Source organism: Netta rufina (genome assembly GCF_964035555.1).
Source record: "Netta rufina genome assembly, chromosome: 28".
Classification (NCBI taxonomy): domain Eukaryota; kingdom Metazoa; phylum Chordata; class Aves; order Anseriformes; family Anatidae; genus Netta; species Netta rufina.
In genome coordinates this window covers 1,844,207-1,953,479 of record NC_140152.1, presented here as the reverse complement: position 1 = coordinate 1,953,479, position 109,273 = coordinate 1,844,207, and the positions used below count along the sequence as shown (strand labels likewise).

Here is a 109,273-nt window from a genome sequence, read left to right as displayed (position 1 = left end):
GCCCCCAGGTCGGTCCCCCCCAGCTATTCCCAGTGCACGGAGAGGGTCGGGTCCCCCAGTGCTCTCCCTGTGACCAATCCCCGCGAGTGGCTCCCAGGAGGGCGGAGACCCCCCCGCTTCTTCCAGCCGGTCCCGGTGCCCCCCGGGTCGGGTTGGGGTCCCCCTGGGCTTCCCCGGGGCCGCTCCCCCTGCTCGCTCCAGGCGTCCCCGCTCGGGTCTTTCCCGATGGGCTCTGGTTCTCCCGGTGGGATCGGGTTCCCCCGGCTCCCGCGGGGCCGCTCCCCCTCGCCGGTCTCTCCCGGTGCCCCCGGTGGGGTCGGGTCCCCCGGGATCCCCCCGACCCCGCGCTCACCTGCAGCGCTCCCAGGTCCTTGGCGCTCTGGTTCTCTGCCGGCCGCGCCTGCAGCGCCTGCCGGACGCGGCTCTCCAGCTGCTCCAGCCGGCCCTGGATCTCGGCTTTGTCGGCCGCCACCTCCTCCAGGCGCTGCCGCAGCGTCTCGGAGAGGTTGAAGAGCTGCCGGCCGCGGCCCTCCAGCTCCCGCACGCTGGCCCGCAGCAGCTCGCCCTGCTCCTGCGTCTCCCGGGCTTGGCGCAGCAGCCGCCCCATGGAGCTGTTGTGGGCGCTCAGGCGGCTGCCGAGCTCCCGCATCTGCCCCTTGGTCCTGTCCACATGCTCCTTCAGGCCGTGGCCGAGCTGCAGCAGCCCGTGGGCGATCACGTTCACCTCGTCCCAGGAGGCGAACTGCGCCCGCCGCTCCTTGCCGCTCGCCACCGCCCGCCGCTCGCTCGCGGCTCGCCCCGGTGCCGGTCCCGGTGCCGGTGCCGGTCCCGATCCCGGTGCCACCGCCATGCCCGCCGCCGCCGCGGCGCACAGCACCAGCGCTGCCCCCGTGAGCTGCATGGCCGGTCCCGGTGCGCGCCCCGCCGCCGCGCCGCCGCTTTTATCGGCGCTCGGGCGGGGACCGGCTGCATCACGGCGGGGAGTGCCCCGCTGCCGGCCCGCCCCGCGCCGCCCGGCCCCGCCGCTTTGTTCCTTTTCCCCCCGCAGCCGCTCCGGCTCCCGCACCGCCGGGCGCAGCCCCAGCCCCTGGAAGAGCCGTTCCTTCCCTGACAAGCCCTGTGTATGTTTGGTGTTACGCCCTGCCATGTCGCCCACCCATCCCCATCCCCATCCCCGTCCCCATCCCCATTCCCATCCCCTCCCATTCCATCTCCTTCCCATCCCCATCCCATCCCCATCCCCATCCCATCCCCATCCCCATCCCCATCCCCATCCCCTCCCATTCCATCTCTTTCCCATCCCCATCCCCATCCCACCCCATCCCATCCCCGTCCCATCCCATCCCCATCCCTATCCCCATTCCCATCTCCATCCCATCCCCATCTCATTCCCCGTCTCATTCCCACCCCCATCCCTATCCCCATTCCCATCCCATCCATGCTGATGGCCCTACCCCACATCCTCACCTGGGTACCCTCATTGCCACCCTGTTGCCTCACCCCGCTCAGAACAAACCCCGTGGATCTCCCAGCCATGGGTGCTGCCACACCAGGTGCCTGCACCCGCAGCCTCTCCCCAGCAGCCCTTGGCACAGAGATCCCTGTGGATGGTGAGCTGGGCCCTGCTGGGAGCAGCTGGCCTTGGGGTGGATGTGTGCTGCAGGCACCGGGCTCCCAGGCCATGCCCTGATGGGTGCTGGGGCCCTGCAGTGGGTGCAGGGCTCTGCTGGGTGCCCCAGACCATGGCACTGCTGCACACTGCAGGCACAGGGTTGGTGGGTGATGCTCCTCTGTGTGCCTGGGGGGAGCAGGGCATTCATTTGTCTCAGCACTCCCCATCCCTAAGAAATCCAGGATGAATTCCTCCCCCAGCTAAAGGCTCATTCATCCCCTTGTGAAGAATGTGCATCTTATTTCATTTGAAAATGTCCTTGACTCCAGTTACCAGCTCTTCCCTCTTGCTCTGCCTTTTTCCACTAGCTTAGAGCGATTTTCTGCCTCTGGTTTTTTTTTTTTTTTTTTTTTTTTCTCCCCACGAAGGAATTCACACTCTGCGATCGAGCCGCTCTCGGCTCTGCTCAGATGAGAGCAGATGGAGCCCTTCTGCTCCCTCCCTGCCGGGCGCTTCCTCCTGCTGCCCCAGCGCTCAGCACGGTAAAACACATCCTGGAGCTGGAGCTGCCGGCCTTCAGGGGTGAGCCCCCTGCCCACCGCTTGCTGAGCCCATGGGGGACAAAAGCTGCAGTGGGGGCTTGTGCCGAGCTCCCCCCGCTCAGCCCTGGCAGCTGGGTGAACCCACAGCAGCTCTGCCTCCATCCCAGCCCTGCTCCCAGCCCTGCAGCTCAGGGTAGGGCCCATCCATCCCTTCCGTCCCTTTTTCCTCTTGTCCAAAAGCGCTCGGCAGTGGCGTCCCCCATCCCGGGGGTCCCTGTTTAACCGTGAGTTTGCAGAGCTGATTTCCAAGCCCAGCCTCTCCCAGCTTCAGCCTGGCAGGAGCTATGACGTACACTTCCAAATTCTTTTCCTATGACCAAGTAAGTGACTGATACTTGGGTTTCCCGTGCTTTTTACTTTGGGAGGACAAACTCCCTGTCCCTGGGGGTGAAGCTCCTCTTCGGTGGAGGTGAGTTTATGCACAGGGATGTGGGAGGCTCCTGCAGGAACCAGCTGACGGCTCCTTGCTCTCCTGGCCCCGCGCCTCTCCCTGCCGTGCTCACAAGCATTTCACAAACATTTCCTGGGCTGCTTCTCCTGCTTCTCGCAGGAAGGGTGAGCAAGAGGCCTCCCAGCCAGCACCTGGAGCTGACAGCGCAGGGAGGAGTTACCGAGGTAGGGGCTGGGCAGGAGGAATTTGGGAGATTTTGGCAGTCAGAGTAGGCTGGGAGCCCCCAGCCGCACTGCTGGCATTGCTTCTGCGTTTATTACAAAGCCAGAAAGAATTTTCCGAGTGAGGAAAATAGAAAAAGAATGGGAAAAAGACCAGCTAGGAAAAAGCTAAGGGGAAAAAGAAAGAAACAAACAAACAAAAAATGCCGCTTGTGGTCATTGCCTTTTCCAAACCTCTGAGGTTTGTGGGGTGCCTCTGCACACACCCTGCTGCGCCACTGCGGTCACTTGGGGGGAGCTGGGGACACTGGGGGGAGGGTGATGGAGAATTGCCCCCCAGCAGGGTGAGTGCATCACCTGGGGTCCCTGCTCAGTGCCTCAGGGCACCAGGCTGGCCCCTGCCCCTCAGCTTGTGGCCGATTGGCACATCTGCCCCCCTCCAGGGGACACCCACTGCGTGCCCTGCCAAAGGCACCCAGACAGGATCACTCCCCCCAAAGAAAAACGTGAAATTTCTGCTTTTCACCTTGTGCCTGCCATCCTTTGGCAGCACAGCAGCAGAAGAGCTGCCAGGAGCTGAGCTGCAGAGCAGAGGTCCGAGCGCCCACATGCTCAGCAGCACCTCGAGAGCCCTCCGGATCGGGAAACACAACCCCCGTGTCACTGGGACAAACAGGGAAGCACGATTTCAAATGTTGACTATTACTCCAGGTTCACGACGTCAGGCTAAATGAATCCTGTGAGAAACTCAGCTCCCTGCCCTGCCGTTACCCAACAGAAGAGTTTGTCCCACATAGCAGCCTGGGAGATGACGGGGTTATGCAGGGTCCTGAAGCAAACGCGTTCCCACTGGTGATTTTCTGCATTTGCAATGTTTGTGCTGAGGTGGGAGTGAGGTAATGCAAGAAGCTGAGGCCCCTCCAGAAGCCACATGATTTATGCATTTTACTTTGGATACATTTTCCTACTGGGACATCTCCAGTTGGCACTGAGAAATACAAATTTTTAACATGCAGAAATGAAAAGTCCCCCCCCCAAGGACCTGAGCTACCTGCGAATGACTGCAGGGTAATGGGAAGGTGCTCCCTGCAGTCCGAGGAGTTTAAATAGAGCTTAAAATGGACAGTCCAGTGGCTCGAGGATCTCAGCACATTTCTCTGTGCCGAGGGAACCCTGGTTTGCCCTACACAGGAGGAGGCTGCAGCGATGATCCCTGTGGGGCTCCAACCATCCAGCTCGCTCCAGGCTGGTTTGGGGCTGGAGAGAGCTCAGGTTTGGTCCCAGGGATGGTGCTGGCACAATGGGAGTGAAGCTGTCCCCTTCCCTAGGCCAGGGGATGGAGGACCAGCATAGCCCACGCTCAGGAGTGACCCCACAAGGACCAGCACCAGCACGGCAGACCCTGCATGGGGACTGCAGCAGCCCAGGGAGCAGCAGGGCACCGTGGTCCTTGGGGTATCACCCAGGTCTCTGCATGACCTCCGTAGGGGTCAGCCCCTGTCCCCAGCAGGGTCTCAACAAGTTCATTTTTGTGGAGGTCCCTCTGAAGTAACAGGGGATTCCCAACCCTGTTCCCTATCTTTATCCCCATCCCCACCCCCTTTCCATCCTCACTGCAATCACCATCACCAGCCCCAGCTTCATCCCCACCCCCATCCATCCCCACTCCATCCCTATCCTCAACCACATCCCCATCCTCATCTCCTTCCTCACCCCCATCCCCATCGCCCCTGTGTGGGTTCTGAGGGCAGAGGGCCTCCCCTCCTGCTCCAGGAGCTCACAGCAGGGCAGGACCAGGGCTGTGCCCAAACCTCTGATGCTGCGCGACCTCCCCCAACCCTCCCCTTTCCCCCATCACTTTCCCCTGCGGTCCTTCATCCCCCAGATTTCTTCTCTCAGTGAGTGACTTGCATTTTATTCCTTGCACCCTCCCTTCCCCGTGGTGCCCCCAGCCCAAGCAGAGAGGCAGTGCCCGGGCACAGCACCCCGCCAGGCTGCGATGAGCGTCTTTGTTCCCTGCCATGCTCCATCCCGCTCCTTCCCACGCTGACCCCTGGGTCACTGTGCGAAAGTTCAGCCCCGTCTGAACTCAGATTGCATTCCTGCAGCTGCTCAGCCCTGCGCTCACGTCACCGGGAGGGCAGGGAGGGATGCGAATTGACGGGAAGGTTGCTCACAGCGTCGCTTTATTGTTAGAAAGAGCAGGCGTGAGGGAGACTCCAACGAAAGGGGAATGGGGCATGTGTGAGTTATGCCGTCACCATCGCAGGGATAAATTTAGATTTTTCCAGAGGAACAATTGCTGTGTTCCAGTGGAGGTCAGGAGGCATCCAGCAGGGATTTCCCACCGACCCCAGCTGAGCGCAGCCAGCACATCTCACCCAGACAGGCGCTGGCAGCCATCCCAGCCAGAGCCGGGCTCCCGACCTGCCTCGGTCTCTGCTCCGACCAGGTCACAGCAGCGATTTATGTGTCACACACCCACAGACACAGCCCTGCTGGTGAAATGGTTCTGCCAGCTAAAGCAGCCACGTGCTGGGTTCGCTTATCCACACTCTTCCCAAGCGCGGCTCTGCTGGACGGAGACCTGGGCTGCGGCGGGGCTGCGTGGTTCCCAGCCTCGCTGCAAGGCAGCAAGGGACTGGGCGGCTCCTGCAGCCTGCCCAGAGCCACAGCACCTCCAGCCGGGCTGAATTGGACCCGGCACCCTGAGCTGGCAGCGGGGGCTCAGAGCCACCGACCGCTTTGAGTCCCTCAACCCCAACGTTTGCTCGGCAGCTGGGTTTGTTGTGCCCCCAGCCCCACCGCCCCAATGGTGCTGAGCATGGTGCAGGAGGCTCCCGGCAAGGCAAAGAGCTGCAACGGAGCTGTCCCGGGCTGCTGAGCACCAACCTTGTCCAGCCCCTGAGCCAGGGACACCTCCGTCAGTGTGTTCGCAAAGATTTCTGCGTTTGATGGAATTTCCTCTTGAGCGGAGACAAATTTCCAAGCGGGGTGAGTCAGAAACGTGGAAATGGTTGCAGAGAGATCCAGATGTGCCATGAGAGTGGCCACGTCCCCGTGCTCCGTTCCCATCCTCGCTCCCCGGCCAGCACAGAGCCCCCGTGGGCAGACCACCGGCAGCCCCAGTGCACCCAAGCCCGTATGGGGTGGAGGCCAGCACCCGGCTGTGGTGTCACCTGTGGGGTCACAGCTTGGCCGGGTTCCCCCCCTTACACCCCAGAGGTTTTTTTCCCAGCCAGGGGAGGCTCCGAGCACCCTCAGCCAGGAGCAGGGGAGCTAATTTCCACCATCACACACACAAAAAAAGGCCAACATAAAAGGCCCGCAACGCTCATCCCAACCAGCCCCTTGTTTTCCTGGCGGGCTGGATGGGAGTTATGCAAGTTCTCGCTACCCTTTATTCTTCCTGCTGTGCCCCAGGCTCCTTGGAGAGCGCTGGGTCACCGTGTGGAAGGTCACCCTTGCCATCAGGCAGGAAACTGGAGCACTTTGGTTAACGTGGGAGGCTCGGCAGCCAGAGAAATTGGACCCTTATTTTTACAGTCATCACTGAATTTGAACAACATGTGTTTCGGATTACTGGCTTTCGCTGCTTGGGCTCGTGACTCATCCACGCAGGGAGCTGCAGGTTCCCAGGGAGGACGATGCCTATCGGAGCACCCGGGGTGCTCCTGGCCCTATGCCAGAGGGGCCGGATCCTGTGCACCGCCCAGCGCCGGGCTTCGCTGCCCTTTGGATGGAAACAGTGGACAATAGGGTCAGTGCTTGTGTGCACCTCGGTGCCTTTATCACCAGGCCACTTGGTCCTGTGAAAGACTCCTCAATAATCAGTATAGCTGGGTATTAAAAAAAAATAATAATAAATCATTTTGGGGTGTCTAACTGGTCCCAGGAGGCTGCGCTGCTATGACGAGGCTGCTCTGGGAAGTGGCAGCCTGGAGGGGTTTGGGCTCAGCCCGAGCACTGTGCACCATGGGCTCTGTGAGCTCCCCGTGGCCAGGCTTGGGGGAGAGAATCACTGGGGGTTGGTGGTGGGTCTTGCCCTGTTGCATACCTCCAGTAACCCTCTGGCTCTCCAGAGGGGGTTGGATGGTCTGGAGAGCCGGGCTGCCAAAAATCTCGTGTTGTTCACCAAGGAGAAGTGCAGTCCCAGGCACCAGGACATGCTGGGGGCACCCAGCTGGGCAGAAAGGACCTAGGAGTTCTGGTGGACACCAGGTTGAGCGAGAACCAGCAATGTGCCCCTGCTGCTAAGAAGGCTGATGGTGATCTTGGCTGCGCTAGGCCAAGTGTTGTCCACAGGTGAAGGGAGGAGACCCTGCCCCTCCGTCCAGCACCAGCGAGGCTGTGCCTGGAGTGCTGGGGCCGGTGCTGAGCCCCCTAGTACAAGAGAGACGTGGATGTGCTGGGAGAAGTCCAACGGGGGGGCACCAAGATACTGAAGGGCCTGGAGCCCCTCTGCTGCGGGGAGAGGCTGAGAGAGCTGGGACTGCTCAGCCTGGAGAAGGGGAAGCTCAGGGGGGGCTCACCACAAATACCTGAAGAGATGGTGCAGGGAGGATGGAGCCAGGCTCTTGCCAGTGGTGCCCAGTGCCAGGACAAGAGGCCATGGGCACAAACTGGGCCACAGGAGGCTCTGGCTGAACACCAGCAAGCGCTGCTGTGCTGTGGGGTGATGAAGCACAGACACAGGCTGCACAGAGAGGCTGTGGGGTCTCCTCCTTGGGAACCATCAGAAGCCTCCTGGACATGGTCCTGGGCACCCTGCTACGGGTGGTTCTGCTGGAGCAGGGGTCGGGCCAGAAGAGCTCCAGGGCTCCCTCCAAACCCCAACCATTCTGTGATGCTGAGGGAGCTGGGAGGAAAAGAAAATTTGCTCCCCAGAGAAACAGTGGTGTGGCTCCCCTTCGGCTTCCCTTTGATTAGCAGCCTCTGGCCAGCCACAGAGCAGCTTTGGAAGAGCCTGAAGCAGACTGCAAGGCACAGGGGTGACAGGGCATTTACCCAGGTGTTTTCTGCACATCTTTCATTTCCTTTGCCTGTTCTGGAAGGAGATACCCAAAAGGGAGGAGAGTGTGGCTGTGGCAAGCATCAGTGACACCCCCAGGGTGCAAGGAGGGTCCCCCCGTCCCCTCCTCCTCTGCCACAGGGGCACAGGCGGAGCTGGCACCGCTCAGCACCCACCCGCCAGCACCTGCCAGTGGCCGTGACCCCTCCGTCCTGCTGGCACAGCCCTCATCGGCTGGATCTGCTGTCGCAGCACAAACGGCTTTTTTTGGCCGTGTGATAAACCCCAGGGTCACTTCTGCTGCCCAGGAAGGCTTTCAGGACACGTAGGACGGGTGTCCACGCGGGTCCTGGGCACCTCCACGCCTGGCTGACACCTCGCAGGGTGCCTGGAGGGCGAGTGCTGCTCAGCCCCCTGAGCACGGGGCACCCACAGATCCCACGGGACCCCCTGCACCCCCACGGGGCCACGGCTGCTTGTCCCATGGGGAGGGAGCTGCAGGCTCAGGATACCCGTGGGAGGGGGCTGCAGACATGGGAACAAGGGCAGAGGGGATGTTTCTCGTCATAGGGGAAAAAGGCACAGCCTTCCTGGCTCGGTGCTGGAAGTCCCAGCTGGGGCCCAAACTTCTCCCAGCACCTTCCTGCCCAGGTTGTGACTCACAGCCGTGACGGTCCAGTTCCCCCCCTGGCTCCAGTGGGCCAAGAATGGGAACAGTCACGGCCGAGCCCCAAGGGACCGGGTGAGGTGGCGGTGATGCTCCTCAGCGTCCCCCAAAGGTGCACTTGGGTGGACGCGTCCGGGAAAACCTGCGTGGGAACAGGAACATTTCCTGCAGGTGGTCACATCGGGAAGGGAAGGCAAGGCAAGGCAAGGCAAGGCAAGGGAGATTTTCTTGTCATAGATATTTTCCAGGAGGCTCTATAAGTGTATTTTAACGTTTATCTAAATTTTTTCTCAATTTTCACACTTCACCGGATCTACAGGCATTATGTGATGTAAAAACAAAACAAAACAAACAAACAAAAAACTTACTGTTTTTGATTAATGCGGTGGAAACTTGAAAATAAGTCAGTGAAAATGCCCCAAAACACAAAGGGTTTGAGCAGCACCTTCCCAGCAGCTGTGCTGATGCAGTGGCTCCGGGGCTGGCACCCGCAGGTTGCCCAGGCAGTAGCCTCCGTCCACCCAGCACCCACAGGGACCCCACGGGCACTCGGCACGGGCAGGAACCAGCACCCACAGACACACGGACCTGTCCGTCTGTCCTGCACCTTGCCAGTATCACAGCAACCTTTGCCTTGTGTCCTCTCGCACAGCCAGGAGAAGGGGCTAGCAGGAGGGAAGTCATGCTGCTCGGGCATGGCTGGGACAGAGCGGCCCTTGTTTGGTTTTCATTTCTTAGAAAAACAAACGCTGGGGGGGTTCACCCTGCACGGACGGATGCCTGAGTCCGCAGGACTTGGCTCAGCAGAGGGAAACGAACCTGAAGCGGGTCCAAGGCTGCATCCGAGCTGTGAGCTCAGATGCTCTCCGGCCACCACCGCACCTGAGCACGTGCCCTGGGAGCAGCATGGGTCTGGCATTTGTCTGTCTCCCTGCAACAAGGAAAGCCGTGGAGGCAAAACGCAGATGCCAAGGACCTGCCTGCATGGGTCAGGGTGCATGGGGATTGCTTCCGTACTGCAAAATGAAGGGAAAAAAAAACTCCTGAGCATGATCCAGGATCCCCCAAGAAGTGGTCCAGGAGGGGAGGTTTCCCATCAAACGAAGCAGCTCAGGGTGTCAGAGCCATTGTGGCCAGCGGTGACACTGTCAGGGTGGGCAGCCCAGGCACTGCCCCATTTCAGCACAGTGTGTGAAGTGTCACTTAAATATTGCAGCTTGGGGATTTGCTTCTGCTGAGTGGCTGATGTTTCCGAAATCACCACGTCGATATCCTTGGCCAGGCAACATCTTACGTTGGAAGAGACCCCACAGCGCGCATCCATCACACACCAACTCCTCCCGGATCCCTGTGGCAGGGCCAGGATTTGTATTAGAGAGAGGGAGCAGAAGAAATCTGCTGCTATAAACCTACCCCCACAGCCTGGGGTGGGCTTCGCACCCTGCGTGTGAGCCGAGCGCGAACACCCTGAGGGTCACACTGCTTTGGGGGTGCGACACAAGCAGAGGCCAGTGCTGCTACCAGCAAGGGAAGCAGTGCAGAAAATCAATAAAAGAGGCTTAAAATAATGCAAAAGGGTGAAATCAGGCAGTAAGAGTGCTGAGGGCCCTGCACTGGGTGCTCCAGTGTTCATCGGTGTCCTGGGAACGGCCGGAGCTGGGAGCAGTGGAGGGGCAAGAGCAGAGCTGGGGATGCCCAGGGCAGGTCGGCAGCCTCCCAGTGCCTTCATACGGGTTTAATATTCGGGAGGATTTTCTTTAACGTGCAGGAATTAACGGCAGGCAGCACAGATGGTCACAGCAGGGAAAACCATGTCATCAGACCGTGCAGGGGAGCTCTGCTGTCATCGGGATTGTCTCTGGAGCAACTGGAGAAAGTCCACCGGCGGTTCCTGGTAAATGTTCTTCCTCCAGCCTGTGGCTCCCTGGGGATATGCCGCCACCAGCCCTGGCTGGGGCTCTGCAGGAAAGCTGCATTCCAGGCGGCTTTTCAGGGGAGCAGGAGCACCCGGAGAGCATCTGCAGCAGGAAGCTGTTTGCTCAGCCGAGGAGCCCGCTGGCAGCTGCATGCGTGCCACCCGGCTGAGAGCTGCTCCCAGCCCGGGTTTACCGCCAGGAATGTGGTTTCGCAGGACGGTTTTCCTGTAACTCAGGCATGACTCAGGCACCCTGGCGAGAAGGGAGAAGGCTCGGCATGGCGCCGGGTGGCTCGGGGCTGTGCTGCCTGTGGCTGGGCAGAGCTGCTCACACAGAGGCGAAACAGCAGCCAGGAGAGGGGCAAGGTTTGTGGTTGTGTCCCGTGAGGTCCCAGCCACATCTGCCTCCTTGCAATGTGCAAGGACGCGGGGCCAGGCTGGGGCTCACCAGCTCAGGGAGCACAAAGTGTTCGGGGTCTGCAGATCCCCACATCTCCAGGATCCAAAGGGGGCTGGCATCGCCTTCCCACCACGTGTGTCCCCCTCCCCAGCACTGTGCCATGCCCAGGGGACACCCCTGCACTGAACAGGTCCCAGCAGCAGGTCCAGACCCAGCAAGTCCTCCCCAGGAGGATCTTCAGGTGCTGGCTGTGACCTGGTGTCACCGAGATGCCTCTTTTTGGGTGCTGCTGAGATGCTCACGGCTGCTCTGTGTGGGCAGGGAGGCTGTGCTGTGACCCTTCCCGCAGCCTCGGGGTGCTGGTGAAAGCCAGCCACGCAGCCAGCACCTTGCAGGGAGCCCAGCTGCCCGTTTACAGCCCCCCGAGTGAGCAAATACATCCTTGCAGTTGGGAAACTAATATGCAAAACATACTTACACATTTCCCTTCAAAAGGTTATACAGGTGCTTGTAATTTGCTTTATAGCATTTTAAAACACGTAAAATACAATGTAACGGGGATCATTGGAAGCAATTTTAACAATGAGTTTAACTGTAAGTGAGGGAAGTGGAAGGAGAAGAAAATACTTACAGCAGCCACAGGGATGAGAATTTCCACAAACAAACCAACAAGTGCATGTTTTATATCTTTATCTTTTACTTCCAGGAAGTATTGAGCACATTCCTTTGTGATGAAGCGTTAAGAAAAGATTTCAAAAATAAGAAAGACTTAGAAATGTCACTGTACCATAAATACCCCTAACAGTATCACAGTAATTACTAGGTCAAATTTAAAAAATACGATGTGTTTTAGTTAGACTTATTTTCCTTGACAATAGCAACTTTACTGCAAATATTCACAAATATTCACAAATATTCACAAACGTCATCTCAGAGGGTCTCATCATTGGGTTGTTCTGGGGGGACGTTGGTGCTGGAGGCTGGCCAAGGGGTACTTGGGTGTGGAAGGGACAGGTCCCTTCTGATGACACACGGTGCGTGGGGACGGGGCCATTGGGCTCTCATGGGGCTGCCCTGGCCTCATGGCTGTGGGAAAAGCAAATCGGAGCAGCCCTTCCACCCGGCTCCTGCCCAGGATGGCTGCTTAGGCTCATTTTCTCTTTCCTGAATCTCTCCAACACACTGATGTGAGGGTTGGAGCCTCATCCTTAGCACGCCGTGCCTGCCTCTGCAGTTCCTTTACCCTTGGACTTTAGCAAAATGGACAAAAATAGCTGTCAAAAAAGGAAGGGGTGACCTTTGTCATTTGAATAAATGTTTGCTTTGTCAGCGCAAGCGTGGCGCATTCGGGGGATTTTGTGGAAGGTGCTGGGGCGCTGAGCCAGGGCCAAGCAATTTGCACTCTCTCTGACGGCAGCCGCGAGCTGCCCTGGGAATGCAGGCTCCTAATCCCTGCTCAGCAGGGCAGGGAGATGCTGGGCAGAGGAGATGCCTCCCGGGGCATGTAAGCAGAGAATCTGGGCTTCCCTGCACGTCTCCATGCCAGAAACACTCCCCTGATGCCCAGCCATAGGATGGGAAGGGGGAGGCAGGAACGGACCCAGGAACGCCAGGGGGTATTTGGGGTTTAATGGCAATTTCTAACACCACGTGGGTCATTTGGATGTGCTAAGGCAACAGCTGAAAAATTGCAAGTCCCTGGCTTCAGGGGCTCCATCAGGATGCCTAATCACATCAGCTGGAGGCATGGAGAGGGGCTCCCAGGGCTGCTAAGAGCCATGGGGAGCAGGGGCTGAACCAGGAGCCCACACAAGCACAGTGGGGACAGGCAGACAACCACAGGGCACTGGTCCTGGCTGCTGCCAGAGCTGACAAACCCAGGCCCTTACGGAGCTGCAGACCTCCGGTGTGCCGGCCGGCCGGAGCATTGCCCGTGGGTAACCCAGCCCTGCACCTGCCACCCGACCTTTCTGCCGGGCTGGGCTCGCCAACACCAGCAGAGTGAAATTAGAAGCAATTAAAAATTAATCTTGGCACGGGCTCAGATCAAACTTTCTACCCATTTTTAGCCGCAAGTTGCTTTGGAGACGGCATGCACCCGCATTCAACCGGTGATGCAACGCAGCAGGGCGTGAATGGACACGAGGGCATCCAGTGGCTGGGGCCGGAGTGGGACGAGCCGGGGTCAGAAACTCTGCACCCCTGCAGCAGAGAGTGGCGGGCAGGTCCTGCAGTGCTTCACGTCTCACTTGCAAATATACAGCTTTGTTTTCTCCTTCTCAATTAATTCTTGCTCAATTCATCCGTTCAATTAATTCATTTCCTCTTCCAGAGGGAAAAGGAGCTCTGGGAGACGAGGAGTGAATGAGTGTTGCTTGCAAGTGCTGCTGCATTTTCCAGCCAAGGCCTCTGAGACCCTTGGGGAGGGTCCCTCAATGCTCTGACTCCAGCCCGAGGCAGGGCTGGTGGCCGTGCCCGGCTCACACATCCCCAGGGAGCTCCGTGACACCGCAATGGGGAGGCAGGAGGGCTGGGGGCCAGGCAGTGGGATGGCTTCGCTGGCTGGGCTTTCACCCCAGCAGCACCCGCGGGGCTTTGCAGGGCTTTTTTGGCTGCCCCGAGATGCTGACTCACGGGCAGCGGGGTGAGGACACAGCCTGATGCGAAGCAAACAGGCCCAAGGCCGGGAGCAAGGCCGGCGGGCAGCGATGCTGAGCCATGGCCCAGCCAGAGCTCTCCAGCAGGAAATCCGGCAGCAGAGGCAACACCCATGGGTGCTGCCTGGCTGCGGCCATGGAGAGATCATCACCGCCTCGCTGGGATGCATCCCAGGGGCAGGGATGCTGCAGCCATGGGATCTGCCCCTCTTATTTTCATCCCTTTCCCTGCCACTGCCACCACTGGGCTGTCCCCACACAGCTCGGGGGGGCCATAAGGGCCCTGCTGGCTGCTTGCCCACCAGTGCCAGGGCACCCGGGGGCCCCGAGCCTTCTACCCACAGCCGTGGGAGGAGTGAGAGCAAGAGGTGCAAGGAGAGACAGCCAGCAGCATCTCCAACCACCCACAGCCAAGGGAAAGGGCGTGTGGCTAATTGCAAGAGTGAAACATTTCAGCAAAAATATTTCCTTCCCACCAAAATAGCTCTTTTGTTTTGTTTTGTTTTGTTTTTTTCATCTCCCAAGTGTGGTTATATTTTTCTGTTTTCAACAAGGAAACTGGAAACCAAAAGCCTTGCTGCCCACACTGGGGACCGCTGCGGCTCGCCTGTCCCGCACGTGCCTCGGCTCCCTTGGCGCCAGCAGCCTCACCGCACCCAAACCACAGCCCCAGCACCTTTTGGTGATGCTTCATGGTCCAGGTGAGACCAGCCCACCCGATCCCACAGCTCCCACAGCCGAAGAGCACAAACAAGTTGCTCAAGCATGTTGGAGAGCCGCAACCACCACCAACCCCTCCTGCCCAGGGGTGTTTTTCTTCCTTCGAATCCCATGGTTAGAAGGGCATGGTCCGTGCTGGGATTTTGTAAGCATCTAGGGGCTGGCCACAGCCCATGACATGATCACCAGCAGGGACTCCCTCTGCAAATGGTGCAAAACTACAGGAGGCTGGAGCAGGGCTGGTGGGTTTGGTCCCACCTTGCAGTGCCATGGGTTCAAGGGGCATAAAGCACCACTGCCACCTCCTGCCGCTGTCCCCAGCCATCTCACCACAGCCATGAGCCCGACTGTGAGCAGGAAACCTCCCTGTGAAGGCGTGCATAGCTCTGGGCACCCAGCACGCTGGTCTGGTGCCGGGGCAGGAGCCCAAGGGACACCACGTCTGGAAACAAAGTCCCCAAACACCCACTGCCAGCAGAGATCAGGAGAAGTGGAGAATTTCAAGCTCTGCACATGGTTTCTCTGTCCTCTCTGCTTTCCTGTGGAAGGGGCTCAGGAAAGGCAGATCCCACAGCACTGGGGGGTTTGGGACTGGCTGCCTGGCTGCCACCCAGCCGGTCACCTTCAGGGGCTGGTGCTGGAGGTGATCAGCGCACTTGGAGGGCGTCTGCGCCGCAAGTCCTGGGGCCGTGTGTCTGTGCTGGGCTGAGCCACGGTGCCCTTGGGTGTCAGATACGGCTCCGTGCTCCAGACAGCAGCCAGGGGGGCAAATGCCAGCCCTCGTTGGCGTTCCCATGACAGCGAGCCGTGGAGCTGACCAAACGAATCAGGCAGAGCTGCGCAATTAGCACGGTTATTATTAGTGGTGTCAGGACAGGTTTGCAGCCAGGCAGGTTCAAGGTTTGTGTGCCTGAGTGTGAGAGCAGCAGTGGGAGCACGGCCCCACACCCCGCAGTGCTGGGATGCTCTCAGGACACCGTGGGGGACGGGGACATCCCTGGGGACCGAGGGAGCCCAGCGGAGGGGATGGAGCCGGTGCTGGTGTGGGAGCCCTTGTGTGGAGGGAGCAGCGATGTGCCTCCACAGGGCCAAACCCTGTCCCATCCAGACACCACCTCTGGCCCACACCCAGGCACATCCCAAAGAAACCAGTGCTCCCTGTATTCCACCAGGACTCCCAGTGACATCAACTCTGGGGAGAAAGGTGCTGCTGTGCGGGGTACTCCCTGTCAGCCTCCCTGCCACCTGGGCGTGATCCTCTTCCTCCTTCCAGGCTGTCAAATTGCTCTGGCCTCTGCCCTGCCGCCTCCTTGCTGTATGTAGGGCATCCCCAGGGAGCCCGCAGCAGCTTGCGCATTGCCAGGGCTCCCGCCGCTTCTGCTCCCCATGGAGCGCTTGGAGAGGCACCGAGTTCATCCTTTCAGAGAGGAGATAAGATGGATTAAGGTTTGCTGAACGCGTGCCAAAAGAATTGCCATTAGGCCCCCAGAGAGCTTAATCTCCACCAGACTAAAAGCAGGCTGGCTGTGCGGGGGCTAGCCCTGTCTGCAGGGGGATCAGCACCCAGGGTGGGATTTCAGGGGCTTTGGAAACCTTTGGAGGCTGCCGGGGTGCCCTGACACGCACGTGCTGTCCACAGCATCCAAGGCTGGGTGCTGAGCATGGCTCCAGCCCACGCTGCCCCCAGCACCCATGGGTGACGCAGCCAGGCATGATGCACAGACCCACGATGGATGGTTTTGAAAGCCTTGGTTCTCCCTTTTTACAAGCTCGTGTCTGATTTCCTCCATCCCAGCAGCGTTATCTCCTTGCAGATTAGCTTCCCCAAGCTGCCCTTGTGTGCGTGCTTCTCTTCTGACTCACGTTTGTTATTTCCTGCCCGTATCTCTGATTTCCTTTGTTGTCCTCACACCACCCCACCCTCAGGGTCCAGCACCTCTCGGGGTGTCCCTGACCCTCGGGGATGAGCTTGCTCCCAGCCTCCAGGCTGATTTTGGGGGAACATGATGTCCTCTCGCGCTAGGGTGGCCCATGTTGCTGATGGAGATCCCCAAAGTCACCCCAGCCCCTGCTCCCAGGGATCCATCCTCGTGCAGGAGGTGGTGGTGAGGCTGGTCTGGGGTCAGGAGCTCTGCAAAAAGATAGGTTTTTAGTAAAAAAAAAAAAAAATGTATTTGAGGCAAATCCTGCTGGTGAGCAGCTGGGTGTGTGCCCAGGTGCTGGTCACCACAGCTTTTCAGCACAGCCTCCACCTCCCAGGAAGGAGAGAGGAAGCCATCCCCATCACCCCCGTCCCGCTGGACACGTCTGTCTGTCTGTCCATCCAGCTGCCCGCCCCACGGAGGGGCTTTTGGGGCTCACTTGGCTGCCAGTGATTTAAAGCCCAGATTGGGGCAGCCCGGGGGTGGCGGCTCATCACCCCACTGGGAAGTGCTGAAACCCCGCAGGCTGGGCACCGCTCTCCCGTCCCCCCTCGGGATGATGCAACCGAGCCTCGGCCGGCGGTGACACGCTGTTCCAGCAAAGCAAACACAGCTCCCAGCCTCGTGGTTTGTTGCGACAGCCTGGGCAGCAGCACGCTGCCAGCACGGTGGCAGGGACACCCCATGCCCACGCCTGGCACTGGGAGCTCTGCTGGGACCCCCTCCTTCCCTCCCCAGGGGCTGCTTTCAAGCAGGGCTGGAACCGAGCTCTGCCCGGGTGGCTGAGGAAGCAGGAGGGACGTGGTGTGTCCCACAAAAGGAGCCGAGGGCATCAGTGGCACAGGGGCTGGCAGGCAGAGAGCTGCTGCCACCAGGCAGGGTGCAGCAGGAGCCCGGCTGGGTCCCTCGCCGGGATCGGGGCCGTGAGCGGCGATGCCCAGATCTGGGTGAGAGGGAAGCGTGCTGGTGAAGCTGAGCCTTCTCCTCATTCCCTTGATGTAATATTTGCAGGAGCAGCGTGTTCCAGCAGAGCCATAAACAGGGGGAAGGAATAAACTTGCCTTTATCTGCCCGCGGGGCCTTGGGGCTGTCTAAATTAGGAAAGGAACTAAAGAAAACAAAGGGGTTGTTTCTGAGCTGAGCTGAAAGCAGAGCAGGAGCCAGGAGGGGGAGGCTCAGCCCGGGCCCAGCAGGTGGGAACTGGGAACCTCACCTGGCCCCACTGCTGGCCCCAGGGCCAGCCTCTGCCCAGGGACACCCACCCAGGCACCACCAGGGATGGTGACGAGGGCAGCTTCAGCGTCACCGCCTGCCAGGCGGGGTAGCAAAGGATGCAGTGGGCACCAACACCCGGCCGTGCACTGACACCAACCCATGCACCAACACCAACCCGTGCACTGACACCAACCCGTGCACTGACACCCAGCTGTTCACCAACCCATGCACCAACACCAACCCATGCACCAACACCCGGCTGTGCACCGACACCCAGCTGTACCCCACAACTCCACACCCTGCCTTTTGGGGCATCCTACCCAGGTTGAGTCTCCTCTGCGAGACCTTCTCAGCCTCTCTCTGTCCCCGTCCTCCAGCAAGGGCTGGATCTACCTTGGCTCCAGGAGCGACCTCTCCCGCTGTGCAGAGCTCGGGCTCTGCCTGCCCGGGCTGGGCTGGGGGCTCCTTTGCTTTCAAGCATCCCTGGATGAAGGTTGCTCCTCTCCCCACCACCCACAGCCCCAGCTACCCGTGTTTCCCAACAGGACTTTAAAGCCTTGCCTTGCAACATCATTGTTTTGAACAGAAAGCATCATGTGCCAGCCAGGCCCATGGTGCCTGCATGCTGTTGCTTCAGGACTCATGCTCCTATCACAGCCCTGGCCCATCGCTGCCCTGGCCCTAGCACAGCTCAGCATTGACCTCCACGTGGGCACAAACTGGTCCCTTCGCCTCTGAACCTTGGCCCAGCAGCTCCTGGACACAGACTCGATGTCAGCTAACTCAAAGTGAACTCTTCTGGGTCGTCTTCCCAGCAGGAAGATGTGGGTGTTACAGAAAGTGAGGCTTTCACCCAGGGATGGTTAAGAAAAGAAGTTTTCATGCAGATGTACCCACCCCCCAGCAGGCCATCACCCTTCTCACCCTTTCTGCCCCAAATCTGGGAAGTTTTATGGTGCCAATGCCACCCATCACCACCCAACACCAACCCATTGCCTATTACCAGCCCGCTGCCACCAATCCCCACCCATCACATACCAGTTGCTAACTCATCCCCACCAGTTGGCACCCACCCCGTGATGATGCCGAGCCTTGGACAGATCCTGCCCAGCGGTGGTAGGGACCTTGCCTGTCTGTGCGGGTGAAGCACTGGGGACAGGGCGCTGGGTGTTCAGTGCTCTCAGACCACAGCCCTCATTAGGCAAGTCATACATTATTAACCACGGCTGCGATAGGAAAGGCTGTGTGCACAGACCCTCTGCTCATCTCCAAGCTCTCACATTTATATTTCATGAACGCATCCCTCAGAAGCGCGGTTTTACAGCAAAAATGAGAAATAATTCACACTCTGTGCACAGAGCCCACAGGGGTGGTGCGTGGCCCCCAGCATCCCTCTCCATCCCAGCGGGGGTGGTCAGCAGCCAGACCCCCCAGCCCCGGGCTGAATCCCCCTGCCCAGGTGCTGGATCCTGCCCACCTCAGGGCTCGTCCTGTGTTTGGGGCAGGCATGAAAGCAGCTTGGTGGCACAAGCCGGCAGTGTCGAGGCAGGTGCTGGGGTCCAGCACATTGGAGGTGCCCCCCCAGGGGCTGAGATCCCGTGCACCCCATCCGAGCGCACCCACATCGTGCCTCGTTAAAACCCCAAACCCACAACCTCCCCCCGCCACAAGGTCTCGGGTTGGTTTGTTGATCCACAGGGTCTTGGAGAGGTGCGGGTTGTTTTCATGCCCCCCCCCCCAGCCGCAGCGTTCCCAACATCAGCACCCAAACGCCGGCCGCCACCCGCAGGCGGTTGTCAGCTCGGGTTTGGCTCTCGCACGGCCTGCTTTGAGGAGCCTGTCTGCTTGTTCCTTCTTGCCTCAGCCTTTTCATTAACCTGAATTAAAACGTCACGCGAGCTGACAGTGCCTGGCTCCCTCGCGGCGAGGATGTTGGAGACGATTCCCAGCCACGCACAGAGGCAGCTCCGACCCCCTGCACTGCCAGGGGCTGGGGATGCTCCGGCAGAGACCCGTGGCCTCACAAAGGCTGGGACTGCAGCTTGTGCTCTGTTTTTTTCCCTGTTATCTTTGTCGGCGATTCTCAGGGTAATGGAACAATCAAATTCAATCTTTGCAGTTCACAGACACACGTGTAACCGGATCTATTCAGTCATATCTGCACAGGGAGGAAAAAAAAAATCAATTTACATCTGCAGCTCTTTTCCAATGGTCACATCATCAAAGGCAGTTTCAGTGCTGCGTGTTCTCACTCATTCAGCAAATAATCAATTTCACTGCCATATGCTCTGCTCATCGAGAAGGGAACTGCCCCTTCTTAAAGGTGTGAAAGTAAGTCATGTGTAAAATTAGCTTAGCCCTTTGCTAAGTCAGATGGGAATTACTTTCAAAGCAAAAACAACCCACACAGATTCCCAAAGGGTGGCTGCTCGGCTGCTTCCCAAACCATGCTCTTGCGTCACAGAAGAGGGAAATGTTTTCCCAAATATCTGGGAGCAGGATGCTGAGGAGTCGCTGATGGCTGGGTCAGAGAGGGAAGAGCAGTCAGTGGGGTGAGATCCTGTGTCCCCAGGCGTTATAACAGCCAGCTCAGAAGAGAAATGCCCAGCGTGGAGAAGAAATCAGGCTGTCTCTGCCCAGCTCACGGGCTGCCAGTCGCGCATGCTTGCAGCTTGTGTTTCTTTCTGGTTTTAAGAAAAAATGAACTTCTGGGGTGGGATTTTCCACCACTCCAGGGATTTGGACATTAATTTCTAATGGGGATTAAGAATTCAAATCCCATAAGCAGCTTTTGCAGCCCCACTCTCGTCTCCCCTCGCTGCAGAGACCCCCGGCCAGCCCCTGCTCCAGCATCTGAGAAGCCCCTGCTCCGGCGCGCTCCTGGGCATGGTGGCATCGCCACCAACATTGTCCTGCTCCCCCTGCCCGGGGGCCGGTGGGGACCTGCCCTCCCCAGGGTGGTGGCAGGGGGGACACACCGAAAGCCTCCCAGCCCCAGGGGCTCGCTGCCCAGCTCCTGCCATGCTCCGAGCACAAAGCTGGGGCCAGAGCAGTGCAGGGTTGGGGGGTTTTTACCATCCAAGAGCAACACAGTTTTCTGCAAAAGCCCTGATGCTCTTTCAAATGCCTGGGTTCAGCTGTGCCTGATGTCTTTTCCCAAACCACAGGGCTCAGCCTTCGTCCCCGCTGCAGCCACGGGTGGCCCACCAGGAGCTTCGTGGCTGCTCCCCCCAGCAGCAGACGCTTCCCCAGGCTGAGGAGCGAGCACGATGCCTTCGGTGCGAGGAGCTCCTATAAATAGCCTGACACAATTTCCTTGCTTAATTACCAAGGATTTTTAGGCTGCTTCCTGCAATGTTTGGGGCTCCGCATGTTGCTTGGTTTCCTTGCTGCAGCATCATGGAGCCAACCCGCGGTGCAGACAGAGGTAGCGTAGTGTGAGCGGGCAGCAAGGGGCAGCTTCATGAGCCCAGCTTCAGGACCAGCGGCCCCAAGAGGAAAGTTTGCCCTTGTGGTGAGGATGGAGGGACATTTGTGTGGGCTGTGTCCTCCTGAGGGCTGGCAGCACACACAAGACGCTTTGCCGCTACCCTTCATGCTTGGCACCCACTGGGATGAGGGATGCTGGGACCCCAGGGACATCTTCACTCCCCTGTTGTGACATTGGTCCTCGTGCCAGCTCCGTGACTGAAGGCAGAGAGGTTGAAGATGGTCCCAGCTTGTGCAAACTCGGTCTGTCCCCACCCTGCTAGGTGCCAAGGGACACCAAGAGCTCCTGTCCCTGAGGGTGTGGGGACATGGGGAAATCTGGGGCAGCCCCAAGCCTGCTGATGGCTGTGATGAGTCACAGCAAGAGGAGAGCAAGCAAATGACCAGGAGCCTCGTTAACAGCCCAGCCTCATTAGTAACCATCTCCATGGTGACAGAGCTCAGCAGGCAGGTGGGTTATGAGCCACAGCGCCGAGCTTCTCTGGTGCTCAGCAGCCCCCTGGGTTTGGGCACGGTGGGGCTGGGAGGCTGAAGGCTGCTCCTCGGGGTTCAGTGAGCCTGGCCAGGCAGCGTGGCTCACATCCCAGCCTTGGGTCTGCTGCTGGTCCCAGAGAAACCCCAAGAGACCACAGTAGCTTGGTCCTGCTCACGTGTCCTTGCCCCATGCCACTGCTCCCTGCAGCACAAAGGAGGCTCCCGCTGCTGGCACCCACCCAGCAGCATGGGCAAAGCAAAACCTGGCTCGGGGAGGGACAGCAAAATGTCTCTTCCGTGACAGCTAGAGGGCTTGATGGAGATGGACCTCATGGGACATACCTGCGGTGCACGGCAAGCGTCAGGGGCTGCAGGCTGGGAAAGGGGCAGATTTGGGGGTCCTGAGGCCATGGCAGGGGCACCCCCTCCCTTGCCAGCAGCCTGGGTCTCTGCAGGGCCACAGGTCGGCCTTGGGTCCCCTCTCCACAGCATTTATCCAAGGCTCGGGGGCTCGAGCCATGCGCTGCGACGCTGGTGCCTGCAGTGTGTCTGCAGCTGTCCTTCCTCATCCCCCATCACCACCAGCCGTCCGCAGGGCTCTGCCGTGCTCCTTCTGCAGGAGCTCCATGGTATTTCATAACCACGGCCACAAGCAAAGGATTTGGCAGGTCCCTCACATGCTGCCAGGCGGCCGGTGACCGAGCAGGATGTGGGGCTGGTGCAGAGCAGGGTCCCGAGAGCAGAGCTCAAGCACGCAGCCCCAGGGCAGGGAGGGATTTTCTGCGCCAGCAGCCATCATGAAGCATGCCAGACTTCACATTAACACAGCAATAAACGTCTGCAGGCACCTCAAACCAGGCAAAAACAGTCCCCTGCCCACTGGGAAGAAAAGGCAGTAGCTTGCTCATTTTTTCCTCCGAAGAAAACCCAACTCCAGACAAGCAGGCATTTGGAAAGCACGCATTTCCCAAAGGTGTTTATCAAGCATAAAGGGCTCAGCGCAGCACAGTTAATGCCATGCACAGGCTTTGGAGAGCAGCAGTTGCTCATTTAAGAGCAAGCACATGCGTGAACGTGCCGCGAGATCGGGGCCTGCCACAGCGTGCTTGGGGCATTGCTGCTGAGCCAGCGCTGGGAACAGAAACACCTCGGGAGCCAAATCTGGGGGTCTGAGGCCATTGCCTCAGCAGCCAAAAAATCCAGGCCCATTGGGTTCTGCCTTCCAGATGTTCGTGGCTCTGTTTCATGCTGTCCTGGGCCAACCAAGCTCCCTGAAAACGGGGAACATACGGAGAGAAGAAATGCAGGAGAGATCAGCTGTCTGCGGCTTGTTCAAGCTGCCAGCCCTGTTTCTGAGCAAGGAAAGCAGCAACTTGGGGAGTTTTGGCAATGCTGCCCATGGCACAGCAGGGACCCATGCGGGAAGTTCTTGGCTTGGCTGGGGGAGATGAAAGTCAGGGCAAAACTGCACGTAGCTGGGGTGGCAGCAAGGGGCTGTGCTCCGAGCAGCCTGAGCTGCCTGGGACTTTCCAGGGGGCAGCCCCCCTCCTTCTGGCTCCAGCACCTTTCACTTTCCTTCCAGCGCTGTTTGTGGACCAATTCTTTCAGTTCTGAGAGAGACCCGTCTCTGGCAGGCATCACGAAAGAGGGGCAAACAGGGGCACGGCTGGGGGACCCCCTTCCCCACTTTTTTTGGGACAAGCAGCCCAAAGCAGGACACCTGGGATACAGCGGAGGTGGAAAACAGCCCAATATATGAATGGAAAGCCCAAGGTAGAAAATGTTAAAATGAAGCCTGAATTTGTGAGAAACAGCCCCAATTACCTGGGAACCAGGCCCTGGGTGAGAAGTTGGGCAGGGGGCTGAGCTCCCACCTGGTACAGCAATACCTGGCTCCGGCAGAGCAGGGGATGCTGCCAAGGTTTTGCAAGCTCAAGGAAAAGAGCAGGGCTGGGTATAGCCCCAGCAAACCGGGCTGGCTTCAGGGTGCTGTGGGGTCAGCAGGCAGGGCAGGAGGCCGCTGTTCCACAGGACAGCTGGATAATTCACTCGTTATCACTGTTATTATCTCAGTGTTATCTCAATATTATCTTATTGTCCTGGTGCAGCCGCCGGCACCAGGCTCATGTGCGACCCCTTTGATGGCCTGGGAAAGGGGAGAGGTTTGAGGCTTTTAGCTGGAGGGTCTCTGGGTCTCCAACAGAGCAGGCAAGAGTGGTGCCAGGGCCTCGGAGCGATTCCAAATGGTGGGAGGGGACAGGGACATGTGTGGCTGAGTCTATGGCCGAGGCCATCCCTCTCCGTGCAAACACACATCGATCGTGCTCTGCCCAGTGCCAAACCTGCACTAACCCCAAGGCCCAGGCTCCTGTGCCAGTGCCCAGCACCAGAATCCAGCACTGAGAGCAGTGGGAGTCACCAGGAACTGGACCAGAACCCAGTACCAACACCCCGTGCCCAGTACCAGGACCTACACCCAAAGCTGATTCCCAGTACTGCCACCAGTGCTTAGTACCAGTCCCCAACACCAAATCCACGTAACGCTATCAGTGCCCAGTATGAGTATCCCATGCCCAGTACCAGTGTGAATACCCCATGCCCAGCACCAGTGCCCATCTCCAGTATCCAGCACCCATACCCCATATCCAGCAACCATACCCCATACCCAGCACCATATCCCATTCCCAGGGCCAGTACCAATACCCCTCACCCAGTACCAGGACCAAGGCCAAACGCTAATCCCCAGTACCAGGCCCAGTACAGGATCAATGCCCAATACCATCCCCAGTACCCCCCCAGGACCTTCCCAGCTCCTCAATCCCTGGCCATGGAAGAGGGGTTGCTACAATCTATGATGCAGAAAAAGGGGCTGGGGGTGGCACGAGCCCCCAGCGGGCTGGGGCTGGGATGCAGCATCCTCCTGGACATGGCCTTGTCAGCAAAGAGCCCTGAGGCCTGCGGCTCCCCCAGGCCCCCTCTGCCTCCTGGGTGCACCCTGGGCCCAGCAGTGCCAGCGGAGAGCAGCTCACGCAGTGACCCTCCTTGCAGGCACTTGTACTGCTGCCTTTGGAGCTTTATGAATATTGTAGCAAAGCCGTTCCTTCCATCTCTGCTCCCTTCCAGGGAGCCCCAAACCTTCTGTGCATTCGTTTCCACCTCACTATCCCTCTCAATTATTTAAGCTTGCCTTCCCGAAAGCGGAGTCCTTCCATTATCGCTCCTTCCTGTGGTATGGCTGGAATTTGGGGACTTGCAGATCTGCTCGATTTCCTCTCACTCATGCAGCATGGCAAGGCTTCCTGCTGCCCTCCCGCACCGCTCCCCTCCAGCCTGGCCATGGGCCACTTAACAGAGGCTTTGCCCACTGAAAAAAAAAGCTTCCTTAAAATTTTTGCATCAAGGCGAAGCTCAGAGGCGAGGTCCCTGTTACTGCACGCAGCCGCTCCGTCCATCCAGAGAGAGTCGTGGTGACAAAGATATGGGGAGAGGTTTTGTGACCAGAAGTGATGTTCAAGTCACCAAGACCTCGCAGTTCAAGCTGCCCTTTGGTGCTTTTTACTCATGTAGTTCCTAAAAAAAAAGCTTTGATTGCATTCCCGGTGCAGCGCCGGCCGGCCCCATGCCGTGGTTGTAGGGACTCAGCTCACAGTCCCAGGAAAAAGAAAACAGGCATGTGGGCACAGGTAGCTGCAGGCAGCACTACGGTCCCTTGGAGCACTCAGCTGAACCAGAAAAATTGCTCATTGTGGTGCCAGCCAACACTGGAAGTACCTGTTAGGGGTCGCTGGGGGGTGGATCCGACATCCTCCCCAAAATGGCACAACCCCAACCACCTTTTAACTAGAAGGCAAGAGTGGCAAACAGAGCTCCTCAAATACTTAAAATTTTAAATTTTAAAACCCTGGGACAAGAGGCTCAGCAGTCCCAGGGGTTTCATTAACATCTTCTCCACCTACTTCTGAAGAGGCAGCTGTTTTAGCAGGGGCACGCGTGCCCTCCTGCTGACACAGCTCCTCGCAGCCCGGGCTGTGAGCAGCACAGCCAGGCCATTTGCTGGAACAAAAAGCCTTCATTCCATGCTTTTATCCCCATCCTGGTGCTGCTTATAGGCTATTCCCTGCTTAACTCATACTCACTGCCAGCCTCTTGATTTGGTTCACCCTCTCCAAAGCCCCATGGGAGGTTTGGGTGGGAGGAAGGGCTGATGGAGACCCCGCTCTGAGCAGCTCCTGCTGCTGCCAGTGCCAGGGGGGACACCACAAAGTGCCACCAGAGCATGGCTTATCTGTGACCCAGTGGGGGCTATGACAGCGATGTGTGACACCGGCCACGGCAGCTCTGTCCCCTCCCAGCCGCCCCGTTTGCCCCGTGGCCAGTCCCCAGCAGTGGGACCCTGCGCAAGCTGCAGCCCCTGGTGCGTCACTGCCTGAATTAATCATCAGCCTCGCTCCACGCCGGGCTCCTTACTTAGAGAGATTTTTGCACATTAAAAATTAACGGCTCTAAATGATTGATGGCCGAGAAGCCCCACGCGCTGCGGCAGAGCTCAGCCTGCTCTGGTTTGCTTTCCTGAACGGCTGTCACGCAGCCCTGTCCCCAGCCATCCCCTCCACTGCTTCAGGCACCATCTGGGGGAAGCAAACCGGCACGGCAGCAGCCCCCAAAAAGCGAGCACTGGATATATAAAGATGCCATCCATCTGCCGGGGATGCTGTTTTAGTGTTCTAGCTGGTGGGAGGTAGCCGAGCGTCTTCAGGGCTCAGCCAGGACGGTGGCAGCCCCCACCACGAGAAGGGAGGCTCTGTGCCTGCACAGGTAGCGGAGGCGTTGGCTTGCCCTATGTGTGCAGGGTGAAGCGTGCAGTGCAGAGCAGTGCAGCAGGGCTGGGAGATGCAATTTGGGACCTTCTGCTCCTTCTCTCCCTCGTCTCCACCTCTCCACATTGCCCCCTGCTGTGGGCATGCAGCTGGGAGCAGCCGTTGAGGGGATGCCTAGGTCAGGGTGGGGGACAAAAAGCTTCTTGGCACTGGCCCAGGCTGTGTGGCCTCTTGTCCCTCCTGTCACTGTACTGTGAAGAGGTCCTGCCCTCACCTCCCAGTAGGGCCCGACTGCCTCCCACAGCCCCCCCAGCACCCACCCCACCCGCTGAACCCTGCACCCACCCTGGGCACCCACCTCGATACCCATCACTAGCACCTGCTTCAGGCACCCATCCTGCACCCCCTCCCCGCTCACCCAGCCCATCCCCAGCATCCAGCACCCCACCCACCCCAAACACCCACCCTGTGCCCCCTACTTCCTTCACCCAAACCCACTCACCCACCCCCAGACACCCACCCTCAACTCCCCGTGCACTTCCAGCACCCATCCAAGGCACCCCTGAACCCACCTCCTGCACCCACCCCACCCCCAGCTCCCACCCCAGGTATACCCCAGCTTCGGGCTCTCACTTCCAGCTCCCAACCCTCTCACCCAGTCCCAGCACCCATTCCAGATACTCCCCGAACACATCCCCAGCACCCACCCCATGCACCCACCCCATACCTGCACGCCCAACATCCATCTCATGCACCCACCTGCAGCACCCACTCCACACGCATACCCCAGGCACTCACTTCCAGCACCCAACCCTCTCACAGCACCCATTCCAGGCACCCCCCCAAAACCATCCCCAGCACTCCCCCCATGCACCCACCCACCCCATGCACCTGCCTCCAGCACCCACCCCATGCACCCACCCACTCCATGTGCGCACCCCCAGCACCCACCCCAGCACCCACCCCGTGCACACGCCCCCCATGCACCCCCCACCCCCCACACACCCCCCCAGCGCCCTCCCCGCTCCCCGCAGCCGCTCCCCGGCCCGGCGCTGCCCCCTCCCGGCCGCTCCCGGCCCTGCCCGGAGCCCTGCGGTGCCGGATCCGCAGCCTGGTGGGCATCAATAAAAAAAGGTTGGAAAAAGCCTCCGAGGTCACCCAATCCACCCTGCCACCGACACCACCCACAAAACCACGTCCCTAAGCGCCACGTCCGACCTTTAATGCAGTTTTGCGGCTGCATCCCCGGAGCAGCGGGTGCAGGGTCACCGGCACCCCACAGCCCCGGCACCCCGCAGCCCCAGCACCCCACAACCCCAGCACCCCACAGCCCTGGCACCCACAGCCCCAGTACCCCCCAGTCCCAGCACCCCACAGCCCACTCTCACCAGCCCGGCCCGATGTGTCCCACCCTGGCCACCTCCTCGCAAAGCCCCCGGCCCCAGCAACACCCTTGCAGCCCAAGCCCTTCAGGACCCTGCTCTCAAACCTCCCCTTCCCCTTTTTTCCTTTCCCCACCGTCCAGCGAGACCAACGCCTCCTGACCCAGCCCTGAGCCCAGCTCCGCTGCCACGTTCCCTTCCCTGATCCCTCCTGCTCCCATCTCTGCTCCCCGTGAGGTGGAGGTGACAGGGTGGGACCTACAGCCCTGGGGCTGTGCCTGTGCCCTGTGAGGTTCCTGAAACCTCGAAGTGACAGTGATTCTGGGGACCGTTTCTCAGCTTTGGGCTCCTCCAGCTCGTGGGTGCCCACCTGCCCCCAGCCGTGTGCCCGTACCTGGAGCCCCCGCAGCCCGGCCGGCTGGCAGAGCACTAACAAGCAACCAAACACCCCTCAGGTCAGGCGTCTGCACTCCTGGAGGGGCAGCACTGGTGGAGAAGCTCCATCTGGGGGGCAGCTCCTCCCACAGCACCCATGGGTGCTGGCTGAGGACAGCTCGGTGTGTCTGAGCTTCCCTCTCTGCACCCCACAGGGTTTGGGGTTAAGACGCCCCAGCAGATGGGTCCGAGCCACCCAGAGCAGTGCAGGGAGGGCCAGGGCAGCACCCCGGTGCTGTAGGACCAAGCCATGCTGTCCCTGCCATCCTGTTCCACAAGGGAGGAGGGACATGGGTCCTGCACACCCAGCTGTCCCCTTGTTCCTGCGGGTTTGTCCCCTGTCCCTGCACTACTCAGGAGATCCCAACCCCACCAAGAATCACCTGCAGGAAAACCTGTGGTGATTCGGCTGCTGCCAGCACCTCTCCACTTGCTGGCAAAAGAAAAGAAAAAGAAAAAAAGCAGCTGGGTGCCAGCACTGGGGCTGATTCCCAGGAGCAGCATCCCAGCCACCTGCATCCCTCCTGGTGTCACCCATTCCCGTCTGGCCAACGGGAACCTCCTGGAGATGGTGGCGATGGTGATGGGGAACCCGCTTCTGCCCAGCAGATGGGGGGAGAAGGTGGGGATTTAGAGAGCAGAAAGCAAACGGCTGAGGTGCTCCCGGGAGGAGGACGCGGGCTCCAGCACAGCCCACGGAGGGGAAGCAGTGGGAAGCCCCATAGTGTTGGCTCCGCTCCGCCGCGGCGGACTCAATGGCCCGATTGTGCGCCGGGAACAGATGCACCGCTCCAGGCAGCCGCACAGAAAGGCTTTCTGCTGCCCTCAATGGCAGAGCTGTGCGGTCCCGCAGGGAAGGTCCCGCTCGCTGCCCCGGCCCTCGCCAGATGCCCGGCGGTCGGGGACCTGCCAGCAGCGGGGCGCAGGGCGCAAAGGGTGCTCTGTGTGTGAGCGCCGCTGGAAATGTCAAAAGCAAGGCGGGTGCCGCGAGCCCCAGGGCTCTGCTAGGCCACGGCGTGCGGGGGGGTGCAGCGGGGAAGTGGGGCTGGGACAGGGGTGATGGGGAGCTGGAAACGGCTGGAAATAATTCCCAGTGCAGAGACTGAGAGACGTCTTTGTCGGTGGCGGTGGTGGAGCAGAAGGGCATCCGCTGGGAAGGATGTTCCCTATGCCCTGGGGACACTTTCCTGGGTGTTAAAGGCCAGAGAGCCAAGAAGAAGCATTTAGGGGCTGTTTTGTCCTCCCAGTGCACACCCATCCGGATCCTGCTCTGCAGGGTGAAGGCAAACATGCGGGTACAGCTCAACCCGTGTCACCTGCCACGGCTGAGGTGGGGACACCAGTGTCCCCCCGCAGGGCAAGGTCTTCCCTTCCTGCTCACCACATGCACAAGCCATGTGAGAGAGACACAAGCCACACACAAATGAGACAGGAGGGCAGCAAGACAACAGCTTGGCCCACTCCTTGTGGGTGCTGCTGCTCTGAGCACCCTGGGGCTCCCGCTCCTTGCTGGCAGCACCTACCTGCTGCCAGCCCTGCCGAGACGGGGGGCAAGCACGGCCACTGTCCCCAGGCTGGAGAAATGGAGCTGCCACGGGGAGGTCAGCATGAAAGCCAGGAGACAGAGCAGACAGGTATGGAGGTAAAACCTGGAGGCTCCAGAAGAAAAAAGATAAAATAAAATAAAAAATTAAAGATCAATTTTTAAGGAGTGCTGTGTTTAAGCGACTGGCACAACTTTTCAAAGCAGCTCCGGCTGCAGATCCTGCATGCACAGCCCGACCTGAGTGCCTGGGAAGCCCTGGCCCAGGAGGCACCCCACTCCCCCTGACTGCTGGGGTGCATTTAGGGCTGTGCAGCATCAGGAAGGTGCCAGCCACTGGGGCCAGTCCCTGCGGTGCTGTCAGCGGAGCTGGCCTCTGGCCAAAGCAAATCCCAGCCGCGGAAAATCTGCACAACACTTTCCTCAGCCCTGATAAGGCTGGGCTGGAAACAGACACAAGAAAAAAGCCGCCCTGGCCATCCCCCACACCAGGAGTGCTAAATATTGTCTGAGATAAAAGCCTGCAGCCGCTGTGCCACACAGGCAAGGAACATCACCTGCAGGCGGCTAGATCAGAGGGGACACAGGAGAGGGGACGCAGGGACAAGGGGACCCTGCACCTGAGGATGAGAGGGCACACAGGGTAATGGGGTGCTGCACTTTGGCGGGACGTGGGAGGGGGTGACATGGAGCAGGAGGTCCACAGACAACGGGTGACATTGCACGTGGTCTGTCCCTCAAGCATCTGCCACGGTGGCACTAAATCAGGCTGGAGGGTGTCCCCGAGGAGGTGACAGGGAAGTGGAGATGTTGGTGCATGAGATGATAAATGGGGACTGACACCGCGGCTGGGTGTGGCTTCCCCCTCCACCATCAGCCCCCTCCCTGCCAGCGGTGGGCCCGGGGTGGGCGTCCTGCAGCCCCCAGCCAAACCCCCTCCCCTCAAGTGTCCCCAGGCAGCCCCCAGTAGCTGTGGAGGCTGCTCCGGCTCCGCTTTTGGGCTGTTTGTTTTGCTCCGCTGCTTCTACAATGTCCCGGGGAGGAAGGATCCGAGCAGAGATGCAAGGAGAGGAAACCGGCTTCCTGCCCGCTCGCAGACCTGCAGGCAGAAAACAAGGACATCCTGCCACGGCCAGCGGGGACGGCCGAGCCTCCTGGCAGGGAGGCGTGCTGGGCTGGTTTATTTACGCTGGTTTATTTAGGCGTTCACCTCGCTTTCCTACGGAGGAAGCAGCAGCCAGCCCTGCTCCAGGGGTCCCCGGGGGTCCCGCTCTGGGTGCGGCCGGGCGAGCCCATTCGGGGGGCCACAGAAGGGGCAACGGAGCTGGGAACGGGGCTCAGGCAGGCGCAGCGGAGCTGGAGCAAGCAGAGATTAACTCAGTCTGCCAGGAAATGGCTCAAACGCAGCCGAGTGGCTGCTTTTCCAGGTGCTCCCTGAGCATGCACGGCTCTCCCTGCCCCAGGCCGGCACTAGCAGCAGCCCCCAGCATGGCCAGGAGGGCTTTGGGAGCTGCTGCCCCGGATGGGACGGAGCCGTGGAAGCCTGGCCGAGCTCTGCAGGTTTTCTGTTACACCGATCCTGCTTGGTTTCTGTGATAACTCCTAGGGACGTGCACTCAGCCTGTCCTGGCAGTTTGCAGAGATTTCCAGGTCCTGGTTGTGGTCTGCTGCAGAGAAATGCCCCATTACACTGGTGCACATTGCAATGCATGCACACGTGTGTGCATCCCTCTCCCAACTGACCCCAGGGACTGGGAGCATCGTGGTTGTCCTGATAGGGAAACCGAGGCATGGGCACATGTACAGCCACAGCCAGGGCTGGCAGGGAGTAGAGGATGGGGGTTCACAAGGAAAAGCCATTTTCTGAGGCCCTCTTTGTGGGCCTCAGAAAAAAAATAAAAATAAAGAAAATTAAAAAAAATCTTAAATTCTTTTCAATTCTTTTATTTAAATTTAAATTCTTAAATTCTTTAAGAAATAAATTATTTTATTTAAATTTAAATTCTTAAATTCTTTTTTTAAAAATTCTTTTTTAAATGTTTTTGTTGAAGACTCATTGGGTCATGGAGCTTCTTCCTCAGATGGCTGCTGCTGGGAGGCCCTGGGCTGCTCTCCCTGGCCAGTGCAAGGCTTGGGACTGGAAGAGCCGTGCAGGACCCTGCCACGATGCCATGAAACTCTGCAGAGCCTCAGACAGCTCAGCTGCCACATTCCAGTCTCATAACATTTTGTTTTTGTTGTTGTTGTTTTTTCTTTTGGCAAAACTGCCCTTGTAACAGCAACAAAAGCCCAGCCAGCCCTCATTGCAGTGGCGTGGCTGTGGCTTTACCCCCGTGAGGCCCAGCCAAGGAAGCCAGCAGCGCCCTTTGCCTCCAAGCACGGGTTTGGATGCTGCTGCCCGGGGCCAGCAGTCCAGCCGGGCGGGTGCCACCACTCAGACCGGTCCTGGCTCAGGCTGCCACAGCCCCGAGGGGAAGCCTGCAGGCAAACCTCCTCCATCTGACTGCCCAGACCCAGCACTTTCCCCGTGCTGCCTCCCAAAAGCATTTGTGATTTGTGGTTAAAGCCCTGGCCGGCCCTTGGGATGCCTCTGTCTGCGTTCTTGCATTGGAGCTCTGCATAAACCACAAATGTGAGAAACAAGCACCATCCCTCGGGGCTGACTGCCCTTGGACACCAGAGCTCCAAGCCAGGAGCTCGCACTGGCAGCGGAGGGCATCTTGGGCAAAGGCTGCTCTTGTGTTTTGTCCTCAAAATGTCTTTGAGCTACCACAGCTCTGCGCTCCAGCACCAAATTCAGGCAGCCCAGGTCTTCGTGCCCTGTGAGACCATGGGCTGTAAGAGGCCTTCCCACTCTTCTCACAGCTCCAGCACCAGCTCACAAGGTTCGGAGAAGCAGGACGACCTCGCTTTCCCAACCTCATTTTCCCACAACTTTCCTTTTTTTTTTTTTTTTTTCTTGTTATATTCGCAAGGAGGAAACAAGAAAAGTTTAGCGATGGGTGAAATTCTTGACAGATGTCCAAGAGCAGGAGCAAGGGACCTGGACACGGAGCCGTGCAGCCAGGGGGTGGGCGCTGGCTGGTTTTGACTCATTGCTGGGTTTCACCTTTCCAGATCTTGATGGAGAAGGAAAGCTGCAGGGGGACGGAGGACCCAATGATTTCTTTGTTGAGCAGTCACTGAATCATCAGGAGCGGTGCTATTTTAGACCTGCTTTGGGTACAGAATGAGGGCATGAAATCACGCAGCTCATTACCACAGGATGCCGGAGAGGCCAAGTATGTAAATGGACTGGAGAGGGTTGGTGTCTGTCGGGAGAGGTAGAGCCATTAGGGCTATTAAGGTATTTCCGTCCGGATGCAAACCTTTTGTCAGGAAGTCCCCAAGCTGCCAGCTGGGAGGGATGTCGGGAAGCACGTCTTGTTTCTCCTGCTCTTCCCGTGAGCAGCATGACGGAAGAGCCGGCCGTGGAAAAATACCCAAGGGGTTCAGCAGCTGGGGACGGATCCTGCTGGAAAGGAAAAAGAAACACAAAATCGGTGCTGAGGGACTCAGCAGGCGAATCCAGACCGTAGCAGAGAGCGAGGGCAGGCTTTATGGCACGAAACTGCCGAGGGTCCCTGCGGGATGGAGAACGGGCCCAGACCTCGCCAGCGTGCAAAGCAGGCGGGGAAGAAATCTGGCAGGAAAAGGAGACGAGCAGCCTGAAAACCAGACGAAGGCTGCCAGCCCCCCGGCAGGGCTGGGCCTGGGGAGCTTGGCCAGGGCAAGCGGCACGGGGGGGGGGGTCCCCAATTCTGGGGGGTGGGAGCTGGGCAGGGAGACCCCCAGCCCAAGCTGCGTGCGCTCGGGGCACCCCTCGTCCCCCGGGGTGCAAAGAGCGGGGCTCCCCCAACCGGGGAAGGGGGAGGCGAGGGTGGGGGGCACCCAGCTTCGGGATCCCACCGGGACCCGGGGGCACCTCGGGGGGGTCCCGCTGGCGTCGAGGCGGGGAGCGGGATCCCGTCGGGGCGGTGCCGGGGGCGGTGCCGGGCGGTGGCGGCGGCGGCCGGTGCCAGTCCCGGGTCGGGCCGGGGGCGATCCCCGCCCGCCGCCGCCCCGCCCCGGCCCCGCCGCCGGCCCGCCCTCGGCCCTCGGCCCCGCGGCTGCGGCGGGGCAGCGCTGCGAGCCCAGAGCCGCCGGGCCCGGGAGCACGGCCCCGCGGAGGGGCTCGGGAGCAGCCCAGGGGTCCGGCACGGCTCGGTACGGCTCGGCACGGCACGGCTCGGCCCGCCGAGGTGAGGGGCGGTGGGCCCGGGAGCGGCTCCGGCGGCGGGACGGGGCCCACCGAAGGGTTGCTGCAGCCCCAAAGGAGCCCCCGGGGGTGTCGGAGGGGCTCCGGGCATCCCGGTAGGGAGAGAGACGGAGCGGGGCTGGAGCGGGGGCTGCGCGCCGTCGGGGCCCGGCCGGGCCGGCGAACGGCGGCTGGAGGGGAGGGAGGGTCCCGGGGGGATCCGGGGGGGTCCCGGGTTTGGGGGGGCTGCGGGGAGGGGAGGTCCTGGGGGAAACCAGGAGGGTCCCGGGATGGGAGGCTGCGGGCACCCCGTGGTGCTAGGGGTACCCCATGGTGCTGGGGGCACCCCGTGGTGCTGGGGGTACCCCATGGTGCTGGGGGGCTGCGGGCACCCCGTGGTGCTGGGGTCCCAGGGACCCATGGGTGCCGTGGGGTTCCTCAGGTGCTGCAGGCACGTAGGGCTCGGGGTGCTCCCAGCTCGGAGGGCGAGGCCAGGGCTCAGCCCTCGCACGCATTTGGGGAAGCCGCCGTCCCCCGCCCGTGCCTGAGTGCCCACCCAGCATGGATTCAGCCTCCCTGCCACGGGACGGGCGCAGGCTGTCGGGGCTTGTTGTCCACTCCGTGCTTCGTCACTGGCCCCGAAAGAATTGGAAGGTGTTGGTGGAAAATGCTGGTGGGCTGCCATGCGGGTGCAGGACCGGCAGTAGGTGTTTCCTAGCAGAGCTATAGGGGCCCTGTAGGTGCAGTGGGGTACCCAGAGCCGTTCCCCAGGCCAGCCAACCGTGCGCCCGCTGTCCGGGCACTGTGTGAGCTCGGGGAGGTCCCAGCATCGCTGCAGCGGGTGGGAGCCCGAGTAGCTCCCTGGCCTCCCGACCGGCCGACCCAGGCAATGGTGACGACAGCTCCAGAAAGAAGAGCCCAGCCCTCAAATCAGGCTGTGGGGAAGACCAAACTTTTCTCCCCTCCCTCCGTCCCTGTGTCAGTGCAGGCACACCCACCCCGTGTGTGGCCAGGGACCTGCTGCAGCCCCGGATGGCTCAGGCACGGGCTGACCCATCCGTCCCATCCAGCTGGGGCAGAGGCACTGAGGGGAAGGGGCGATGAGCACCCAAACCCCCCTGGATGTGCCCAGCCCGCCACACCGGCGGTGGCATCGCAGGTGATGTGTCCCTGTGACAGCCAGCTCAGGGCTGTGACGGCTCCGTGCGAGGATCCCAAATCCCAGCAGGTCGCTGGCAGCTCCTGCCCTCTCGCTGCGGAGGAAGCCGCCTGCTTGCTCAGTGGTTTCCCTTTAACTTTGGAACAGCCTCAGCCTGGGGCTTCAGGGCTTATCGCCCGTGCGCAGCTTCAAGGGAAACGTGCCTCGCGAAGATAAATCAAGTCGCACTGGCCGGGGCTGCTCTGGACTCTGTTCTTCTCACATTCCTCATGACCTCAGTGTTTTGGCTCGGAGGACGGCCAGGGAGCGCCGTCAGCATGTCCAGCCCTGGGCGGTCGCCTCGCTCCAGCCCCGTGGATCGTGCGGCTGGGGGAGCAGCCCCGCTGCGCCCCTCGCCAGGGGATGTGGTGCAGAGGTGGCCAAAGCTTAAAAATCGCTCGCCCACTGGCCCTGGGCTTTGGCACTGGAGGAGCATCGCCTCGTGGACCATGAGGCCAGCAGCTCGCAGTGGGTTGGGCTCAGCCTGGGGTGTGGTGCTGGGTGGTCCTGAGCCAGGATTCCTCTCCAGGCCTGGACGGTAGATTAAGCTCCGGTGGCTGTCGTCAGCTTGCTCAGCTGCGTGAGTGCAGCTCAGCATCCAGCTTGGCTCCTGGGCCTCTCACCTGCTGTGGGTTTTTATTGTACTCGAGCTGAGGAGCTCCACTTTGGCCCAAAGTTTCCTTTGTGGGCATCAGTATGACAGCAAGGGGATAAAACAAGTATGGGACCAGGGCAGAGCACAGCCCCAGCTCTGCAGGGACAACTCAGTCCTTGTACATCCCCGTCTTGCTTAAGAGCCTCCCCAGCAGCACTGCAGCTTGTGCCAACCAGCTTTTGTGTGGAGATGCCAGGGCCAGAAATGATGCTTTAACTTCTTCCGAAGGGAGCTGGGATGGCACAGGGTCCTCCCATCTCCGGGACCGGTGCTTTGAGCACAGCACCAGGTCCTGGCACGTCTCCTCCTGGGCACGGGGGTGCCCGCTGGCTCGGCAGGGGTGTGGAGGCACCCGGCAGCACCCAGCCCGGTGTCCAGGGGAGCGGCCGAGGCTGCCAAAACCCAGCCTTCTGCAACAAAGCCGCCGACACGGTCCTCCCCGCCCTGGCTTGAGCAGAGATGGAGAGCGGCTGCTCTTTGAACCGGTGCCGCGGTGCTGGCGGCCGCAGGGACAAGGCTGGCTTTGTGTGGCCGAGCCCAGCAGGTGACGGCTGGGACGTGGGGACTTAACCCTCTCGCCACTGCTGCGTGTCAGCTCCTCTTCTCGAGCCTCCAGAGCTCAACTTTGGCCTGATGCTCTCCTCTCCTCCCCTCCCAGCCCAGTGGCAAGGCCCTGGGTCACTGGCGTGGAGGGGATGGCTAAAAGGCAGCGAGTGCGACGCTGGAGCAGGGGCACCGTTGCCATGAGCTTTATGGGAGGCGTCGCAGTGCCCGGCCCTTGCAGCCCCCTGCAGTGCAGAGCTGAGCACGGCGGTGCTGAGCACAGTGGCTTTTCCTGGCTTGGCCCCAGGCAGGACAATTCCCGGTCGCGCGTGCGGAAGGGAGCTGCCGGGCCGCTTCCCCGAGGAAATGCGCCCGTGCTTGGGGCCGCACGGCCGCTGCTGTTGCTCTCCCTTTTCCTCCCGCTTGATCCACGGTGAGCACGAAGCCCGGTGGGGACTCGATCCTGGCCTCGGCTCTTTTTTTTTTTAACTTGCACCGAGGGCACCAGGCCTGGTGCAGGAGGACACCGGCCGCTTCCCCAGTTCAGCGAGGAGGAGGACGCGTGAGCCTGTTGGGCATGAGGCCGGGATGGGGTGGCAGCACGGAGGTAGCTCGTTGCCGAGAAGATCCCAAAGGAGGCAGACCCTCCTGTCTCACCCTCGGGACACTCATCAGCTGGGGTGGGTTGGTGGGGTCAGGGAGCCCAGGGTTTGATCCTGCCCAGCTGGACCCAGCTCCTTATCCCTGCATGCTAGGGCCGGCAGCATGGGGCCGCAGCTGTGTGAGCCAGGTGGGATTGTGGAGCATCCCTGTGTGGGGAGAGGCTCGTGGGGCCAGCTGAGCAATTTGCAGTGAGTCACTCGCTACGACTCGTTAAAATGAGGCGTTGGGCTTGGGGGCAGAGTGGGGCCAGGGAGAGGAACGAAGTGCCCAATGCTCGGTCCCAAAGGTTCGGTTGTGGATGCCAGCGGTCCCTGTGCCGTTTTCCAGGCAATGCTGATCCCCAGCTTCCCTCAGGCAGATCAGACCTGATCCTTTTCTGTGGTGTTGATGCCTCTGGGCCTCTCTGGCCGCTCACACCATCCCTGAGCTGCTCTCCAAATAGGCCTCGACATGCCAGCAGCTTCCTCCGACTCGCCCACGGGGGCACTTGTCCTGTGCCTTCTTCCTGAGGGTGCCGAAAATAGCCCAGTGCCAAATGCTCTGCCCGCTGACAGCTGCACAGCACCCTGTGGGGAGGGTCCCCACGTCCCCCCCAGCACAGGGACCCCCAGGCAGGGTGGGCATGGGCACGGAGAGCCTTGGGGACACGGGGACCAGCGGTGGAGCTCCTGGGACAGACGTTGCTTGAGTGACAGCTGCTTCCTGCAAGGGATCAGCGAAGCTGGGAACAGGAATGTTCCCAGCACCGGGCTTGATTTGGCTCAAATGTTTTCCACCAGGCAATATTGTTCCCGCAGCCCCAGTGCCCAGATGCAGCAGGTTGGAGCTGAACAATTGCAGCTGCCAGCCCCTCGGCGGTGAGCTCACCCCTGGACCGTGGCCCGCGCTGCCATTTCCCTCTCCTCGCTTTTTGTTGGGTTTTCAGGAGCGTTGCAGCCCCTTTTTGCACCTTTTTTCCCCCGCGGGGAAGGGAAATGCTGGTGCTCGCCGCGGTGCCTGCCTCCCTGCGCTGAGTGCCAGGCTTGCAGGCGGGCATCCCGCTGGCTCCCCTCCAGCCTGAGCGTGCCTGGCTCCTGGGAAAACCAAGCTCTTGTTTCAAACCCTCCTACACACACACACACCGTGCTCTATCCCATGGTATCCTCGGGGAAAAGCAGCCAGGTCCCTGCTGGGGCCACCAAACAGCCCCCAAGGGTGGGCGGGAGCCAGGGCTGGGGGTCAGCAGCGGAGGGGGGGTTGGCAACGCAGGGTGCCCTGTGGCGAGGGTGGACGTGGTGCAGAGCAACTGCTGGGTGCCGGGAGACGCCTGCGGTCGCGTGGCTTTGCAGAAGCATCTGGTTTCATTATCCTAGGCAAACTACTTGCTCCAGTAAAGGCTCGGTGCCCCGCTCCAGCAGGCTCCTGTTCCCTGCCTGCTCCCCCAGCGCAGCCGAGCTCTGACTCATGGCTTTGCGCCCTCGGAGCTGGCAGCGTGGCCGCCCCAGCCCAGGCTGCGAAGCATTCCTTAAATGTACAAACAATCCCCAGCCCCGCCAGCAGCGCAGGGCTCGCCTGCCTGGGAGCAGCCCCAGCCGGGTGCCGGCACTCGGAGGGGACCCAGCTGGTGTCGGGGCATGGCCACAGGGATGTGCCCCGGGTTCGGGGCTGGGGCACCCGCGCCAGGGGAGCGGTTTGGGGTTGCTGGGGACGCTCTGGTTTGCAGGGTGTGTCAGGACAGGGCCCCGCTGTCGTTTCAGGTTGATGGTCCCATGGTTGGTGGCATCCCGGGGAGAAGATGGCTCAGCCTGCGCACCTGAACCAGAACCTTCCAGGTAAAGGGCCCAGAGCTGCGTGCAGGGACCTGGCAGGGCCACTGCGGGCAGGGGACAGGGGAAGGAGCAAAGGGGACGAGCAGGGCTCAGCCATCCCGTCCCAATGGGTGTCGTCACCTGCAGCAACTCGGAAGCAGAGCAGGTGCCCTGCAACACCTGCTGGCACCACAGGTGCCAGGGATGGGCCATCCACCGCGTCCTTGTCCAGCAGCATCACAGCGAGGGGGCTGCAGGCTGCGAATCCCAGCACGACCTGGCTGGAGAAGCGCTCCCGTCTCTGCCAGGTCCCTCCCTAAGTGTCTCCGCCTGTCTTGCAGATCTCGGGGGCCCCTTCTTGTACAGGGACCAAGACGATGGGGAGAAGAGCTCGTATTCGGTGGAAACCCCCTACGGCTTCCTCTTGGACCTGGATTTCCTGAAATACGTCGATGACATCGAAAGCGGCCAGACGCTCAAGAAAGTGCCGCTGCCGCGCAGGGCGAAAGGGGCCAGGCAGCAGCTCGGCACGCTGCGCAGCCCCAGCAGCCACACCAGCGGCTGGACCTCCACCGAGTCCCTCACCTCCACGGCCAGCGAGGACGGCAGGACCGCGCTGCTGCTGTCCCCACACGGCCGGGCGCCCCCGGAGCCCCTGAGCAAGCCAACCTCCCACCCCACGTCTCCCCCGCCGGCCGTGCGGCTGCTCCCACCTCCTGCCCGCAAGTGCTGGGCACGAAACCTGCAGGTGGAGAAGACCTTGCTGGAGACGAGCAGGAGGCTAGAGCAGGAGCAGAGCCATTCGCAGCCGGGCGTCCCGAGCCAGGTGCACCCATGGGTGCCGGCGGGCACCGAGGGCCAGCCGGGCTCCACGCGGATGAGCCCTGGCAGCTCGGGGCGCAGCACGCCGGCTGCGGGGCTCGGCGCCGCCCCGCTGCAGCACGTGCGGGAGCAGATGGCCGCAGCCTTACGGCAGCTGCGGGACCTGGAGGAGCAGGTGAAAACCATCCCCTTCCTGGAGATGCAGATCTCTGAGCTGCAGCAGGAGAAGGCGAGGCTTCTGGAGAAGCTGTCGGGGGAGCCCGGCGAGGCGCTCAGCCGCCCCGGCGGGAGCGAGGAGCAGCCCCGAGCGGGGCTGGAGTGTGAAGGAGAGCCGGCAAAGGGTCGAGCAAGCAAGATCGCGGAGCTGAGGAAGCTGACGGAGAAGCTGGCCGTGTCAGAGCGGGGCAGCCGTGGCAAGGGCACGGCCGCCCGCCCCAGGGGTGACGAGAGGCCGTGCCGCTCTGTGGCCGTGGGCGAGGACCGGCCCATGGCCGACGCCGTCTTCTACTACCAGTCCCAGCAGGTGGGCAGTGGCAAGCCGGGCGGCGGGGCCCCAGAGCGCCGGGACGCAGCCGTGTGGGTGCTCGAATCCTCGCTGGGGCTCGCCCCCGAGGCGGAGCGGGAGCTGGAGCTGCTGCAGCAGACGGTGGGGCACCAGAAGGAGGTGATTGCCCTGATGGAGGGGCACCTGCAGGAGGCCACGCGGGAGCTGGAGGAGCTGCGGCTGGAGGTGTGCGCCCGCCGGCCCCGCGGGCGCACGGACAAGGAGGTGACAGCCAAGCCACAGGTGGCCGAGGTGCTGGTGGAGGCGGCCGTGGTGACGCGGAGCCAGGCGGTCGGAGATGCCGTGGAGACGGTGGATGTGGCCGTGGGGTGCTGCCCGCCGACAGCCTGCATCGGGGTGGGCTGCCGCCCCGACAGGCGGGATGTGGCAGTCGGGCCTGATGTGGCCACGGGGCACGAAGACAAAAGCAGCCAGGCTGACAGGGCCAGCACCAGTGTGGCCAGCACCGACAAGGCCAGCAGCAACAAGGCCAACACCGAAATGTCCAGCACCAGCGTGGCCAGCAACGACATGACCAGCACTGACACAGGCACTGCTGATGCAGGCACCGCCGTCCCAGCACGCAAGGAGCTGGAGCCCAGCGCTGGCGGTGCCGGATGCCAGCACACCCCAAGCAGCCCCCAAGGTGCAGCGGAGGTGGTGGCAGTGACAGAAGGGGACACGTGCCTGGGCAGCCCGGCCCCTGGGGCTGCAGCTGTGGAGGTGGTGGATGGTGGCCGGGATCCGTCCCCAGCACGGGATGGCAAAGCAGCCGCCAGCCCTGCAGCCGGTGAGTTGGGGAAGGGGTTTGGGGTGCCTGGGAGCCCTGGGGGGGTCTGGCTCACTGCCCCCTCACTGCTCTCTGCTGCAGGAGCCCTGAAGTCCATCATGAAGAAGCGGGACGGTGCCCCCCGGAGCGAGGCCGAGGGCAGCAAGAAGAGCCTGCAGTTCGTGGGCGTGCTGAACGGGGAGTACGTGCTGGGAGCTCCCGTCTGCCCTCGGTGCTGGGGGCAGTGGGGAGCCCTGGGGGGACCGGTGGGTCCGGCAGCTCCCACCGCAGGGCATCGCTGAGCCCCCTCCCTCTGCACAGGTACGAGAGCACGTCCAGCGAGGAGGAGGAAGAGGATGGAGACAGCTCCTCTGAGAAGGCTTCAGCCGACAGCTCTGACAGTGAGGAGCAGGGGGGCACTGATACTTCGGAGGAGGAGGAGGAGGAGGATGCCGGGGGTGGCCAGAGTGAGCCAGGCGAGCAGCAGGAGCGTGAGGGGGCCAGCGTGGCCCCGCCAGAGCCCACCGAGGTGAAGGAGAAGTAAGTGCCGGAGGGAAGGTGCCAGGCATGGCTCAGGGCTCCTGCGCCGCGTTTCGGTGCAGCTGATGGGAAAAACACGCCCGCCTCCTGCGGAAACCATTCGGCAGCAAAAAATCATTCCAACGTCTCGGGTCTGCTAAGGAAGCCACGAGACCGAGGCTGCAGCTGCTTCTTTTCTACAGGAGATAATTTGGAAAAAAAAAAAAAAATCAACAACAAAAAAAATCCCTCAGTAGCATTTTTCAACAAAGGGAAAAAATTCGGCCTAAAAATGGGCAGATCGTGTCTGAGCACGGCCGTATAAGGCTGCCTTTGGTAGGCTGGACACCCCAGGGGCACGGCTGCAGGCCTGGGGAGGAAGGCTCTGGATGGGGGGGACATTCACCGGGGGGACCGCAAGGAATTGGGGAGAGGAACAAGACCTCGGGGCCTTGCTTGGGGGGCAGAGGGGCCAGGGATTCCTTGCTGCAACTGCCCTCGTGCTCCCCCCAGGTTCGAGCTGAGCCCCAGGATGCGGGAGGCCTGCCTTATCGTCAAGACCCACCTGGGCCACCCCGGGGCCACCAAGAGCAAGGAGGTGGTGAGTTGGGTGCTGCGGGTGGCACGGCTCCTGCTGGGCTGACAGCGGCTCCCCCCGCAGCTGGGGGCACCCCCGGGCCAGCGAAGCCCGGATCAACACTTTTATTCCCAAAACGAGTCCCAGATTACCCCCCAAATCCCCGTGGACTGAGCCAGGGCCATCCCAGCACCGGGCTGGGCTTTGGGGTCCTGCCTTTGCGCCATGCAGAGGCTCAGCCCCGCTCGCTGCCCGCAGCTCGCCAGCAGCAGCCTGGTCCTGCAGGAGTGGTTCCGTCTGTCCAGCCAGAAGTCCTCCGTCCCCGACACAGTCGCCAACCACCTCCTGGCCTTCGCCGAGCTCTCGCCAGCCCTCCTGGCCCACGTGGTGAACCTGGCCGACGGGAACGGCAACACGGCCCTGCACTACAGCGTCTCCCACTCCAACTTCCACATCGTGCAGCTGCTGCTGGACACGGGTGGGTGACCTCAGGTCTGCCACAGCTCCAGAAACGTCCCCCTGCCAGGATGCCACCCTCCTTTTCCCTCCCCCGGGAGCAGCACCCTGAGCCTCCCCCGGCCCTGCCCGTCCCCACAGGGGTCTGTAACGTGGACCACCAGAACAAGGCCGGCTACACGGCGCTCATGCTGGCAGCGCTGGCAGCCGTCGAGCAGGAGGACGACATGACCGTGGTCAGGAGGCTCTTCAGCATGGGCAACGTCAACGCCAAGGCCAGCCAGGTGGGTGTGGGATGGGGGCCACCGCGTCCTGACCCCCTCGTGGGCAGTGAACAGAGCTGTGCTTGCCTCCTGAGCCCATCCTGAGGGCAGGACCCCAGACCTGGTGGGGGCAGTACACGGGGAGGGTGTCGGGGCTCCATTGGGGCAAGCCGGTGCTTGGTGGGCACTGGGGCAGCAGTGGGATGAGTGCCACAACCCTCCTGGCAGCGTCCCTTGTGTCACGCAGGCCGGCCAGACGGCGCTGATGCTGGCCGTCAGCCACGGACGGCAGGAGATGGTGGAAGCCCTGCTCGCCTGCGGGGCGGACGTGAACCTGCAGGACGAGGAGGGCTCGACTGCGCTGATGTGCGCCTGTGAGCACGGCCGCGTGGAGACGGTGAAGCTGCTGCTGGCTCAGCCCGCCTGCAACATCTCCATCGTGGACAGCGTAAGGAGCTGGGGGTCCAGGAGTGCTCCCCCCGCTCCTGGTCCCAAAGCTCTTCCCGACCGCTCTCCTGCCCTCCTTAGGATGGTAACAACGCCGTCGCCATCGCGCTGGAGGCCGGCCACAGCAACATCGCTGTGCTGCTCTACGCCCACCTGAATGGGAAGGGGCAGCCACACGTGAGTACTGCAGCCCCCCAGCCCCTGCCACCCGCTCTGTCCCATGCAGGGGGCACAGAGGGGGCACCGTGCCACTGATTTGGCTCCATGGTGGGCAGGGGAACAGATGAGAGCAGCTGAGGGTCCACAAGGAAGGGGTTGCAGAGGCAAGAGCAGAGAATCCCAGGTGCCAGATGCTCAGCGCATCCTCGGTGGCAAGGGCCCAGCCTGGCTGGCCATCACCAGGAGCCCCTGGATGGTTTCTGGTGATGTTTGGTGACTCTTCCCTCTCCACAGCAGGGGACATCAACAGTGGGCACCAAGAGCCCCGGGAACCCAAAGAAAGCAAATTAGAATGAGCTTTGGATCCAGCCGTGTGCCAGCTGGCCGTCAGTGCTGGGCTGTAATTTATGTCCCCCCCTCCTGCTGCTCCTTCGTGTGCCGAATTGCTCCCCGAGGCTGAAGATGTTTTCATCCTCCTGGCGATAGAGCAGGCGCTGTCCCTGGGCCTCGCTCGCCCTGCCTGCTGCAGGAAGCATCCCACAGTGCCCACCTCGCTCCCAGGGACAGAGGAGCCAAGCATCCAGTGACCTCCACTGCCGGCCACCATCACTGGAGCTGTGCCACCTTGGAGCCCTCTGCAAGGCCCCAGCTCACTGGAACAGCAAAAAAGCAAGCCAGCAGAAGTAGCAGCTGGTTTCTGCTCCTATTGCCAGCTCCCAGCAGCTGCAGGAGGGCAGCAGAGCCAGTGATGGGGAGCAGGGCTGCAGGAGGGCAAGCATCAGCAGTGACAGCAGGGGACATCGAGCAGCTGGCTCACGCTGCCACGGGAGCATTTCCAGACTGAAATATGTGCTCATCTTCTCCGGCATTTCATTGCCCAACAGAAACCTGAATCTTCTCTAGCACATGCACACAAAGGAAAAAAAAATACAGTGTGTTGTCAAAAAAGCTGGAGTTCACCATGAAATCACTCAACGATTTGATTTGCTCAATGGGAGCAAAGCTTCTGGATGCTTGGGGCTGCAGCCAGGCAAAGAGAAGGGGACTGAGAGCCTCAACTGTTTAGGGACTGGGCCTGCCCAGCTGCTGCCCCACAGGATCCAGAAGGAAAGATAAAAATCACCTTGTAAACACTTCTCCTTTTAGCAGTCCTACAGCTACTAGCAGCTCAGGGGCTCGAGTTGCCTTCACAAGTCCCTTTCTGCCCACTTCCCTTCCCCAAGGGGAGGGTGGCTGAGGATAGCTCCAGGAAAAGAGATCAGCAAGAAGAGCTCAGAGAGAGAAAGCCTAGGGCCTGCGGAGATGGACGCGTATGTCAGAGCACGTGTGTGTCTGTGTGTGTGTGTGTGCCAGGCAGGGTGGGAACAGACAAGGTAAGCTTTAAGAACTGGGAGAAAAAAAAAAAAAAAAAAAAAAAAGGGTTTTGCACGTGAAGCAGGCTGCACTCTCTGACTCCTTCACAAAGGTGACCCCTGTCGCAGCTCCTCCTACTCCTCAGCTCATCCTCCCTCACTTTCACACCACGCAGACCTTGTCTGAGCCATTCTCTCTGCTGGGAAATGCTCCCCAAGAAACCTTTGGGCAACGTGCCGCTGTCCTCGTCCTTTTTCAGCTTTGCACTGAAGTTAACACAAGATGCTCACAGCCACTCTCTCTTTGCGCTGCTCTGTATGTATTCCATACTCACTGCTTTGGTTTTCACAGGTTTGTTTACTGACATTTTAATATTGATGTTTATTTTTAAGATAAATAAAACTTCAAGTAAAATTATTTTGAAATATCACAATGACCACCAGCAGTCTCCTGCCTCCTTGTTTGAGTCAAGCTAAAACCCCCAGAACAGCTTCGGCAGAGGGACAGCCTGGGCACAGCCCTGGCCCTGAGCACTCACCAGCATTTCAACCCATTCCCTACTGGTTAAATCCATCATTTTCTTCCAGCTGAACTGCTCCAGAGCTAGGAACTGGATTCAGGTACCATGAGGTGGCACCTTCTGGCCTGTTTCACTTCATGGGACCAAGCAAGGCACTGGACCCCCCTTCACTCTGTTTTGCCCTGCTGTTGATGCTGTTCAGCTGCTTTGTTAGAGAGCAATCATCCAGCAGCAGGGATGCAGGGTGACCTCCTTCACACATGGCTGAGGGTACACCGAGCACACAGGGACAGCTGAGAAGGGCAACAGCTGCTCCGAGCCACCTCACTGCAAATTCACCCCCAGCTGCTGCTGATTCACAGCTGATGCCTCACACCTTGCTCACGTCTGGCAGCCCTGCACTGCCCCCTGTCCAGAGCACTGAGGCTCCCTGCTCACTGCCAAAGCTGTGCTGGGAGAAAACAGCAGGCAGAGAAGTAAACTCCAAGGTGGGCTTCTCCTTGCATTCAGAACTGAGGGCTCTGTCACCAGAACCAGGGTAAGAGGTGCACCCTATGCTCTGAAACTAAAGCGACACCACAAAGGAATCAAGAGCTGGGTCAAGCAACAACACAAGCACGTCCCCAACGACTGCCTTCTCCAGACCATAAAAATCACAGGTCTGACCAGGGCACAGCTGCCACTTGCAGGAAGGAAAAAGAATTACAAATTCTCCTTCAATGCCAGCCTTGAACAACCCTCGCTAACTGCCTAAGTTCAGCAATTTGAACATTCAATTCCTTAAGTGCTGTCCTGAGCTTTGGGATTCCCAAGCCTTCATTCCCACTTGTTACTGAAGTGCCTTAATAAGGTTTGGAACATCAGAGGAGGCACAGTCCCCATGGGACAGACACTGCGGGACAGACACTGCATGGTGGTGAGCACGGCATTGGGAGCCACAGACCTGGCTTAGTTCAAACATCACAAAACAGCATCGCTCTCACTTGGTAGAAAATGCTAGTTTGCCACAGGGGCAAAGTCTTAAAAACCACCTCCTAAACTGTGGCATTTCTCAGACTGATTCCAAACCCTTACAGTCTTACCTCTACATTTATATAGTAGCCTAAAATAACTCTTCTAGCTGATCTTGTGGTGGAAGGGAAAGCTGAGAAGAAAGTGAGTGAGATTGATTTACCAACTCCTCTAAGGGGAGAGAGATGAGTGCTCTTCGTGGGCGACTGCCAGGGAAGACAGCAAGCAGTTATATTTATAGTAGCATTTATAGAATAGCTTACTGAGGTCAGAAAAACAGAAGCAGCAGGCAGCCACTTTTCAAACTGGTATGAAGTTTGACTTTTGACTTATCAGACTCCACAGAAGTCCATCAGGTGTACCAGTGCCACTCTGCTGGTAACACAGAAAAACACCTGTCAGAATTAATATCGTTGTAATCAAAACAATAAATTATTTTTGCTGCAAGTGACAAGTTAACAAAGACACAAGAACACAGATATGTCAAGAGGAAGGCCTCATGTGTAGCCCCTGTCATAAGCAGGGTGCATTTTTGTCTGACTGAGCCGAACAACAAAATGCAGGTGCATACACCAGAACATTCACACACTCAGTGAGTCCTGGACAAAGGAGTACTGGAAAAAAAAACCTTTATTGTGTGAACACCACAAACGCCACGCTCCTCTCCATCTGTGCCCCACGTCCAGCTGAGATGATGCATGCTGGTGGCTCCGAGTACATGGGACAAGTCTTCAGCACCTGAAAAGGAACAGCAGAGCCTGTGTCTGCCTGGGAGCACAGCATCCTCCCTCTGCCACTTGGGGGGCAGCAGGGCCGGGCAGTGCCAGGGAGAATGCGGCGCTCACCGGCTCAGCACGGGGGAAGGGGGCACCCACCGGCTCAGCGCAGCCTTCGGGCCTCACGCTCGGACTCCAGCAGGGTGAGGACATCGCCCTCTCGCACCGGGCCCTTCACGTTGCGGATGATGGAGCGGCTCGTGTCGTCCATGAACTCCACGCGCACCTGCGGCACGAAGCGGCCTCAGCACGGCCCGGCGCGGCCTAGCGGCGGCACCGCCACCCGGCCGGACCCACTCACCTGCGTGCACTGCCCCTGGGAACCGGTCCGGCCCAGCACCTTGGTCACCTGCGGGCAGAGAGCACGGCGTCAGCCCACAGCCCCAGCCCACAGCCCGCAGCCCAGCGCCATCCCGCTCCCACCCCGCACCCTGGCCAGCTTGATGGGCTGCACGCGGCTCGTGTCCATGGCGGCTCCGCGGGACAGGAAGGGGGCGGTGCCGCTCCCGCTCCTCCTTATATAGCCTCCAAGTCTCGCGAGACCCGGCGTGCCCCGCGCGCCTCGCCCCGCCCCGCCCCGCCCTGCCCTTCACAGCGGCCAAGATGGCGACGGCCACCCGCATCATCCAGCGGCTCCGCAACTTCGCGGCGGGGGTGAGGGCGGCCGCGGGGCCGGGGGGGCTGGGGGTGGCCGCCGCCTTCATCTCCTGAGACGTTGTCGCCTTGCCTTGCAGCGGGACCTCCAGGCCAAGCTGCAGCTGCGCTACACGGAGATCTCTAAGAGGTACCGGGGGTGCTGCGGCCCCAGCCCCTGAGGGCAGGGGGCTCTGCGCGGGCACCGGGGGGCTGAGGGGGCCGCTCCGTACGGCCACAGCCACAGGGTCGGCAGGAACCTCAGGCCAGCCGGCCCCAGCCACCTGCTGCGGCAGGGATGCTGCCAACCCGGTCAGGGTGCCCGGGGCATTGCTGTATAACAGCGTTCGTGTATAACAGCATTCGTGTATAACATGTTCATGTCAGGCCTTCTGGTTGTCCTGGACACCTCGCAGCCCCTGCCTGACCCGTATGCGGTACTGCAGCACCAGTGTCGCGTAGCACGGAGCTCCCCTGGCACCCACTGACGTGTTGAAGTCCTTAAACTTTTCCCCTCCAGATCCCAGCCGCCGCCTCGGCTCCCGGTGGGTCCTAGCCACAAGTTTGCAAATAACTATTACTGCACGCGGGACGGGCGCCGAGAGACCTTCCCTCCTATTGTGGTTGCGTCGACGCAGAAAACCCTCGCTGCAGGGGCTCAGGCCAGCAGGTAGGTCTGACCTGGTCTGTCCTCCAGCTCTGCTCCTGACACTGCTCAGCATGAGCAGGTTTGAGCCTTGTGTGGTTTGTACCAAAAACACGGAATTCTTTCAATAAGCAACATTGACTTATAGATTAGAAGAAGGCTGAGCTAATTCTTTGTACTTGTCTTCTCTTGAATAAATAAATGAGTTGACTGGAAATTGACTTTTGGCGTTAAAAAAAGCAACACTCAATTTAGTCTGAGCACTGTTAAAACTTCTTCTCTCTTCCTTTTTCTATCCCAGTTCGGGCACTACAGTGACAACAGCTGAGAAAAAGCCAGTGACACCAGGGCCACCAATTAAGAAGTGGGAAATCTCAAAAGACCAGCCCTATTTGTGAGAAATTAATAAGGCTGGATGTACAGATGTTGGTTCATGAAAAAGCAGTACTCTGATGGGTAAGCCTGCAGTGGATTTGGGTGCAATGATGCTGGATGGAACTTATCCACATATATTAAGTTTTGCTGATGTATGACTAATAAATGCATTTAAAGTTGTAATTATCCTCCCATTTTACCTGTCCTGTTTGAATCGTTCAAATTATTTTAACAGCGTTTTGGGTGTAAAGTTTTCTTGAGGGAATAGTAAGATAGTATAGAAATGGAGCTTGGGCTTCGTGGATTTATATGCTGTCTGTGGCCTCAACTGCTCCAAGACGAGACCCAGAAGCACAGCTGGAATATCACTGAAGGTCAGAGCTGAACAAAGCATGCCTGGAGCTGCAAAGGACCTGATGATTTTATTTTCTGGTAAGAAACATTAACCAGTTGATGGCACTGTTTGGTTCCTGTCTGCCTCAGTCATCCTCAGGATGGTTTTAGCGTCCATCAGTTCATCCTGCCACTGCTCCCTTGAGGCTGTGATCTGTGAAAAATGCTTGATACAGATTTTGGTCTAAAGCTTGGCTTTGTAGCATGCCAAGCTCTTTGTGATACTTTGTGTGTGTTGGTTCAAAGGAATCCAGCTGCTTACTCTCACTTCCCAGGCCAGTTGTTACCAGTCAGTCAGCAGCGAAGATCATTTCTGGCTCATGCAGCAAGCACCTGGTCCCCTGCTCCGCCTGCCCTGCTGCAATGACACACATTTCAACCACAGAGCAGCCAGGTCCTGCCCTTCCCCAGGGACAGCTGATTTGCCAGGCTTGTGCTGTGGTGTTGTGTCCTGGTTTCAGTTAGAAGGTTAAACCACGACATGTTGCCATGAGCTCTGCTGATTATTCTACAGCAAGTATATCGATTTTCCTGCAGCTGCTAGAAGATGCTGGAAGATTGCTGACAGGGTTATGCCGAGTCTGCGAAGTCAGTTGGCTGGGCGCATTAGTTGTATCCCGCTGTCTTGACAGGACCAGCCAACAGCTTAAAAAATCATACAGTTGACAAGGGAAGACTGACCGATGTCATCCCCCTTGGACTTCTGTAAGGCCTTTGACATGGCATCCTTATCTCCAAATTGGAGAGAGGTGGATTTGAAGGGTGGACCATTCAGTAGATACTGGCTTGAAGGTCTCACCCAGAGAGTGGTCAATGGCTCCGTGTCCAGGTGGAGTCTGGTGTTGAGTGGTGTCCCTCAAGGGTCTGTCCTGGGACTGGGGCTGTTTAATATCTATAACAGTGACACAGATAAAAGGGATCAAGTGCACCCTCAGCAAGTTTGCAGGTGGCAGCGAGCTGAGTGGTGCAGCTGACAGAGGAGAAGGAAGGGATGGCATCCAGAGGGACCTGGAAACTTTATGAAAAGCCCACGGGGACCTCATGAAACCTGAACACGAGGTGAAAAGATGAAAAGATAGCAACTTTTTTGGGAGATAGCGATAGGGCAAGTTTGAATGCCTTTAGGCTAAAAGAGGCGAGATTTAGATTAGAGGTCGGGAGGAAACAGCCCTCAGGCCGCTGAGGCGCTGACGGGCGGAGCTCCCCCCACCCCCCCCGCCTCTGAGGCGGGCACTGAGGGGCTGCTGAGGGGGGCGGGGCCGCCTGAAGGTCGCGCGCCACTGCCGCTGCGGAGGGGGCGGAGGCTGCGCGCATGCGCCGTGCCGCCGCACGCGGCCCGCTTTATAGGCGCGTGGCAGCAGCGGCGGGCTCTGCTTGCAGCGGTGGCAGCGGCATGGCGCGGGTGCTGCTTGCGCTGCTCCCCCTGCTCCTGCTGCTGCTGCTGCCCGGGAGCAGCGGGAGCGGGCGGGCGGGGCCCAGCCGCGCCTCGCTCCCCTCCTCCCCATTGGCTCCCGCCGCCCGCTCCCCGCGCACGCCCTCGGCTCTCATTGGCTGGCGCCGCCGGCGGCTCAGGTGCGCGGGCTGCGGGGGCCTCGCCTCAGGGGGGGACGGGGACGGGGCTGGGGCCGGCTGGGCTCTGGCGGCTCCCCTCAGCCCCAGCCCCAGCCCCGACCCCTCGGGCTGCGCCCCGGGGCTGTTCCGCTGCGAGGAGCCGCACGGGGAGTGCTTCCCCCGAGAGTGGATCTGCGACGGCCACCCCGACTGCATGGACGAGCGTGACGAGCTGGGCTGCGAGGCCAGCGGGAGCCCGGCGGGGCCCGGGGCCGGCGGCACAGGTGAGGAGGGGCTGGGCCGAGGGGGGAGCCGGGCCCCGTTCCAGAGGTGTTGGCCCCTCAGGGGTTGTCCCGGTCATGGCAGTGGGCCCCGGGCGCTGTTTGTGTTTGGGGCGGAGGGAGCCCCCCCCCAGCTTCCTTCCCGGCAGCCGGTGCTCAGCTCCTCAGGGCTCCCTCGGGAAGCGCCTCTGGAGAGGTTTCTTCCTCAGGATGTGGCTCTGGATGCGACCAGCTGCTGCCACGAGGCTGTGCTGAGGGAAGGCAGAGAATCACAGAATGGCTTGGGTTGGAAGGGACCTTAAAGACCCTCTGGTTCCTACCCCAGCCATGGGCAGGGACACCAACCCCTAAATTTGGTTGCTCAGAGCCTCATCCAGCCTGGCCTTGAATGCTTCCATTGATGGGGCATCCACAGCTTAGGTGCTGGGGGTACCTGATGCCTCATACTGGCAGGCCACTGTAAGTTCTCTCCAGAGCTTTTTTTTCTCCAGGCTGAACACCCCCAGCTCCCTCAACCTGTCCTCATAGCAGAGCTGCTCCAGCCCCTTGATCATCCTAGAGGCCTTCCTCTGGACTCGCTCTAATATGTCCCTGCCCTTCTTGTGCTGGGGGCCCCAGAGCTGAACACAGGGCTCCCGGTGGGGTCTCACAAGAGCAGAGCAGAGGGGGACAATCCCCTCCCTTGCCCTACTGGCCATGCTGCTTTTAATGCAGCCCAGGATACGGTTGGCTTTCTGGGCTGCAGGCACGTTGCTGGCTCATGTTGAACTTCTCGTCCACCAACACTGGTTGCTTTCTTTATTGGCCTTCTGTCCTCTTACCCTAACCTGTCTAAGAGGGGTGAGGAAAATCTCCTAGCTTTCCTATTGTGTGGACTAATCATAGTAACAGGAGATAAGGCTTTGCTTCAAGCAATACGAACCTGTTGGCACACATAGGGTAAACTGGGAGCTCAGTCAGGTTTGGACTGGAGGCTGCTCTGAACGCTGATCTTAAGGTGAATTTCTTAAGGAAACCTGATGGACTTGTTTTTTTCATCACAGAGGCTTCAACTACCCCTGTGCCTGGGCACACTCTGCCATCAAGGAGTCAAGGCTGCACGTGGGTGTTGATTATTGCAGGTATGTGAGGCTTAAAGTGCCGCACGTGGTTTTGGCTCTGGGTTAGGCTATAACTGACTTTCCTAATGACATTTATTCCAGACCAGCATCAGTAGCTGTGTTCTCTGGGCTTGGAGGCTTAGGGAAGGCTGTACACCATGGCTTGAGCACTTCTGGAGCTCTGATTTGGACAAACTGTGCCTTCCCCTTGGAAAGGCATCTTGTTTCATGCGGTCTGGCACTAACACTTCCATGCTGGCTGTCCATTATCCTTGAGGAAGATGCTGATCTCTGATTGTTGAGCATCAGAGCCTGGTGCTGATGTCCGCACCAGGTGCAGTGAGTGGTTCTCTGCTTGTGCACTCTTCTCTTTAGTGCTCCTGAGCTGCCTGGTAGCTGTGGGTGGTATCGTTGCATGGGCCCAGTCCAAAGCAAAAAGCAGGTCTGACATCTTCAGTCTTGAAGAAGCATCAACTGAGGAACAGTTGATATCTGACAAGAGCCAGGCAGGCTTATTTTCCTGGAAGGTACGTTCCTTGCACCCCACATGTACTGTGTGTGAGGGAGAAATGCCACCTTGCCCTCTAGAGCTTCCCCCTCCGGGGTAGCCCTTCCCAGTTCTCCCTGCTGCTGGTCAGCCACATGCTCGGGCTTTGTTTGCCCTGAAGCAGCAGAACTCTCCCCGTCCCTTCTTTCCTCACAACCAGGCATGAGGACTCCTGTTTGACTGCAGGGGTCATTGCACAACCGAATCTGAGAAAATGCTGGCTCCTTTCAGTAGCACTTATGCAAAGATACTAATTTTCTGTTGTGGATTTTCTTCTTCCACTCCATACAAACTGAAGTAACACCAGATTTCTGGCCAAAAGGACTGCAATAACCAGGTGTTTCTTTTCCTGTAACAGGGATCTTTTGCTGCGAAGCGATAAGATGGGACTAAGTTCATTTCCCTCTCACTCATGACAGAAGCTGACTGAACTTACACATTAAGCTCTCCAATCTGGTTTGTTATTACACTAGCACGCTCTCCTTGGAAATGGGTCTGAGGTTGTGCAACTACTTTTGCACTGGAAATTGAACAGGACCTTCCCTGGTGCTGTGCAATCACCCCTCATTAAGGTGACAAATTCCCTCATTGTTCTTGCCTACAAGGATTGTTAACACGGCTTCACATCAGCGTGGCCTTTGACCCAAAGACTTTATTCTCCTTGAGACTGGAGGTGCGGTGCCAGGTGCTACTGTTTTCTTCCACTTCCAAACAAGAGCCTTTTGTTGCCTGCCCCCTTCTTCTGCCTGGATTTTGTCAGGTGTCGGGGAGTGGAAGTTTTCTCACCCTTTTGAGTAGGAGCTCACTGAATCCGCACAGCTCAGATGTGCACTCTGTGTTCACGCTGGTGTTTCGATGCTGCTCAACCCAACGCACTGTCCAACTGCAGGGATGAAAGCTGAAAATCTTCCTGTCCACCTGAGCCCTGCGTCACCCCCAGACAGCACGGGGCAGGCAGCACCTCAGCACGCTCCCTGCCAGCACGGATCTCGCCCCCTGCAGAGCAGCACCTTCACCCCAGTGCTGAGTTCTGAATGTTGTTTCTCTAATGTTAGAGCTGTCATCCGTAGGCCTCTTTTGCTGGAGGTTCTGAGTGTCTGGTGTCTTTTGTTTTCAGCTTGAAATAACCGGTGTCTTGTGTCAAATGCTGTTGCCTCTGCTTTGTGGCACGCACAACTGTTTGTGACTGGCTCAGTGTGCGCTTTTGAGAACTGACAGTATCAGAGATAACTGACCAGTGCCTCTAACTCAGCACTGACCTCTCCCATGTATTTCTTGCACAAGTGCTTAATGTGTGTAAAAGACAAAAAGCTGCTGCCTTGTCTGTTGCATTCTGTGCCTTGAGGTGAGAACCTGGCTTCCCACGCAAACTCTCGTCATCACCCTTAGAGCTTGCTCTTGGATAGTGTGCAAGCGTGCAGCTGTAACTCATGTGAGAAACTGCTATATGAGGCAGTGGAGTACTGGGCTATGCCAGAACGGTTATTTTTAGTACCAAGAGGTCACTTGCAAGGGGACACACAACCTTGTCTCTGTTTCCATAGGGACAATTGGAGATAGCTGTTGGTGAATGACACAGGAAAATAAAGAACTTGAAACTGTAATGACATCTCAATTTGTGTTTTTTTTTGTGTGTGTGTGTGTTTTTTTTTTTATTGGGTTTGTTCAAATTCTGTAATTGGGAGACTGGGACCTGTATCAGTTCTGAATTGTGTCCTGGGAAAGAGGGCAGGGGGAGAGTGGATTGGCGTGGGCAGACAGGGGAGGCAGGTGCTGCCAAGTCTGCGTGGCCCCGAGGAGACTGCAACACACACCACCTGTACTGGGAATGTGAAATACAGGCCTGGAGGAGAGAGAATGGAGTGGGTGGGCGTGGGAAACGCAGCTGGCACTTGCACTGGGGTGCTACTGCAGAACAGGTGCCAAAGGAGAGGCTTGGACAAGAGCAAGGTGGGAAATCGAGACTGCATCAGCTCGTTCCTTTTCCATCAGAGCGGGAAGGTGCTTCAGAAACCCTGGCAGGACAGGGCTGAGGGAGGGCTGGTCCTGCGATAGCTGCCTGGCTTGTGGTGGCAGGGGTCAGCTGTCACCAGCCTGTCCCCGATCATCCTCTTAGCGTGAGCTGTTGAGCTGAGGCTGTCCCGTTAGGCTGGGCAGAGCCGCTTGCTGCGTGCCATGGGAAGCGAGGCTGGTGTGTGAGCTTCAGAGGGGCAGCCTCTTCCCACTGTGAGGTCTCCAGGCTTGGCTTACTGATCTCTGCGTGTTTCAAGCTTGGAAAAAAGCCTCTGTTTATGGGCCTTGTTCAAAAACTTGGAGCGTATCTGAGACAGTCATTTCCCTTCCTCTGTCCCATGCCAGAAGCTTTTTTATTGCCCTAATCTCCAGGCTCAAAGACTTCAGTTCTGGCTTCTGAGCTGCCCTTCAGCCTGATAGCAGCTTTGTGCTTCGGGTCTCTGCATTTTGAAGTCACTCGCCCTGCTGCCCACGCTGCTTTTGATGCAGCCCAGGATACGGTTGGCTTTCTGGGCTGCAGGCACGCGCTGCTGGCTCGTGTTGCATTTTTCATCCACCAGTCCCCTCAAGTCCTTCTCCACGGGCTGCTCGCCATCTGTTTGTCAGCCGTGATGGTTGGGATGATTTTTGCTGATGTTTGGGATTGGCCTGACCCAGGTGCAGCACCTTGCACTCGGCCCCCTTGAGGTTGGTGGAGTTCAGAAAGCATTTGGACAATGCTCTCAGCAATACGGTTTGATTTTTGGGTGGTGCTGCGTGAAGGCAGGAGTTGGATTAGATGATTCGCGTGGGTCCCTTCCAACTCAGGATATTCTGTGTGCGCCCACTTTTCCAGCCCCTCCAGGTCCCTCGATGGCATCCCTTCCTCCTGGGGCAGCTGCTCACCACTGGACACCGAGCTGTCAACCACAACTCCTGGGCACGGCAAGTTTCGTGTGCTGATGTAGGGTTGTGTGCCAGGCTGACGTAAGGATGGACCTGCCCCTGTTAACTTTGCCTCCCATTTACCTTTAAATCCAAAGGATTATTCCCTTCTCTTCAGTTCCTAAAGGTCAGGGGGACCGTTCACCGCATACTTTATCTTCCAGTGTCTCATTCCATGTTCATCCTCCTGCTGACGGACTGACGGGGCTGAAGGCAGGTGTGATGACCAGGCGGCACAGGGCAGCAGTGCAGGAGCAGCTTGCCACACTGGGGGCCACATGGGCACTGCCTGGATGCTGGACGGTGCCCTCACCTCTGGAAATCTGCACGGGGGGGTGGAGGGGTGAGCTGGGAGGTAGCGACTGCTTTGCTTCTGTGACAGCTGATGGGGCAGGGGCAGCTGCATCGACACTCGTGCTTGGTGAAGGACTGATGCCAAGAGCAGCATCTGTTGTGGGGACACAAAGCTGATACGAATCTCCTGCGTCTGCACCGTTGCGCCCCTGGCAAGGGAGGCGTTCGGGGTCAGATCAAGGCAAGCTCGTGCTCTCGCTTTGACTTGCTCTAGTGGATGCACTGCTTGGAAATGGGGTAATGTGCTGAACACAACCTAACGAGGAGAATAAGGACAAAGAAAAGTGCAATAAATAGTTCCTTACGTAAAGGGTTAATGCTTCAATCTCCTTATTGTCTTAAGGAGCGGACACTTAGCTGCCTCCAGCTCCTACGGCGCAAACTGCAATCTGATAAGCAATCGGCTTTGGGAACCTGGCAGGTGCCACGTGGCGCCGTGACCCGGCCACTGCCCCTCAGGCAGCAACTCCCCGCTGCTCCCATGGGCTCAGAGCCTGGTGGGAGCGGTCCCATGAAGCCGAAGCTGCTGTCCCACAGCCCCTAACGGGAATCGCTGCTTCAGAGGGGCAGGCACGATGAGGCAGCTGGAGAGGAGGCGTGTGAGTCTCTCTGCAGGGCTGAAGATCGGGGATCGCCGCGGCTGCTGCCAGACCCCGGAGGAGGAGGATGTCCACATCCCGTTTGCACAGGAGAGCCTGGTAAAGCAGTGGAGCTCCATGCAGAACGTGACAGACAGCAACCAGGAGAAAAGCGAGATGCCCCTTCAGAGGAGCAAGTACTTCCTCAACATTAACGTGGGCGGCACGCTGTTCCACATAGCCTGCAAAGCGGCAGCCCGATACCCCGTCACCAGGCTTGGGAAGCTGGCCATTTACACAGACCCTACGAAGAAGCTGCAGCTCTGCGATGACTACTCAGTGCAGAAGAACGAGTACTTCTTCGACAGAGATCCTTCCATCTTCCACTACATCTTCCACTTCTACCGCAGCGGGGTCCTGTGGATAATGGACGAGATGTGCCCCAGTAACTTCGTGGAGGAAATCGAGTACTGGGGAGTCCACCTGAAATACTCCCAGCGCTGCTGCCGGATCCTGTTTGAGGAAAAGCAAGACGAACTCAGCGAGAACCTGAAAATACAGAAGGAGCTGGAGGCAGAACTGGAGCCTCTGGAATCAGCGGAGCAGTTTGAGGGCAAATGTTTGGGGCAGTTTCGGAAGATGATCTGGAACCTCATTGAGAACCCTTACTCTTCTGTCCCAGCCAAGATCATTGCTGTCATGTCAAGCCTCTTTGTGCTCATCTCCATTGTGGGCATGACCCTGAGCACAGTGGAGGAGATGCAGCACAAGACAGGGAAGCAGTGGATGGAGCTGCTGGAGATGGTCTGCGCCATCTTCTTCACTTCCGAGTACCTCATGCGACTCATCTCCTCCTCCAGCTTCAAGAAGTTTTTGCGGGCGGCGCTCAATGCCGTAGACCTGGTGGCCATTCTGCCGTTCTACATCCAGATCCTCTTTGAGAATCTGGACGAAGGAGACACCCTTTACCACGAGGAGCTGCACCAGATGGAGAATGTGAGCAAGCTGGGCAAGGTCCTCAAGCTCATCAAGCTCATGAGGATCTTCCGCATCCTCAAGCTGGCGCGCCACTCCACCGGCCTGCGGGCTTTCGGCTTCACCATGCGCCAGTGCTACCAGCAGGTTTGCTGCCTCCTCCTCTTCATCGCCATGGGGGTCTTCACCTTCTCTGCTCTCATGCACTCGGTGGAACACGATGTCCCAGGCACCAACTTCACCAGCATCCCCTACGCGTGGTGGTGGGCAGCGGTAAGGTGTGGGCGCCTCAGCTCCGGGGAGGGGTGCGGTGTCGCTCTGTGGGACGGGGCTGCCTTGGTGCTCCGGGGATTCGGCACCGCTGCTGCCCAGGATGCAGGAAGGGGCCCCGGTTTCCCAACTGCTTTGTAGTGATGGGCGAGGCAGAGCCCTGCACGCTCTGAAGAAAGAAATCAGAGATTTGGACTAATCTCAGAGGCTCCAAAGTCAGCGCTAGAGCAGGTTGTTGGGGCAGAGCCTGCACTAATGTAGCCTGGATTGGTAACAAGGGGAACGTGGCTCAGTCTGGGCATTCCCTGCGGTGGCAGCCGGGACCCAAGCAGCTGGGTGGCTGCGGTTCGTGCTCTGTGGGCACAGGGAGAGCCACTCATCCCCGCAGCCTGTGCAGCAAAGCAGCTCGCAGAACACAAGGGGACGCGCAGGGGCAGGGCTGGTGGCACTGAGGAGGGGGACCCAGGGCTGCACGTGAGAACCCGGGGGACATGATGGCACATCCTCAGCCTGTGTGCAGAGAGGGGACACAGACCGGAGGGTGCTGCCACTGGGGACAGGAACCTTTGTTCACTGCCTGCAGAGCCAGCAGCTCTGCTGAGCCAAGCACTAAAATAAACTGGGATTAACTCAGGGGTGAGGAGCAGCTAAAGCACTGGAGAGCCAGGGGCTGTGAGGAGATTTTGCTCTACAGAGGAAATGATCCCACTGATCACTTCTGCTGTTATAATTCCCCTTGGCCACCACAGGCTGCCTCCTTCAAATGCTTTCCTCCCAGAGGAAGTGCCTCTTAACAAAATCAGCCCATCTGGGTTTTTTAATGCTGGGAGGTTCCTGAATGGCTGTTCCCAGCCCTGGTCTGCATCTCTCCACTCAAAGTCCAAACCCTTCTGCCTCAGCTGTTGATGTGGCCCATGGCTCTGCTCCCCTAGCCCAAATGTGGCTCCCTGGGGTGTGTCTCTGGGCAGTGCCTGAATTTCCTTTGAAAGGAGCATCCGGGAAGCTTCGACCCTGTGGGACTGGGCAGGTTTCAGCCAGGAAGGGCCGAGGCTGCTGCTCCCTGGGGGCAGGAAGCTCCGACAGACAGTCTGGCTGCTGAGAAAGTTCAGCTCGGTGATGTCCTGCTGCTTTGGAAGAGATGCACAGCAAGGGGAGGAGGGAGCAGGGAAGCTCGCCTCTGGTCTCTGCAGCTGGGGCCTCATCCAGCACCTTCCCCAGGATCACGGGGCCCACCAGGCTGCAGCCCGTGGGGCTGGGCTCAGAACCTCAGCAAGTGCCACTGCCAGCAGGGTGAGGGTCCCAGGGTGCAGCCCCCACCCTGCTGCTTGCCTGGCCAGGGCACCCTGCTCTGCTGCCTCGCATGAAGCGTCCCCACACCTGTGTGGCTCCCTCCCGTCTGGACCAGGGCTGCATTTGCCCCGGTGCAGGAGGAGGCAGCAGGATTCTGAACCAGGCACCAGTTCGTGGACGCTCAGGGCTGTTTCCCTCGTTTCCGCAGCCCAGGCCCTGCTTCATAGGCTCCTTTTCCCAAGCAAACCCAAGCTCGAACACCAGCTCCTGCCCCAGCCCATGGCAGCCTGCACCAAAGCATCCCCAGCTGCAGGGAGAGGGCCCTGCATGGGTCGGGGAGAGGTGGAGGAGCAGGGCAGGGGGAGAGCCCACAGCTGGCTTTGCCATGAGGGTGCCTCAGCCCGTGCTGGAGCTGGTGCACGGGTGGGCTGATGGCCCCAGGCCGTGGCCGTGCAGGCTGCTGGAGCAGGGAGAGCTGAGCTGGCTGCAGACGTGGTGCAGAGCAGTTCCTGGGTGATCCTGCACAGGGGAAGAGCAAGGTGGGTCCCCTCATCACCAGGTGGAGCCTGCACAGCACGTAGCGTTGCTCCTTTCTATTCCTCTCCCAGGTCAGCCTCTCCACCGTGGGCTACGGAGACACCGTGCCCGACACGGTGCTTGGCAGGATGGTGGCGTTCGGCTGCATCTCCTTTGGCATCATCCTCAACGGCATGCCCATCTCCATCCTCTACAACAAGTTTTCTGACTACTACGCCAAGCTGAAGGCCCACGAGAACGAGACCAGCCTCTCCCTCAAGCTCTCCAGGAGGTTCCGCTTCAAGGAGCGAGCTCTGCGGAAGCTGTCCGAGTGCTGCAGAGCTGAGCCCCGCTGCCACCGCTGACCCCGCGCTTCCCAGTGTCCTTCCCACCAAGCCCAATTCCCTTTCCAGCGCCCGGCGGTGCTGCAGGGGTGCAGAGAGGGCTCGGGGTGCTGCTGGGCTGGGAGCCACGGGTGCTGGCCATGCTGGGGTGCAAAGGTGGCAGCCAGAGCGTCCCCGGGAACAGACCTTCAATAAACCAGAGCCGAACGGTTCATCGGGCAGCCACTTTGTGTTAATGAGTGAACAGCTCGTGCTGAGGGGTGAGCAGTGAGCTGAATCACCCCCACTTTTCAGCACACTGCTATGTCTGAGGAGGTGCTTTGCTGTTCCCTTGAAGTGTGGCACCGATCTATGACCATACAGAAACTGCCTTGTGCTGCTCGGAGTGCACGGCCGGGGCAGCGGGGCTTTGCCTTGTCCCACTGGGGCAATTGGCAAGGAGTGGACATCTCCCCAGGGGCTCACAACCCCCTTCCCATAGGTGGGAGGAGGTGAGCCTGGCTGCAAGTTAGTTTTGGGTGTGTGAGCACGTCCCGATGGGCTCACGGGGGAGGATCCCCCCCTTCCCAAGAGGGATGGGGAGAGGGGCCTTGGGCGGGTGGTGAGAGGAGGTGGTGGCAGGGAAATGCCACCAGCCATGGGTGCTTTTGGGTGAGCAGCAGGAAGGAAACTGGTGCCTACCAGCTGGGGTGGGACTTGGTCGCTGGCAAGCTGAGCTTGGAGGTGCTGGGGGTGGGCTGCTGGTGTCTGGGGCCCTGGTTAAGCGAATGCTGCAGTGAAACTGTTGGAAAGAGGCAGGATGGGCACACCTGCAGCTGCCCTGAGCCCCAGCACCCACCCCAGCTCCCCAGGGATCCCCCCACCACGGCATCTGGCTGACAGATCCTGAAGGCATTGGGCTGGGAAACACAGCCAAGGAACAGAAATCAGCAACCAAAAACTGCCCCAGAGGCTGAGCTGCAGCTGAATCGTCGTTTCTCTGCTCCTGCTGCCCCACGGGGTGTTTGCTGTCCCTCGGCCAGCATTGTCACAAGCAGTGGTCACAGAAGAAACCCCGCTGAGAACAGCACGTTTAATAGCTCCTCTGACTTCATTTTACAAAACGCAGCAATGTACAGACATTTACAGGACACTGTACAGGCAGTTTCTGTCATATATTAGTGCTCTTGCTATTTACATATAGTACAGCCTGCAGGAAGCCTTTGCAGGCACGGAAACCTGCACACCCTGCGTGGGGCACCCTGACACAGAGCCGTTCCCCCGGGGCTGCCAGCTCCGAGGGCTCATTTGGCTCAATTCAGTTCAGCCCTGAGCCTTCCTGGGCAGAGCCGGGCACCTCCTTGCTCTGCTCTGCCCAGTCTCTGTGGTACCGCTGCGGGTTTTTGCAGGACAGACCCTCGCAGAGAGATCCCTCTGCAGGAGGAAATCTCCACATCGCCTCTCGGTGCTCCCAGAGGGAGCAGCAGCAGCCCCCACTTGCTCCTCCTGCCTCAGTGGCAGCCGCAGCTCCCAGCCACCATGTCGTCGTACTGCTTGAGGACCACGTTCTCGTCGTCGTCGAAGTAGAGGAGGTTGATGGAGTGGAGTTTGTCCGGCACGCAGCAGGGGCTGCTGACACCCTCACTCAGCTTGAGGGCGTTGATGATGGACTGCACGGTGGCGTGGTTGGTTGGCCGCATGTTCTCGCCCAGCGGGAAGGGGCAGGAGCCTTTGCAGTGGTAGGCGTTGTAGCCCCGCGGTGAGATGATCCACCCGGACCAGCCGATCTCCTCGAAGTCCACGGACAAGGGGTGCCTCTGGCAGGGCTGGAGCCGGTCCAGTGAGCGTGTGCTGCGTGGCCCGATCAGCTTGGGCACTGTCATCTTGGCAGGAAGAACAGGGTCCTGAGGCTGTAAATCTACCCCAAACGAGAAAACGATTCCATTAGCACAAGCACATGAGCCTGATGAAGGAGGAAGCAGAGCAGCAGCCCTGGCCACCCCTCCATGCCCGCTGTCTGCAGCTGCCCTTAGGTCGGACTGCCACCGCCATGGAGCTGATCAGTGAGAGCAAAACCCAAATTTACATCTGTAAGCCCGCACCCGTGTTCAGGCTAACCCGATGAGAACAGGAGCAGCCCGAGCACCCTGCAGGTGAGGTATTGTGGCACCGAGCTGTGCTGGGGAGTGCAGCACCTACCTGGGAAGTCAGCCGTGGGCAGGGACGCTCCCCGGCGCCCGTCATCAGTGAACAGGACCAGCATGGGCTTCTTGCTCTCGTGGTGGTCCCTGCTGGACGCAAACTGTATAGCAGGGGAGTCGAGCGGGCTCCCGCCCAGGCCATGGACTGTCACCAGCAAACCCCGATTGCTACTCTCATCTTCGGTCCAGTCGCGAACCTGGAGAAGCAAAACCAGTGTCACCGCTGTGGGATGGGGCAGGTGTTGCTGCAGTGTCCCCACTGCAGGTGACAGGTGCCCCCTGCCACCCCAGGACACCCAGTGCCCCCCAGGCAGTGCAGCTGCAGCCACAGGAAGGGGCTGTGCTGCTCCCGGGCTGCGGCACAGGGAACGCAGCAGGGGCCACAACTGCAGAGCTGCAGCATGATACCAGGACAGATCCATCCACCAGAGCTCATCCCTCCCCGCAGGCTGCATGCCCTGGCGTTGCTGTTAAGAGGGTGAACAGCAACTTGCATTGCAAGCCCAGATGGGACTGAAATGGGTTTAAGAAGCTGCAGCACGCAAAACACTTGTGTTGTTTTTGTTTTTGTTTTTTTTTTCCTTTGTGCCACCCAACTCAGCGTAAAAGTACTCACAGCCTGTGTGATGGCAAAGACCTCCCAGCCAGAGCCCTGCAGTGAGAGGAGCCTGGATGCCAGCAGCTTCTGCCCCTGGGGGGAGTCCGGTTCAGTCTTGTCCAGAATTTGGTAGATGCTGACCTGGGGAAGGAGGCAAAGGGCAATGAGCACCCGTGGGTTGAAGGGGAAACCCCCTTGGCACGGGTACTGGGGAAAAAGGAAGGAAATGGAGAGAAAGCACCTGTGGTATCCCTGAGCACAGGCTGGGAGCACCCCCATGTCCCTCTCCCCACCCTGTCCCCGTCCCCATCCTCACCTGGCAGAAGTGGTGCCGTTTGGGTCCGTCGGTGGCTTTTGGCCAGAGGCGGAAGAGATGCAGCTCCGCTGTCAAGATCTTTTCATTCTTGGCCACGCTGGAGAGGACGAACAGGAACCGCATCTTCTCGCCATGAGCTGCAGGGAGCAACAGGTTGGGAAGCGGAGCCAGACGGGAGGGTGGGGGAACAGCGCTCAGCCCCCTCCCGCAGCCCCCCTCTCCCCAGCACCCAGGGGCCTCCCCCCTTACTTTTATCCAAGAAGCTGCGGACCGTGTTGCCCTCCAGGATGTCGGGGTTCTTGGTGACACCATCAGCGTTGGCCACGGTGTTGAACAGATCCACCATGTACTGGGGAGGCTGCTTGAAGTGAGCTGGGGGGGGCGGAGGGTCTTCGATGCCAAAGACTTCCAGCAGCCTCTTGAGTGCCTCAGCTCGCCGGCTTGCTGCGCTGGCCGGGCTCGGGCACACCGGCCGTGCCAGCACCACCAGCAGCAGCAGCACGGTCCCCAGCATGGCTCTGCTGTCCCAGCCCCGGCTCGACTCCCCCCCTGCCTCCCCAGCACCGCATTTATAACTCGCTGGAAAGATGGATCGGGGTCAAATATGCACATGAGCAATCAGGAAGGCAAAGAGAGCTAATTGCCATGCTAACAAGGTGCAAAGCTGGGCTCCTGGGCACCCTACACCAATTAGCTCCAGTACACAAGCAGGAGGGGAGCGCTGCACCACAGCTCCAGGGAGACGCAGGTCCCGGCTGCACAGCCCCTCAGCAGGGCTGGCCAAGCTGCGTTTGCTCTCCCTAGGAGACTAACTGGTTTTTAATGACGGCACTAATGGGACAAACAGGAGAAGCTTTGTGTGGGGAAGCAAAGAGGGAGAGGAACAGCCAGGGCTGTTGCATGTGTCCCCTCCTGTCCCCAAGCTGCTCCGGCTGCCCTGCATGGCAGGGGGGCTCGGTGTCGTGCAGGTGTCCCTATCCCTCCGCCCTGCTAAACGTGCGGGGTGGGGTGTGTGTGTGTGGGGGGTGTGTGTATCTCCAATTGCCTTCCCCAGGATTCACAGGCATTTGCTGGTAATTCTGCAGTGCCCAATATTATTGAAATACCACGAGAACCCTGCAGGTTCAGGATGATGGGATAAAAGCCAATTCCTTGCTCGTGTTCCCTACCCAGAGGGAAACCAGGTTGGTAAAGGTGACCGCGCTGACACAGTACACTTGGACTCTTTACATTTGCTGTTTGTTCTAATGCCACATGACTGAACAGAAAAATTAGCACTATACAGTGCCATCCAGCCAGACAAAAGGAGCAGGATTAGAAAAGCCTGGTAGGTTTTATAGTGACCCGTGAATCCCACAGGAAATCCCTGTGAAGGAGGCCCGCAGGTACTTGCTCTGTGAGCAGCTTGGTGCAGAGTGGAAGGTGCAGGAGTAGAGCTGGACCTGTCCGTGTGTCTGTCCATCCGCTGGCAGGACTGAAGCACTTCCAGACCAATGCCGGCAGGAGACGAACCAAAGGCTGCTTGGCCAGCTGGCAACTGTAATTTATCCTAACCCCACGTTTTGATGGTGAAAGGGCTGTTAATTATCCAGAATACGCGGGGAGGCAGTGACAGGCTTGGGTTAATCACCAAAGGAAACTATTCCCATCCTGTGGTTCCTTTCCTTTCCCTTCCCTGCTCGCTAGCTGCGGGGCTTCCTGCCAAGGGGACACCTCCATCCCAACACACCCACCTCCCCGATTCCCTCTCCCACCCGACTCCTGCTCCACATTTTGCGGACGGGAGCAGCCGGCCCTGTGTGGTCCCAGTGCCAGACAGCCACATCCATCCCTCCGCACACCGCATCCTCCCGGGATGTTTGGGCAGACCGAGGGTCCGGGGAGCTGCACAAGGGAGCCCCGAGGAGCTGCGAATTGCCCCTGATGTTTATTTTACAAGCTGCAAAACATTTTGCGGAGGGTTCATTTATGCAAACACTGTTTAAAATAGCTTTCATTGATAAAATAGCCTTCTCTCATTTACATATACTACAGACAGTCTGGCAGGGGTCCTGCAGGAGCCCCACCTGCGGGTCCCCAGCCCCGCTACCCCCTGCACTTGCACTGCTGGATGGCCACGATGGTGCGAGTGCGGTCTCGATGGCTCCTGAAGATGTGTACGTCATAGCGGTGAGGGGCACAGCGGCGAGAGGCAACCTCTGCCCAGACCAGACATTTCTCTCCACCTTGTGACTCCCTGCAGTTAGAGACAAACCAAGTACATTCCCCGCCCGCCCCTCAGGCCCCAGGTTCCTGCCTTCCATCACCTGGAAAAGGGGAGATGCCCGGACCAGGGAGGTTCTGCCTCTGTTCCTCACTTCTGGCGTAGCTCAGCAGGCTGCCTCCTCCCTCTCTGCCCGTGCAAAGCAAGGATTTTTTTTCTTTCTGGGTTGATTAATTTCCCTACACGTTTGACACATTTTGTCTCTGAAAGCAACACAAAGTGCTGCCCTCCTGGCCTGAAACAACCGTTTGAGCCTCCCCATCCTCTCCTTCTCCTCCTCCTCCTTCCTCCACCCTGCAGGAATCACAGGCAGGGAACAGCAACGACACATTCCAGGCCAGAGAAGGCCTTTGTCAGGATCTTCTCCCCATCTTTCTCTGCTATTGTGGGGGACCACAAGCTCTACAACCAGCTGCCTGATGGCTGAATTCAGCATTGTCATCAGCAGGTTATTCTTTATCCCTCGAAGCAACAGAGCTGCTGTAGCATCACTGCAAACACTGCTGTGTTTCAGCTTTGTCCCTGTATGATCAGACATGGGTGAGCTGCAGGTGCTACCCCAAATCTGCCCCGGTGTTACCCCTTAGGCCCTGCCCTGGGACCCTTGGGGCGTTGCTGGAGGGCAGTGGGAACAGAGGCAGCTCCAACCTGCCCGGGATGTGTGCGATGTGCCCATGAGGGGCCAGACCCTGCCAGCTGTGCTTACCTAAGCAAGCAGGGATCCCCCGAGGAGCAGCTGCCCAAGCACCTTCCCACATCAATTTCCTGCAAAGATTTGCAAAACAAAGGCATGAAAATCCCCCACCGCACCTCGTAGGGGACACTCCAGGGGACTGGTCGTGCATCCCTGTGCCCGCCCTCCACCCCCAAGCTGAATACACACCCCTGTGCAAAAGGGCAGCAGGGAGGCAAAGCTCACAGGGAGAAGTATTTTGGGGGCACATTATTATTATTGCATCGTAGTTACCTATGCACAAAAGCTATGCTGAAGCCGAGTGTTGAACTGAGCTTAAGGCATACTTAACTCCCTTTTTCACATAAGTAACTCACTATTCCCTTAATTAGTTTTTAAAGAAATCCTCACCCCCCAAAAAAAAAAAAAAAAAAAAGCTGTTTGTTACTTTACACCAATGTATAAATGAATTAGTGGCATAGGATACAGTAAGTGTGAGATTTTTACCACTACAGATTGTGGCCACGTTTGCTCAACATTTCTGGGAGAAGCCGCCCATGGCAGAGCAGCCTGGGGTTGTTTGAACCCCTCAGATCAGCAGAGCTGAGCCCATGGCTGGGGAGACCAAGCTGCAGGGACCAACCTTGAGCCGTTTCTCCCTGTGTCCTGTGGAGCTGTGCACAATTTCATAATAATATTCCACTTGGGAAACACGATAGCATTTCTCCTTCATTTCGCAGCTCTCCAGTGTCTGAATTACCTTCCCACCACTTGGATTTTTGACCAGGGCAGTGCTGAACTTTGTGGGCATGCAGAAAAGGCTACCTGCAAGGAAACAAGATGGAAATTTAATCTGGGGCTGTGTCTGAGGCCATCACAACTGCAGCATCCTTGAAATGTGTCTGCTGTGTGGTTCTGGCATCCAGCATGGGAAGTGCTGTTTTTCCATGTGAGGGGCCCCAGCTAAGATTTTGGGGCTCATTCTTCCACCAGCTCGGGGCTTCAGCTATAGATTTTGTTCCGCCCTCTCAGTTTCAGAGCACAGGGCAGAGACAGCTCATTCTGGGTAGAAATTGTGAAACCTGCGCAAGCCACATCCCTGGGGATCCAGCATGAGCTATTACATTTTATCTTTCAGAAAGAAGGACTTTGAACATAAAATATTCATGGCAGAGCTTTTTCCAGAGACATCCTCTCACGCCAGGGAGCTGGGGAGCATTATTTGACATTTACTCATTCAGCTTCCTCTGGATTTCACCGGGCTGCTGTGCCCAGCACAAGTCCCTGACCCCACCAGCCCATCACCAGCCCAGTGCCACCGTCTCTCCTGCCCTGGAGCAATCCCTGCATCCTGCCACCTTCCTCCTAGCATGGCCCAGGATGGGGTTTTGCTGTGAGGCTGACAGCTGGCTCGTACCCCCCCAGAGCCCACCTTCCCCCGAGCCTTTCAGACAGACCAGTTGCTTCCCAGTTCCCTGAAACAAAAATACTCAGCTTCCCCCCAAAATATGCGCAGCTGCTCTTGCCCTGCTTGGCCACAGGAGGGGAAGGGGCCAAACACCCCCTGCAGATGCAGGTTGAGTCCTGCTTCCTCTTTTCTTTCTGTATTCAAGCCTTAATTCAATGGAAAATGCACTGTGCAATAAAAAATAAAATTGTCTCAGTTTGATATGCCTGGTGTGATTTTTAAGGATGCCCACAGCACTCATGTTGCAGAGAGCAGGCAAAGAGGGGTTTGGGCAGACAGGCTGCACTGCATGCCTGCGTCTTCACTGCTGTTACCCCATGGGTCAGGACGCAGCATCCCTGTCCCTCTGTCCCTGCAGCATCGGCTCTGCAGCTGGAGAGGAGGGAGAGGCAGGAGAGGCTCCTCCAGAAAACAACAGCTTAAAGGACACAGGCACAGACTGTCCCATGGAGCTCAGTCTGAATGATCTTCTGAGAAAAAAAAAAAAAAAAAGAGTTGATTTGCTGAACATCCCAGCTTTTCTCTCCCTCACCAAGTAAATTAGAATTAAAATTTCCATTTCATGTGCTACAGGCAGTGAAGGATGGCTAACTTGACACAGGGGTCTTTCTTTTGTCTCTAAGCAGTTGTCTTGCCCTGTACCCTGTGGGTGCAGGTTCTACAGGGTTTGCGTCTGGTTCCAAGCTCTAAAATGGCTGTAAGAGTTTCCTACCCCCTCCATCAGCTCCTGGAGGACATTTCTTTGTCCAGGATGCAACTGTGTTTTTGGGGGAGCAAACAGCAGTTTCTGACCGCAAGTCTCTGGGACGCTTTGAGGGGATCATGAGATCACGACTGATTTCTGGGAACCAGCGTTTTTGGGTGAGATTTTAACACCCTTCTCCAGGACCCCCCTCCTCTGTTGCTGCCAGTCTGTAACACAACGCCGAAAACCTCAGCCTGTCTTTACAGGGGGGAAATCGAGAAGGAAAGTGCCGAGACCTGCCCTGGGGCAGAGGCAAAGCCGAGGGCGAGTCCACATTTCCCAGTCCTGGGCCATTATCACTGAATGAGCCACCATCCATTAGCAACCCTGGGGACAACTGCCACTGTCCAGCACCTTCCAGTCACACATTTAGGAAGTAAATGTCTGTGCTCATTCTCCCACCCCTGGAAAAAAGCACTTCACGCTGCCTAATGATCCACTTGCTGTGTCTTGTTGCCAGATTACACAAGGCTGTGGGGACCACAGTGCCCCTCTTCACAGATCCTTCCTTTAGGAGGGATGACAAAGGACGGAAGAATAATTATCGTTTTCATCCACGAGCACAGCCCTTCTGCATTTTGGCTTCTTGGCCACCCACCTGGCTTCTCCAGCCCCTCTGGATCAGGCCCCTTGGCTGCCTTCCTAGCTGACACCAGGACTCGCATCGATCTCTATCCCTCTCTAGTGGCTGCTGTGCAGCCCTGCCACAAGAGCTGCCTGGAAGGTTGTAATTGGATAGTTTTACATGCCAAAAAGCCGATAAAACAACTTCAATAAATTCAAAGAGAACTGATTTTTATCAAGGAGTTGTGGAAAAGCATTTCTAAATGACTTTTCATCCCGATAAAAAGGGATCGGTTCAGCTCCACTGACGTGACGCTCTTTTATGTGTGAACTTGCAAGACAGCCCCCAATTCAAAATGGACTGACTCAGCTTTATCCCAGTGGAAGGTTTTGACTTATTTGGAATGATTTAGTTTGGAATTTCCATTTCCAAATGATTTTTGAAACATGAGCATAGTTCACCGGTGCCAAGATGAAAGTGCATTTCAGAATGTCAAAAAAGAAACTCCATTTCTAAGTGTTCTGTTTCAGTTTTTAATCATCACACTGTTGTTTTTTGCTTTGAAGCAAGCTTTTGAAGCTTTCTTTGGAGCAGAGACTCCCAAGGTCCCTTCAAGTCCATCATTAGAGTGCACTTCCTTGGACCATGGAGTTATTGTACTCCCATCCTCACACCATGCATAGGGGAAGGAATTTGCACTGCACTTGCAGACCTGTGCTGTAAGGGCACAGCGACAGAATGGAAAGGAAAAACCAAGCTCAAAATAGAGTCCCCTCCCCCTGTAAATCAGAGGCTCTGCGTGGCAGACTTGGGTGCTGATGGACCTTGCTGTAAGCTCTGATGTTGCAGGAAAGGGTGCTGACCACACAGCAGGGCTCGTCCCTTTTTTCCTGGAAGAGGGGCCCTCCACCATCCCCATACCTGCACTGTAGGTCGGCTCAGAGCATCCCCCCACATCAACCGTGACCTCCCAGGGAGAGTCTGGAAAGAACGTTTTCAGAGCTGGGAGACGCAGACACTCCTCAGGCCACGCGCTGCAGTGACAGCCACCAACCACCTCCACCTCCCGATCGCCTTCCAGGAGCAGGAGCCGCTCCACGTGGATGCGAGCTGGCTCGCAGCGGGACCCTGCTGGGCAGGAACGTGATGCTCCTGGAACCTCGGGGTGCCCGCCCTGTAGCTGCACAGAATGGAGTAAGGAGCAGATTCACTTTTAAGACCAGCTTGCACCAGCTCCCTGATAAAAACCTCCCCTGACCTGGAACTGACTCAGCTTGTACCCCTTTAGCCCAGCATGGCAGCACGGTGTTGCTGTGGTGCTGCCCTTTGCAATAACATTTAGAGCAAAGTTGTTTCTTCTCCAAAGCTCTGCTACAATCAGCTGAACGGCGATGGCTGAAGCAGCCCCATTTTCCCTCCAGGCTCCTGATGTGGAGGATCAGCATGACGGCAGCTCTGGAGAATGATTGTGGACCTGCTGGGCTGGAAGGTGCTGCAGCAGCAGAGCCACAGCTCTGACAAGCAGCGACAACATTTTTCACAGTCACAGACCCCAGGGTGAACACACACAGTCCAGGCAGGTGCAGTGCCTGCTGATCTTGTTCCCATTCCCTCTCCAGGGTTAGCTGTCCTGGTGCCAGACAGGATGGAGATGGGACATTAAGCAACTTCAGCTCTCCTGGGATAAAGAAAGCACCACAGCCTGTGTTTGGGGATGCTCCTTCTAGTCCCATCTAGGAGTCACACATGGCACAAGGTAAGGCAGTGGCGGAAACATCTCAAAGGCCAATTTTGCTCACCCAGGCAGCAAAGGGCCTCTGACAGCTCTGAACAGACACCAGCTCTTGTGCAGAGCAGATGTGGCTGAAAGAGTTGGTCTTGCTGCTGGTCTCAGGGAGGACAGAAATACACGTGGACACTGCCTGGAGCACCAACCCATCCTCTGCCATAGGGTATCTCATAGAATTTCTGTTTGTCTGACCTGCATATTCCACTGCTTGGTGGCTGAGGAGGACAAGAGGCTCAGTAACTAGTTTACTGCAGTGCAGAAGACAGTAACTTAGAGCGTGTGCCAGGTATTTTAAAACATGTATGAAATCAGAGCACCATGCACCAGTGTGTGACCTTCACGCAGAAACAAATGCTCCTGCCATTGGGGTCACAAATACACATTTCTCACCTTCTTACTTCTAAGAAAATCAAGCATGGAAGTGTGTCTGGAGAGCCCCAGGAGGCCAGGGTGGTGGGAGCTGATAGGCTGGGCTGGGCAGGCAGACCTGCACTTCCCAACATCCACGCTTACAGGGCTGCCAGAGACATCTGTGAAACAAGAGTGATAAAAGGATTATTGCTTACTATTTGGATACGATCATTTTATAATTTCTGCTGTTTACATAACAACCTCAGATGTTTTGCAAATACTAAAGGTTAAATTTGTATGACTACTGCTCTTACACATTGAAAAAAAAAATACCCAAATCTGATTAAAGAAACCTCAGACTTTTGGACACACAGTTCAAATCCATTTTCACACATCTGTGCTAATATTGACTGAAGCATGTTTTATGTAGCCTTAGGGGCTGCAAGGGGAACTGAGACTAACAGCTACTCTTGAAGGCCACAGACTTTTCTCTGGTGAACTAGTGGACCTCTTTCCTACTTTCTCTGCACATTAAAGCCAAGACACCCCATTGCCTCACTGATTCCCCTGTCAATATTAAACCTGAGAACCAAAAGTCTGCAGTAGTCCTGAACTTACACAGTACCCAAATGTTTCAAACACGGAATTCAACCATAGCTTCCTGACACAGATCTCAGTCTGTTGTTGCAGCACACTTGTACAGAATACGAAACCTGTTTCATGCACATGAACAGACCTGGTGGCCACGCTACTCTCCAGTTCCTGTTCTCCAAAACTTGCTTTAGGTGTTGGGTTATCTGGGTGTGGAGTCCCCTGCACATAAGAAACACCCCAGGGAGGACAGGTGGGACTTGAGTGGGGATGCTTGAAGGGTGCGTGTGTCCTGTGGGTGAAAAGGGAACTCACCATGCCCCACGTGGAGGAAATGGCTTTGCCTCTGGCAGCAGCCCTTCTCTTCAAACATGTTCCCTTGCTCGCCCTCTCTGCTGATGGCTCCGGCACCTGTAATCACAAAGCACCAAGCTCAGCATTGCCCCAGTCAGAATTCGCCTGCCTAAGTCAGGAGGAAGCACTGAGCTCCAAGCACACAGCTCCAGCCTGCTGCCTTCAACCTGCTTCAGTGTAAGGAAGAGATTTAGAGCATTTATAAATGAGCATGACCTATCTGACCTCTAACACTTGGCTAGCTGGACTAAATACCCTAATTAATTACTCAAAAAAAAAAAAAAAAAAAAAAGAAAAAGAAATGGCTGTGTTTAGCAGTTTTACCTTCATATACCCATTCCCTGCTCTCTTCTACTTCTGTGCTACTGCAATGCGAGCTAGGATCAGAGGAACAATTTGTGCTGAAAGACAGCACAACGCAGCTCCTGGGCTCTAAACTCCCCAAACACTTATGCACAGCAGCTTCCTCAGAGGCAAATCCTGTACCATTTGTTGAGTGCAGACAATCCCCGATGATGTTCAGACAGTGAAGCATAGTAGAAAACACACACCATGCCCACACAGAAACATCACATAGAAAGCCCGCATGTGGCCTCACACCACACACCAGTACAAGCCCTTTTCTCTCCTACACAAGAGCCCAAATCTGCACCAAAGAAAACGAGAAGGAAAAAGGAACTTACTGGCAAAGATGGGACCATGTAAAAATCCTGCCAAGAACACTACAGCTAGCAGGTCCTGCATACTGCACTTTAGGAAACACAAGCAGGGCTCCACATCCCAGATACTTATACCAGCCCTCCCTCAGCAGGCGAGAAGGTGAACAGCTTGGGGACAAATGGGTTTGCACATTGCTGGCAAACACTGCCAGATTGTGATCTGAACAAACATCCCGGCAGCCCGGACAGCGATGGCATCTCTCCCACAAAACCTATCAGGATCGGGATTCAAGCAAACTTCAAAGTGTTTCTTGAGAGCAACTGGGCTTGCCCACAGCCTAGGGAAGCTCCCTTGGGGGTCTTTGTTCTTACTACTCCTTTCAAACTAATTAAGTTTGTGGTAACTCAGGGTCACTTTTAAGTCCCCTCATTTGAAAAGGACGTATATCCTTCATCCTCATTCATCGTATTCAATGGGCTTTTTATCTAGAGATAACCCACCTTTGTCACTCTGCAACACCAAAACTGGTCTTTGATAACAGACAGCAACACACAAGGACTCAGTAGCAAGGACAGTGTGTTTCCCATGACCACAAGGAGAGATCCATGACTACTTTTGCCTCCCTTCAGTGTGACTGACCCCTGGAGCATCTTCTTTCTAACTTGTTAAACACAAAGGAAAGTAACAGTCTCCTGAGTTGTGGAAACATGAGAAGCACCAACAGTGCTTGCATCCTGCAAGAGACTCACAGACACATGGCTCAAAGGCAGTGATGCATCCTGAACACTTGCTGCATGTGGTTCTCAATTACAGAGGTTAGGATCTCTGCACCTACTTGCCAAGTCCAATTGGCAGGGACTAGATCCAATTCCCAGGGTAATTCTTTTGCCAGATTCAGGAATGAGAGCAAAGGAGAACAGCAGTGGCAGCATAACATGACAGATGTCATTCATGCATTCAAAATTGGATTATTATTATTATTATTTTGACTCAGATCACTTGCAGGTGCAGGGATCACAGTTTATGGAAGCTTCCACGAACAAAACAAAAAGTTTCCCTGGAGCTCATGCACAGTTTCTGGGGGAGAGCTGGGCTTAACTGTACCAGATGCACTGAGGAAATGATGAACAAAAGCAGAACACCATTAGAAGGCATCCTTTCCAAACTACACTAGTGCTATAGAAACAAGACCTTCATCACAGCAGCACAGAGGAGGAATCAAGACAGCTATTCAACAACAACAAAAAATTTAATGTTGGCCAAGAAACAAACATATACAAAGAAAAATACATTTCCATTAGAAAAATCACCATGCCTTGGCACCTACGCTAATCCACTCTCCGTTCACAGCTTCGTGGTGCTGCAGAGTACCTGGAGAGGCAGGGACAGTTACTCTGAGCAGCTGCTGTGTGCCATGACCAGAGCTGGAGAGCAGTCTGCATTGCAGCAACAGGGCACAGTTAAGTGATGTACAAAATATTTATGAAAAAATACATATTTTAAATAAAGAACTTACAACAACTTAAACTTTATACAAAATATTATGGTTGCCATTTCAGTGTCTCAATTCTAGGAACTACTTTCGAATGCTCGGTGTCCTGTTTTCCACCCCACATCTGTCTCTGCAGTCTGTTTCTCCAGAGAGCTCCATCTCTGGCCAGCTCAGTCCAAAGTACCTACAAATTAAAAGAAAAAAAAAACAGTCAGAAATCAGAAAGGAAACAGAAATGCAGTTATATGAGCAACTGAAACTTGTTTCACCTCTCTGAAGGGAAAGAGGGACATAGAGACTTATGCTATTAACTATTAAAGATGGGCCCCAGAGGGGCTCTGCAAATTATTAATTTTTTTCTCTCTCAAGAAGGGGACTACAGAAAATATTGAAACCAACTGAAACCAAGCAGAAACTCACCTTCCAAAAAAGCAAATTCATCAATAGCTTCAATAGCATTATCTGCAAAGCAAAGTGAAAACAATTAACATAGATAAAGCTGACTCCATGTTTGCTTTTACTTCAAATAGCAGCATTTGAATTTGCATCACAGTGCAGTGACCAATTTCAAAGAGGTTTATTTGTTTTGGAGGTGGTGTGTGAAATTACTAGCATATAATATTTGGTAGAAGATTTCACTTTCATCTTTGGAGAAATAAGTTGTTCCTACAGCTGTTTCATCACACCAGGACAGGTAGAAAAACCCTCCCTCCTACCAACCCTTTGCTAATGACAGTACTAAACGTGGCCTCATACCCAGATCTTTTCTCTGCAGAGTTTTTCTTTTTCCTTGCTGAGCGTACACATAAGCATCTTTGGCTATGGTTTCAACAAACAACTCCTGCAAAGGAAAAACACGAGAGTTTCACAAGGAGAATGTGAGAGGGAAGAAAGAACACCTGTGCAACAAGGAAGATGAAAGGTCCTACAGAATTTCAGAAGAAACAAAAACTGCCATCCTAAAACATCCCTTTCCCAATAAATAGCTCTGAAAACCAAAAATTAAATTGTTAGGTAGTGGTGTGCATGAGAAGTAACAGAGGACAGAAGGCTGTGCAGGGCAGAGACAGAATCACGGAATCATCCAGGCTGGAAGAGACGTCCGAGATCACCTGGTCCAAGCCCTGTCTCCTCCGAACACGTCTGAGACCAGACAGCTGCTCCCAGGGCACCTCCTGGGACCCAGTCCTCGCGTGCCATGCCGAGGATGCCTCAGCTGTCGGAGGCGGATACCCAGCAGCAGCCCTGAGAGTTACTGGAAGAGTTACTGGAAGGTGGTGCCAAAGCTACCCTACCATCAACCCTCGCCTGTGTAAAGGGAGACACCTTACAGAGGCGATGGAAAAACCCCTGTCACACACTGCTCCCATCCACACACCACAACCCCTCCACCTGCAGCCAAAGCCAAGCGGACACCCACCCCGACCAGGCTCAGAACTGCCTCGGAGGAGCAAAAAGCGAGCAAGCTGCCGCTCCACCGATAACCTCAGGCCCACGGGAAGGGGGGACCCAGAGGACCGGGCTGGGCCGAGGCTCCCCGCCGAGGGGCCCGCGCCGCCCCGCGCCTCACCGTGGCCCGCGCCAGGACGAAGACGGCCTCCTGGCTGGCCAGGGTAACGTCCGGGTCCGCCTTCACCAGCGCCTTCACCCTCGCCAGCGGCAGGCGGGCCAGGCGGGCCGGCCCCGGGCACTGCGGCCCCGCGCCCGCCTCCTCCCCCGGCCCCGCCGGCTCCGAGCCCGCCGCTGCCGCCGCCACCGGCCCGGCCGCCGCCGCCATCCCGCGCCCAGGGGCCGCGCCTGCGCAGCGCCGCCGGGCGGAGCGGGGCCGCCGCGGGGAGGGCCCGGCGGAGCTGAGGGGCTTGTGGGGCCCGGGGACCGCGGGGTGGCCGCGGTTGGCTCGGTGCCTTCGGGGAGTCGGCTTCCAGCCAGCCCCTGCCCCGGCTTTGAGCTGCCCGGTCGGTACCGAACGCAGCCCTCGAGCCGCCTGCTGTCACCCGCCTCCCCCTGGCACAGCGCTGCAGCCTCCCTGCCCTCCCCAAATGTGGCCCCTGAGCCTGTCTGTTTCTCCCAAACACAGCCCTTCATCCTCCGGTCACCCTCAAACACAGCCCTTCATACTCCTGTCACCCCGAAACACAGCCCTTAGCAATATGATTTAGTGGAGGACTTGTTAGTGTTAGGTCAGAGGTTGGACTAGATTATCTTGGAGGTCTCTTCCAACCTAGATGATTCTGTGATTCTGTAATCCTCCTGTCGCCTCCAAACACAGCTGTTCATCCTTCTCATCCCCCACAGTCTCACAAAGAAGTCCCTTGTAACTCCTCCCTCACTCCAAGACACAACCCTTCCTCCTCCCCATCACCCTCATCCCCCAGACATGTCCTTGCAGCCTCCCTGTGTCCCTGTCCCCCAAGCATTGCCCTGTCCTCCCCACCCTGCTGGAACCACGGTCATGGGGACCCCAGGGAGGTGGCTGTCCCAGCCAGATGCCCACCTTGTTGGCACCCAGAGGGTTGGGCACAGGACCCCCCAGCATCCTGCCTCCATTCAGTGGGATCCCACCCTCCAGTGTCTCCTCCACAGGATGCCCCTGAGGACCACCACCATTTACCACCATGGGTCCCTCCCAGGCTTCCCCACATCCTTGACCTTAAAATGGTCACCCTGACAGCCATCCTCAGGCACAAGACAGTCATAGTTGCTGCTGGGGGGACATCTTCCCAAAGGGACAGAGGGACATGCCACCCCAGGGCAAGGACATCATCACCAGTCTGCATCTGGCCAGAGCATCTCTGCAGGCCTCAGCCAGTGCCCCAAGCAGGGCTTGGATTGTCCTCTGCAGAGCGGGGTTTTACCCCATGCCGACGGGACTTGACTCAGCCTCTCAGCTTTCCTGTCTCTGAGGCAACGAACAGCAGGACATTTCAACACACAGATGGCCCAACTAGGTGCCGTGCTGTGCAGAGCACTTCTGCTTCCCATCAAAGCTTGACTCCTCTATGGAGCAAACATCCTCCAGTTCTGGATGTGTCTAAAACCTGGAGCCCTTACCCCAACTCTCCCATGCACATGCAGAGCTTGGCTGAGGCTGGGCTGCACAGGCCGTGCTGGTTGTGCCATGCTACCCAAAAAGAGCAGACCATGAATCCCTTCCCCTCTGCAAGTCCCACGGGGTTGTGAAAACCCAGCCTGCAGCAGGTTCACGTTGGCTGTCACGAGATGAGAACGTAACTTGCCCTCTTGTTCCTCGCAGGAACCCTTCCCTCTCATCTCAGAGTCTGGGCTCTTTTCTGGGTGAGACAGCAGGTTCTGGTGGGCCTCACACTGCCCGGCAGCAGCAGGGTCCAGTGTCCAAGCTAGAAGTGCACAAAGAGCTGCTGCTCCTCCTCCTCCTCCACCTTCTCCTCCTCCTCATCGTCCTCCTCCTCCTCCTCTTTCTGCTCATGCTGCTTCACAGTCAGCTACTTCCTGGCATTGCACACAGCTTCTCACCAACCATTAGGAAAGAGCTTCTGGTTTCAGAGGAGGGGGACACTGCTGCCATCTGAAGAGGCTTGGCTTACACAAATCCTCCTGTTTGGATGCCTCTGGTGGTCTTTAGAAAAGAGGAGAACTCGTAGGAAATTGTCCACTGATGGAAAATGGTGAGTAAGAACTTTACCTGGGCTGCTGTGGACCTTGGGTTGGGGCGTGGGGAGCAGAGCTGTATCTCCTGCTGAGGAAGTTGGAGAGTTTCTGTGGCCGTGTCCTTGTGAGGGGTCAGGTCCTGCTGAGACCCTCGTCCCCCCTCAGGGAGTAGTAAAAGGCAAAGTCCTGTGGTCCACCTGTGCTGGTCGGAGCTTCAAAGGTCTCTGACCAGTTCGTGGGCTCAGTGCAAGAATTGCCAGGTTGACATTGGGCTGAATATAAAATATGTGAAGGAGGAGAAGCTTACATTGTGCTGCTGAACCCAGGAAGGCACCCAGCAACGCAAAAAGCTGGACTTTATTACTGTGACAGCACTGCTGTATCCCATAGGTAGGCTCAGGTACTCTGTCTGTCCCACCCCATTGAACAGCGCTAGAACTTATGGTTACAAACATCTGAATTGTGTTCACATCTAAAATCCCTGAGGAATGTTTGATAGTTGCTTTTTTCATTAGTTTTTGTGAAATCTCCACTGCCTGGTGTGCAGGAAACAGCAAATTCACGCTGTTCTACCACAGGCTCTGCCCAGAGTGCTGTGTTAGCAGTGTTTACTGGGGAAACTGTGGTGACTGCCCAGGGATGAGAGGGGAACTTGAACTTATTTAGGTGTATAAATTTGAGCACTTATGTCTGAAAATATTGCGTAGCTTCTTTGTACTCTAGCCCTTCTGTTGTGAAATAAAAAAAATTACGCAAGTGCAAACCCAGACTGAGATCCCAGAGGGAGGAAGACTTCAAAACTGAAGCCTATGGTAGGGCAAATGGAGCAGCCAGCTCTGATGCAAATGGACGCTGTGGTCTGAGGACAAGAAGGCAGGAGAAAGATGCAGGAGGAAGAGGACAGATCCTTCCCTGTCCATATGGTCTATCTGGGATGGTTATGGAAATGTAACCCTATCACCCCTGAGCTTTGTGCTGTATCTCAGACTTGGCATTTTTCTTCTGAAAGTCATCCAGGCACCTCCTGGCTGCCTTTCTCTAGAAACTTCAGAAAAAGGTGCTGCTTCAGGAAGCCCGGGCAGCTCTGTGCTGGGGCTGGTGTGGCCCAGTTTGCCTGTGTGCTCATCACGGTGTGAGCAGCACAGGAAACACCCTCATCAGAAAAGTAGGGCAGATCTGCCATTTCTTGGCTTTTTTTTTTTTGTATACAGCCTTCAGCGGGATGGGTTTTCCTCCAAGGAAAGGATGCTGACAGCTCTGCGTGGTCTCCTCCACACAGGTGCCATGGCCCCTTCTTATGGAGAGGCTGTCACAGAGCAGGACACGTCCCCATGGTTTTGGGCTCCCCAAGGCTTTTGCTGGAGCTCACAAGGGAGCTGCTGCACTTCTGATTACCATGGTCTTCATGGGAGCCAGGGCCAGGGCAAACTAGGTTGCTCCCCTCCGAGCCCTGGGCAATATCAAGGTCTCAAAGTCTGCCCTCGGGAGTTTTGTTACCAGTAGGGCATAATTCCCTTCCCTGTCCCACTGTTTTGAAGGTTCCTGATAGTGGGCAGAGGATGGATCAGGCCAAAAGACTCCATGAAACAGCTTCTGGGTGCCCTCACGGTGGTGGACCTGTTCCCAGTCTGGTGCAACCCTGAGCTCTTTTCTCATCCACCCATGCAGTGAGCAAAGGCCACTTTTCATAGAGGAGGCTCAGTGTCAGGCCATGCTGAAGCAATAGTGCATTCTGCAGAGGGGCTTTGACTCATTTTCCTCCATAATGTTTTAACTGGAGCTTTTCTTAATGGTTGCAGAGGCACCTGGAGGGGAAAGGGGCCATGGTGCGGCACCTCCAAGCAAAGTTCAAAGGCAACAGGGAAGATCTCCCCGAAGCGGGCAGCTGGCTGGAGAGTCGCTCGGCAGCATCCCCTGCAACGGAGCCAGGACAGATGCCTGTGCTGGGCTCCAAGGGTGAGCCACCCCCTGAGTCCCCCCGGACCAGGAGGGTAGACTTCAGCAGGGCACCTCCACCTCACAGCAAAGGTCAGAGTGTGGGACAGAGCTCGCTTCCTCATCCCGTTTCTGAGACCCCGGAGTGGATGGCACGACTGAAGAAGGGTGTTGCTCAGGACGCCAGCTCCCAGCCAGCCCCTGCAAAGCCAAGAGGAAGAGACGTGTTGAACAAGGAAGTTGGAGCCACCTCTGATCCTCCCCAGAGAAACCAAGCCCAGCAGAAATGGCCTCTTGTCAAAGACAAGGTTGCTCCAGCAGTTCCAGCCAAAGGTGCAGCTGTTGCAGCCTCCTCAGATGCTGTGGGAAGCACCCAGGAGGCAGGGCACCCCGCTCTGCCTCGGAGGAAGCCTCTGCCACATGTCATGACGCTGGGAGCGAGGCCGGCCAAGCCCAGGCGCCCTCCTGCCGTGGATCTGGAGAAGTTCCGTGCAGCTGCACGTCCTGGGATGCCCGGCCGTCCTGCCGTGGAGCCAAGGAGCACTAAGCTGGGTATGGCCAGGCACCCGCTGGCACCTCAGAGTCCCCCACTGAAGGCAACCACTTCAGGATGCAAAACTTTCCAACTTAGAGTCTGGAGATCCTGGGAGACAGAAATTTTGGTTGGGCTGAGAGAGAAGTGGGGGCTGTTTGGAGACCAAGGGGCTTTATGAGCATATGCTTTATGAGCAGGGAGTGGTGCAAAGGGAAATTCATTCCTGTAGGAGTGGTGCAGCCCTGTGGCAGGGACCAGGGAAATGGGTATCTCTGTCCTTGGAGATATCCAGGTACCAGCTGGACAGGGCCCTGAATGACCTGCTCTAGCTTTGAGGCTCTCTCAGCCCTGCTCTGAGAAGGAGGTTGGATGAGAGGCTCCTCAGGCCCTTTCCGACCAGCCCACCCTTCCGTGATTGTAAGAGCAGTCAGGCATTACTGGTGGGAAGCAGAGCTGGCCTCCTCTGTTGAGAAGCACTTACACACCCTTTGGCCAAGGGGCAGAGGCTCTCTGAAGCTGGCAGCACATTGCCTGCAACACCATCTGCCTCCAAGCCTGAGGGAGCTGCCAAAACTGCAGGGGCACAGACAGGACCATGGGGGCACCATTGGGACTGTGGTGCTGCTTGGTGTGTCCTCTGTATGGCTTCTGGCTGCCTGCGGGACGCAGAGCTTGGTGCCTCTTGACGTGGTGGTTCTCTGTTCGGCACGAACTCTGCCACAGTCCTTCCAGATGGTGTCTTTCCAGATCTAGGCAGATTTGTTGCTTTCTGACAGCCACCACTCTGCTAAGACATGTTCTCAGCTTTGAAATTTGTTTCAAATCTTGCTTCTTCCTCAACTTTTCGAATTTCTTCTTTACCACCTTGTTATAAGGACATTTCCCTATTACCCAGCTCCTGCCATGACTGTGGGGCAGGGTGCAACTCTAAGAGTAGAGCCTCTCCCTTTCCCTATGAGAACTGCAAAACCTGTTTTATATTACTGTATTAGCCCACCGTTTTGTGGGATCATTCAGAGGCCTTTATCAGTCCTGGCTGTGCTGTTGTGCTGGGAGATGCTCACCCAAAGAGGGGCCCCAGCCTAGAGGGTTAGAGTCACCCTGGCAGAGGAGTGAGTGATCCTCCCTCCATATGTCATAAAATCTGGCAGTTTTCAAGTATTTTATTGTCTTCTGGAAACTGAGGCAAGTTGGAAAACCTAGAGTGACTCCTCTAGATTTACTTATTTTTGTTAATCACCAGTTTTAAGGTAATCTTATGATTTTTTTATGGCTTGACGTATGATTGCTCATCACCTGGTACAATAACCCCATCAGATCTGCTGCGTTGGATATTCGTGTTGGTTGCTGACTGGTCTAGCTGACCAGCTGTGAGTCTGGCAATAAAACTGATGGCGTCTTGGTGCAGCTGGATGAATGCTGGGGCTTGCAGCAGGTGCAGCAGCACTTTCTGGCTGATGATGTCCCTGAGCACTTGGAGATGCCCAGGACTTGCCCTGGTACCAATCTGATGCAGATCTGGAGTTTAACGTTTTCAACATATTCAAAATATTCTTACTTGGCTTCCCCTGGCCTTTCATCATTGGTCCAGGGAGAAAAAACTTTATGGACAAAAAGGCAGGAATTCATAATTAAAGCTCCCTAGGGAGCTCCCCAGTGAGCTGTGCCCCAGAGCGTAGGGAAGGAAGAAAATTCCCAGATGAGCCATGGAGACAAACTCCTTGCTGGATCCAGATGTGCAGCCAGCTTTATCACCCCACATCCCTCTGTACGAATCCAGCCCGAGGAGGCTCTGATCCTCTGAGCTGAGGTGAAAACTTGAAATAATCCCTTGTTGCTTTCCCATTCTTCTTTTTACCGTAGGTTACCCGAAACCAGGTAGTGTTGCATCGGGCCCGGCACGGTTCCCACCGCGGGATGCTCCAAGTGCAGCAGGGTAAGTGCTGCTGAGGTGCTTTAATTTTAGGTGGCCTCCAGGCTGTCCTGACCAGGTGGGAAGGGCACCAGTTCCATCGGGCACCAAGGCATCCGTCCATCGGTTTTCCTGCGGGTTCCTAGAGCCCAGCTTGGGATGGCTCCTCGTGCAGGCAGCTCCAGTGGTACAAAGCATTGTTCTTCACAGGCTGCTGCATGGCTTCCTAATCACACTCTGCTCTGTCCCAGGGGTGAAGAAGAGATATACGATGATGTAGAGACCGTTGAGCCGGTCAAGAGAGACCGAAATGTTCCACTGCCCCCCACGTCCCGACCACCAGCGTATCTCCGTCCCGGAGGAGGTGGGTGCAGGCTGGGTGCTGGATGTGGTGCCTCAGGGAGCACTGAGGACCCAGTGAACTCCGCAGCCAGCAGCAACTGCACTGGGCTGGCTGCTCCCATGCACGGGAGGGTTTCTCTGCCACCTTGTAAACAAGCACGGGTGACTCTGATCCCCTGAAATTATCAAATCTGCTTTCCAGCCATCTGGATGAGCCCATTGACATCAACTGAGCTGGGCCCTAGGGACACACATGGCCCAGCGAGGCAAGGGCTGTGGAGAGCAGCTGCCCCAGAGCTGCCAGCCCTGCGCCCTGACCTGCCCAGCTCATTTCAAGGCGTTCTCTCAGCAGCTGGTGGTCCCAGTGGTCCCTCTCTCGCTGTTGTTTCAGTTTCTTTCCCTGTGTTTTGTCTCAGTGGGTGTCTGCAGCTTACACCAGCCTCATGTCAGCATCTCTGGGTTTGCTTTTACAGGTAGAGATGCCGGTCGAGCCTCTGGCAGGTTTGCCCTGCTGGCAGCTGTGCAAAGGTAATGAGGGTGGGTCACGCTTTCCGTGGGGCCTCAAACTGCCAAGAATCCTTGGTGCTTCTGCAAAGCTGGATGTTCGGTTGTCTTTGCTGGGGTTGCAATAAGAATGTTGGTGGTGAAGGGCACAAGTGGAGGGTTTAAACCTGGCTCAAGAGTTCCAGCATCCCTGGAGGGAGGCACCTCTGGGTGCTGGGGGAGACCCAGAGCAGAGGAAATGTGACAGGGCATTGACCAGGAAGGAAAGCGTAAGGGGGGAGTAGGAGTGGGGTTACCCAGGCTTTCCCTTGACTCACAATGACTCTGCAGAGAAGCCCAGGCCTCCCGAAAGATGAAGCCAATGACACTCAAAGAATGCAAGAAGGAAGAGAAGGCAGACAGGGAGTTTCAGAAGAAATTCAAGGTGAGTAGCACTGAGTGGTTTCGTATACCTCTAACCTCCCTCTTGCTCCCCAGGAGCCATGCACCACAGAGACCTGGCTGTACCCTATCAGACCTGCCCTGTGCCCCACCAAGGCATCCCCAGATCAGACTGGTCCCTCAGACCCTTTTGCTTAAGATGAGCTTGCTTTTTCCATGAAGGGAAAGAGATTGGAGCTGCATGGCCAGCACTGCTTGGGGCAGCTGCTTGAGCTGCAGCACTGCTGTTTGTGTTTCAGTTTGAAGGGAGCATCAATGTCCTGACGCAGATGATGGTCGACCCTGCAGTGACTGAGAAAAGGGGCGGAGGGAAGAATCTGCCGCTCAGACGGGGAGAAATTCTTGATGTGATTGAGTTTACAAACAAGGATCAAATCCTCTGCCGAAACAGCCAGAGGAGGTGTAAGTCCGTGGGGACTGAGGCTCTGCTTGGAGCAGGGATCACAGCACACAGCTTCCAGGCAGTCACTGCTGGTAACTTCCTTCGCACACACACCATTATGGTGTGGGAGACATCCCCTTGCTGTCGGAGATAGTCAGCATATCCTGGGTCTCCAGTGTTCCTGCTTCTCTTTGTAAAAATGCCGTGCTCTTCCTCCCACTCAGAACAACCCATTCTGCCTTTATTTGGGCTTGTCATCTCTGCTAAAAGCCTCTGCATTTCCCAGAGCCCGGCACATCGGGCTTTGCTCTGGTCACAGACTCCACGAGCTATGCTTGCACTGAAGGGTGCTCGGGTGACATGGGCTGCAGACCCCCCAGGCAGAGATGGGGATGAGGGCTATGACCCAGCCCGGCAGGCTGGTTCCCTGCGTTGCCAGCAGGTTCCTCCCAAGGGTCCAACTCGGCTTCCTGGAGCCAGGCTGCTCCTCTCCCCCAGCTTTCCTGGGGATGTGGGGTGCTGCTCAGCCCTGCCTGTGCCGGGGTGCGACCCCGCTTATGGCCCTGCTCCCGGCACAACCTGATGTGCTTCTCCTTGCTCTGTTGCAGATGGCTATGTGCCCCGGGCTGTGATGCTACACCTGTGAGTATCTGTTTCCTGGCCCCTTCCTCCCCACTCCATGAGCTGTGGTGATTGCCCAGCGATTGCCCAGCACCAAACCAGCCCTGGTGATCAAGTGCTGGGTCTAAACCATCCAACGCAGGCAGTGGCCATAAGCACAATGCCTGCTGGTTAGCCTCGGGGGGCAGTCTGCCCTTTCCAGTGATTTCTGGTGTCAGGAGAGGTTCTGGCACTGGGAGAAACTTCCCAGGTTGTTGTGAGCCCTCCTCAAGCTGTGGTCCCAGCACATTGGACTTGCCTGGGCACTGCTCAGCTGCTGCTGCTGGCAGAGCACGAGGGGCTCTCAGCATCCTGGGGTGGGACCACTGTCCATGTGCAATGCCAGAGGGGCCAGATCCGTTCTCCCCTTACGCTGGAGGATCCCATCTCCCGGGAGGAGCAGCCCAGAGGGGCAAGCATGAGCCTGGCAGGAGGTGAAACGGGTGACACGGAGCACTCCAGAGCCAAGAGGCATGTTAGGAGATGGGACAGACACAGCAGCAGGAGCTGGCCCTTGCCTCAGTGGTGGGAGGTCATGGGGGACCAGACTGCTCACAGCATCCTGTTTTTTTTTTTGTTTTTTTTTTTCCCCACAGGGACACTGACATCTATGACGACGTTGAGATTTATGGTAGGTTCAAGTGAACTGCTGCCAGTTCATGAGCAGGCGGCAGCTGTGGTTCAGGTCCTGAATCCCTTAGCAGGCAGCAGGCAGCATGGTCCCAGGGCCCCTTCCCCAGGCACTGGTACCAGGGCCTCCCCTCCCACCCCCTGCTATTTCCCTGCTTTCCATCTCATAGGAGCTGGGATCTCCCCTCCCTCTTTGATTTCTTTCTTCCCTGGGACATACCTTTCTTCCTCACAGGTCCCCACAGGTCTCCATGTTCTTCCACTCCCAGTTACGTGGATTTCTCCACATCCTTTCCCTTCTCAGCTTGCTCCCTCCCCTTGCAGCTAGCCCCATGGACCCCTTTAAGGTGTCCCTGATCCCCCAAACAACTCAGGATGCCTTTCCCAAGCTGTTACTGACTCATGGCTTACAAACTCCATCCCTCTGCCTGCAGAGGGCTTTGCAGATGGAACTGAATGGAGACAGCTGTGTTTTAGCTATGCTGATGAACAAATATTTTATCTATTCCACCTGTCAGGTTGAACAATCCATGCTAAAGCCGAAGTCATGATGCACACCAACAGAGACCTCTCCAAAGACCAAAACATGGAAAGTACTATATGCCACGCTCTTGCTTTGGAAGGAGGTCTGCTTCCTCTGAGATAGCTTGCAAAAGCCACCACATCCCTGCCGAAACAGCAGGGAGGTTGTTCAGCACACTGGGGGGATGCAAGGATCCTGTCCCACAGAGGCAGGAACTTGAAATAAATCTCCATATCAAGCCCTGTCTGTGGCCTAGTTTCGTATGTGTAAAATATAGCAATGATTTGAGAGGGTTTTGTGTTCTTTTTGTTTTTTTGTTTAATCTGTGCAAGAAGAGTTTTAATTCAGAGAGGTTTCAGTATTTCGTCAGTCCCAGAGCATCTTCAGCTCCCTGGGAACAGCGCTGTATCCCTGAACCAATCCAGCACAAAGAAATATCCCAAAATATTGTGAGCAGCAATGATTATTGTACATGTGCCCTGTGAGCAGCCCATGGCCTGCAGGCAGCTTCCTTTCAGAGCTGGGGCAGGGTTGCTGCATCTGTTGGGACAGATATTCCTTTGGGTCCCTTTAGCACCATCCATCGATATGCTGGGGTGCCGAACTGTTCAGACCAGCACAGGAAATCCTTGGATTAGCTTATTAATGGTTTTGGGAAAGTCCTTGGCAAGCTCTGCTCTAGAGAAGCCCTTGCACCGACGCAGATGTGGGGTGGGATGGGGATGCACTCACAGCCGGTGGGAGCCCAAACATTGCAGCAGCCTCTGATGGGCTCAGCAGGACCCAGGACCCAGGTCCTCCTGGATAGTGAGCTGCTATGGAAGGGAGCTCCCCCGTTGTGTCCCTGCTCCCAGCCCACAGCGTGTGGCCCCGATCCATTAGGGTGGGAGCGGCAGGAAGGGTTAACTCGGCTGGGATCGGCACAAGGCGCTCGCAGAAAGCCCAGTCCAGATTACCCAGTTGAAGACGTCACTTTCCATTATGGGAAAGGCTCCCCGGTAGCAGCACGGCTCTTGGCGCTGGGGATTAACCACCCGGCACAGCCGGCAAAGGGCAGGGCTCCGACACCTGGAGCGATGCACGGTGCCGGGGGCTGCTCCCAGGGGCACGGCTGAGCGGGACCATGTGGGATCGCATCCGGAAAGCTCTGCTGGCCTCTCTTTCCGTGAGCTCCATGCGCCTCTGGAAGGGGGTGCGGACTTTCTGGAGCAAAAACGGCCTCCTCACCCTGTCGATGCTGTCGGTCGCCACCGGCTGCCTCCTGGGCTTCCTGCTGCGGGCGCTGGAGCTGACGGAGCTGGTAAGGTGCCGGGGACGGGACGAGAGCGAGGGAGTGGGACTGGCAGTCAGGGCAGCCACAGAGGGGCATGGCCACAAAAGCAAAGGCTTCAGCCCAAGAAAGGACCTTCTGGATGGTTTCTGTCTGTGGCTTGCCTTTTATTTATTTATTTATATTTTGCCCAAAAGCTGCAGGACAAATCTTGTCACCCTCTGCTGGGAGTGGGGGCTCTGGGCCAGACCCTGTCAGGCTGCAGGAGCCTGCAGGAGGGATGGGGATGGGAAGGGGGGGGCTCCTGCCCCACTGCCCCCAGGGGTTGGGAACAGCCTAAAACACAAAGCAGCAGTGCTGGCATCCCGGGGCCGAGCTTCTGCTGCCTCTCCCTGCAGATGCTCAAAGCAAAGCCCAGGTCCACGCTCTGGAGAAGATCCAGCAAAAAACACTCAGGGGTTGCTGAGAGCCTGGGGGCTTCCAGCAATTGCCATCACCCAGCGCTTTCCAGGAGCGCTGCCCTGTTAAATGTCACCGCAGTGAAATCCCAGTGGCTTTAATGGCATCGAGCGTCTCAGCCGTAGCTCAGCCCGATGTGGGGCCGGGCTGGCTGAGCCACGGGAGGCAGGATGCTCAGCAGGATCCCGGCTTCAGTGAGCTCGGCTGATGCTGGAACATCCCCGCGTAACCTACAAGGATTTAGCAGGGGCTTGTCACTTCAATTACGGACTGCAGCATCACTGCCCCGAGCGAGGATGATCTCCTTACTTAATGGCAGTGGGGTGTAATCCCGCTGCGTCCCAGTGCACATGGCCACAAGCACCCCACGGCCTCCCACGGGGCCAGCACCCACCCGGGGTCCTGCCCCTTGTCCTGCCCCAGCCCCGTTGCTGCTGCCCAGTTCTCCCCGTTAGGGACTTTTGGCCCAGCCTCCATGCCGCACATGAAGCAACCATTCCCTGCTTCCTTCCCCAAAAGGGGAAGTGTCACAGGGCTGGAAAATCCAGTGAAAAGAGGACGCTCCTCGGTTCTGGGGCTCCTTCCTGCACCCTTCTGTCCCCACGCTACATGGAGCTCAGCCAAGGTTGGGCCACGCAGGGATGGCAGGACGGGGCTCCTGGGTCCACAGTTTGCCTTGGCATCCCCCAAAGCCCGGTGGTGCTCAGGCCTTTGGAGCAGTGGTAGCACACATTTGGCTTCGGCCACCTCAGACCTTTCCCTGACGTCTCCAGGGCGGTGCAGTGAAAAGCTGGGGGCCGGGGGGGAAGGTTGGGTGGAGGATGGACGGTGGTGGATGGGCTGATGGAGGAGGGAGGGAGGCATGGAAGGAACTTGCTGAGTGTCCAGGAGGGTGGTGGGTGGAGGGATGGTGGATGGACAGACAGCTGGAGGGACAGACAGATCGTGGAGGGACGGTTGGCTGGCAGATGGATGGAAGGAGGTAGGGAGGGTGGGCACCAGGTTGCACCTGGAGGCTTTGGGTCACTGCTGAGTCTCTGCTGCCCAACAAGGAGCAGCACCGGGCACAAGCCAGCAGCAGGGCCATGGAGGCCATTCCCTAGAGGGTGGTGGGTCCAAAGATGCTTTAGGGAAGGGAGCAGCCGCACACACCCAGCTCCAGCTCACAGCCAGGTTTCCCACTTGTAGCTTGGCCCCAGCCCAGCTCTGGTAAGGGTCAGCCAAGGAAGCTGTGTCTCAGCAACCACAGGTTGGGAGCCAAGCTCAAAGCTGTGTCCCATTAGGAAAAAAAAAAAAAATAAAAATGTCAGGTTTGAGCCCTTAACCTGAGGTCAGCATCCACTTCTCAGCTCCCAGCTGACACACCAGCTCTGCTCTCTGTGCAGGAGAAGCAGTACTTTTCCTTTCCTGGAGAGCTCCTCATGAGGATGTTGAAGATGCTGATCCTACCCTTGATCACCTCCAGGTAAGACATCATCTTCTGCTTCTGAAGTGCCATCTCTGTGTCCCATTGAGGAGAACGCACCATGAGACAGGGCTCAAAACTGCCCAGGGTGAGAATAACCCCACACCAAACAGCCAGCACCCAGGCAGCATCCCTAGCTTGGTGTCCATCGAACCCCATAATCTCCTAGTGATGGACTAGGACAGGCCCTGAGCTGAGGGGAGGAGGTTTTGATTTTTTTTGTTGTTTTGTTTTGGTTTTTTGCCTTTACTTTGCTTTCCTTACAGCCATCATCCTGAGTGCAGGGGTTACTTCCCTGCCAGGGTGAGCCCCAGGTACTCCAGCAATGACATTGTCACCAGAAAAAAATGCTGAAAAGTTGGTTTGAATATGTTCCAGCAGAAAAACCTAAATCCTGTAAACTTTTCTGAAGTGTAATGATCCAAATCAGAGAGGGGGGTAATGGTTTTGTCCAGCTTTGTGAGCGGCTGTGTGAAATGGAGGGGTTGTTATTTCTGCACTTGTGCCTGGGCTGCCTTTGATTAGAGATGCTCATTAGAGAGAGCTGGAAAACACTACTGGGGGGTGGGGTGGGGTAATTTCCTTTGCTTTTCATGCAGAAAACCACCAGCAAAGCACACAGCAGAATGAAGATCAAAATATCCAGTCCAGGCTTCAGGGTCAAAGACACTAGGAAGTGGCTGGAGAAGGCTTTAAGGAGTCCTGAGGTGCTGCTCTCATGGACTTCTCAGTGGCTAGGACTGAGAGCACACGGTGAGGCTGTCTGTGTGTCAGGCAGGCTGCAGGCACTGAATTTGCTGGAGGAATGAGGTGCATTGGCCCTGACCTGGATTTAGTACATACTGCACTGGTCTGAGGTTTTGCTTCCTTTTTGTGCCCATCCAGCTGGCAGTGTGGGACCAGCCACAGGCTGCTGCTGCTGGGCAGAGGTTTAAACTGAAAGCAGATTTCCTTGTTTAGAGGATTTTGAGACAGTTCAGTTAAGAACCAGAAGCGTCACTCACTGTTGCATGTCATGTTTGCAAATCCCACTTTCATCAGCCCATCCGAATCGAGAAATAAGCAACAGAGCCACATTTAACCCTAAGCGAGCCCTTAAAAAGCTGAGGTAGAGTCACATATTTTAAATGATCACCGGCACATGGTCACCAGAAATACCCAATTCACTTTCATCCCCTTGCTGATGTCTCACTGCTCTGTTGTTTTTCAGTTCGCTTGCTGCCTGGTTTGCCTCTGGTTTATTTTTGGGAGCAGCGTGATCACCTTCCTTGCCAAGCTCGGTGTTTTTGCCATCAGCCCCCATAGGGCTGCTTTCTGTTTCGCCCCAGCATCCACCCCCTTCCCAACACACTGCCAGGGTCTCTTGGGGTGCTCCCAGTGCTCCCTGGAGCCGAATGCTGTTGGGGCCCAGGGCCTGTCCCAAAAACAGCCATGCTGCCCATGGGGGTCTGGGCATCTGCAAAACACCTGCAGCACATTTCCTGCAAGCTGAACCCAACCAGGATTTCTCTTATTTAATTACTGCGTGATGGTGAAGTGGCTGCACCCCTCCGTGCACCATCCCACAGGGACCAGGCTTGTGCTGGGGACGGATTTGCCCGGCTTGGCACTCAGATTTGGAGCTCCTCACGTCAGAAAGCTTCACCCGCCTCCGCCTCACCTTTGTGGCCTCTCCTCAGCTTCCCAGAGCCTCTCTCCTCCCAGGCACGAGGCTGCAGGGGGGGATCTGTGCTCCCTCAATCACCTGTCCCTGCCGTGTCCCCGAGGGCAGCACTGACCCTGCCGCCCCCATCCCTGCCCCGCATCTCGTGGGGCTCTGCAGTGTCCCAGGAGAGATGGAGCAAGGAAAACCAGAGGTCAGGAGCTCTGCATGTCTGGGGTGGTGACACACTGCAGCCCCCACATGCTCCCATCTGATGTCCCCACCAACAGCCTGCTGGCACAGCCCGTAATACCCTCTCTATTTTTAGTCCAGTTTTGTTCAAAAGTAGCTTACTGGCTAGCTCTTAGGAAAGCTTACATGTACGTGAGGTCTGAACCTGTGGTTCTTTGCCTGGGGGAGTGGGCTCCAACCCCACCTTGTTTTACACCTTTCTTCGCAGCTGACATTGACACCCCATAACATGGTGTCAAGCTGAGGCAGGGGAGGTTTAGGCTGGACTGCAGGAAGAGGTTCTTCACCGAGAGGGTGGTCGCACACTGGAACAGGCTCCCTGTGGAAGCAGTCACTGCACCGAGCCTGTGGAGTTTAAGAAGCGATTGGACTGTGCACTTAGTCATGTGGTCTAAAATTTTGGGTAGACCTGTGTGGTGCCAGGGGTTGGACTCGATGATCCTTATGGGTCCCTTCCAACTTGGGATATTCTATGCTTCTATGATTCTATGATTCTGTGATAGCAGCACCGTGTGCCAGAGGTTTTAGAGAACAGTATCACACTAACCAGAGCAGTGTTAGTTATTCACCATCAGAACATAAGGATATGTACTTGCTATCCCTTGGTGAAGACAGAAGGCATGGCCAGACCTTGAGAAGGGACCTGTAGCTCTGTCCTGCCCTTCGCAGCACCCCCCAGGCTGCCACAAGCTTGCCCTGGGAGCAAGATCCCCTGGGGAGCCACCATGCAGGCACCTGAACATGCAGGAGCCCTGTGATGCCCCTGAGCATCCATTAAAAAAAAAAATAAAATCAGTGGAAACTTCTCACAGGTTGGAGACTTTTCCCACTGGGTGCATCTCGTGCAGCTTTGGGGGCAGATGCTGACCACGATTTTTTCTGGTGCAGCCTCATGTCTGGGCTGGCCACCATGGACTCGAGGGCCTGCGGGAAGATGGGGGTGATCACCATCACCTACTACCTTTGGACGACCTTCATGGCGGTGACCACCGGGATCATCCTCGTGGTCAGCATCCACCCTGGCGCAGCTGCCCAGAAGGAGGACTATTCCGTGGGGAAAGTGGTGCTCAGCTCCGCCGACGCGTTGCTGGATCTGATCAGGTACCTGGTGGGATTTCAGGGGGAGCCTGGGGCTTAGCACCTTGGATGGTGCTCCACAAACAAGATCTGCCCCCAGGGCTGCGAGTTCCCAGGGGATACTGAGATCTGAGGGGAAATGGGAGAGCTGCTGCCGTGCTGACCGCGCAGAGCAGGCTCCCTGCTCCCAAGGGTGCCTCCTCCCCATGGGTGCATCCTGCACACACCCAGGGGCTTGCTTATGCCCACAGCTACTCCAGCAGCCCCACTGCTTGCCTCGGGGCTGGCACAGCTCCTCCCAACGCTGCTCCGGCCTCCCAGAGATGTTGGCAAGGAGGGCTCCGAGCATCCTGCTCCCACTTGGTCTTGGTCTGAGCAGGGGGCTGGAGATGGCCGGGGTCCTTCGCAACTTCTGGCTTTTGATGAGTCCAGTTTGTGTGGCTCAGTCCTGCTCTTCATTCACCTTCCAGCCCCAATTCCCCCCCAGTTTGCAGGAGGACACCCAGAGGGTGGGGGCCGTAGCAATCCTCCTGCTTGCCTCTCACCCACCAGGGGGGCTGCCTGGGCTCCCTCCAGCTCACCGCACACTTTAACCCCTGCACAATTGCTCTCTTACAGAAACATGTTTCCTTCCAACCTGATCGAAGCTTCGTTCCAGCAGGTGAGCCCACCCGGCCCCAGCTCAAGCTCTGGAGATGTTGGGATGGTGCTGGGTTTGGCGGGGCTGCTCTCCCCCAGCCACAGCCTGGACACGAGCCCCTTCCCCTCCCTCCATCCCTTCTCTCCCTCCCTGCTCCCTGGCCACTTTCTGCTCACCCCAGGGTGCACACGGAGAAGAGGGGACTGGTGGGGGACACAGGCACAGGGACACCCTGTGCTGAAGGGCTCCTCCACAAAAGCAATATGATGCTTGGACCCCAGGGACCTCAGGGACCCCAGCATTGTGCAGCAGCTCCCCAGTGCCAGCTCCAGGATCAGGGAGCAGTGCAGAGGGCCTGGCACACAGTGGGACAGAAAGCTGGGTGGAAAGGTTGGGGTGGCTGAAGGAGACGACAGGGGAGGGGATGGGCACGGCGCAGGGTAGGACAGCACACTCATGATGTTGGGAAAGTGTCTTTGGGGCTCCCAGGAGGGGCACAGGGCCAAAGGGACCCCTTTATGGGCATTACAGTGCTTCCTTATCCAGTCCTGCACCGGGATCCTGCAGGGACAAGACTCAAATGCCATGCGTGTGCCCAAGGAAGTGCAGTCCTGGAGGATGGCTGTGCTCAGTTTCCCTTGCCTGTTTCTTGCTTCTCTTCTTCTCATCAATTTACTGCCCGAAAACCAAACCTTGAGCCTACAGCACCACTTGGCCCAGTGGTGGCTTTGACTCTGTGTTCAGAGCAATGTGGAGTTTGCTGCCAATGGGACATTAACCTCTCTGCTTTGCTTTTGTTGCAGTATCGAACTGTCCTTGTCCCAGTGGTGAAGTCCCCAGGATTTCCAAAGATCCCAGGGAAATCCCTCAGTTTTATTTACTTTGCACCTGATGATGAAAACCCTGAAATTCATCACCCTGTGTTTCTCGAGCTGACGCCGTCTCCTGAGATGACCTACAGGACCCTGCCCGGGACCAGCAATGAAATGAACGTCCTGGGGATCGTTATCTTCTCAGCAACCATAGGTACCTGCTAAACAGAGAACTGGGCTTTGTGTTGCTCCCTGGCCACGCTCACCAGGCTACTCAATGGTGGCTGCAACCCAGAGCAGCAACTGCTGCAGCCCCCGTGCTGTAAATCAAGGCAGGGATGCTCAGAGGCACAGGACCAGTCGTTTTAGCTCCAGCTGCTCAGGTCCTTGGGAAACTGGGCATGGCAGGCAGTTTGTAACACCATCTCCCACCAGTAATGTCAGCAACGGAGCTTGCAAAAGGTGTTACAACTGCTCGTTATGTGCAGATCAGCCTGGAGGATCAGGAGGACCCCAGAATTTCCCTAGGAGCCCTCAGAGCCTGAGGTTTCTGAATCATAACGTGAGCTGCAGGAGCCTTCTTATGAAGTCTGCTAAAGTGAGCGGTAACTTCTGCAGACCCTATGTGGGAAACAGTGTAGTAGTGAAGGTCCAAACCCCCTGTGCTGGCAGCGCTCAAACTCCCTGAGCAGGCAGGAGTCAAACCTGGTGCCTGCCACAGACGTGTGGAAATTTCTACGAGCACTTTGTGAAGAGGGTGAGAAAGCTCCCTGCGCTGAGCAGCTTGCAATGCAGCATGGACAAGGCGTTTGGTAACGAATTAAGGAAAGAAGAAGAGGTTGGATGGGGGGGAACATGTGAAAGGGATGGGGAGGAAGAAGGCTTAAAGGGGAGAAAGTCACAGGGGGAGGAACCTGGAGCTGACTCAGAGCATGAGGTGGGTGCAAAGCTGAGTGAGAAAGGAGGAAAGGAGGAACCAGAAGGGAAAGGAGTAGGAGGCAAGGAGATCAGCGTGGGGGCAGGATTACACCTAGATTAAGAGGTGAGGGCGAGGAGCCTGAACTTAGTGTGTGTAAGTATCCAAAAAGCCACTTAGAGGATTTGGGGTGTGGAGGCAGCGCAGGAGAGCGGTGCTGGAGCCCCTCAAACTGCCTCAGGGCAGAGGCCGGGCAGTTTGCAAGGCTGCAACATGCTGGGTGCCTGCAGGAGGTGGCCAAAGGGAGGCTGGGCAGAGACAAACCCGCCGGGAGCGCCTCCATCCCAAGAGATCCCTCCTGCCCCAGAGACCAGCGCCATCGGCAGAGCTCTGCCTTCACGCCGGTGCTTGGGGAATGTGTCTTGGGACACATGTCCTCCTCAGGCCCAGCGGGTGACCAGAAGCTGCTTTTTCTGCCCCCAGGATTACCGCCTGCCACCCAGCCAGTGTGGGTAAGGATCAGCATTGCGTTGGGGCTCGGAGATCACCTGGGCTGGCCCCGGCCACCCAACTGCACCCATCCGGATCTGGCCTGGGAGGGATTAAAGCTCCACAGAGCCCAGCACCTGCAGCGGGGCCTGGTGGGAAGTGCCCATGAGGGGCCGCACGAGTAGGGTTTGTCCAGCAGAAAGCAGAGCAGGCAGGGAGGGCCTGGCCATGGCCCTGTGATGTTGGAGCCCCTTTGGAAGGAAACAAAGCTCTGCTCCTCCTCACAACAGTGGGGAGAAGGCCAGGTGAGATCTCAGCAAATGCCATTTGTGTCCATCTCAAAATCAGGCATTTCATGAGACTGTGGCTGCTGGCCATCAGGAGCAGCCATGCGCACAAACTGCAGCACAGAGGCGAAGCACAGCACGCCAGGGGCACCAGAGCAAGGTGCGGGACCCTAAGATGTGCTCTCATCACTTCTTCTGGTGCCCTTGAGGCCTGCTGCTTTGGCCCACTGCCCTGTGGTGCCACGAGGAACCCCACGCAGGCAGCGTAGCTCCAGTGGCTTCCTCAGAAGCATCCTCAGAGTCCACTCTGGTGCCTCTGAAATCAAGGAAAGGGCAGAGATTTAAAGTTACTTGAAATAAATGGGTTATGTGCTGGGGTGATCTTCTTCATGGCAGCCCTCTGCAGGACACAGAGAAACTGACTTCTTTTAAGGCAGCTGCTATGACCACCAAACACTGGGCGAGTAGCCAAGGAGCCAAGAATGACACGTACAGCCTCATCTCATTTCTCAAGGCTGGGCAAAGATGACCCTTTCTCATTTGTTTTCGGAGCAAGACGTTAGCTGGCCAGAGTTCCAACTAAATGCACCAGGTCTCTGGGAGTCCTCAGCCCTGAAGACTGGAGAAGGATGAGAGGGACAGGACAAGATGCTGACTATACTCTTCTTTTCCAAGTTGAAGCAGACACTTCTACAGTGCTGCGGAAGAAATTTCAGCTCATACACCGAGTGTATGCACCAGGCTCGAATCCAGATGGGCAAATACTCAGGCTCGGTTTTGTTTTCCTGAAACCTCCTCAGCAGTGAAAACAATGGGATTGAGCACAGGCTAATTTGGTGCTGGCAGACCAGAAAGCCATGCCAGAACCCATCTAACCATTAAGTATTTATGCTCCAGTATTCCTACAACTGAAAATTAGACTGGGAATTGTGTTAAGGCAACATCAAAAGAAGCAGCAGAATTAAGGCAGATGGCTTAATTCCCGTATCCAAGCATGGCTGGATACTTCCTTACCTAACACTAATGCAGGCACTGTCACCATTGCAGTACAACCTGTGGGCAGGTGGCAAAGCCGTCTGTGGGCATTGGGCAAATCCAAGCACTTCTGTTTGTTTCAGGAACTAGATCATCCTAGTATTACCAAAGAGCAGCCAAAAGACAGCTCGTCCCCCTCTAGAAGTGACTCTTCCAGTGACTACCCTCAAGAAACTCGGTGCATTGCACGCTGCTCCTTTGGTACTGCTCAGTAATACAAATCACTGTGTTTGGTTGCAGGACTCCTCTTGGGGAAAATGGGTGAGCGAGGAGCCCCGCTAGTTAACGTGTGCCAGTGTCTGAATGAAGCAGTTATGAAAATTGTCTCGATGGCAGTCTGGTAAATCTGTTTTTGATCAATTCAGTTCTTTTCTTACCTGCTAGTTAATGATGGTGCCAGCCATACATATGTCTACAAATATCTACTGCAAGCACTGTACTTATTTTTAGTGTGACTGCATCATAGAGTACCAAATAATGTAATGACCGTGGTGTAGTGCTTCAATAATTGCTTGATCCCCATAAATAAGTACTCATGCTTATTCTTTGCAGGTACTTCCCCTTTGGCATTGTATTTCTCATTGCTGGAAAGATCCTGGAGATGGAAGATCCCTCAGTTATAGGACAGAAGCTGGGACTATATGCCATTACAGTAGTGTCAGGGCTGGTCATCCATGGACTTTTTCTCTTACCTCTGCTTTTTATGCTCATCACCAAGAAAAACCCCTTTGCTTTCATCAAGGGAATACTGCAAGCCTTGCTGATTGCCTTAGCTACATCCTCCAGGTAAGAAAGCATGGCCAAAATTTGCCGGTACAGCTGGGAAGGGCTCTGGCTTAGCTGTGGGAGACCCGGCTGCGCGTACGGCTGGCCACACTGCAGAATAGATGCAATTAACACATAAAAGAGAAATCATGCTCCAGCACTATTCGAAAACACAGAACAGGGCTTCTGTAGGTGCTTTATAAAGCAGTGCATAGTTATGAGTTTGGATTTTAATTGAAAACATCAAAAACACTTCTGGATACTTTACTGAAAACCTCAGTCAACTCCTGTGTATACCACGCTCCTCCAAAGGAAAGTTTTGTCTATTTTGATAAGGTTTTATAATTGTAAATAATTTTTATATCTTTAATTTTTATTGCAAAACATTCTTTGAAACAATGAAGAAAATGTACATCAGAAACTACCATCCTTTCTGAAAGACACACAAACCAGAATATTTTCTCAGAAAGCATTAGGCCAAGTGAAGTTTTCCTGCCCTCCCTGGCATCAGTGCTGTACATGAGCTCAGTAAAACCATAGAGGACCGTCCCTCCCTGCTCTTTCCCCTGTCTCTGCACACTGGTGTAGACAACCCTCTCTCGTCCTGCATGGGGGACCCCATCCCTGTTTCCATCGGCTCTTGCTGCTGTTTCCCTCGGAAGCATCTCCTGTAGCCACCATCGTCCTGCCAGGCACAGGGTCCTGGCAAAACCCCGAGGTCGACATGGGATTCCTGCAGCACCAGCACCATGCTGGGACCTTTCCCTGCAGAGATGGGCTGCCACGAGCAGCTGCTGCTCTCCAGCCAGCGTGCAAGCTGAGGGGCTGTTGTGTAGGGGCTGGTGGGAGAGCTTTGTCCTCGTCCTGCCGTCCGCTCTAGGGATCGTGGGCATCTGTGATACACCCTGCACACATTGGAAAAGCAGCGCCTGCCTTGAAGAGTTGATCGCAGTCCCATCGGCTTCTTTTCCACGTTCATTTTCCATCTTTCATTCTGTCCTCTTCCTCCCCATCCTTATCCTGATTCCCACCATACAGCTCACATCTGTGTGCCTGACAGAAACGAGCACGAGTTCAGTGGGGTGGTACTGGGCAGCACTGGGCAGCACTGGGTGACACTGGTACAGATGCTCCCCACTGCACACTGGGGCTGAACCAGGGCTGAAGGAGCCCCGTGGGGGCTGGGGTGGGTACTTCTGCTTCGTACAAATGTCCAGGTGTTGTGGGATAAATGTGGGGAGCGGGGATTACAACAAACAGACGGAACCCATGCACAAAGCTCTCCGTAGTGTGATGCCTTCAGACACCAAAATGATTTTTTGAGTTTATTCCGTTGGTGCTGCGGGCTTATGACAGACAGTGTCTGACTCCATGGCTAATTGTGTATTCCCCAGGCAGATGAAGAAATGCATAGCAATTCGTGTAACAGTGCTGCTGCACTACCCCAGGAGGACTTATGTTTGTATACTGTTAGGCTGCAGACAGCAGAGTGCTCAACATGGAAAACAATTACTTATCGTTTCTTCTCCCGCAGCTCAGCAACCTTGCCCATCACCCTCAAGTGTCTTCTGGAAAACAACGGGATAGACAGGCGTGTGGCACGCTTCGTCCTGCCGGTCGGGGCCACCATCAACATGGACGGCACGGCGCTGTACGAAGCAGTCGCTGCTATCTTTATCGCTCAGGTCAACGAGTATGACTTGGACTTGGGACAAATCATAACAATAAGGTAAATGTTTATTTGCAGCAGTCAAATTAGTTCTCCGTTCTTATAGATATTAGACCAGTATCTCACCCCTTATCCATTTATTTGGCTGAGACCACCCCAGCTGCTGCAGCATCAGCCCCTGCCAGTGGGTGACAGCGGGGCTGCCAGCTGGGTAGCACGCCTGGGCAGTGTGACGCCATCGAGGAGCTGTACCAGCACAGGGGTGCACTGGTGCAATATATTCTCCTTCAGGAATACCCTCATTTAACGAGCAAGGGAAAAAAAAAACATCTAGCTAAAAATAAGTACAATTTCAAATATGAAGCCATTCCAGGGAGGGGCTGCCTACGCTGGAAGGCAGAGGGCTGCTTTCAGCACAAGGTGCATGCCCACAGCCAGGGCCCTGGACAGTAGCAGGGTAGGAGGCGAAGCATTGCAGCTGCAACCCCCCAGGATGGGGCTGCCCCCAGGAACCAAGTGGCCCCCATGCTGGAGCCTGTCCTCACCTTTCAGAGCTCACCCTGGTCCATTCCAGCACAGAGCTAGAAGGAAGCACTGGCACAGGGGATCAGGACGGGCAAGCAAATTGTACAAGTGTGCAGGTGACTGCAATGGGAGCCTGAGAAGCAGAATTCCTTACAGTGAGATTTCAGAATAACTGGAAGTGATCTTTCTTGGCCAACAAAGTGTTTCAGGTCCTGTCACTATATCATAAAGAATGATATAATGAGGACGTGATTACTTTTATTATTAACATATATAACTTATGCAACACCTCATTCCTTCGAAGAAAAAAAAAAAAGGCAGCTTTCTTGGTGGCACTAATTCTGCAGCCTTCCTCTCTCTGCAGCATAACAGCGACAGCAGCGAGCATAGGAGCGGCTGGGATCCCCCAGTCGGGGCTCGTCACGATGGTCATCGTGCTGACGTCTGTGGGGCTGCCGACCGCCGACATCACGCTCATCGTGGCCGTGGACTGGGCGCTGTAAGTCTCCCAGAGGTGATGCTGTGGGCTGGTGCTAGCGGCAGCTGATAGTGGGGACGTGTTTGGGTTTCCTGGAGCAGCTCTAGCAGAGGTAACAGAGGTTATGGGATCACACACAAGGTCAGGAGCCAAGTGTAAGATTCCTCGTTTTCCCATTATTTTCCTGAAACAGCCTATGATAATGACAGGTAAAAGTCTCTTAAATGATTGTTTGAGCTAAGGTGTTTCTGTTCTGAGGTGCCCGCTGCAGTCTGTTGCCTCCTTAGGGACTGCACTCAGAAGCAGTGATGAAATTACCCCATGCAAGATACAAACTTGCGCCTTTTTTTTTTTTTTTTAATCTAAATCCTTATCAGATTGTACCCCAAATTTTTGCTAGGTCTCAAGTGAAAAACAAACAAAACCCCCCTCTGAAATATTGAAATATCTAGGTATGCATGTATACTTTCAAGAGATGGAAAGGATTCCACTTTCCTCCATAACAAGAGGTAGAAAAGGAGGGAAGCAGACACATATTGTTGTCTTCATAAACGTTACCGTGTAAGGCTGCTAGTTGATGTATTCCCTAGAAATACCTCAAGTCCCAGTCTCCTCCAAGCTGTCCATTCTGTGAGCAAAGGAGGATGGACAGCACGAGACTGAAAGCGGTTTGTCGGACAGGTAAGTGTGGAAAGGTACAGTGGTCACTGCTTTGGTGGAACATCTCCCTGCGAGATGAACGAGGCTGCAGAAAGGTCTCTGGCTTCATACGAGGAGAAATGAAAACCAGCCAGAAGGGTGCTAACAACAATAGAGACAGAAGGGGTGGAAGCATAAAATTGTTTAGGACAAAAGCATGATCTTTAGGATAAAATTAACTGATACAAACCATAAACCACTTGGAAATATTTGCAGCGTATGTGCTCATCCAGGTTTCCATTTTTATTCCTAAGACATGGGATTTTTCATAATTAGGAGAGGACAGAAAGATAGACTAGGGATAGATAAGAGGGTTGGGATAGATGTTTAAAAGGCAAAAAGGAAAAAAAAATGATCTGAGATGCTTACTGATTGTCAGAACAGAACAGTAAAAAGGTAAAGTATGAGCTGGTTGTGACACTAAATCATAAAAGAAAATTATGGGCCCCTTCATGAATAGATATAATAGTGGGGAAAAAAAAAAATAAGTTGCATTCAATAGGCAACTTACATCTTACAAGCCATCTGTCACCAGAACTAAAACATCACTGGAGTTTCTAAAAGTAAGGATGACATTTTCAAAAGACTGCATCCAACGCCAAGGTCTGTCTTCCAGGGAGGTAGTCCTCGCCTTGGTGGATGAAGACCAGATTGATGTTGAGACAAAATACGATGCCTGATAACACTTATCATAACATATGCATTCATGAAATGTAGCATTTAAAAGTAGTATGGAAAAAATGAAGCAAGTTAGGTAGGTGACAAAAACATAGAGTGTAGTTACTGACTTTTAAGGAACTGATGCATGGGTTGCTGGTTTGGTCTTCACAGCCATCCTGTAGAGAGGGAACAGCACAAGTATCACGGCTGCTTTTCTCATTCTTACACTCACAGGAAGTTTAACTTTTCAGGTGGAAGTTGTTTCATCAGAACAAAATGTCAGCTGCATCTTTGAGCATCACAGGGCACCAGTAGTATCACCTACAGTAACACTGCCGGCACTTCCTACTGACATGACAAGAACTCGCCTTAGGGCTGGACAAACACAATTTCATCCCCAAGTGTCACCTTAAATAGTTTTGTGGTTCAGGGGGCTCACACAGATTTTGAAGGAAAATGCACGATGCACCAGTTTCGGTAGGAGGGCAGCCACCCCTACACGCTACAGATGAGTGTGATGAGATGCTAGTACCAATTTCTTGCTGTATTTGCACAGGGCCAAGGGCAATACCCCATTTGTCTTAGCTAGTTCTTATCAAGAATAACGGTAGAGGTGTCAGGGATGGGGGTTCACCTTCCAAAGCCATAAAAGACCACGGCCACTCTGGCCGTGGCCACCAACTGCAGCCTCACAGCTTTTTCTCTTCTAGGGACCGATTCCGAACTATGACCAACGTCCTCGGAGATGCTCTGGCTGCTGGCATCATACAACACATCTGCGAGAAAGACTTCGCCCCAAAGCCCCCTAAGGTAGGTACAGCTTGTCTGGGAGAGCAGGCGAACACAGGACACATCAGGGCTAGAGACAGACACAAGGGAAGTACTCAATTAGGAAAATAAAACAGCATTTTGTTCCTTTTGCAGCAAGATCCAGTGAGCAACACAGAGAAGTTTCCTTCTGCAGAGACCTCACTTCTGCATCCCAAAGACAACGTGATTGAACTGATTGAAGAAAGTTTGTTTGATCAGACAGGAGTTCACTACAACATCTGTCAAGTGTAGATCACAGCATTCCCATGCCCAGGATGGGATCTCGGTGCTAAACTGATGCATATGGATGTTCTGCAAGACAAATGCCTTACATGGCACAAAAAGTAGAAACATCCTCTACCCTTTGAAGACTTTGGAACTCTCCAATGAGCAGAGCCCGCTGCTTGTACGGGAGGATATGGCTAGACTGGCTGTTCTGTCTAAAGCAGCTGGGATTTGAAGGTTTTATTCCACACATTTTCTCAAGCCCAGTTCTCTTCCAAAGTTAGGGAGGAGAGCACGTACTGGGAAGTGGAAACTAGACTGGATTAGAAAGTAACAGAGATGAGAAAACAATCGGACACCTTACATCGGCAGCCTTTATCTGCTGTCCAGGCTGCATGCTGTAAGGCTTTATTTTCTTTAATATATTTTTTAAAATCTTTTTTACTAATATATATACACTAAACATATTACATATTACTATACTATATAAGGTTCTCATCTAAAAACCTATGTGTATTTTTTGTCCAGATCTCAAAATTAAAGCTGAACATAACGGGATTTTCCAGCCATTACACAAACAGAGAAGAGCTGGTTGGAGCATTTCACTTCCAGTGCCAGAGAGATTCATTTCAGCTGCCAGGACGGAAGGGCCAGCTGTACGTGTATTTTTACCGTCTGTCTTATTATAGTGAAACTAATTGACCAACCCAGTTGCAACTGTGTTGGTTTTCCCAGCTAAGGATCTGTTCCCAAGTTCAAATTTCCATTCCAATTACAGCCTTAAAGCACAGGCTTCCAAGGGCAGCCTTCTCCACAAAAGCCTTTTACACAACTGATTTATGTTGCTGAATTCATTCGCTTCTTGCAATGTCCCCTCATGCCTTTTCCCCCTGGGTTTGTCATTACTGCCACAGCACGAGGCTCATGGAAGCAGCCTAAATGCAGACTAACATCACTTACTTTCTCCAAAAGGCAACACCCTGGGCCCAACTCACAGGGAAATTGATGAGAATGCTCCTAAGGCTCAGATAAAGCCAGAGGAGACCCAGAGAGCAGCTAACAGGGCCCTGGGGCATGCCCAGCACAGCCCCTTGCAGCACCTGCGAGCAACTTTGTGCAATCTCCAGGCAGAATCACTGACAATGAAGCTCAAGGTACTGCTGTCCACTTTGGCATTTCTTACCCTTCGCTCCTAGGTTAGTTTTGTACCCTCCTATACATTTAATGTCCAACTCCTCTTCAGTAGGGGCAGTCGTGGGGTCAGAAACTCACATCCCAAACCAAGGGAACCCTGCAGCTTCTCAGGTCACCCCTCCACAATCACAGTCGCATCATGCCCACCAACACTCAACACTGCTGTCTATTAGGGGCACTCTGCAAACTGTTCATCTGTCCCTGGAGCAGGTTGGGGCACAAAAAAATCAGTCAGAGGCACTGCAACACAAGGGAGGCTGTGGGCTGCAGGTGCCTGTGCCCTGATCAGTCCCACACAGAGCTGGGTGCCCCAAGCTACGCACAGAGGAACGGCTGCTTTGGAAGCACCCTGCCTCCATGCACTGCAGCCCTACCCCAAATGACACAAAGCAGGGCATCCTCATGCTCACCACAGCTGAAAGAACACATCATTACTGACAAAACTGAGTATTACATCTCGGTACATCTAGAACTGGCACAGTAAGCAGAAACCTGCATGGTTTGCCTCAGAAGCTGCAAGAATTGTGATTTGTTTCCATGCTCACTACTGGGTTCCCTCAAGGTTCCATTTTAGGGCCAGCCCTCTTCAATGTTTTTATAAATGATTTGGATGTAGGACTCAAAGGTGTTTTGAGCAAATTTGCTGATGACACCAAACTTGGAGGAGTTGTGGACTTGGCTGAGGGTGAAAGACCTTGCAGACAGATCTGGACAGATCAGAGCTGGGCGATCACCAACCACATGAAGTTTACCAAAAGCAAGTGCTGGGTCCTGCACCTGGGATGGGGCAACCCTGGCTATACATACAGACTGGGCGATGAGACGCTGGAGAGCAGCCCCGCAGATAGGGATCTGGGAGTTGTGGTTGACAGCAAGCTGAACATGAGCCAGCAGGGTGATCTGGCAGCCAGGAGGACCAACTGCACCCTGGGGTGCATCAAGCACGGCATCGCTAGTTGGTCGAGGGAGGTGATTGTCCTGCTCTGCTCTGCGCTGGTGCGGCCTCACCTTGAGCACTGTGTGCAGTTCTGGGCACCACAGTAGAAGAAAGACATTAAACTGTTGGAGTGTCCAGAGGAGGGCGACGAAGATGGTGAAGGGCCTAGAGGGGAAGACGTATGAGGGGCAGCTGAGGGCACTGGGCCTGTTCAGCCTGAAATCACCAGTGATAGGACTGGCAGGAATGGTGTCAAGCTGAGGCAGGGCAGTTTTAGGCTGGACATCAGGAAGAGGTTCTTCACTGAGAGGGTGGTTGCACACCAGAACAGGGTCCCCAGGGACATAGTCACTGCACCAAGCCTGTCTGAATTTAAAAAGCGATTGGACTGTGCACTTAGTCACATGGTCTAAAATTTTGGGTAGACCTGTGTGGTGCCAGGAGTTGGACTCGATGATCCTTATGGGTCCCTTCCAGCTTGGGAAATTCTATGACTATGATTTGTCAAACATCAATAACATCTCCCGCTATCTGGTGATAGCTGTTTTATTAGATAAGCTCCAGTTCTGAAATCAGCAGCAAGGACATTGTTTTACCAGTGTTAAAAAAAAAAAAAAAAAAAAGTGGATGTAGTCCGTGCCCCTCTAACAGGACGAAATAGGGAAAATAATTCAAATGTTTCCGGAAGTCTGATGGCCACCTGAAGCCATCAATACTGTTCTGGAAAAGCCACAGGCAGCAAAGGACAATGCATCCTCTTCAGCGCTGCAAAGAGGCACAACCAACTTAATACATTCCAACAGGAATAAACAGTGGATAAATTTAGGAAACAGTTACTAACTGCCTGAGTCGAGCTGCTAGCAAGGCACCCACTGCCTCTGGCGTCCTTGGGATGGTACCATCCCAATTCCACTGGTACTTTCAATAAACTGCTGCTGGGGGAACATTTATTCATTTCTAGCTGGTCAGTAGGGAACAACAGCCTTCATTTGCCAAAGCTGAATGCAGGCAGGCATCCATCGAACCCCAAAATGTCAGCAAGACTTTAGGCATACAGAGCAATGCCAGTACCTCCCAAAAATCCTGGCATAAAAGCCATCTATTTGGCTACACGAGCTTTGATGAGGGAATAAATTCCACCAGTGGGTTTGGGGAATTTGAGGATGTGACTCACAATAAACACTAAGCTTAGTCAAATGTTTCATCAGTCTGACCCTTCAGCTTGAGTGAAATCCTTACCCAAGAAAATTTCTTCCTACAGTCCATGATGGGGCTGCCTCGATCTTAACAACGGGCTGTCCTCCTGTTCTCACTATTAGCTGTTTTCTAGAGCAGGAATTATTTTTACATTTCTGAATTTATAAAATAGTCCTGAGTTTTGATCATGGAGCTTCATTTTATATCATTTTTACATTTTTTCAGGATTTAAGAGAAGTGACATAATAGTGGCATAGCAAATAACAATCGAGACAGCACACGGAGTCAGTAGAGAGCGCTGCCACCTGTTTTTTCCTTCTTCCAGATCAGAATGTACTTTGGTTTGCCTTTTACTGAAACTAACAAAATAACTCAACATTGTAGCACATGGCAAAATAAAGTTAAAATAAAAGATGTGAAAAGCAGACAAAAAATATTAAATAGTATCAGTTTCAAAATTACCCCATGGAAGTTTTCTAGGATGACCTTTTGAAAATTCCATTCCACCAGAAGTTTCAAAAGTCTTTACTTAAGTCTATTAAAACAACAGCTCTCTCTGTAAAAGATTTCCAAGCAGTTCTAAGTGACACATGTGGGTTAATTTAAACTATAAATTAGCAGCATGTAGCCTACCCAAACTACTCCTTTTAGGAGTAATTGTCTCCCTCATGAACGTGTGGTCAGACTTGTCTGTCTTTGCCTCTTGCTATGTCTTAAGAGACTTTTATCTGTCATTTGCCTCACACCTGTCACTGTAGGTACTTCTTTCCTCGTGGAATTTTTCATTTTGTCTCACGTGCTGACAGACTTTCTAGAAACTATGAATATGTCATTTTAGTCCCTACTGCCTATGGCAGAACATGGCCATACTCAATCATCTGCTCCTGAGCTGATGGAGCTCTAAAGTTGCGTCCCTTCTGTCCTTTTCTGCATACGAGATATTTAAGGAATTAACCATCTAAGAAAATCTTGTGATGGAAGTTTGTATAAACACGAACTTAGATGACTTTTTTTCCCTTTGTTCTTCGTTTTCCTCACCCTGATGCAATATACATTAAATACCTGTACAAGCCATGCATCCTCCAGCTCCCCTCGAACCATACAAGTATTCAAACTCTTCCCAGCAAGTGCCCAGGACCTTAGCCACAGCACGGGAAATTAATGAAGTGCCCCTGTCCTCAAAACCTCGTGCCCATGCAGCATGCAAACAGTGGGAGCTGTGCAAAGCACCATTCCCCGGCAGCAGCCTGTGAATGGCTTCTGCTCCTCGGGAAGGTCAGGGTGCACCTCCTGTGTCCTCACTCTCAAGCAACCTCCACCAGGGCGCTTAGGCAGCTGCTCCTCACCGCACAACTGTCAGCTACACCCCACCTCATTCAGCAGATCCTCCTGATGATGGAGTGGTATGAGAGAAAAAAAAAAGATGTGGCATGGAGGTGTCTGTGTTAACAATGACATCTGCAAATGGCTGGGGTTGCACAACAGAAGTTCAGGTACACTGTGAATTTGAACCCTTCATAAGGGATATAAATCTGCTAATTAGTTATGCTAAATCTGCTAATAAATTATGTTCAGACACATCACCATCCTAAAGGGCAAAGCAGCCACCCAGCAGAGTGCATCAGCCCCCAGCTAAGCACAGGCTTTGTGGCTGCTCATGTAGGCACAAGCCCCAGCATGCGGTGCAGAGATGCTTTATGGACTCAGCAGTCTGGGTCTCGACAACTTTGGGCAATTCTGCATCTTCTTCCATCTCACTGTGTTTGACATCCCCTGCTTCCCAACTCACCAGTCTTCAAAGTGGAGAGAAAGCAGCAACATCCCTGGACAAGAGGCTCCAAAATCCCTGTCGGGGAGCCAGCTCGTCTTGTCCCTGCACAAGCATCCTGGCACTCAGGCATGCAACCAACACTTACCTTCGGTCTCTAGTTACATGTGTCATTTAAACACACAAATGAAGTCCCCTGTAGCCAACAGTGGGAGACTGGCACTTTTATAAACTGTTACTCTCATTTTATGATCAGATTAATTGTCTTCTGATAGCCTTGGACTGGGTGCTGATTATTTTTAATTATTTGAATCAGTAGAATGAATCCCATTCTGCAGTACACATCTGAGCGGTGAGATTTATTTTTAGAATGCTGAGCCTTCAGACTCTCGTGTCCAAGAACAGATTTTGGTTTGGATTTTAAGAGACAGACTACCCAAACTGCATATCAGTGCAGACAGGAAAGAACAATAGGGTTGAACAGTACACCCAGCCCAAATTGCTGCCTTACTTACCTGGCCATCTCACCTCAAAAATCTTCTACCCACTGTCCTTCCTTGTGCAGAACCACAACAAAGTGGATATTTGGCCATTCTCCTCCTTGATTCCCTTTAAATATTCCTGAAATCTTCAGATTTCAGAACCTGCAGAGCATTACCTGAAACTGCGTTCTGGGGCTAAAATATTAAGAGCAACATCACGCTCCCCCATCCTCAGGAGGCTGTCCTGTCTTTAGATATCTTAACTCTATTTTGCTGCCTTTACGTCTGTCTCCCTAATGCCATGTCCTAATTACAGTTATTTGCTTTGACAGCCTGCAATCACTGGATACAGACAGAACAAATGCTTCTTGTGCTTGCATCCTGTTAAGACATCTGGTGCTGATTTCTCTGTTCTAGCCAGGCAAAATTCCTCTCGATTCTGCTCCCAAACAAAATGCCAATCCCGACCTTCAATTGTTAGTTTCTCCTGCCCGTATGTTGGTGATTCCTCCTCTTCTGAGATGATACGTGCATCCAGTCATCTATTATTCAGAGCTAAGAGTTGTTCTTCAAGAACACAGGCACCAATTTGTATTTCCTATACAAGGAGTAGTAAGTAGGAAATAAAACATTCATACATATGCTTTACGAGTAGCAATTATTCACTTCCCCATAACTAGTTACAAAAGCAGGACTCCATGCATTCACCCACACCTTTCCTTTCCAGCCAGATACAAAAAATACATACAGGGAACTTGTTAAGATTGTTTGTCCACCTACAGATCTGAGCCATCTCCCCTTTTCTGCAACCACATCTGCAGTATCTGCAATCAGAAAACCTCCCTCTTCCCTTTCACCTCATGATCTAGCAAAAGCAGCAGCTCGGTGAGCCATGCTGAGTTAATTCTCACAGCACTGACACGGCCAGGCACCAGCTGATAGCAGTAAGTGGCTGAGTCACACTGCTCGGGGTTGAGCAGCTCCTCGAGTAGCTGCACTCGGGCACTTCCAGCCTGCCACATCGTGCCTGGACAGGATGCTATGGAGAAAGGTCCAAGAAGCTCACAAACAGAAGATGCAAAGCAGCAAGGCCCCCTCCTCCTTTCCGCATCCCTTCCTCAAAGCAGGTTGCATCCAAACAGAGCTCCAGAGGTCCCACTGGAAGAGGCGCTCTCCAAGGACCTTCTCTTTGGTCTCTCCCAGCAGAAGCTCTGCACTGCTGCCTCTCAGCAGATCCCCACCTGGAATACCAAGTGAGAACAGAGCTGAGCTCTGTGCGCTGCTCTCCATCTCAAGAGACAGCTGGTGAAAATAACGAGCTGTTGCAGACACTGAAAATACATTTGCTTAAGGCACACCTAGGCTAAGGACTGGAGGCACACAGGCTAGGTTCTTGGGCAGCATGTGGAAGCTTAACAGACTGCTGATAACTTGGAACTCAAATAAGAAGTTCAAAGAAGAGACTATAACAAGCTGCACATCAACTCTAGAAGAGAGGAAAAATTAGACAACAATAACTCATGGGCAAGAAGTGAAAAATCTGAAGAGTCAAGTAACTTCTATACTGCATAGGGAGACCATGGTTGCAAGACTAAGGTGATGCAAGCCTAGGATCATTACTACTCAAACTCAGTGTAAAAAAAGCACTACTTTTCTGTACTCTAAAGGCCCTGAGGAAAAAAAAAAAAAAAAAAAAAAAGTACATGCTTTCATCAACACCTGGCATACAGCCCTTAGATGTCACCAAGACCTAAGCCTATAACCTCCTCACTAATGTTCCTTGAGAATGGAATTAAGGCAATGCAGTCGTTACAGAACAGCCTATGAATGCCAGTCTGTGAACACATCTAAGAAAGCCAACTGCACATCTTGGGCTGCATCAGAAGCGTGGCCAGCAGGGTGAGGGAGGAGATTGTCCCCTTCTGCTCTGTCCTTGTAGGACCCTACCTGGAGCCCTGTGTGCAGCTCTGGAGCCCCAGCACAAGGTCAGGGGCCTATTAGGGTGAGTCCAGAGGAGGCCACGGCGATGCTCAGGGGCTGGAGCAGCTCTGCTATGAGGACAGGCTGGGAGACCTGGGGGTGTTCAGCCTGGAGAAGAGAAGGCTTCAGGGAGAACTTAACAGGGGCCTGCCAGTACCTAAGGGGGCTGCAGGAAAGCTGGGGAGGGACTCTTGGCAGGAGGTGTAGTAACAGAACAAGGGGTAATGGACTTAAATTAAAGATGGTAGGTTCAGATGAGGTGTTAGGAAGAAATTCTTCCCTCTGAGGGTGGTGAGGCCCTGGCTGAGGCTGCCCCGAGGAGCTGTGGGTGCCCCATCCCTGGCAGTGCCCAAGGCCAGGCTGGATGGGGCTGGGGGCAGCCCGGGCTGGTGGGGTAATGCCC

At 56.1% G+C, this 109,273-nt stretch overlaps 10 protein-coding genes and 1 long non-coding RNA gene across 17 annotated transcripts in view; 6 read left to right on the top strand and 5 right to left on the bottom strand.

Annotated features, from left to right (window-relative positions):
- ANGPTL4 (angiopoietin like 4) overlaps nucleotides 1–901 on the bottom strand; it is a gene marked incomplete at its 5' end in the record, with an annotated part of 8,754 nt that extends 7,853 nt beyond the window's left edge. Inside the window, one exon of the mRNA XM_084302798.1 lies at nucleotides 353–901. Within this exon, the coding sequence (XP_084158924.1) occupies nucleotides 353–901 (549 nt within the window). The remainder of the gene's footprint in view (nucleotides 1–352) is intronic.
- Nucleotides 902–33,603: 32,702 nt separating this feature from the next.
- KANK3 (KN motif and ankyrin repeat domains 3) lies at nucleotides 33,604–44,928 on the top strand. 7 transcript variants are annotated; one of them, XM_084302777.1, is made up of 11 exons: nucleotides 33,604–33,753; nucleotides 38,545–38,619; nucleotides 38,937–40,751; nucleotides 40,833–40,932; nucleotides 41,052–41,270; nucleotides 41,763–41,850; nucleotides 42,085–42,304; nucleotides 42,424–42,566; nucleotides 42,793–42,993; nucleotides 43,074–43,169; nucleotides 43,449–44,928. In XM_084302777.1, the coding sequence occupies exons 2-11, from the start codon at nucleotides 38,583–38,585 to the stop codon at nucleotides 43,500–43,502; spliced, it is 2,973 nt and encodes a 990-aa protein (XP_084158903.1). In that variant the 5' UTR covers nucleotides 33,604–33,753; nucleotides 38,545–38,582; the 3' UTR covers nucleotides 43,503–44,928. The 7 variants fall into 7 exon arrangements, with proteins under 7 accessions (XP_084158903.1, XP_084158898.1, XP_084158899.1 ...); XM_084302772.1 differs by having other exon boundaries at nucleotides 43,446–44,928; XM_084302773.1 differs by having other exon boundaries at nucleotides 33,604–33,865; nucleotides 43,446–44,928.
- Nucleotides 44,929–46,647: 1,719 nt separating this feature from the next.
- Nucleotides 46,648–47,297, bottom strand: RPS28 (ribosomal protein S28). The gene is made up of 4 exons (XM_084302826.1): nucleotides 47,242–47,297; nucleotides 47,113–47,160; nucleotides 46,911–47,037; nucleotides 46,648–46,773 (listed from the first exon to the last, which is right to left on the bottom strand). Exons 1-3 carry the CDS (start codon nucleotides 47,278–47,280, stop codon nucleotides 46,915–46,917), a joined length of 210 nt encoding a protein of 69 aa, XP_084158952.1. The 5' UTR covers nucleotides 47,281–47,297; the 3' UTR covers nucleotides 46,648–46,773; nucleotides 46,911–46,914.
- A 90-nt stretch (nucleotides 47,298–47,387) lies between these two features.
- NDUFA7 (NADH:ubiquinone oxidoreductase subunit A7) lies at nucleotides 47,388–48,659 on the top strand. Its single transcript, XM_084302821.1, has 4 exons — nucleotides 47,388–47,465; nucleotides 47,546–47,595; nucleotides 47,965–48,114; nucleotides 48,392–48,659. Exons 1-4 carry the CDS (start codon nucleotides 47,415–47,417, stop codon nucleotides 48,486–48,488), a joined length of 348 nt encoding a protein of 115 aa, XP_084158947.1. The 5' UTR covers nucleotides 47,388–47,414; the 3' UTR covers nucleotides 48,489–48,659.
- Nucleotides 48,660–50,210: 1,551 nt separating this feature from the next.
- Nucleotides 50,211–53,920, top strand: CD320 (CD320 molecule). Its single transcript, XM_084302812.1, has 4 exons — nucleotides 50,211–50,693; nucleotides 51,734–51,811; nucleotides 52,166–52,317; nucleotides 52,696–53,920. The coding sequence occupies exons 1-4, from the start codon at nucleotides 50,252–50,254 to the stop codon at nucleotides 52,717–52,719; spliced, it is 696 nt and encodes a 231-aa protein (XP_084158938.1). The 5' UTR covers nucleotides 50,211–50,251; the 3' UTR covers nucleotides 52,720–53,920.
- Nucleotides 53,921–56,203: 2,283 nt separating this feature from the next.
- Nucleotides 56,204–59,622, top strand: LOC311219456 (potassium voltage-gated channel subfamily V member 2-like; the record flags this gene model as incomplete). The annotated part of the gene is made up of 2 exons (XM_084302594.1): nucleotides 56,204–57,454; nucleotides 59,350–59,622. 2 exons carry the CDS (start codon nucleotides 56,204–56,206, stop codon nucleotides 59,620–59,622), a joined length of 1,524 nt encoding a protein of 507 aa, XP_084158720.1.
- Nucleotides 59,623–61,091: 1,469 nt separating this feature from the next.
- On the bottom strand, nucleotides 61,092–63,209 carry LOC311219603 (bone morphogenetic protein 2-like; the record flags this gene model as incomplete). The annotated part of the gene is made up of 5 exons (XM_084302803.1): nucleotides 61,092–61,498; nucleotides 61,780–61,978; nucleotides 62,398–62,520; nucleotides 62,696–62,832; nucleotides 62,945–63,209. 5 exons carry the CDS (start codon nucleotides 63,207–63,209, stop codon nucleotides 61,092–61,094), a joined length of 1,131 nt encoding a protein of 376 aa, XP_084158929.1.
- Nucleotides 63,210–64,713: 1,504 nt separating this feature from the next.
- Nucleotides 64,714–66,422, bottom strand: LOC311219623. The gene is made up of 3 exons (XR_014619185.1): nucleotides 66,275–66,422; nucleotides 65,665–65,723; nucleotides 64,714–64,931 (listed from the first exon to the last, which is right to left on the bottom strand). It is a non-coding gene; the product is annotated as an uncharacterized lncRNA (long non-coding RNA).
- A 6,962-nt stretch (nucleotides 66,423–73,384) lies between these two features.
- Nucleotides 73,385–75,423, bottom strand: POLE4 (DNA polymerase epsilon 4, accessory subunit; the record flags this gene model as incomplete). Its single annotated transcript, XM_084302822.1, has 4 exons — nucleotides 73,385–73,830; nucleotides 74,067–74,108; nucleotides 74,403–74,487; nucleotides 75,217–75,423. 4 exons carry the CDS (start codon nucleotides 75,421–75,423, stop codon nucleotides 73,817–73,819), a joined length of 348 nt encoding a protein of 115 aa, XP_084158948.1. The 3' UTR covers nucleotides 73,385–73,816.
- A 1,732-nt stretch (nucleotides 75,424–77,155) lies between these two features.
- Nucleotides 77,156–85,323, top strand: PRAM1 (PML-RARA regulated adaptor molecule 1). Its single transcript, XM_084302802.1, has 10 exons — nucleotides 77,156–77,290; nucleotides 79,073–79,760; nucleotides 81,607–81,679; nucleotides 81,907–82,019; nucleotides 82,471–82,525; nucleotides 82,832–82,925; nucleotides 83,182–83,344; nucleotides 83,933–83,966; nucleotides 84,581–84,615; nucleotides 85,133–85,323. The coding sequence occupies exons 1-10, from the start codon at nucleotides 77,288–77,290 to the stop codon at nucleotides 85,135–85,137; spliced, it is 1,263 nt and encodes a 420-aa protein (XP_084158928.1). The 5' UTR covers nucleotides 77,156–77,287; the 3' UTR covers nucleotides 85,138–85,323.
- A 937-nt stretch (nucleotides 85,324–86,260) lies between these two features.
- Nucleotides 86,261–101,339, top strand: LOC311219599 (excitatory amino acid transporter 5-like; the record flags this gene model as incomplete). The annotated part of the gene is made up of 11 exons (XM_084302799.1): nucleotides 86,261–86,437; nucleotides 88,252–88,331; nucleotides 91,114–91,326; nucleotides 91,921–91,963; nucleotides 92,746–92,968; nucleotides 95,722–95,821; nucleotides 96,034–96,267; nucleotides 97,781–97,975; nucleotides 98,805–98,939; nucleotides 100,988–101,087; nucleotides 101,202–101,339. The coding sequence occupies 11 exons, from the start codon at nucleotides 86,261–86,263 to the stop codon at nucleotides 101,337–101,339; spliced, it is 1,638 nt and encodes a 545-aa protein (XP_084158925.1).
- Between the last annotated feature and the right edge of the window lie 7,934 nt (nucleotides 101,340–109,273).

Excerpts from the sequence above, each read along its gene's own strand:
- KANK3 (XM_084302772.1), top strand. The coding sequence starts at position 38,583 with ATGGCTCAGCCTGCGCACCTGAACCAGAACCTTCCAG. Across the intron at positions 40,752-40,832 it reads AGCCGCCAGCCCTGCAGCCG|GAGCCCTGAAGTCCATCATG; the intron begins GTGAGTTGGGGA and ends TCTCTGCTGCAG. Across the intron at positions 43,170-43,445 it reads ATGGGAAGGGGCAGCCACAC|CAGGGGACATCAACAGTGGG; the intron begins GTGAGTACTGCA and ends CCCTCTCCACAG.
- RPS28 (XM_084302826.1), bottom strand. The coding sequence starts at position 47,280 with ATGGACACGAGCCGCGTGCAGCCCATCAAGCTGGCCAGG. Across the intron at positions 47,161-47,241 it reads AGCCCATCAAGCTGGCCAGG|GTGACCAAGGTGCTGGGCCG; the intron begins GTGCGGGGTGGG and ends CTCTGCCCGCAG. Across the intron at positions 47,038-47,112 it reads CCCAGGGGCAGTGCACGCAG|GTGCGCGTGGAGTTCATGGA; the intron begins GTGAGTGGGTCC and ends TTCGTGCCGCAG.
- NDUFA7 (XM_084302821.1), top strand. The coding sequence starts at position 47,415 with ATGGCGACGGCCACCCGCATCATCCAGCGGCTCCGCAACTTCGCGGCG. Across the intron at positions 47,596-47,964 it reads TACACGGAGATCTCTAAGAG|ATCCCAGCCGCCGCCTCGGC; the intron begins GTACCGGGGGTG and ends TTTCCCCTCCAG. Across the intron at positions 48,115-48,391 it reads GCAGGGGCTCAGGCCAGCAG|TTCGGGCACTACAGTGACAA; the intron begins GTAGGTCTGACC and ends TTTCTATCCCAG.
- CD320 (XM_084302812.1), top strand. The coding sequence starts at position 50,252 with ATGGCGCGGGTGCTGCTTGCGCTGCTCCCCCTGCTCCTGCTGCTGCTG. Across the intron at positions 51,812-52,165 it reads GTGGGTGTTGATTATTGCAG|TGCTCCTGAGCTGCCTGGTA; the intron begins GTATGTGAGGCT and ends TCTTCTCTTTAG. Across the intron at positions 52,318-52,695 it reads CAGGCTTATTTTCCTGGAAG|GGATCTTTTGCTGCGAAGCG; the intron begins GTACGTTCCTTG and ends TTCCTGTAACAG.
- PRAM1 (XM_084302802.1), top strand. Across the intron at positions 79,761-81,606 it reads GCCAAGGAGCACTAAGCTGG|GTTACCCGAAACCAGGTAGT; the intron begins GTATGGCCAGGC and ends TTTTTACCGTAG. Across the intron at positions 82,926-83,181 it reads AGTTTCAGAAGAAATTCAAG|TTTGAAGGGAGCATCAATGT; the intron begins GTGAGTAGCACT and ends TTTGTGTTTCAG.